This window comes from Pelophylax lessonae, assembly GCF_965119305.1.
Source record: "Pelophylax lessonae genome assembly, chromosome: 4".
NCBI classification, from domain to species: Eukaryota; Metazoa; Chordata; class Amphibia; order Anura; family Ranidae; genus Pelophylax; species Pelophylax lessonae.
In genome coordinates this window covers 461,990,228-462,120,335 of record NC_138771.1, presented here as the reverse complement: position 1 = coordinate 462,120,335, position 130,108 = coordinate 461,990,228, and the positions used below count along the sequence as shown (strand labels likewise).

General features: G+C 42.7%; 1 protein-coding gene across 1 annotated transcript; it reads left to right on the top strand.

Annotated features, from left to right (window-relative positions):
- The first annotated feature begins 20,557 nt into the window (after positions 1 to 20,557).
- Positions 20,558 to 98,554, top strand: FAM114A2 (family with sequence similarity 114 member A2). The gene is made up of 13 exons (XM_082256633.1): positions 20,558 to 20,765; positions 23,411 to 23,504; positions 25,173 to 25,271; positions 26,233 to 26,339; positions 30,197 to 30,331; positions 37,821 to 37,979; positions 39,720 to 39,840; positions 57,529 to 57,608; positions 60,898 to 61,011; positions 62,780 to 62,916; positions 77,280 to 77,352; positions 78,542 to 78,595; positions 98,359 to 98,554. Exons 1-13 carry the CDS (start codon positions 20,559 to 20,561, stop codon positions 98,443 to 98,445), a joined length of 1,467 nt encoding a protein of 488 aa, XP_082112759.1. The 5' UTR covers position 20,558; the 3' UTR covers positions 98,446 to 98,554.
- The last annotated feature ends 31,554 nt before the right edge of the window (positions 98,555 to 130,108 follow it).

Below are 130,108 nucleotides of genomic sequence, written 5' to 3'. Positions count from 1 at the left end.
GTTTAGAACCACTTTAAATTGATTGTAAAGCCAGAAGGTTTTTTTTATTTTTATCTTAAAGCGCAGTTCCGGCCACAAAATCGACGTAGTCGATTTTGGGCCACCCTCTTCCTATTTGTCACCTGAAAAAGAAATGGGTATTTACAATTTTTTTTTTTTTTACTTACCTTGTAATTGCAGAAAATTATACTCGCCTTTCTTCCACTTCCTCCCTCGGCGGCCGAGGCCCACGCCGTCACTTCCGCTTTGCAATGATTCCTGGGAGCTGAACGTCATCGCTCCCAGGAATCAATGCGCCTGCACCGGCCCCGACGTCAGTTCTGGTGCAGGCACGTCATACCTTGCTAAACAGCTTCTGGGCATGCCCAGAAGCTGTGCAGGGATGACGCTGCAGCCTTGGAAGTGACGGCGGGGCCGGCGCAGTGCATCGTGGGACGGAAGAGGACGCAGAAGAGGATCGCGCTGGCTTCAAGCTGCCCACACCTGAGATGGCAGCGCTGGAGAAGAAATTTTCAAAGTAAGTATTTCTTCTTGCAGGTAATTGCGAACCGGGACAGATCAGAGGCTATCCATTGTGGAATGTGCTAGCCCTGACTGTCCCCGGGGTATTTTCATTGAAAATTTTTTTTTGTGGCCGGAACTCCACTTTAAAACGCACTCTATGCATTAGGATAAAAAGCCTTCTGTGTGCAGCAGCCCCCTCATACTTACCTGAGCCCCATCTAGATCCATGTTGTAGGAATCAAATAAAATACCAAAATAAAACTAAAACTTAATCAGCACAAACTAATATCACAATCCCAAACAATATGTATATCCAAGTGAATATAATCCAGTTGCTGCTCATCACTTAAAAGTGTTCTCACTCACTTCAACTAATATCAGGGCTTTTTTTTCCATGTGGAATGGGGGGCACCTCTGGCACTAGCCTTGTGCTCACCACAACTATCTACTGCCTGGCTTTTCTGTATATAAGTGACAGTGCAGCTGAGCTAACCCATCCCCAGTGCCGAGAAAGAGAATGCACGGTACTCACATCATTCGTGGCAGTGAGTAATGCTCTCCTTTGAACTGCAGCAGCTCACAGGAGAGCACTTGCGGCTTCAACTTTAATTAATGTCTTTATCTCTGTACCAGCCCTCTGAAGGGGGGAGGGTGCAGTGTCCACACACACGAGGCATTGCCACTATCTACCTTTACTTCAGCTCCTCATCTAGTAAACTCTCCCGCTTATCCGCTGCTAAACCCGCTGGCTCGCTCTACCTTTCGGTGTGTGCAGATTAGAACCCGGTGTCCTGCTCTAAATCTTTTCACAACGGGTGAGCAGAATAGCTGAGGTGCAGTGGTGGGGGGGGGGGGGGGGGGTTAAGGGGTGATGCAAAGATAAGCACTGGTGGGTGGGGGGGTGCAGAAGAATTGATGAAAAAAAGAGTGGAGGGCAGAAGGGAGCACTGGTAAAAGTTTAACTTTAATATTTATTTTTAGCATAAAAGTAAATTCTGCTGTTGATGGTGGGGTGCAGGGGTGAGCTTTGGAGAGGGGTCCTAAGTTGAACTGAAGGCAGGGCGCAGAGGCGAGCAGTGAGAGCAGAGGCGAGCAGTGAGAGCAGGGGCGCAGAGGCGAGCAGTGAGAGCAGGGGCGCAGAGGCGAGCAGTGAGAGCAGGGGCGCAGAGGCGAGCAGTGAGAGCAGGGGCGCAGAGGCGAGCAGTGAGAGCAGGGGCGCAGAGGCGAGCAGTGGCGCAGAGGCGAGCAGTGAGAGCAGTGGCGCAGAGGCGAGCAGTGAGAGCAGGGGCGCAGAGGCGAGCAGTGAGAGCAGGGGCGCAGAGGCGAGCAGTGGACAGGAGGTGCAGAGGTGAGTGATGGGTGTTGCGTTTAGACTGGGAAAGGTTTTAATTGGTGGTGGGAGACAGCACAGCATATATAAAGAATAGCATACAGAGATCATTGGTTTAACATTGTCCCTTTAATTCCCACTGTAAAATTAGACCACACCCACTTGACGCAAACCACATCACTACTTCTTTTCACCCCCCGAGTTTCAGTTCCTATACCTATTCTCTGAGAAAAAAAGCCCTGACTAAAATAAACCATATATATATATATAGTGCAGCGCAATTAGCAACAAAATCAAAAAGTGTAAAATAATGTATTCAAAAGCAATTCGGAGTCCAAAAATGTTCCACAATGAAGGACAAGGAATAAATCAACAATTCATTGTGCTTCAAAAAAAAGATGACAGAATGCTGTGATCTTTCACTTCCTTGTTAAATGGTAAAAACTGTACTAATAAAACAATCCTCCACTAGTGATTAGATGGCAGCTCACCTTAAACTTAGACCCCTATTTTACCAGTGGGTCCAAGAAAGCAGTCCACTAATGGGGGGTAAAATCAGGTGTGCGCTCCGCTCCTAATCTCCAACACCTCCTTTCAATGATTCATGCTCTCGTTCAGCGGTATATGCAAATAAATGAAAGATATCAAGTGCTCTCTGTAAACGCTTTATTGCCAAAAAAAAAAAAAAAAGTGATAAACACTCACATAGAAGGCACTCAACTGTGCCGGTGTTCCGTGAAAAAAACCATACCCGTGAGAAAACCATACCCTCGTCACTTCCGGTTCCGCTACGGAGGGTATGGATTTCTCACGGTAGTTAAACTTGCGGCGCTTACATTAAAACAGCTCATCTGAAACGTAAATCATCTCCGCTCTTCGCCCTGTCACTGCCCTCATCTCCGGTAATAAATATAAAAGCGGATCACGGAGCCGCGATCGCCGTCACATTTACATCTCATACTCCCGCCGCCGCTTTTATATTTATTACCGGAGATGAGGGAAGTTACAGCGATAGCAGAGGAGATGATTGATGTTGCAGCCAAAGTGTTTTAATGTACCCGCCGCAAGTATTACATTAGACACAGTGCCGTGAGAATTGCATGCCCACCGAGCATGCGCACTTGTCAAATTCTTTCATGTTCATTTACGTATCCGGGGCTCTGAGCATGCGCACTGCTGCGCTGCTCAGCTGTTTCAGACCGGAAGTGACGACGGTATGGTTTCTCCACGGGGTATGGTTTTTTAACGTTACACCGGCATGTCAAACAAATAATATTATCCCAGCGTGCTTCAACATGGGAGGCAGTGACCGCAGGATGACACTCGAGGGTCTGGGTCCTAATCCCAAATGCGTATCGTCCTGGGCATGGACTTCATCAGTGGGTCAACTTGAGTGTTTGATTTCTATTTTATTTGGAAATAAAGCGTTTACAGAGAGCACTAGATATCTTTCATTTATTTTGCATATACCACTAAATGAGAGCATGAATCATTGAAGGGAGGTGTTGGAGATTAGGAGCGGAGCGCACACCTGATTTTACCACCCATTAGGGGACTGTTTACTTGGACCCACTGGTAAAACAGGGGTCTAAGTATAAGGCGAGATGCCATCTAATCACTGGTGGAAGATCACAGCATTCTGTCACTTTATTTTGAAGCACAATGAACTGTTGTTTTATTCCTTGCACTTCATTGAAGAACTTCTTTTGGACTCACTTTCACTGATTATTTTGCGAATAGCTTTGTTTACATTATTGTTGCACTCTTTATTAACATTAAGAGCCGGTTCACACTGGGGCGCCCTGTCAGGCGACCTGGTCGCCTGACAGGTCGCCTGCCATAGAGAAGCTGTGGACCCGTTCTAATAGGAGCGACACAAGTCTCTCCGACTTAGAAAAAGGGTCCGGAGCTTCTTTGGGGCGACCCGGAGCTACCTGCGTTGACTTCAATGATATGAAGTCCGTGCCGGCCGCTCCGAGGTCGCGGTGCGAGCAGGGCACCGTGACTTGTGAGGTCGCCCCGGCAAGTCAGATCGCTCTAATGTGAACCGGCTCCTGCCATAGATTAGCACAGGACCTGTTCTAATAGGAGCGACACAAGTCGCTCCGACTTAGAAAAAGGGTCCTGTACTACTTTGGGGCGACCTGGAGCGACCTGCATTGACTTCAATGATATGAAGTCCATGCATGTCTCTCCGAGGTCGCGGTGCGTGCTGTGCACAGCGACTTCACAGGTCGCCCCGGCAAGTCGGGTCGCCTGTATGTGAACCGGCTCTCACTCACTAATGATTTTGCTAATTTGTTGCTAGTTGTGCTGCACTATATATATATATATATATATATATATATATATATATATATATATATATATATATATATATATATATATATATATATACACGGTTTATTTTAGTTGAAGTGATATATGATTTAATGTTGCCGGAGTGTTTCGGCTGCTCAGGACTCCCCTCCTCATTGGCTGAGACAGCAGCGCGGCGTCATTGGCTTCTGCTGCTGTCAAAGCCAGTCAGCCAATCAGGAGAGGAAAGGGGGCTGGGCCTTGGTTCCATGTCTGAATAGACACAGGGAACTGTGGCTCGGTTGGGTGCCCCCATAGTAAGCTGCTTGCTGTGAGGGCACTCAACAGGACGGAGGGGCCAGGAGAGAAGGATCCAGGCTGCTCTGTGCTATTCCCTTTTACAGAGCAAGTAAGTATAACATTTTTTTTTTTTTTTTGTTAAAAATAATAAACGAGACTTTACAATCAATTTAGGACAGTTGCCATTGGAACAAACGTCCCACTGGAAGATTTTCTACCTATTCTAGTAGCATTTCTAAATGTTGGTTTCTCTCTTACTTTTATTCCCAGTAATGGTGGTCATCAAGACAAATAGAGTGAAAATATGACAGCTAGTACACAGGATCTTCCTGACAGCAGCTGGCGGCAAGCTCCTGCATAAAAAGAGCTCTTTATGCTGTATGCAAGTAACATTTGAGCAATGCAGCCCATTGGTTGACAGGAAGCAGACAGCCATTCTGCCTGGTGTCCTCTTTCGCTAGGAGACTGGTGGCTCCTGTACTCTAAAGGTACACTTGTGGATCACATTGTACTCATGTAAATGTTAGCACTAAAATTTACATGCATACAACTTAAAATATTGCCACGCTAAGAATCTTAGATGATTTCTCCATTTTTCTTCACCGATCTGAATTTACTCAATGCAAAAGCATCTTTTAGATTTTAAAATTGGGTATTCTATTGTGTCTGTGTGCACTAAAATTTATTTAAAGGATAAGCTCACCTTTGGGAACATGTTTCATGTTCCATCTGTTTTTAGGGTGGAACATGTAACATGTTCCCAATGATGCTGCTGCTGCGTAAATCTAAAGTGGTAACCTGTAAAGGCTTTTAAATCGCCTATGGATAATATAATTTACGTAACTTGTCGCCGTTGCACAGGCATGCGCAATTTTAAAGCCTGAGATGCTTGGTGCCCTATTTACTCGGTGTAACATGATCTTTTATATTTTGCCAAACAAGTGGGTTATGTATTGTGTTTATGTGCATTAAATCTAAAAAAAAGAACGTTTGCAAAAAAAACAAAAAAAAAAAAAAAAAAACTGCTGCACAAATACTGTGTGAGATAAAAGAAAATGGCAAAACCCACCATTGTATTCTCAAGGGCCTCTGCTTTAAAAAAATATATAATGTTTGGGGGTTCTCAGTCATTTTTCTGATTGCTACATGTAACCATACTCTTGGTGAGGCCTCAGCTTTTCTGAGACAAGGTATGTACAGAATATATGCAGAATGTAAATAAACCCAGTAATAAAGGAAGACTGCACCCACAGCATGGAGTCCTATGCTGCAATCACAGTGTACGGAAGTCTCATCTTGTCAGAAATAATGCAATCCAAGGCAAAAGACACGTAGTTCCTTGTCCTCACTCCAATACTGGCGTGACCTATATCTGTCAGGATCATCACTGCTCCACACAAGTGCCCTCATCCCCGGTACACAGCTCCCCCTACTTACCGAGCATACAATCCTCCCGCAGCCGCATCCGTACACCTCCTCCGCCCAGCTTGACAGTCGCCTCCCGGAAGCGCTGCTCTTCCTGATAATTCACTTCCGGGGTAAGCTGGCCGCCTCGCTGACCTCGGTGGTGCTGGGTGACTGGAGCTGTCAGTGACGTGGCGGCGTGTGCTCCCCCATCTCTGGTGACGTCAGCGCGGAGGAGAACCCCGGACGGCTGCTGCGTTTCACACAGGTAACGTCACGCGCGTCCACCTGCTGGAGAACTACGAGTCCCAGCATGTCCAAACATCCTTTGCCACGGCGCGGACTCGCTTCCATTGCCCCTTCTCCCCCCTGCTGTGTCATGTCTAATGTATGCTGTGCATGTAGAAGAGAGTTTATTGGTGTATTATATCCTATCTATATATATACATATGGAAGTATGGAGTTACTTAGTATAGGGGGTGTATGAGGTAATGAAAGCATTGATAAAGCAGGGTAGGTGTGGGCTTCTCCTTTGGTGTTAGGTGAGGCTCTCCTGCTTTCTGCCCCACCAGTGCCAGCATGGACGGGCTTTTGTTCACTTTAGGAGGGTTTTGCATTCACATACATGTCTTCGGCAATGCAAAAACGCAGATGTTCCTGTCTATGTATTCTTAATGATCTCAGGAGAGCCATCAATAGAATCCCAATAACACCGATCCTTAAAGCCGAGCTCCACCCAAAAGGGGAAGCTCCATTTGTTTGCTTCCTCCCCCCTCCGCTGCCATATTTGACACCTTTCAGGGGGGGCGGATACCTGTCAAAACCAGGTACCCGCTCCCACTACCGGCTATGATTGTCGCAATTGTGCAGCGATCTATGAAATTTCTGGCATCTTCTTCTCCCCCGCTGCCTTCTTGGAGACACGCATGGGTCCCAGAAGACAGCGGGACCATTCATAGGCATGCGCAGTAGGAAACAGGCTTCAATTCCTGTTTCCCTTAGTGAAGATGCCTGCACCCGGAGGAGATGGACAGATCGGCTTGAAGTGCCAACATCGTGGGATCTCTGGACAGGTACGTGTCCTTATATTAAAAGTCAGCAGCTACGGTATTTGTAGCTGCTGACTTTTACATTTTATTTTTTTACAGGCTGGAACTCCGTGTTAAAGGAGATGTATCTGTCAAAACCAGGTACCCGATCCCACTACCGGCTAAGATTGCTACAAACGTGCAGCGATCTACAAAATTTCCGGCATCTTCTTCTCCCCCGCTGCCTTCTGGGAGACACACACAGGTCCCAAAGGACAGCGAGACCATTCAAAAAGCGCATGCGCAGTAGGAAACAGGCTTCACTTCCTGCTTCCCTTAGTGAAGATGCCTGCTCCTGGAGCCGATTGACAGATGGGGTGCCAATATCGTGGGATCTCTGGACAGGTGAGTGTCCTTATATTAAAAGTCAACAGCTACAGTATTTGTAGCTGATGACTTTTCATTTTTCTTTTTTTACAGGCTGAAACTCAATTTTAAAGGAGATGTACAGCCAAAGCATTTGGTTGTACTTCTTCTATGGATCACAGGAGTGAAATTCGTTCTGCACTCCTTTGACCCGTTTTCAGCAGACAGCGGGCTGAAGTCTGCTGTCAGCTGACATCACAGAGTTGGTCCAGGCTCAGGCAAGATCGTGACAATGAAGTCGGGATCTGCCCACAACCCTGGACCGGCACATGGCTCAGCCTCTCAGCGAGGCGCTGAGATCCTGAGCCGGCCGCTCCTGTTCCTTCCGCCCTCCAGTGACCTCAGTGGGGCAGAGCTGAGAGGCAGAGAGCTCTGAGAACTGAGCGATCCGTGGTGTTTAAACGCTCAGTTCTCATGGTTAGACCTGAAAAAGCGACCAACGCTGCATCCAGCTAGGTAAGTATGATTCTGCAAAAAAAGATTCATATATCTCTTTTAACCACTTATCCTCTGGAAGAATTACCCCCTTCCTCACCAGGCCATTTTTTTGCCATAGGGCACTGCGTTACTTTAACTGACAATTGCGTGGTCCTGAGACACTGTACCCAAATAAAATGTATGTCCCCCCCTTACAAATAGAGCTTTCTTTTGGTGGTATTTAATCACCTCTGCGGTTTTTATTTTTTGTGCTACAAACAAAGAACAACCAACAAATGTAAAAAAAAATAATATTTTTTACTTTCTGCTATAAAACATAGCCAATAAAAAAACAAATTTCTTTATCAATGTAGGGCAATATGTATTCTGCTACATATTTTTGCTAAAAAAAATCCCAATAATCATATATTGATTGGTTTGTGCAAAAGTTAGAGCGTCTGCAAACTAGGGGATATTTTTTTTTATTTTTTACTAGTAATGACGGTGATCAGAGACTTATAGCGGGACTGCGATATTGCTGTGGACAAATCGGACACCTAACTTAAACTTTTTTGGTGATCGGTGCTAAAAATATGCACTGTCACTGACTCACTGTACTAATGACACTGGCAGGGAAGGAGTTAATGTCAGGGGTGATCAAAGGGTTAAATATGTGCCTAGCTAATGTTTCAGTGTGGTGAGGGAGGTGCTTTTACTAGTAGAAGACATGGATTGGTGTTTCTGCTTTACAAAAACACAGGATCCATGTCTTTAAGTACTCACAGAATGACAGTCTTCCTTGTTTACATAGTCAGACTTGCATTCTGTTAGGCTCCATGTACACGGGACGTTAGAAAAAACGTGCTGCAAAGCTAGTTCTGACGCCGGGAAAAAGCAGCTGTTAAACGTGCTTTCAGTAGCTTTTTCCATTTGCGTTATTGCACGTTTGGCCACGTTGCTTTTAGCAGCGTTTTTTCTGCCTTTATTCAAAATCAATGGTTCCCTATGGGAGCCTATTGATTTGAATGGAAGTCGCACCGCAAGTCGGATCAGGAATAACCTGACTTGTGGCGCGACTTGCGCTGTGAGAATCTTGAGGGGGAACTCCACGCCAAAAATGGGAAAAAAACTGCGTGGGGGTCCCCCCCAGGTTCCAAACCAGGCCCTTCGGGTCTGGTATGGAATTTGAGGGTAGCCCCACGCCGAAAAAAACGGCGTGGGGTCCCCCCAAAATCCATACCAGACCCTTTATCCGAGCATGCAGCCCGGTAGGGCAGGAAGGGGGAGGGGACGATAGAGTGGCCCCACCCCCCCCTGGACCATACCAGGCCACATGCCCTCAACATGGGGGGAGGGGGTGGTGTTGGTGCTTTGGGGCAGGGGGAGCTCTCCACCCCCCCACCTCAAAGCACCTTGCCCCCATGTTGATGAGGACAAGGGCCTCATCCCCACAACCCTGGCTGGTGGTTGTGGGGGTCTGCGGGCAGGGGGCTCATCGAAATATGGAAGCCCCCTTAAACAAGGGGGCCCCCCAGATCCCGGACCCCCTCCCTATGTGAATGGGGTACACTGTACCTCTACCCATTCACCCCATAAAAGGCAGTGTATGTAAATAACGACAGGAGACGTTTTGGAAAGTTTATTAAAAATCTTCATCTGTTCTTCTCTGCTCTGGTCTTCTCCCTCTCCTGGTCTTCTGCTCTTTTGCTGTCCGCTCTTCTCTTCTTCTTCTTCCTCCGGTCCTCCTCCGACGATGTCTCCGGTGATTATGCCGGTTTCCGGTCTCTGCAGCTTGTTATATAGTCATTGTGGGCGTGGCCCCCCGATGATGCCATCGGGAAGCCCCGCCCCCTTATGTCACAGATGACGTCAATCTTAAGAGCAAGACTAGGCATGCTCAGAGACGAAAGAACACATACAAAACAATCCAACACATGACATCACTTCTGAAGTAGAATTCTGTCGTACGGGAAAATTCGTATGAAAATAACCTCTTCACTTTCCACATCAGACTAGCATGCCACAAAAAACAGACGACAGATTGTTCGATAATCTTATTGTCTGTTCGGGGCTTTAAGCTGGATACACACTATCCAACTTTTGTGGTTAGATTTCCTTCAGATTTACCTTTTCTATGTAGTGCAAGGGGCCTGCATGATTGCATACACATTGAAAGTGTTTAGATTTGACCTCATATTATATGGTTTTGGTAAATCTAAAGGAAAAAATCTAAAGACAATTCTATAGTGTGTATGGCCCATTAGTGTCAAAAAAATATATATCGAGCAAAAGATGCAAGTGTCTATAAACTGCTTCAAAATATCCACTGTGCATCAGAATCAAAAGTCAAAAAAACAGAAAAAAGGAAAATACTTCCAAAAATGTTTTGCAAAGTTTTTTTTTTTTTTTTTACAAAACATCTTTTAAATAAACCAATAAAGTCCAATCCCCTGTGTCCTATGAATAACTGTGAGACTTTCTCAGCTCTCCAAACAAAGTGCTCTACCACCTGTGTTTTAGAGGGGCACTCACCAGATCTTTGTGGCCATATAGACCTAAAACAGCCTTATACTGTACCTTTTGGCATAGATACTGCCTCCAATGTGTTTTCCTCTTTCACATCCGGTATGGAGTCATAAATCCCCAAAAGGCTATAATTGGTATGTAAGAAACAGGAAGATCCTGCGCTAAGTAAATAGTGGAAAAAACTTTTTGATAATGTGAAGCAGCTGGAAAACTTGATCTATACAAATCAAAAAATCGTGAAAAACAAATAGTGCAGCGCTATCATATAGAATAAACGTGAAATAGATTGAAAGAAAAGTGGTGATCGTGAATCGTACACAAAAAATGATTAATCACAATTCTGATAAATCACAGATAAATAGGTACAGCTCTAAATAAATAAAGTGTGACCAAAAAGTGCATAAATTAACAATAATCAACGTGCACATGAAAAGTCCAAAGGTAAACTTTCAAAGTGGATGTGCAGGTCCCAGAATGGATAGTGGATGGAGAGGAAGCTGAGATCCCAAGGAGATGTTACAGCTGGAATACACCCGTGACAAATGAGTGATATAGGCTGCTTACCAGAAGCTACGGCCCCCAAATCAATGGTCAGGCCATACACGCTGAGATATATTGTCTGTGAACTCCTTCCTATGGAACCCTATGTAGGGGATTCTATCTCCTCCAGAACCAGTTAGCACAGATCCAGGCACATACACATCATATATATGGGGAAGAGACAAGGAAAACCCATAGCGTAATCCAGTTTTGTATAATCACTAAAAATGTATTCAAGGTTGCATTTACATTCTGGAGATGAAAGCATCGCATAGATAAAACACATGAAATCCGCGGCATCCCGCATGTAGTACACAAGCCAGGCGTCTAAGGGGCGTGGTGGTTGAGCGTCAGGTACCGCCCGACCGGTTTCGTCATACTGAAGGTCTGGCACTGTATGCTGGACTTTAAAAGCGCATGCACCGGTAACTTAATCGCCGGCATGAATTCTGAATATATCCTAAACTGTGCAAGTTTAGAAGATATTCACAGGTAAGTTTTAGGCCCGATTCACCCCTATGCATTTTTTAATGCTTTTTGCATTTTGCAGAAATGCACTACAGTCCATTTAACATGGTTTCCTGTGGAACACGATTTGTAGTGCAAATCTGGAATATGCAAAAAGCACTAAAAATGCATAGGTGTAAATCAGAAAGTAGAAGAACAGAGTTTACTACCACTTTAACTCTGGATTCACACCAATGCGTTTTTTCTTGTTTTTTTCAGAAATGCATTTATTTTTTTTAACATGGCTTCCTATGGATCACGTTCACATCAATGCATTTTTGCACCTCTGCATTTTTTGAAAGGGTCGGGGACTTTTTTTTCTGCAAAATGCAGTGTTTTGCATGTAATAGACTTCAATGGATCTGCATCCAAAATGCAAGTATTGTGTTTTTACCGCAATTTTGCTGCGATTTGCGTTTTTAAATCTGCCCAACACTAAATTAAAAAAAAACATAAAAATCGCAAAACGAAATCGCAGCGAAATCACTGAAAAATTGCGGCAAAAAAACGTGGAAAGCACAGCAAAAAGCAACATGCATAGGTGTGAATCGAGCCTAAGGGAGGGAATGCACTTGTGAAGGGGTTTGAATCAGAAATGGAGCTCACTTCTGTGATGGTGAAGGAGAACAGTTGGAGCTGGGAGTCTCTTATTATTGTCCTATTTAAAAGGCAGGACAGGATTATGCCATCTCTGAGATTTTTTCAGTCAGGCTTCAGAGGATACGTGAACAGCCTACACCTATATGACAAGGACATTATCCAGTTCTAGTCAAAGCTGCAAAGTTTGCAATCCAATTCCAAAAAAGTTGGGAAGCTGTGAAAAATCTTCATAAAAACAGAATGCAATGATTTGAAAATCTCCTAAACCCATATTTTATTCACAATAGAAAATTATAAAACATTTCAAATGTTTAAACTGAGAGAATGTACCATTAAAAAAAAAAGGTAATTTTAAAATTGCAGCAACACATCTGAAAAAAGTTGGGACAGGGCAACAAAAAGCTGCAAGGTAAGTGGTACTACCAAGGAAGAGCTGGAAGAACATTTTGCTAATTAGGTTCATTGGCAACATGTCAGTAACATGAATGGGTATAAAAAGAGCATCTTAGAGAGTCAGGGTCTCAGAAGTAAAGATTGGAAGAGGTTCATTAACCACTTGCCGACCGCTCACGTTGCTGCTACTGCAGCAGAGCGGCTCGGCTGAGTCTGGCGACGTAGACCTATGTTGCCAGTTACGTCCCTCTCTCGGCGTCGCGCGCGCACCGCCGGAGGCTCGCCAGCGGGAGTCAGGCCAGGGGAGGAGAGGCGGTGATCACCGTCTCTCTTCCCCCATCATCGGAAAAGACTGAGGAAATCCGCTCGCTTGTGTAAACAATCTCCTCTGTGACAGGCAGGGACAGATCACAGGATTCAGCATAGCTGAACCTGTGATCTGTGTCTGTGTCACACAACCCCCCCCCCCCACACACACGTCAGTAAGCTTGAGGCACACATTTAACCCCTTGATCACCAACAGTGTTAACCTCTTCCCTCCCAGTGTCATTATTACAGTGCATATTTTTAGCACTGATTACTGTAGTAATGTCACTGGTCCCCCCCAAAAGTGTCAAAAATGTCAGTTAGGGGTCCGATCTGTCCGCCGCAATGTCGCAGTGCCGCAAAAAATCGCAGAGCGCCGCCATTACTTGTAAAAAAAAAATAAACAAAAATGACAAATCTTTCCCGTAGTAAGTAAACGCGATAACTTTTGCGCAAACCAATCAAAATACGCTTATTGTGATTTTTTTTATATTTTTTTTTTTACCAAAAATATGTAGCAGAAAACAAATTGGCCTAAAATGTTAAAAAATTTTGATTTTTAAATTTTTTTTAGGGAATGTTATATATCAGAATGTGAAAAATATAGTTTTTTTTTTTTTTTTTTTCAAAATTGTCACTCTTTTTTTCAAAAATTTAAAAACTCACAGGTGATCAAATACCACCAAAAGAAAGCTCTATTTGTGGGGAAAAAAAAGGACATACATTTAATTTGGGTACAGCGTAGCAAGACCACGCAATTGACCGTTAAAATAACGCAGTGCCGAATCGCAAAATATAGCCTGGTCAGGAATGGGGTAAAATCTTCCGGTCTCAAAGTGATTAAAAATACGCTCATTGAGAATTTTTTTGTCAAAGACATGTAGCTAAATACATTTTGACCTAAATATATGACAAAAATTGAATATATTGGATATTTAACTGTCAAAGTAGAAAATGTCAATATTTATTAATATCGCAAAAAATGAAAAGCGCAGAGGTGATCAAATACCACCAAAAGAAAGCTCTGTTTGTGGGAAAAAAAGGATGTAAATTTCGTTTGGGTACAGCGTTGCATGACCGCGCAATTGTCAGTTAAAGTCAAGTTGAAAAAAGTGGCCTGGAAGTTAAGCAGGAAAATCCTCCGGTCTTAAAGTGGTTAATTTGTGAAAAGCTTTGTCTAAAAATTGTTAAACAATTTCAGAATAATGTTCCTCAATGTAAAACTGCAAAGACTTTAAATATATTATCATCTCCAGTATTGAATATCATTAAAAGATTCTGAGAATCGGGAGAAAATCTCTGTGTGCAGGGAAAAAGGCCAAAACACAATATTGCATGCCCTTTATCTTCAGAATCTTAAGCTGGATACATACAATACAACTTTTGTTTGATTTCTTTTAGATTTACCTTCAACTATGTAGTATACGGGCCTGCCTGCTTGCATACAAATTGAAAGTGTTTAGGTTTGACCTCAAATTATATGGTTTTGGTAAATCTAAAGGAAAAAGTCTAAAGAAAATTGTATAGTGTGTATCCAGCTTTAGACAGCACTGAATTACAAAAACGGGCATGATTCTGTGATAGACATCACTGCGTGGGCTCAGGAGTATTTCCAAAACTCACCATCTTTGAACACAGTTCACTGTGCCATCCAACAATGCAAGGTAAAGCTCTATCATGCAAAGAAGAAGCCATATCTCAAGAAGATCCAGAAACAATGCCGTCTTCACTGGGCCAAAGCTCATTTAAAATGGTCTGTTGCAAAGTGGAAAACTGTCCTGTGGTCAGAAGAATCAAAATTTGACATTCTTTTTGGCAACCATGGCCACCATATTCTCCTGGCTCTTCTGACATGTTATCAGCACAAAGTTCTAGAGTCCTCTGATGGTGTAGGGGTGCATTAGTCTGTATGGGACGGGCAACTTGCACATCTGGAAAGGCATCATCAAGCTGAAAGATATATCCAGGTTTAGAGCAGTATATGCTCAGACGAGATTGGGACAACATTCCTCTCCCAAAACTTTAGCAACTGGTCTCCACAGTTTTCATACATTTAGGCTACATTCACATGTAAGTGTTTATGAGGCATTTCTTGAAGCAGAATTGCACATTTTTGCAGCATTTGTTGGACATTTTTTCAGGCATTTTGCAGCTAAAAGGTGTGGAGTGCTGCTGAAAAAGGGTGGGAGAGCTGCTGTTTGAGCAGAAAACGCACAACAAAACACTTTTCAGGCGTTTCTATTGAAGTCTATAGGGACAAAAATGCTCAATTCTGCCTGAAAAGTAGCTCTTGTATTTTTTTGAGCAACAGGCATTTTGCTACAAGCGACATGACGTTTAGATGTGAGCAAGGGCTATTGAAAACAATAGGTTTTTGCTTTTTGAGCTACAAGCTACAAAATGCTCAAGTGTGAATGGAGTGTTGTTAACCCTTTTGCTTGGATCACCTTCCAGCCCTTTAAGAGTTCTAAAAGCACAAAGGCGGGCATTCGGGTCATGTCACTGCTGTGATTGGCTGTCACATTGGTCACATGATTGGAAAGGTCCTGATCGCAAGTATACATTGGGAGTTTACTGATCCCCGCCGGCTACCATACTGGGAGCATGCAGGGGATGCCCTCTCAGCATGGTATTGCAGCTCAGTGTTAAGGCCTACCTACTCGTTGACCGGCAGCATATATACGTACGGCTGGTACCAAGAGGTTAAAAGAAGAGGGAGCACTGCACTGTGGTAAATATGCCTATATCCCAACTTTTTCGCAATTGGTTTTGCACTTTGCCAGATGTTTGTTGCACTGGCATCCAGAGATATGGCAATACCAATAAGAGTGGGCTATGTTCATGCTGGGAAGCCACACAGGGCTCTACCCCGGCCTCATTCAGCTGTCAGGTCTCCACCCAAATATGGCAATGCCTATATATGGGAAATAATGGGTCACAGAAAAAGGGGGACCTGTTGGGGAGCTGGTGTCCATGGCTGCAGCACCTGTTAGGAGGATGGAGTTTGATGGGGGACTATAAGACTAGACATTGCTTTTTAATGACAGCTGCAGCTGTCAATCAAAAGCAAGGTAGTCTCTCAGTTCCCCATCAGGCTCTGTCCACCTCATTACAAAACTTTTCAGCCCTAAGTCTGTCTGTGTGATGGATGCACTGTGAAAGAACATTTGTACCTTAGTGCCATCCTCCAACAAATTCATGTACTTGTTTTTAACAAGTACATGAATATGGTACAAGCATTAAAAATTTTGGTTCAGAGGCCCGAAAAAATTCAATAGGATGTCCTCCACACTCTTTACGAATCCCCCCTAAACATTTTACTTGTGTATTTAGCTGACTAACCAAAGTTTTACTTATATTTGTGTTGATTCAAAATGATGCAAAGCATAAAAAGTATTATTTTCAGGCATGACAAATTTTAACTTTGAACAGTAAGAAAAAATGTATTTCGTATTCCAGTGAAATATACACTTCAAAGCAGGGTTTCAAACACTGCCTGTCAAAGCAGGTAGATGGCATCCCCTCTGCAGACACATGCAGAGCTAAGCAGGGAAGCAGCTGTGGCGCTCTATTCCCCGTCGGCTTCTTCTCCTCTGTTGTCCAGCCCATGTGCTTGTATGTGATATCACCTGGGATGGAAAGGGGGGAGAGGGGCTGGCGGGGAACAACATGCCACAATAGGACTGATCACAGCCGCTTCCCTGCGTTACTGTGCAAATAAAGGAAACTGCTAGTGCTCTGCTGTATGCCCTATGTAATGTGCTCTGCTTTGTACCTCATTTAATGTGCCCTGCTCCTACATAATGTACCCTTCTCTCATTTAATGTGCCTTGCTTCTATTTAATGTGCCCCCCCCCCCCTCCAATGCAATGTGAACTTCTCCTGTGTAATGTGTTCTGTCCTCATGTAATGCGTCCTGTTTCTTTTGAAATCATTTACCATTCTGTGTCTAAAGAGATTGGCGGTGTTCTGATCAGTAGGTTGCTTTTCTAAGTGGGATTTTGATAATTTAATATTTTGATTCCTTTCATTTTTTTCTAACAGAAAATGTATTTCTTTCATTTTAGATTGTAAACTGCTGTTTGGAATCTAGCAGCTGACTGAAATTCCTTTGCATATTCTGTTTAGCAGTAAGTACCATGTACAGTTTTATCTGATACTGTAACCTTTTATTATCTGCTTTCCACTCCCCCCACCCCTGAAGCATATTGGCAGAGCACTCCCATCTGTTTGCTGAATGGTCTGTGATCATGCCGGTTTTGTGATCACTTTGATTGGCTGCCGCAGTGATCATATGATTGGGAGCCCACCTTACTGGCTCTTGATTGTTGCTAGGTGACCATGAACTGTTGGTGACGACATGGTCACAGTGTTGGTGGTGCTGCATTTGCGCATGCTCCCAGTGGTACGCATACTGTATATATGACAGCAAAGTTTTAAGGCTCACCCCCATGCTGCCACATACATTTGTACAGACAGCTGGATAAGGGTTATTGTGCCTGAACAATTTGCAACCTTTGTGGTTTACACTACTGCCAAATTTAAAGTAGCACTAAACTGTAAACAAATTGCTACCAGTCAGATTTTTTTTTTTTTATTATTAGGAGAGACTTTGTAAGTCCTTTGCCAAAAAAAGCCTGCTTTACCTGTCTGCTAGCAACATTTCTTTGTGTATTCTGCTTGCGGCCCATGTGCAATGCAGTGTACTCTCCTGAACCATCCACATCATCTGTAAGATGCTGAGAATGCAGACAGGATGATATCACTCCAGTGGAGGATATATATTATCCGTGACCAAAAAGAGAAGACCCTGGGCCAGAAGAAGACCAGATGATGGTAGCGAAGCGTACCTGTCATGATTGAAATTAGGGGCTGCCATTGCTGTCTTCAGTTTGGAAATGCTAATGGCCTGGCTTTGTTTGGCTTCAATACTACTGGCCTACAGACCAAAAAGAAACGAGCGAAAAATTAAAGTGAGAAAAAAAGGTATAATACCTTATCACAATATTTGTTCTGGGTCATCTAGTTTAGAAATGCCACCAATCACCAAAAGATATAACCCAAATGTATAAATCCACAATATTATACCTGTGTGGTGCTCCATCACGCCCGGTTTGACTCCCAGTAGAATACTGATGACATCACTACATGAGCACCGCTTTCGAACGTAATTATCAGATCACCTACCACCCATGCTAGGGAGAAGAGGAAGGGTAACAAAAACATTTTTTTTAAATAAGGGTGGGTAGGGGTTTAAAGCTGAGTTCCAGCCTTAACTTCAGTTTTGCACAATTGTACAGAATTGTCTCCTGTAACAATATTGCTTACTATTGCTTATTTCACTATACACTGTAAGCTTGTAACAGTGTACTAGCTCTTTCCTCCCTAGCCTCCTGTCCCTGGCCTGCCCCCTCCATTATCTGTATTTTGTTCTTTTAATGATGGAGGCTGTGCAACACATATGAGTGTTACCAAGGATAGTCTGCATGTGCAGCCTGCCATGGAACACCCACTCTGCAGACTAACATCCACATACCAAGAGCCAACCCACTGCTTGGCAGGCATGAGGGATCTTGAGAGGAGTACTGAGGCAGGGTGTTGTGATGTTTTTAGGACACTATGTATAGCATCCTGCTGACCAACTCCACCAGTCATGAACTGCCTTCATTGCACAGGGAAGCATGGAGGCCTAGTGATGACATCACTGGGTCTAAAATAAGGGTCACTGGGTCATAAATTATTTTATGTAATAAAAAGGTTTTACTTAAAAATTTCATTAGCTTGTTGATTAGGGAGGGAGGAACCAGGGGGGGGGGGGGCAAAATATAAGCAGATAAACTAGTTTGCCTCGTTGTACATGCCTGGTAGCAGCTTTGAGCTTGTTTTAATTTTTATCTGCGGTCTCCAGGTTTTAATGTAAAAGTTATCTGAAAACTGACTGAAAACTGATGAGCTATGAGTTATTGAAAGCGTCATCTATTGATCATTTTGGGTGCTGTCATTTTTTGCCATTTAATGGGTTCATGCAGTTTTGAGGCTTGACACATTTGGTGTCTATTTACTCTACATTACCTCCTCTTTTATTTTGTAAAAAAAAAAAGACTGGGTTTAAATTAGGAATAGTGTAGATTTAATTCAACAGTTGTGCAAATGTCATTCAACATAAGAAAATTGCAACTGCTAAATTTTATTTCTACAAGGTCTCTGCATTCAGATAATACCGTATATAATTATCTGTGAGTTGTAAGTAATTTTAATAGCCAAAACTGCAGATTTTCACACATGTGCGGAAAATGCAAAAATTGCTCTAGAGGGGAACTGGTTAGACTTCAGTTTTTAAAACCATATTCTTTATCAGTAATCCATAACATATGAAAAGTTTGCAGGCAGAAGCTGTGTAAAAAGAAATTAGGCCTGGTGATGGTTTTTTAATTGTGGCAGTCACATGTTCTCGGTCAGTGATTCAGAAAATATTGAAGCCAAAGCATCTACATAAAAGGGAGAACTAGCTGTTCCAGAAGTGCAGATCTAGCAATGGCGAGTCACATATCCCTTGACAGGTGTACTTTAACCTTTTTACTGCCTGACCAACTTTTACATTTTTCACACATATGTTAAAATGTGCATTTTGGCTTGAAAAGTAACCAAAAAGTGAAAATTGAGACCCTGAACCTTTTTTTTTTTTTTTTTTATTTATTTATAAGTCATTACATCTTGGCATTGCCCAGTCAAGGGTAAACGCAGGTAAATTGAATTACAACAAGACCCAGATCATAGAAACACGAGTGCAATTGCATATATGACTGATAAGTACCATGTCCGAGGGCATAGAAAAACTCACAGGTCAGCTGTGGCCGAAAGACAAAAGGAGTTCTCTGACAGCATAGCTCCGTTTGACATAAGTTGGGGGGGGGGGGGGGTAGGGGCAGTGGGGTGTAACTAAGAGGGTTAAGTGGATGAAAATCAAGAAGAGATGCTGAAACTTGGGTCAGAACCAATTTTGTACACAAGTTAAAATTCAAATTTTTAGACCTTGAAAATTAAATTTGTTTCTGAAAGCAATGACCCTCGAAAACAAAACGGTAGTTGCAACTTTTTATGTCACCGAATATTAGAGCAACTGTTTTTCAAACAAACATTTTCAGGGGAAAAAAGCAATAACGTTCATTTTTTGTACACAAACACAATATATATCCGATTTGTAAATTATAAAAGATGAGGTTTTGCCTTGTAAATAGATACCCAACATGACAAGCCTTAAAATTGTGCTCGTCAGTAAAATGGTGACAAACTTTAGTACCCAAAATTTCCATAGGCAGAGCTCTAACCAGCGACACCTGCCATGCCCATTCCAGGCCCGAAGGTGGTATACTAGAGCCCTGGCAGGATGGAGTGGTTGCTTGGGAGGCTGTGAAAGTAATCAGGCAGCTTTACCGTCCCAGAATCACTTCCATCAGAAAGCTGACATTTGGTATGACAAGTACACACACACACTCTCTTGGCTGCTGTAGCTGCATTCGGATGCATGTTTAGAGGTTCACTTTATTTAGTGTGCCCCCCCCCCCCCATCCTGGTTTATAATCAACTTTCTTGGCTCCCATGCTGCCATATTCACCAGGAAAAATAAAAAGCCCTTTGTAAGCTCCAAATCAATCTGGTAGGAGCTTACACGAGGCTAAGGGCACTTGCCTCCAAGTAACAGGGCTGGGGTCTAGTGATTGGCTGCTGAAACACACAACATTGCATCATGAAAGAAAGGGGAAAAAAGAGTCAGATGGTATCCCATATCCAGAAATATCAAGTTTTCCACTTCGCTCTGGCAGTAAATGGAAGCTGAGTACTGTATAAACAGCAGGTAGACCCATGAACCTGTTGTTTTGCCCTGAAAAAGGTAACTTTAAGATTTGCTCCTCAATCTTTGCTTTATATAAGAATATCTCCTTTGTTTACAAATCTTTTTCACCCCAGATGTTTTAAAAATGTCTGAAAAGGACAGCGCTGAAAGCACTGGGGAGCCGAGCCACTCCCAGGAGGAACTGAATGCTGACCCTAAAGACAATAGTCCTGGAGAGCAGAAACATACAGTCTCTGAACCTGTTGCCATAACTCGGAAACGCCCCGAGTCTAAGTCCAGCAGTCTATCCGCTGACGAGGAGGAGAGTCAAACAACAGACAAGCAAGAGCAGGTATGGGCATATGAGAAATTCTATAAAACTCAGAGGCTGCTGTTGTAGTATTCTCAAATAAATATACTGTATATTATTAAAAAAAAAAAAAAAAAAAAAAAATATATATATATATATATATATATATATATATATATATATATATATATATATATATATAAGTATATTAATATTCTGTGAATACAGTTCACTTTAGTATTTTTTGTTGACCTGTTATTTTTTTTTTATTTTTTTTTTACAGAAAATTTTAATTTTGATGGCATTGCATTTTAATTAGATAAATAAATGAAAGTCATTATGATAAGATAAATCGGACTGCATGGAGATGAAAGGTCGAAAGGACCAGGTCCATACTGATAAACAAAAGTTTATCAGTATTGGTGTGTTGTAAGCAGTACCAGACATTTAGCTAATATTATTTATCACTAATTTAAAAGACATATATAGGTAAATAGTTTATAAGGTTGAAAAAGGACACTTGTCTTGGAAATGGTATAGATAGACAACTCCTATCCTAATATTTATTAGTGGTTCTTAATGAATAATAACTACTGCAGTAGGGAACAGACACAAAGAGAGACACTCAGCATCTTTTCAAATAATTGTTCTGTTTATTTGGTGCATTTGAGGTTTTTTTTATAACCCACGCTTAACACATTCATTTTACAATTGTAAATAGTGCATAAATGGGTTAGTGTCTTATCAGGGTCTTGGAAATGTGAGTATGCAGCAGAAAAGTTAGTATGATGCCAAGGGCATTGGCTGTAGTAAACAAAGCATAAAAAATTAGAGAGTTTAATTTTTTTTTACACAGGTCCATCCAGTCCCACCTATGTGACATCTTGCTGATTGATCAAGCCCCATTCAGACTTGCAAACGGCGCTGTTTGCGATTTATATAAGGGAGACCCAGGGGGGTTCCCTGCGATTAGCTGTGGGCAGGAAGCCACCATTGTAAACAATCAATGGGAGGCTAAGAGCTCCGCAGCTATTTGCGGTCGCTCAAATGTAATTGTTTATGTAGCAATTACCTGCAAATCACTGGCCCTGAAAACAGACTGTCTGTGACCAGGGCTGATGATTAACAGGTAACCACTGCTTGAGCGATTACATGAAAGCGGCTGCGAGTAGCTGCCATTGGGGCTCCTGCCTGTAAGTAATCGCAGGGAACCTCTGCTGGGTTTCCCACACCCAATCCCAAATGCCCCATTTGCAAGTGTGAATGGAGCATAGTGGCTGGAATTCACCGTTTGGATGCCTTTGCAAGCCCTACCCGGCTCGACAAAAGTTAAATTAAAAATTGACTCGGTCAGGTGGAAAATTATTGGCAGAACAGCGATCTGAATGTATGGCCAGCTTTAGCCTAAATTGTGACTACAGTCAAATTTAAAGAGAGACCCACATTTTATTTCAGGTATATCTAGCTTACTCCTGTTATGCATTCCCATGTTGTATTTTATTTATTTCTTGCGCACTTCTAATAATCTGAACGATCTTGAAGTTTGTAAACTTACGGTACTTTGTGAAGCATTCCATACATTTACTTCCTTGAATTCTGTGACCCGTACCTAAGTAGGCATGCTGTGTCACACATTTTAAAGAGGTGTTGAGAGGAGGAGATTTAGAAGGCCAGGTCAGGATAGGAATCACTGTTTGCAGGCACCAAGGTACCCTGAGATATATATATATATATATATATATATATATATATATATATGCCGAAAAAGAATTGCAGTGCTGTGAGCCTAACTTTTTCATGAGTAGAAAAAAATATATACCTAGCAAATTATATACACACTAGACATTAAGCCCGTTAAATTAACGGGCGCTAGAACATATGTGGTCAAACATTTGTAAAAACATACTTGTTCCAGTTAAGCGGCTCTCGCTTATCTCGTTCTTTTTTTCTAACAACACGCGAGCAGCATGACGTAGCCAGCTCTGCGCATAGCGTCCCTGTTGCCCTAGCAACATCGGGGACATGCGCAGAGCTGACCGAGTGGCTCTCCCGTGACATCGCTCGTCCGCCGCCACTTGTAACGGCCCAGGCCGCTTAGCAGTAAGTCCACGCAAGCGCGTGCCCGCGCACACCCGCCGCTTCAACAGTTTCGCCCGGCCGCCCGAAGTCTCTGCGCTCCAAGTCCCAACGGCTGTCCATGGGGCACATTCCCAGTAGCGCAATCCCACGGACACAGGGACTGGACGCAGAGACACTTGTACTTTATTATATAGGATAGGATGTGTTACTAATTTCATGTGGTGAAACATTATCCAAAAACAAAAATGTGTCAATCAAACATTTAAATCAATAAACTCAGGCCAATTAATAAAATAAGTGATAATGTGCATAAACAAATATGAGATATGTAGTAATTAGAAATTAAAATGTAAACGGCAGAGTGGACACTTCAAAACATGCTGGGAATCCAGGAAGTTGTGGAAAGAGATAGCCCGCAGACAGGCAGAACTCACAACATAAATGGAGATTTTTCAAATAAGCTTATATTGTCAAATATAACCTTTGTTTGTATTACTATTACAATGCTGATGTTAAAAAAATTAAAGTGTATGCTGTGATCATAGAACTCATTTAAATTATTATCTACAAGTGTTCTTTTTATATCCTTGTATCTATTTCTCCTGCAGGATTCTGCTACCAAATCCTCTTCATCCTGGGGATACTGGGGTAGCTGGGGAAAGTCTTTAATATCTACTGCTTCAGCCACTGTGGCAACTGTAGGTGAGTATTTTTGTCCGACCATGAAACCAGTCATTTGATCCTCAGCCCACAGTGTGTACCTATGCTTATGCAGGGCAAAGCAACCGGTCCCCTATAACACCCCCTCTCTCAGGAGGGCATGCTAACCCCCCAACGTTTTTTGGAGCTGGAAGCAGAATAGTGGCTAGGGCACATACATTACACTTTAAAGAGACCCTGTCAGCAGACTGTTAATTTCAACAACTATCCTCCTTAAATTTATATGTGCATTCAACATATTTTATGGATGTTATTTACCTATAAAAGCCTTCCTTGTAAAAACATCCCAAAGCTCTAAGACTGCCACTAAGCTGCCATCTTGGCTGTGATGTCAGCAGACTCATATAGACCTTATAGTACTCCCCTTTGTTCCCTCACTGACCGTTGCATAAAAGGTTTTTTTGGGAAGTGAGGGGGTGCAGGAGCTGGGTCAGCACAGACACTGTATAGACACTCCCAGAAAAGGTAGGAGCTGTGATGTTCAAGGGGGAAAAGGGTTAGGCTAGGGAATCGACTATTCTTGCAAGTTCTAAGGCTTATCGCAAGTGTATACAACATCATTTATGGAAAAGAAAAAACACTACAAGCAAGCATTTACAATACATGCATTTTTTAAAGTAGGTGAGAGGGTTTCTTTAAAGCTGGACTCCATGAGTTTAGGAAAAGTGTGAGGAGGTTAAGTTCTTTGCTGACAAACTGATGCTACTTTACATTTATATGGGAGATTGCCCAACATACCCTGAATAGCGGATGAGCATTTTGGGTAAACTATTGATCTGATAATTTATAAATAAGAGTATGGCCAGTTTTACCAATCTGGAACAACAGGGTGCCCAAGGTCTGAACACCAGGCGGAGCTTTTATGTGGGAAGGTTGTAGCGCCTATACACCTGTCATATTTGGGCTTGGCCAGGAACATTTTGACAAGTGGCTGTGCAGAGGTTGCACAGCCGGTATCTTGCTGAATTAGCTACAGGTGAATATAAGACTGGGAGAAGAGGCGATACTACAAATGAGTGTAACATGTAAAAAAAAAAGAAACATGTTAATTCAGTTGTTTAACTTTACAGAACTAGCTTAATTTCTTGAATCTGTCTTGATATCAATAGCCTGTAATATACTCCATGGCGGCACTCCGATTAAAAGAAGGAGGGTCAGCACTCTGAGCCAATGAAAGTTATTTGGCTTTGCTGAGCCCTTTCAGTCAACAACTTAAACATGCTTACAGGATGAGTGTGTGGAGTGATGGCCTGCCCCGTGTGCATCTTTTTCCTCAATATCAAGTCACAGTCTGGGATTAGGAAGATGACCAAGCTGTATTGCTCAACTGCAGCAGAGAAGTGGGAGATCACTGGCTTGGCTTGGCTTTGCTGTCTGGCGGGGGCACTTAAGTCACAAGACTGTCTGAACACAGTTATAAATCCTTTGATAGAGAATATGGTTTATTTGTGTATTTCAACTGTGTATTCTACTGTTGGCCTGGAATTCAGCTTTAATAATCTTCAGAGATAATGAAAGTTAATAACATCCCTTAAGTACGTGGTTTGTAAGTAGATATACAACCTATTACCAGTTATCTAAAAGTGTGTAATAAACCTTTTTTATTTTGATGCTTTTCTGATCCTTCAAAAAATATATTCCCTTCAACAGGTCATGGAATCAGTACTGCTATTGAGAAGGCAGAGAGCACTCTGGGAGTTCCCAGTCCTGTAGAGCTGTCATTTAGGGACCGAGCTGAGGCAGCAGAAGGCAAGTCCAACACTTGTGTTTTAATCAGCATTTTATTAGTGATGAGGTAGTATATAACTTTTTATATACAGAATTAACTCAGGAAACTGCATGTTTCGAAGATCGCTACTCTAAAATATCTATATCAGCCTTTCTCAACCTTTTTACCCCCCGGGAACCCTTGAAATAACTTTCAGATTTCAAAAAAACCCCTACTAAACCCAATGCATTGTTAGTCAGTGAGAAAAATGCCCTTTTCATTGGTGGTCAGTAGAAAGAATTACCGTACCCCTTACCATGGTAGTCAGCATTACACCCTTCCAGATGTATGGTGTCATACTGCTGGCTGTGCCAAATGGCAATAGACCCGGAACAATGTAGGCACCATCAGATGGAAGGTTAATCAGCCACAGCTAAGGGAACCCCTAGCAACCTGTGAAGGAACCCTAGGGTTCTACAGGACCCTGGTTGAGAATGACTGATGTTTAGAATAGGGATTAGGTCATGGTGAGATTTACCACACCAGACTCATCTTATTGGAGTTTTCTCTTGATAAGATATGGAATGCAAAACACAGCAGGAATATGTTGGCTATAGCGTCCTCAAATTTTTTATTTAACACCTGAGCTTTCGAAGGTGTTGTGTGTGTTTAGCACCAGTGTGCTGTGTGAGAAGTATTGAAACTTGAACAAAATCATGCTTATATATTTACAATTATTTTATTTACTTCTATAGTTCTGAAAGTCTCGTTCCACTACAGAAGACCATCCACATCCTTACTCCTTAAAAAAGGGCAGCTATTCCTGTGTCATTTGTACAGATGTACACATACACACTCTGCCACAAGTGTTAATAGAAGCTAATTACTCTACCAGTATATTTTTGAAAAGGAAATGGGAGAGTGCAGAGAAGACCAAGGCAAAATGTGAAGAACATATAGGTGTTTACATTCAGTATAAGGTTACAATATTTCCCTTTACAGATGACAATACCGGAGAAGGTGCGGAATCCAAAGAGGGTGAGACCTCATCACCAATTTCAGGAGCTCTCGGCTTCCTCTCCAGCATCTCCACTGCTGTGCAAAGTACAGTAAGTCTCTTTACATTTCCTACTACAAAATAGATCTAATGCTGATTCAAACTACATTTAGGATGTATCTATAGCCAAAGATTTTTTTGGATTAAGCAGAAAACAGCGAAAAGCCCTTGTCAAAACAGCTCCTAGAGAGCTGGCATCATCCAGAAAGCAGGGCTTTATCTGTAAAGAGGAAATTGAGTCAACATAATTGCACTTTTGTTTATATTCTCCTAATTCTGATCAAGTCTCCTTCTTGGAGACCACCCTTGAACAACTGCATACATTGTTTACTGAAGATACCGTTGTGCATCTGGATATCAGTCTTGAAAGAGATCATACACTAGACGCTTCCAAGTCATCATTCTCCTCTGTTATAAATGTCTGGCGTCTTCTGTATCCCATGTCCAAAGATTATACCTTATTTTCCCTACCACCACTTGCGTCAAGCACAGGATGCTTCTGTAGGTGTTGTCTCCCTGTCTGATCATGCTCCAATCTCCCTAGATGAGGTACTCCGAGCTCTTCTAGATAGGCCTTGGACCTGGCATCTTCATGATCCTCAAAACAACAATATCTCCCCTGCGCTCAAGTGGTATGCGGGAAGGTGAATCTTCTAGGCGGTTTTATGACACAAATGAAGTGGTCTTGCTGCCCCCCTTCAGGACCAAGGGTATCCAAAAGGCACTATAAGGAAACAACAAGAGAAGGGGGCATCGACCTTGTGCATTACCACTTAAAAGTTTATTAAAATCAAAGAAGGGTAGCGTACAATATACTCACAAACGTAGCATATGAGCAAGCATATAGGAAATGGGCACCGCTCGCTTCCAGGACACTTCTCTACTGCTGGATAGCGTGGTGGCGTCCTCAAAACCTGATGTAGCTTACGCATTTCGAGGGAGGACCCTCTTCCTCAGAGCCAAAATTGCCAAAGCATATATTTGTGGGGCTCTCATTAAACATGGGTCTACAATTAAAAAGGTAAGACATACACTCCCTAAAGCGGAACTACCCCTAACAACTTGATGAAAAATAATGTTCTCTAGCAAGGAACATACATTTCGCAATAATTATGCTACCAAAATGAATGTGCTGTAAATTGCCTCCAGCATTGTTCCTGTTTCTTCTTGCTGGAGGCTGCCATTTTGCTAAGGCCCTGAGCCCCTGAGCAGCAGTAAATCCTAAAGCGGAACTAAACCTATCGATTTAACAGTTTAAAAAAAAAAAAACATTCCTGGAATGCCGGGGTTGCTAACTGTTACATTTGCTTGTGTTCTCAACCAAGTCAAACCATCAAATGGCTGGTGTCATAACCGATCACATGTACAGCACCATGGCAGTTTCAGATCAAACAAAAGCAGCTAACTTGGCTGTAAAGGATTGGAGAGTTTAAAATTCCCTAAAAGAGAGCAACTGAGCATGTGCAGAGCAGGGTGAGACCGTGTATTACTGGATTTTAAAAAGTTTAGACACTTATTTTTCATGTTTTCCATAGTTATACCTGCAAAAGGGGTCAGCCTAAAGTAATATATCAGGACTTAATTTTCTGACTAAAGTTCTACTTTAAAGATATACAGTACACAATTTAACTTAAGTGCGGAAAGAGAATTTAGCATTATTTAAACTATCTGAGCTTACCACTCTCAGAAAACATGCAAATCACTCTGCTCTAAATCACGATAATCATAAAATGTAAAGGCAATGATCATAAAGTGTACACACCCCTACTATGAACACGGCAGAAATGTGGCAAAATCCTAGCACAGGCTCTAAAAGCCCAACAATTTTTTATTTCGGAGATCACCACCTGGTGGGGCAGTAAAGTGTTTCAATAGACAGACAGGTTTTTATTGCTGTCTGTGTCCCCGATAGGGAGATTTATTTATTTATTTATTTATTTATTTATTCTCTCTAATTTTGTCACTGAAAGAGGGATAGAGGTGGAATTATTTCAGTGATTACACTGGTGGGAGAAAATGTCCCTAGTATTTAAAAAAAAAAAAGAAAGCTTTAGTCTCGATTCACACTAGCGCGACTTGTCAGGCGACTTGTCCATTGACCGCTACAGGACCCGTTCTAATAGGAGCGACACAAGTCGCTCCGACTTAGAAAAAGGGTCCTGTACTACTTTGGGGCGACCTCAGAGCGACTTGCATAGACTTCCATTATGTGAAGGCTGTGCAAGTCGCTCCAAAGTCGTGGTGCATGGGAATGCACAAGTTGCCCCCAAAGTAGTACAGAGTCGTGTCGCCCCAGTGTGAACCGACTCTTACAGGTTTAAAACAAGCAGTAAGGAAGCAACATATTGCTTCCTCATGGCCTGCCAGATGCCTCTGAATAGTGATCCACCACAAGTCACTTTTCAGAGGGGAGGCAAGAACTGGCACAGTATGAATGAACCCTAAAGTCAAAGCCCAAAAAGGTTTTGGCTTTAGATACATTTTATAGATACCCTTTAAACAGAAGTTCCAGGGAAACAGCAACACACACTTTTTGAAATAAAAGTTTTTATTTTCTGTTCAGTCATTTTTGCAATTCACACACCCCTGCCCCAAGCACACAGCTTCATTTGTTATCTTCCTGTCATTGTGCAGTGAAATAGGAGTGTGATTATAAATGTGAATTGAGCAGGTGACACAAGAAACTACAAATCACAAATTAAAGAACAAACAAGAATGTTTTGGCATCTGATAAATTTGACAGATATGCTTTTCAACTAAAGTCAATTAACAGTAAATAGGCTTAAATACAAAGTGTGGTTACATGTTGTTTGACTTGGCTGGTAAGTATACAACTTTTATAGGTCACGCCTGCTAGTGATTTTCTGTTGTAGCAACTGGGGCATTTTTTTTTTACTTTTTATTTATGGCAACCAAAATGACATTTTCATTACAGAGCATGCCATAAATCTAAGCTCACGTTCTCATTGAGCCGATTTGATATGTCAAATCGCATGCTGAATCTGAGCCTATTGCCGGCAATGGCACCGTCCGAGTCGGTGCAATGCCGACTTTGTGGCGCCGCGCCGATTCCCAAAAGTATTTTCTGCACTACTTTTGGTGACTTCGGTGGTGCGATTTCAATAGACATCTGTGCAGGAACCCACACAGATGTCCGTCAAATTGACCCCCCTCCCCCCAAGTCGGACTGAAATGCCGGTTTGAAATCACTCACACGGTTTCAAACCCTCCCTCAGTGTAAAACTAGGCAGTGTGTATCCTAATGCAGAGTTCTTCACTCAAGCAGGAAATGTCATGTGGTAGGTATTCTGGACACTTGATTGTGTTCAGAACGCCTCCAGGTTGCCTTATTGCATATAATTCTTTAGAAAATGACAATGCTGCCTATCGCAAAAGAAAGGTAATCTTTAAGCGGTTGTCGACCGCCGCAAGTACATATATGCTGCGGCGGTCAGCCCCGGCCAGGCAAAGTGATGTACCGGTACGTCACTAGCCTAGGAGCCAATAGCGGGCAGGCGGGCGTGCGCCGCCGGAGGCGCGCTCCCGCCTCGGCTCGTTCACGGACACCTCCGTGCGTGCGACCGGCGGACCCGAAGTCCGCCGGTCACTCGCAATCGTCCGCTGTGAAGGGAGAAAGGCAGGCGGCTAGTGTAAACAAAGCCGCCTGTCATTCTCCCCTGTGTAAAAGCACTGATCTAACGGTCCTGCTATGTAGGACCGTTGATCTGTGCTGTTACACACATAACCACATCCCTGCAAAGTAAGTAATTTTGGCTTGTGTAGCAATTGTATACGCTATATTATTATTATTATTATTATTATTTTTTTTAGTTGCTATAATTTTTTTCCATGAAAGTGGAGTTACTCTTTTACAAGAAAAAGCCTTGTAATCTTTATGCATTTGTTTAGGGGAAGACTGTCATCACAGGAGGATTGGACGCCTTGGAGTTTATTGGGAAAAAGACAATGGACGTGATTGCAGAAGGAGATCCAGGATTTAAGAAGACCAAAGGGCTTATGCACAGGAACACTACCCTGTCACATGTAAGCATTTACACCTACCATAGATCTGTTGGAGTCAAAGTTGATTAAAAAAAAATCTGCTAGTAAAAAATAAAAATAAAACCAGCTGTACATATGGAACATATCCATATAAAAATGTTAAACCTACTAATTTATGTATTTAGTAAAAGTATAGTGTATTTTCAGGGAGTGTACATTATGTAACTAGACCTCATTCATATGGGTGTACCTGGTGCAAAGGCCGTGTTGCCTGCACAGAATGCACAAATGTTCCATGCACCCGTGTGCAGGCAGGCCCATTCATGTCTACTGGTAGCAGTGGTTGCAAAGACTCTGCTGCCACTCCAAATTTTACACCTGCGTGTGTCCCTGAACAGTGCGTGTCACACTGTTTGCGTTCGGGAGCAATGCACCCGCACCCACACAGATGTCAGTTTGGGAACAGTGGCTGTGTTTGTGCAGCTACGAAGTCCCAATAGACATGAATGGGACTGCCAGCACATGGATGCACAGAACACCTGTGTATCCCGTGTGGGCGTCTAACATAACCCTCGCACAAGTGTACATTTAGCTACACTCATGTAAAGGTGGCCTTACGTGCTTGCTTTTTCCTATTTATGTTGTTGTATTAAATCTGGAGATCTGAAGAATAGTCACTAGAGGTGGTCCAGAGGGGCTTGTTGCTGTGGGGAAGAGCTGGAACTGGAGCACTCAAGAATCTGGTGCAGCTGTGGATGGTAGTCATTTAGATTCTATCTTCAGCTTGTTCAATTAAGCTTTGACAATAAAAGCTGGAAGCTGATTGGTTTCTATGCAGAGCTGCATCAGATCTTACACTCTACAGTTTTAGTAAATCATCCTCACAGTTTCTTTCTTAACAGCAGATGAGAAATGATTTACGGGCTAATTTAAAAGCCAGTGCAATTAGAGCAGTGCTCTGTATCTAATTTCAGCCAGTCACATGATCCAAAATCTGACTAATGCAAATTGAAATGAGATTGGTGTGAGTAACCAAACCTTTTATTATGTGCTCACTGCCTTTATTGAATAATCTTTTCTATTAATTTGAAACTATTACAATTACAACGTATTAATACGCAGAGATAATAATACCTTACTTTATATATTTAAGCACTTCTCACCCAGGCGCTATATATAAACAGCCGGGCAGAAGCTTCCTTGTTTCGTATGGGTATGTCCTCCCATTCTGGCCATTTTTGCATGGCCTTAGGCCATGTAGCAGCGCAATCTGTACTGGGAAGTCTCTTGGCACTTTACTACACACTGAAAAAAATAAAAGCAATCTGTCACCGGTCATTGAATTTAGTGCAGTGTCATTGTACTGCTCTGTTTAGTGTTCAGAGACACAGTATGCTATTGCAGGATCCTTGGCCAGAGTAGTACAATGTCATCATAGTGGCACTGCACTGCAGTGCTCTAAGTGACAGGGATGTAAAAAAAAAAAAAAAAAAATTAAGGGCTCATCTGAATTAGTGATCTCTGAAGAGGGATCAATGTTCGGATCACTCTTCAGAGAACATTTAACAGGTGGTGAGAAGGCATTATATTGCCCTCTCAATGCCCTCCTAAATGCTGGACTGCTGCGGTTCCAGGGCAGTTACATCGCAGCCCCATTCACTTGAAATGGTTGCACTCGTTGAAAGGTGGTGCCCACTTAGCATTACATGGGGGATAATGCCTGCTCTGGAATGTGTACACACCCGGCCGCTATCTTCCTAGCTAAAGGGGGATTGGTCGATAAGCAGTAAAAATGCAGCTCAGCCGCAGGGTTTTACTGCCCCACCCTCCATGCCACAAGTGTAAATGAGTCTTTACACTCTCACCACACCCGTGCAGCCAGTCCAGTCCCAATGTAACCATAAGGCCTCATTCACACAGGATGTATCAATGCATACTCTGTGCGAGGGCCATGCTTACCTGCACAGGGATGCACATGTGTTCATGCATCCCCATGCAGGCGGTTCCATTCATGTAGTTTGGGACACAGTAGCTGCATGGACACAGCTGCTGTTCCCAGTTCAACATATGTGTGGGTACAAGGCCCGAATGCAGACAATGTGAGTTTGGGGATGCACAATCGTATAGATTTCAGATTTGGAGCAAGAGCTGTGTCTGTGCAGACGCTGCATCCTAATACAACTTCACAAAATTCATCATGCCTCTTACCAAATAGCTGCAAAAAAGGAGTCATTTGGGGAGGATTGTCTTTGCATGTTAGGGCCTCAAGAACTGAGATAGGTAGTCAGTACATCAGGACTCATCCATATTCAAATATATAGAACATGGTTTATAGACTCTATAACTTTCACACAGACCAAATGTTATACACTGATTTGGGTTATTTTTACCAAAGAAATGTAGTAAAATATATTGTGGCCTACATTTATGAAGAAAAATTATTTATTTACAAACTTTTATAACCGAAACTAAGGAAAGCTTTTTTTTTTTTTTTTGTTTCCAACAATTTCAGTCTTTTCATCTTAAACAAAAAAAAAAAAAAACCCTTTGGTGATTAAATATGACCATAGGAAAGCTCCATTTGTGTCAAAAAAGTATATAAAACTTATTTCTCTGTCGCTCATTGACAGACGTAGTCCTCGTTGATTCAACACACTCGGGTTATGCTGCCCTCTACAGGAGTAGGACTAGACAGGAAAGAAAACACTCTGGCCACACCTTAGGGGCAGTCCCAGAGGGTATATCCTCTCTCTCTCTGCTACAGCAAATCAGTTTTTTTCTGTCTAGTTAGGAGTAAGGACCTAGATACCTTGCTGGGATCTTCGGTCCTGGCAGGATTTTTTTCTTAGAAAAGATTTTTTAGACAGCTTTTTTTCTCCAGTGTTCCTGTGAGATCTTCAAGCAAGAAAGCTGAACTGGGCGACGGGCTGGATGTTGAGATCCAGTGGTCACCCCAGTTCAGCCTACGAGCGCGTGCAGGCCATAGCTCCGCGCTGGGTCGGCCGCGACATAGTCCCACTGGACGGGGACTGACCCTGCGAGTTAAACGTCTCGCCAAAACGCCTAAGACCATGAGTCACGGCGTCCGTACTGGTCGACAGCCCTCCCACCTCGGTGGAGAGGGGTACTGTCAGGAGTTGGCGCCCGCCTGGTTCCGGTATGGTGAGTAGTATGTTCCCCCTTTCCCCCTGACGGGTCTTGTGGTGAACGCGGGCCCCTTGATGTAATGGTAAGGATGGATCTTCCCTCTATCCTATAACATGTCACAGATCCCCCTGTTTGAGTGTGATTTTTGTGAACAAAAAGCCAGGAGGCTTGGTTTGGGAGCTGACAATCTAATTGCAAAGATGTTAAAATGATGAAGTCAGTGGCAGTACTAGAACTTTACTGTGATAGTATAAAGTATCCTACCTGTCAAAAGCCACAGGGCGATGTCTATATATGTATACTGCATTCCAGATCATTCCTCCAGCTAAACAGATGCCTCCCGACGGCCACGGACCGCATACGGCCCGCCAGGGTCCGGTACCGCCGACCACGCTGACCACCATGAGGGTGAAGGGTTGTGAGGCCGAGATCCTTCTGCAGACATGCCGCTATTCTGTGCAGGCCGCCGCCATTGTCTGGTAGATCGCACGAGGCCGCCATTTTGGCGTAGCCTCATGTCTCCAGCATGGGGGCGGCCATGTTTGAGGTGACTCAAACACCTCGTGGAGCCGCCTCCTTTCTTCCCGGGAAGCCAGCCAAGAGACTTCCTGTCTGTTCTAGACAGTGCTGAGACAAGTTGCAGTTGAAACTCTGAGCATCAAGTGGTGAGCCCTGGGGTCTATCTCTCTCTCTCGCTCTATAGGGGTCCCTAAGCAGGTACACTGAGGGGCTTTGTGGCGCTGGGGGGTCTGAAAAAAAAAAAGAAAAAAGTGTTTTTTTTTTTTTTTGGGCAAATTGATTTTTTCCGGGTAGCATCTGGAATTATCATGGACCCTGCCACACAAGTACCCCCACCTGTTTCCCTCGAGGGGGCCGCGGGACCCGCCGGTGCACAGAGTATGGATGCATTTACAGCAGTTTTGGAGTCTTTGGTGGCTCGGGTGGAGACGGCCTGTCAGGAACGGGAGTCAAGAAAGCGACCCCCGCCTACCCCTATATCATCTGATACTTCAGATTCAGATTTTGAGATGGTCATTGCAGCTGCAGGTCCCTCTGCAGGGGCTGTTGTCTCAGGTAAAGTCCCCTCAGACAGTGAGGAGGACGTTCATGCTTCCGCCATAATTCAGGAAGAAGCATTGGTGGACGCACTAGTTGTGGCGGTTCGGGAAACCTTAAGACTTGAGGTTTTACCGGCAGAGGCAACTGAAACAGAGATTCCCTTTGGTACTAACAAACCCACCAAAACGGTGAAGGTTTTTCCTGTACCCAAGTGTTTTGGTAATAAAATTAAAGAAGAATGGGAGCATTCTAAGCGTACCTTTACTATTTCCAAGCGCATTGCTAGACGCTATCCGTTTGAGGAATCCCTTATTAAGAAATGGACGGTACCACCAGTGGTGGATCCACCTATTTCCAGACTGAATAAAGCCACAGTTATTCCGGTGGAGGACGCTTCTTCCTTTAAGGATCCGGTGGATCGGAAAGTAGAAGCGGAGTCCCGCACTATCTTTTCCCTGATAGGGTCAGCCTTTAGACCAGTAATTGTCATTGGTTTAGTGTCTCAGACATTAACGGAATGGGCGAGATTGGTGCGCCAGGACCTGAAGGGGAAAGATATCCCCCAGGCAACATCTGATTTGATGGAACAGATTATACAAGGACTACAGTTTATCTGTGATGCAGCCTTGGATGCTACCCCCCTATTAGGGCATGCATCTATATCAGTGGTAATCCTCAGACGTGTGCTGTGGTTAAAATGCTGGTCAGCGGACCTAGGTTCCAAAAAGACCTTGACGAATCTCCCCTTTCAGGGGAATCGCCTATTTGGGGCCACCCTAGATGAGATCATTAAGGATGCCACTGGGGGCAAAAGCACTTTTTTGCTACAGGCTGCTAAAGCTAAAGGACCTCGTAACAAGCGGGGACCTTTCTTTACCACCCATAAAGGGTTCGTTCGCTCAGCTGGAGCAAGCGGGAAGGGCAAGACTCCTCCAGGAGGGTTCAAGAAGGGCTGGTCGGACAGACAAAAGACAGACTCAGCCAAACCTGAAGCAAAGGATTACACAGCCTGAAGGTGCGCCCCCACCCGGCTTGAGGGTGGGGGGACGTCTTCACCGGTATTCAGGGCATTAGATCGAGCATCGACCACTGCTACCGGTGCGATTCTTCCCTTCCAACATCTAAGTACTACAGGGAGCGGTAGTTACCGTTCCCTGAACAGATCATTTTCTTTACCTTTTCCAAAGATTAGCCTCAGTTCCCCACAAGAATCGGATCCGGTTGAACAGACAGACCAAGGAGCCTCTAGCCGGGTGACTTCGGTCCCTGTAGTTCAACCAGGAGAAATTGCCACTCCTGATAGGAATCAGGTGTCTGATAAATGTGTGGGAACAGAGAACGATCAGACTTTGTCGGATGGCCGGGGCCAGATAGCTCTAGGGCAGCCTGGTTCGGATCCAGTCAGCGCCAGTTGTCCTGGAAATTCTAGGATGACCTCTTCAAGCCGGTCTGGCCGACTTGGACATGCTAGTCGCGGACGTTCCTTGGGAACTTCTTCTCAGAGAGTGTCTGCGGTCTCAAGGACCGATCTTCCATCGTGCTTTACAGTCGCTGGTTTTAATGGCCTGGCTATTGAGACCCAGGTACTGAAGGACAGAGGTTTGTCAGCTTCAGTTATTCCTACTCTAATTAAGGCAAGGAAAGCGACTTCCAGCAAGGTCTATTATTGCACATGGAAGACTTTTATCGCGTGGTGCGAATCGTTAGGAATTCCTCCACGTACCTATTCGGTGACCCGAATATTGGCCTTTCTGCAAAAGGGGGTTGAGCAGAAACTAGCCTTGAGCACCATCAAGGGTCAGGTTTCAGCATTAGCAATCTTCTTTCAGAAGCCTTTGGCTACAAAATCCTTGGTGTGGAATTTCATCCAGGGGGTGCGGCACCTGGCTCCACCAGTCCGCGCGCCCTTACCGCCTTGGGATCTTAATTTGGTTTTGTCGGTTCTGCAGAAACCTCCCTTTGAAAACATCAGGGAGATTCCCTTGCTGACTTTATCCCAGAAGGTAGCCTTCTTAGTGGCTATCACTTCTGCACGCAGGGTGTCAGAACTGGCTGCATTGTCATGCCAGTCCCCATACTTAGTGATTCATAGGGATAAGGTAGTTCTTCATCCTAAGCCATCCTTTCTTCCAAAGGTGGTTTCAGACTTTCATCTGAATGAAGATATTGTACTACCTTCCTTGTGTCCTCAGCCCAATCATCATCGGGAACATGCGTTGCATTCCTTGGATGTGGTTCGGGCAATCAGGGTATACCTGAAAGCTACGGAATCGTTCCGTAAGACGGATTCACTTTTTGTGATCACGGATGGCCCCAGAAAGGGGTTGCCTGCATCTGCCGCGACTATCTCCAAATGGATTAGACAAACGGTGGTACAGGCTTATTCTATTAAGGGTCGGAGTCCTCCGTTCCCTGTTAGGGCGCACTCCACTCGAGCGCTCAGTACTTCCTGGGCCTTCCGCTATCAGGCGTCAGTGGTCCAGGTATGTAAGGCGGCCACCTGGTCGTAGGTACATACCTTTACAAAATTTTATAAGATTGATGTGATGGCATCGGCGGATGCCTCATTTGGCCGCAAGGTTTTGCAGGCCGCAATTTGAGGAGACCGGTGGTCTACCTCGAGGGTTTTTTTCTGTTGGAATTTTCTGTTGAGTCTCATCTTTGATTGATGAGCATTGAAGACTTCTAGTTGGCACCGGTTGGGCCTTCTAGATTGGATTTAATTTCCATTTTCCCACTCCTCATTTGTGGTACTGCTTTGGGACGTCCCGAGTGTGTTGAATCAACGAGGACTACGTCTGTCAATGAGCGACAGAGAAAAAGGGATTTTTGTAAGATCTTACCGTAAAATCCTTTTCTCTTAAGCTCATTGACAGACGTAGTACCCGCCCCTCTGTTTTTGAGTTGGGTTGGGTTAAATTCTCTAAACACTGCTTTGTGACATAACTGATTTGCTGTAGCAGAGAGAGAGAGAGGATATACCCTCTGGGACTGCCCCTAAGGTGTGGCCAGAGTGTTTTCTTTCCTGTCTAGCCCTACTCCTGTAGAGGGCAGCATAACCCGAGTGTGTTGAATCAACGAGGACTACGTCTGTCAATGAGCTTAAGAGAAAAGGATTTTACGGTAAGATCTTACAAAAATCCATTTTTGGGTACAGTGTTGCATGACTAATTGTTATTCAATTTGTGACAGCACTGAAATCTGAAAAAAAGCCTGGGCAGGAAGGGGGTGAAACAGTCTGATCTTTAAGTGGTTAAACAAGCATTTTGCTAATTCTTCTACCATGGATTGTCATCCTATATTATCTGTTTGGATGTCCTTTTAGGTTTTAAGAGAAGCAAAGGAGCGAGAGGAGCAGCGTGTCAGCAGTGACGTTACGACAGAGACAGAGCGGCGAGCGCACTACGGCCTGTTGTTTGATGACTACCAGGGCCTGTCCCACCTGGAGGCTTTAGAGCTGTTGTCCAAGGAGAGTGAGGGGAAGGTACATCAACTAGGCTACTATTTCAGACTCTGCAGTCAGTATGCACAATTACTTGAAAACATTTCTAAAAGCGATTTTTTTTAAGATGTAAAATGCTTTATATATTTTCTAACCGTGCCTTTTTGTAATTTGTTATTGAAAATTACTTTCTTATCTCCAGCCAGCCATATTTCCCCAAAACTGCCAAATACATTCGAAATTACTGGTATTTTTATTGCAACGGTGTTTTAATGGGATCCTTATCCTAGGATTCCTCTACTTGGTTTATTTCCCCCAGAAGCGTGCACAGAAATTGAGCTTCAGTACCTTGCAGCCTGTTATAAAGCTTGTAATAAATTGCATATTTGGTGAGATACTTGTGCACAGTTATGCAAAGCGAACAGATACTGGGGTTGTAATTTTTCTTACCATAGCTCTGGGACTGATCATGTGACCATGTGTAAAAGCAGATTCTTTCCTTTAACACTTTACTTGTTGGATTTTGGCAATTGCACTGGAATCAATCATATTTATCTACTATTTTTCTATTCTGCTCCTTCAAATTTTCCTGTCACTGTGGTCAAAAATTTGACCACACTAACGATTATAAAATCAAACGAACATTCTTAAAATTAAAATTTTATTTGAAGGAAGACATTGTTTTTGTATGGTCAGCATAAAAGTGACAGCAGGCGCAGGGAGCTTTTATCAAGCCACCTGCATATGACAACGGAGTCTGTCATACAGAATATGTTGCAGTTCTGTCTGAAAATCGGAAAACAGGCTTAAATTTTTATTTTTTTTCCTTTAAATAAAAAATGTAATCTCTGAGTCTGATGATATTTACCAGATTCAACCTCTAAATAGTATATACAGTATATCTCTTCTGTCTGTTATTCTCAGAGTGGATTAGAGATTTTGCTCCCTAACCGTATAGTTGGTAATTTATTTTTACCACTGCATATTGATATTTAAGAATAAATTGCCTTTTTTTTAAACTTTACATATTAACTAAATTATACATCATACTTTTTTTTTAAGGTTATTATCCGATTAATCAAAACAATAATCGGCCAACTAATCAATTATGAAAATAATCGTTAGTTGCAGCTCTACAGTTGCCTTTCTATCATCTCAAACCAGTCTGCCCATTCTCCTCTGACCTCTGACATCAACAAGGCATTTTTGTCCACACAACTGCCGCTCACTGGATATTTTCTCTTTTTTTGGCCATTCTCTGTAAACCCGAGAAATGGTTGTGCATGAAAATACCAGTAGATCAGCAGTTTTTGAAATACTCAAACCAAGCCGTCTAGTACCAACAACCATACCTCATTCAAAGTCACTTAAATCCCCTTTCTTCCCCATTCTGATGCTTGGTTAGAACATCAGCAAGTCATCTTCACCACGTCTAGATGCCTAAATGTTTTGTGTTGCTGCCATGTGATTGTCTGATTAGCATTGGTGTTACTAAGCATTTGAACAGGTGCACCTAATTAAGTGGTCGATAAGTGTAAATCAGTATGGTTTATTATAAAACAACTTTTTTCCTCACACCTGCTGAAGCTGAATGAAGTGCATTATGTAAAAGTCAAGGCAAAATTAAACTTAGTAGACTTGCTGATTGTGAACAATGACATGCTATCCTAGTTGGCCTTAGAAGCTTTATGGATTTTTCTGGTTGGCTGGAGTTACTTTGTGTTTGTTTTATTTCCTGTATAAGTAAATATAGCATTTATATTCAGTCTTTATTATTCCCAGGTAAAGTCCATCCTTGGTGCTCTGTCAGGGGAAGAGCTTGCAAAACTCAAACTGGAGTTAGAATCCTTAAAGGAAGTTTTCTCATTGGAAGAATTTGATGATGAAGATGACACGGAGAAGGGTAATGTTTCTGAATTGTGTGCCTTTTGTTCCCTCATTTCATATACCTGGTGTACAGAGATCTGTGGGTACATGCTGGTTCTATTGTATATTTACATCAGGGGAGCCAGAGTGGAGGGTTGTTGACATAAACCTGATCTGTTCTAAGTCCCGGTTCACACTTCTGCGGTGCAGGAACGCTGCGAATATGCAGCGTGTTTCTGCATCGCATCCGCGCCCCTGGCAGTTCACACTGCCATATGCGATACGCAGGGGGTGTCAATTAAAAGTTAACGACACCCCCAGTTGAGATCGCATATCGCAGTGCAATCTGCAAGTTCACACAGAATCAGATTGCACTAGTGTGAACCACCATGCGATCCGATTCTGCTGCAGATAAAAAAAAGGGTCATGTGTGTGTTTAGTGCGATTGCGGTGCGAATTCAGCCATACAAGCTGTATGGCTGAAATTTGCACCGCACAGAGATCGCATGTAATTTAGGAGCAGTGCGCTCCGAATTACATGTGATCTCTGTGATCGCACTAATGTGAACCGGCACTAAAACATTTGTAAGAAAAACAACAGCTCTGAAGTGCAGCGACCTTGTGGTGCCTACAAATGGTTTTGTTATTCTTCAGATCAGTCCCCATCGAGCCTCCTTGGATCATAGGCCTAGACTCTGCATGAAGATTTGACTTGTTCCCAAGTCACGATTAAACTCAACACTTTCTCTGAGTTCTAGATTCTGTCAAACAGCTATCAAATTTGAGAACTTCAGTAAGCAGTAAAGGTTCTGGCATTTGACAGTTGAATGATAAACTGTGTTTAGTGCAAGAAAATAATGAGACTAAAGCTGGATACACACTATCCAACTTTTGTTGGTAGATTTCCTTCAGATTTACCTTTTCTATGTAGTGCAAGGGCCTGCCAGATTGCATACAAATTGAAAGTGTTTAGGTTTGACCTCCATATTATATGGTTTTGGTAAGTCTAAAGGAAAAAGTCTTCAGAAAATCTTATAGTCTGTATGGCCCATTAGGGCCAGTTCACTCTAGGGTTGCACCAATATCATTTTTTTTAACACCGAGTACGAATACAGATAATTTTTTTTAAAAGTACCTGCCGATACCAGTTACCAATATCTAGGAAGAGGGATGATTTGGGAGTTAGGCTGGGGGGGAGAGAGTTGGGCGAGGCTGGGTTGAGGGCAGGGTGGGGGGGGGGGTAGGGGGGTAAGTGAGGACAGGGCGAGGGGAGTAGGGGGGTAAGTGAGGACAGGGCAGGGGGAGTAGGGGGGGTAAGTGAGGGCAGGGTGGGGGGGAGGAGTAGGGGGTAAGTGAGGGCAGGGTGGGGGGGGGTTAGTGAGGGTAGGGTGGGGGGGAAGTAGGGGGGTAAGTAAGGGCTGGGTAGTTGAGGGTGGGGTGGGAAAGGGGTCAAGGGATGGAGTGGTTGGGAGGATGCAGCTTCTCATGCAGGTGGATCCTCTGGAGCTAGGAGCCTGGGACCAGCTGAGCAGTGTTGATATATCTGGTCCTGTCCCCTCCTCTTGGGCAACTGGGGCTAGGGGAAACTCAGTGGTGGAGGAGGGGCGGAAGTAGAGCAGACGGGGACTCCAAATTTCTGTGCACTTATAAGCTAATCCCCCACTGTGCCGCTATTAAAAAAAATATAAACTTCTCCAGGTCCCCTATGTTCAGTGGGGGCCGGAGGACAGAAAACGGACTATTTAAGCACATTCGGGTTTAGGCAGATTAGTCCGCAGCAGCGCTCCCGACTGGCTCCAGTGTACTAATATAGAAGAGGCTACTGTAATTGTGAGGAGCGCTGCTGCTAAACCAGAAAGTGTTTAAATAGCCCACTTTCTGTCCCCCTGGCACCCACTGAACATAGGGGACCCGGAGAGGTTTTTTTTTTTCTTTTTTTAATCGCTGCACAGCATTTTTGGAGTCCCCACCTGCTCTACCTCTGATTCCCCCCACACACACACACACACACACACACACAGTTTGCAGAGCAGGGCCAGGACAGAAGGGCTGGAGGCTGGTGTGGTATGAGTGGTAGGAGTGTAGATGGGGGCAGAATTGACAGCTGGTGGGAAGGGAGGAGGAGGCGAATCCCACGGATGGGCAGCTGAAATGCCATTGGTTGTTAAGGACAGGGCAGCCCCCCCCCCCCCCTCCTTATCAACTTTTAATTGCTGGTATCCTTTTCTTTACATTTCAGCTGTTAGCAGGGAAATCCTGAAAGCGTCACCACTGGACTCAGCTACCCCCTGCCTGAGCATTATGGAACATTCTTCTATTGTGGTTCCCAGTGTGGACTGGCTTTGTACACATTGTCATTTCATCTCCTGCACTGACTAACAATCTATATAAGATTACTTCACTAATATTTTCACATTAGTGAAATCTCCTTGCAAAAATAATTTTACTTCAGTAGCTGAACTTCTACAATCAGTGTAAACCCATTTGATCAAGGTTTTTTTTTTGTCTGGTTTTCATTACCTTTGGCACATAATTGTGAAGTGGAAGGAAAATGATAAATGGTTTTAAATTTTTTTTCAAATATCTGAAAAGTGTGGCGTGCATTTGTATTCAGCCAACTAAAATCTAGTGGAGCCAATTGCCTTCAGAATTCACTCTCTCAAGAAATAGAGTCCACCTGCGTATAATTTAATCCCTGTATAAATACAGCCATTCTGTGAAGTCCTCAGAGGTTTGTTAAAGAACCTTAGTGAACAAACATGAAGGCCAAGGAACACACCAGACAGGTCAGGGAAAAGGTTGTGGAGAAGTTTAAAGAAGGGTCTGGTTGTAAAAAAATATCCTAAGCTTTGAACATCTCACTGAGCACTGTTCAATCCACCATCCGAAAATGGAAAGAGTATGGCACAACTGCAAACCATCCAAGACATGGCCGTCCACCTAAACTGACAGGCCAGGCAAAGAGAGCTTTAAAGGAGTTGTAAAGTCAAAATGTTTTTTTTTTTTATTCCTAATGCATTCTGTGCATTAAGTTAAAAAAAAACTTCTGTGTAGCTGCCCCCCTGAGCCCCCTCTCTATCCAGCGATTACCACGAGTCCCTTGGCCATCCGGGACTCTCCCTCCTGATTGGCCGAGACACAGCAGAGGCGCCATTGGCTCCTGCTGCTGTCAATCAAAGTCAGTTAGCCCATTAGGAGAGAAAGGGGGCGGGCCGAATGGCAGCTCTGTGTCTGAATGGACACATGGAGCTGCAGCTCGGCTCTGGTGCCCCCATAGCAAGTTGCTTGCTGTGGGGGCACTCGACAGGAGGGAGGGGCCAGGAGCAGCAAAGAGGAACTTGAGAAGAGGAGGTTCAACGCTCCTCTGTGCAAAACCAACTGCAACAGAGGAGGTAAGTATAACATAATTGTTATTTGAAAAAAAAAAAAAAAACACGAGACCTTACAAACACTTTAATCATAGAAGAAGAAAAAGACTTGCAGCTGTAATTGCAGCGAAAAGTGGTTCTACAAAGTATTAAATAAAATGGAAGGTGATGGCGCTGCTTATTTAATAAAGTGCAAATAAATATAAGATGCTAAAGTATAAATATGATTGAGGAATAAGTTAATAGATAAAAGATGCGGAGGTGAAAAACCAAGTAAAAAGATCAAACGTATAGTGTTAAAGGGATATAAATTAATCTAAAAATAAATTTAAATATATAAAAATATTCCAAAGGTATATGAGAGAAACAACCACCAGAGGGCGTAATAAATGGCAAAGTGTGACAATAAATATGCTTGTGTATATGCCAAAATAAAATAAACAATGTGAATATATGACAATGCTAAATAAATAAATAAAATATATACAAGGTGTATATTCCACAAGTGATAATATAAATAATAGTGAATAGGTAAGTAAATAAATAGGTGATAAATGTGCGGGAAACTATTAAGCACGGAATGGGTGTGCAAAACAACAGCTGATATACAGTGCAACAAAAGTGATATCAATAAATATATCAAGGTGAGTCAAAGATAAATGTGCCAAAAATAATTTTTTATATATAAATATGCAGGTGAATGTAAAAGTGCGGGAAGTCTATTTGTGCAACGTGCAAAAAAATCCAAAAAATTAGTCCATAAAATAATGGTGATAGCAAAAAATATATAGGTGTACAGGATATCTTACGGTGACCCCCAAGGTGGGTGACTGGTGAGTGGCTAAGTGGCCCCTGGTAAAAAGACCTACTCACCAGATGTACCCACCCCACACAGGGGTATAGAGCGGGTACTGAAGAGGTATCTTATGAGCCTGGATCTGTGTAGTAGTTCCCTTCCTAGGGTAGATGTGTTATGGAGTCCGGAGTGTCCTGAGTGAGGTCCGGTGGTGAATTGTGGTATCCAAAATCTCGTGGGTAAATCAAGTGTGGCCACTCAAGGGTATATGGATGGAGGAAAAAAAGGAGCTCGATAGTGTATTATCGTTATGCTAGAAAGTTTATTGTAAATTACAGCAGCAAAATGGGTACTCACATATACAATGTGGGAAAACAGCGAGGTATCAGCGTCCCGGAACGCAATGCGTTCCAACCAGAGACCGGAACCGGAAGTGACGTGACGGCGCTGTACGCGTTTCGTCATGTGACGTCTTCTGCAGCGTCCTATCACTTCCAGCGTAGGCCCTTTTGTACATGGTGGTTGCTAGGCAACAAAGTAGGCGGAAATCAACAAAGGAAGAATGATGCCATGGGTCGTAGTATAGGGAACAGGGCGTAAGATAATCTTAGCCAAATAGAAATCAGATGGTAAGTATAAATAGCAAAAACCCAGGCTAACCATTGTTGAATACTAATTAAATGAATATAAAATATAACAATATAAGAAATGTAATGTTCCGTGCCTAATAATTGAACCACCGTGTATACATACAGGGAAGGATATCTCGTACATGTTATTACAATATATACAACAATACTTTATTAACAAATAAGATTAAGAATATGTTAAAATAAAAAAGTATTAGATTAAAATATATTACGCCATCTGGTGGATAGAGTAAATAAATGAAGTACATTTGGTTTAAGAACGTAGACATTGCGCCATCTAGTGGATAAATTGTTAATAGTATAAACTATTCATTTGATATAAAAAGTATATATACGATGTAAAGGTTATTAATGTTGTTACCATGAGTTTGTTAGTATGTGATTACTATCAGTATGTACCAATTTATGGAAAACATGATAGATAAAATATATAATTAAGGAGGACATCTGATTTGATATATGCTATATTGTAAAAAACATTATGGATAAAATTAGCATCAATATAAATTATTGTGTAGAAACCTTATTGGATAAGATTTTATGATTAAAAAATATTATGAATAAAAAATATATAATAATATTTTATAGGAGGATAGTACATCTAATGTGTGGAAAAATATATGTCTATTGATTATTAGAAGGATGTATCAAAATATATATAGAAAGATGTATATAAAAATAAAAAATATATATATATATAAAAATTAAGAAATGGAAGGTGAGATGACAATAGTGTGTATCGAACATTAGAATCCAGTATAATATATTAAGTTTAATACATATGAATATGAATACATACAGTGTAAGAATGTAATAAATGTGAATATAAGAATTAATAAATGGGAAGTGAAATAGTAAAAAATAGTAAACAATAAAAATATGTGATTATAAAATATATTGTGATGATAGGATGGATACTATATTCATATATAAAAATTGATAGGAAAAGGATTAAAAATTAGAAATAAAACAGTTGAGGTCTATATCTAGGTTTAATCCCCTAGGCTGGAGTGTATTAAGCCGATATATCCAGCTGGTTTCATTTTTGGAAATTTTAATTCTTTTATTTTCACCTCTCCAGTGTCCTGTAATAGAGTCAATTCCAACAAATGTAAGTCCCCTGGGATCCTTGTTGTGTGCCTCTGCAAAGTGCCTAGAGAGGCTATGTTTCGGGAATCCATTTCTTATGTTCTTGATGTGTTCTCTAATACGCACGAAAAGAGGTCTGGTGGTCCTACCGACATACTGAAGTCGGCATGGACACTCTACCAGGTAGGTCACATGGGTGGTCTGACATGTAATTAGTTTGTTAATCTTGAATTCCTCTCCACTCCATCTGGATTTAAAATATAACGTCTTTCTGGGTTGTTTATTCGTTGATTTGCAAGGTAAACATCTATTGCATCGAATAAACCCTTTTAAATCAGGAAACAGTTTCACTGGTTTGGGGGGATCAATAGCATTATGTACCAATTGATTGCGTAGATTAGGGGCTCTCCTATAGATAAACCTCGGTTGTCTAGGGAGTAATTTAGACAAGGTCTTGTCGGATTTTAGGATAGGCCAATATTTTTTCATAATCTTCTCTGTTTGTCTGAAATTTTGATGGAATCCCGTAATAAAAGCTAGCTCATTAGATTTTTTGTTGGGGACATTTTTCTTTTGTAGGAGTTCTTCCCTATTGATATTTAATGTTTTATCTCTTGTCATAATTAACTTTTGTCTGTCGTAACCCTTTTCCTCAAATCTTGTTATTAGAACATCCGTTTGTGATATATAATCTTCCACATTGTCACAATTTCTCCTGATCCTGACAAATTGGCTCTTTGGGATTCCTTCTTTCCATACAGGATGGTGACAGCTGTTAGTAGGTATGTATCCATTCCTATCTGTAGGTTTAAAATAGGTCCTACTTTTCAGTATATTATTGTCTTTAAAAATATTAAGATCCAAATAATTTATTTGATTAAAACTCCAGTCTCCTGTGAACTTAATGCCATATGGATTCTCATTCATTTTTAAAAAGAAATTATTCAAAGATTCTTCAGTCCCTTCCCATAAAATGATAATATCGTCTATATATCTTCGGTAGAATGTTAATTCTGGTATATCCTGAGTGTAAATCATCTTTTCCTCTAACATGTCCATAAATAGGTTCGCTACGCTAGGTGCGTAGCGGGCTCCCATTGCAACTCCCTTTGTTTGTAGGAAATATTCATTTTTATGCCAAAAGAAGTTGCTACTCATGGTGAGTTTTAAACCATCCAGGATATATTTTATTTGTGTTTGTTTTAACTTGCTACGTTCGTGTAAGGCAATATCTACCGCTTTTAATCCATCACTTTGTTTGATGCTGGTATAAAGGGAATTAGCATCTATTGTAGCCAAGATACATCCTTCTGGTAATTGTACTTCTTTGAGTGCTTTAATCAACTCTGAACTATCTTTAAGGTAAGATTTCCCCATCTTTACAGCTGGTTGTAGGTATCCATCCAGATATTCGCCCAATCTAGAAAACAAGGAGTCCACCCCACTCACAATGGGTCTCCCCGGGGGTTTGACAGGGTCCTTATGTATTTTAGGCAAATAGTACAATACTGGGATCTTACTTGAATCAGGTATCAGGTATTGTGCTTCCTTTTTATCCAATATTCCTATTTCTTTGCCTTTGTTGATGAATTCTTTAAGTTTCTTCCTATATATCTTGGTTGGATTCCTTTTCAGTTTTTCATAGGTGCCTTCCACTCTTAATAGATTGTTCATTTCTTCTTCATAGTCATTTTTGTTCAGAATTACTAATCCCCCTCCTTTATCTGCGGGTCGAATAATAATTCCTTTTCTGTCTTCTAGTTGTTTGATTGCAGATTTGACCTGATTGTACTTTTTATGTGGTTTTTTAATCTTCCTCAGAGAAAGAACATTATCCATAATGTTTTTTACAATATAGCATATATCAAATCAGATGTCCTCCTTAATTATATATTTTATCTATCATGTTTTCCATAAATTGGTACATACTGATAGTAATCACATACTAACAAACTCATGGTAACAACATTAATAACCTTTACATCGTATATATACTTTTTATATCAAATGAATAGTTTATACTATTAACAATTTATCCACTAGATGGCGCAATGTCTACGTTCTTAAACCAAATGTACTTCATTTATTTACTCTATCCACCAGATGGCGTAATATATTTTAATCTAATACTTTTTTATTTTAACATATTCTTAATCTTATTTGTTAATAAAGTATTGTTGTATATATTGTAATAACATGTACGAGATATCCTTCCCTGTATGTATACACGGTGGTTCAATTATTAGGCACGGAACATTACATTTCTTATATTGTTATATTTTATATTCATTTAATTAGTATTCAACAATGGTTAGCCTGGGTTTTTGCTATTTATACTTACCATCTGATTTCTATTTGGCTAAGATTATCTTACGCCCTGTTCCCTATACTACGACCCATGGCATCATTCTTCCTTTGTTGATTTCCGCCTACTTTGTTGCCTAGCAACCACCATGTACAAAAGGGCCTACGCTGGAAGTGATAGGACGCTGCAGAAGACGTCACATGACGAAACGCGTACAGCGCCGTCACGTCACTTCCGGTTCCGGTCTCTGGTTGGAACGCATTGCGTTCCGGGACGCTGATACCTCGCTGTTTTCCCACATTGTATATGTGAGTACCCATTTTGCTGCTGTAATTTACAATAAACTTTCTAGCATAACGATAATACACTATCGAGCTCCTTTTTTTCCTCCATCCATATACCCTTGAGTGGCCACACTTGATTTACCCACGAGATTTTGGATACCACAATTCACCACCGGACCTCACTCAGGACACTCCGGACTCCATAACACATCTACCCTAGGAAGGGAACTACTACACAGATCCAGGCTCATAAGATACCTCTTCAGTACCCGCTCTATACCCCTGTGTGGGGTGGGTACATCTGGTGAGTAGGTCTTTTTACCAGGGGCCACTTAGCCACTCACCAGTCACCCACCTTGGGGGTCACCGTAAGATATCCTGTACACCTATATATTTTTTGCTATCACCATTATTTTATGGACTAATTTTTTGGATTTTTTTGCACGTTGCACAAATAGACTTCCCGCACTTTTACATTCACCTGCATATTTATATATAAAAAATTATTTTTGGCACATTTATCTTTGACTCACCTTGATATATTTATTGATATCACTTTTGTTGCACTGTATATCAGCTGTTGTTTTGCACACCCATTCCGTGCTTAATAGTTTCCCGCACATTTATCACCTATTTATTTACTTACCTATTCACTATTATTTATATTATCACTTGTGGAATATACACCTTGTATATATTTTATTTATTTATTTAGCATTGTCATATATTCACATTGTTTATTTTATTTTGGCATATACACAAGCATATTTATTGTCACACTTTGCCATTTATTACGCCCTCTGGTGGTTGTTTCTCTCATATACCTTTGGAATATTTTTATATATTTAAATTTATTTTTAGATTAATTTATATCCCTTTAACACTATACGTTTGATCTTTTTACTTGGTTTTTCACCTCCGCATCTTTTATCTATTAACTTATTCCTCAATCATATTTATACTTTAGCATCTTATATTTATTTGCACTTTATTAAATAAGCAGCGCCATCACCTTCCATTTTATTTATCTCTTTATAGCCTTTGGCTATAGTTTAAGGGAGGCTGCAGCTTATTTGTGCATATATTGTTACAATCCCTTGATATCCTTAGCGCGGATTTATTTATCCACATCTACAAAGTATTGACTTTCCAATTCAATTCTTCCAATGAGAGGGCTGAATACAAATACACGCCACACTTCTCACATATTTAGTTGTAAAAAATTTGAAAACCATTTATCATTTTCCTTCCACTTCACAATTATGTGCCACTTTGTGTTGGTCTATCACATAAAATCCCAATAAAATACATTTATTATTTTATATAGAGTACATTTATGTTTTTGGTTGTAACATGACAAAATGTGGAGACTTTCAAAGGGTAAGAATAATTTTTCAAGGCACTGTATTTAAAAGGGTTAGAATCTCATATTAACAGTACAACCAGGGCCTCTTCACACTTTTTTGCATTGTGGTAAGGCATGCACTGCATTACTCCCTATTATTTTGAATGTACCCCAAAGCAGGAGAAATATTTTCTTCTCTTTTTTTTTTTTGCTACCACTATGCACATTATGCATTGCAGGACTCTAAAACACGGGTGGGGTTTGTAGGGAGATGGGGTGCAATTCAGAAGAAATAACACTGCAAGGCATTGCACTGTGCTTGATGTGTTACCATGTCCTAATAATGTTCACATTTTACAATGTGTTACTGCAACAGGCTGGTGGGAGCTGTCCCTTATAAACCTCCCTAGCAGTATTCCCGAGTGTGGCTTGGGGTTAAATTTCAGTGCCAAAAGCGGTAACCCCGAGCCACACTCGGGGTACTGCCAGAAGCATTGCTGGATCCTGAAAGAGGGGTTACTTACCTTTTCCCCGGGATCCAGCGATGTATCTGGGCAGTGTGCGGCGGCCGGATCTTCCGCCCGATGCTCTCTGTGCCCCGACTTCCATCTCCTGTGATGTGACGTTCGCAGGGGGGTAGAACCGGCAAATTCAAAAAGTTAAAAACACAAACACACTGATACACTGTAACTCTATTGGATTACATTACTAAAATAAAATAAATTGACCTTAGCTTGCCCCCCAGTGCTTTCTCCATTGCCCTTCCTGCTTTTTTTCTGTACCTTGTGTCTGGATACTGCAGAGCGACCATAGCATCAAAAAAGCGCGCCGCCACCTCAAAAGCGGTATATGACCTGCTGGAAAACAGCGACTGCGATACAGAATCGCTTGCAGAATGGAGTGATAGCGATTCGTGGGGAAGTTCTTTATCAGACGCAGAAAGCGATTTTAGCGATGATCCTGCGACTGTGCCCAGCGATGTGCGGACTTGGTGCTCGATAGACTGCGGTACGGAGCACATAGCGCCCCCAAGGTTCCCGTTTACTGGAGCACCTGGTATCAAAGTGGATGTTGAGGATGACAACCCCTTGGCATACCTCCAACTCTTTTTGACCGATGAGGTTATTGAAAAGATTGTTGTGGAAACTAATCGGTACCAGGAGCAACAAGCTGCAGTGCATCGGTGGTTTTCAAGGAGCAGGATGTGAGAACCAGTGACCAAAGAGGAAATCTGGAAGTTTCTGGGCCTAATTATTCTGCAGAGAGTGGTGAGGAAACCCCTGCAGAAGTGGTATTGGACCACCAACAAATTACTGGCCACTCCCTTTTTTGGCACGGTCATGTCGGAATACAAATTTTCGCTCATTATGAAGTATTTGCACTTTACAAATAATGATGAAATTGACGAGAAAAAAGATTTTTCAAAAAAGATTTGGGACAATTATCAAATCATTTTGAAAAATTTCCAGGAGTCCTATGTCCCAGAAAGAGACATTTGTATAGACGAAAGTCTAATGGCCTATACTGGAAGACTCCGCTAGATACAGTATATTGCGTCCAAGAGAGCACGCTTTGGCATAAAGTCATTCATGCTATGTGAATCCAGCTCTGGATACATTTAGAATTCAGGCCTATACACCGGGAAAGGAACCAAATTAAATGAAAGGTTCAGCAGTTATGGAATGGCAACTGCTTCAGTTCTTACGCTGATTGAGCCATTGCTGAATCAGGGGTATTGTGTCACCACAGACAATTTTTATACGTCCCCAGAACTCTATGAGTTCCTTCTTCAAAACAAGACGGATGCGTATGGGACCGTTAGAGCTAACCGGCGTGACATGCCCCCAACCTTTGCCAATAAAAAGCTCAAGGCTGGAGAAATAGTTATAGTGAAAAAACTATCAGCGCAAGACTAAGTGAAATTCAAATGTGTATAAAATGTGCTAGAATAAATCAATATATAAATCCGGCTGCATACACAAATTGTGTCCACACCTCACAACAAAAACATAAAAATCAGAAAACGTGCTGCGCCAGAAGTGCACAAAAATAATTAGTGATTACATGAATCAACAAGTGTTATCAACAAAATATGGTGTCCATCATATGTGCTCTGATGAAACATAAATGTTCATATAAAGTGCTCCAAAGTAATGATTAGTATATCCAGGTGATGACAGGACAGCCTCAATCCCTTGTGAATCAAGCAGGAACCACCAGTGTGTGAACTCCCTCCACCAGTAAGATTGGCCTCTCACCTTGATACCAGACCCAAACGGGCCAGCATGAGCATATCAGGGGATAAACAGACTATCACAGGTAACCTCTCCAGCCTTCACCTCCGGGGGTCGCCAGGACATAAAATAAAGATAAAGCAAAGATCTAGTGCTCTCTGAATGTAAATAATGAGCTTTTATTGAGCATAAAGGGGTAACTCACATTTGTTGGGCACTCAGCCGTGCCTGCTATTATGGCATTCAGTGTTGGAGAGTAGCACCCGAGCGATCGGCGTCAGGCACGCAGGCTCCGCCTCCCTATACGCGTTACGCCTGGAGCGTGGGCTCCGTTTGGCTTCTTCTACCGAAGAAGCCAAACGGAGCCCACGCTCCAGGCGTAACGCATATAGGGAGGCGGAGCCTGCGTGCCTGACGCCGATCGCTCGGGTGCTACTCTCCAACACTGAATGGCATAATAGCAGGCACGGCTGAGTGCCCAACAAATGTGAGTTACCCCTTTATGCTCAATAAAAGCTCATTATTTACATTCAGAGAGCACTAGATCTTTGCTTTATCTTTATTTTATGTCCTGGCGACCCCCGGAGGTGAAGGCTGGAGAGGTTACCTGTGATAGTCTGTTTATCCCCTGATATGCTCATGCTGGCCCGTTTGGGTCTGGTATCAAGGTGAGAGGCCAATCTTACTGGTGGAGGGAGTTCACACACTGGTGGTTCCTGCTTGATTCACAAGGGATTGAGGCTGTCCTGTCATCACCTGGATATACTAATCATTACTTTGGAGCACTTTATATGAACATTTATGTTTCATCAGAGCACATATGATGGACACCATATTTTGTTGATAACACTTGTTGATTCATATAATCACTAATTATTTTTGTGCACTTCTGGCGCAGCACGTTTTCTGATTTTTATGGAGAAATAGTTGCCTAGCAGAAATGCAAAATGATGGCACTGAGATGGCACAACAAAAAAGATGTGTGCCTGATGAATACCATCCACAACACCTCTACTGTCATGGTACACACAAAAGGTGGAAAAGACGTAATGAAATCACAACTGATGATGGATTACAATAACACCATGGGAGGTGTGGACAGAGCTGACCAGTCCATGACTTTTTATCCAGCAATGCGGAAACAACAAAAAAAATATTATAAAAAAATATTCAGGCATCTCCTGGAACAGTGTTTGTGGAATGCATTTATTCTCCTAAAAATGAAGAGTGACAGGCCTGTGGTTCATGCGGACTTTGTTTGGAAAATTGCCGAACTGATATTTCTCAGGGACCAAACACCAACAGCTGTAAATAGATCCGGACGCCGTGCTCCTGGTGTTGTGAACCCAAAACGCCTGACCGGTCGTCACTTTATGGACCACATTCCACCAACGGAAAAGAAGCCTGCACCCACACGGACGTGTGTGGTTTGCTGTTCCAAACGTGATGACACTGGAAGGAAAATCCGTAAAGAAACGCGGTACTACTGTCCTGATTGTGACGTTGGACTTTGTTCTGTACCCTGTTTTAAAATTTCCATACCCGGGACGTTTACAGAAGCAACAGGACTACTAATATTGCATCCTTGTTTGGCCAAAAAAAATGTCAGTTTTTGATTACGTTATTTACTATAATTTATTGCATAAAACATTTTATTATATTATTATTTGTTATTATTTTATAGTTATTTATTATATTATAATTTAGGATTTTGTGTTTCAAACTTTATCATACCCGGAATGTTATAAAGAAGAACGCACAGTGAAAGAAAATCATATATAAATAGTTGGTTTGGGCTGCTCATCCTTAAGAATTACATGCAAAAAAAGATACCGCTTTCAGTACCTAAAATCGGAAATAACAATACCGCCAGGGAGGTTAGCAAAGTATTCACCTTCTTGATAACAAACAATTGCTTTTACTATCCACTGAAACATTCAGCCCTTCACTAACACTACTGCTGTCGAATTTAAAAAGTTAAATGTTGACTTGTCTCCAAACTGTGGCCCTTGAGCCGGATGTGACTCTTTACTCGCCTTTATCCGGCCCTTGGGGCACCATTCCTTTCACTGACATCAAGAGTGAGGGCACTATTCCCAAAACTGACACCCGACAATGGGAAACTATTCCTTCCAGTGACACAGATGATGGGGCATAATTTCTCCCACTGATGTAAACGATTGGGCTCTATTCCTCCCACTAATACCAATGACAGGCCACTATTCCTCTTCCTACAGACCACAGGCGCTATGTCATTTTTTTTTTTTTACTCCCACTTACCTCCAAGCCTGAGGCAATGGGGTTTTTTTTCTAAATGCAAATATACTGTGCACTGCATTTAAGAAAATAACCCCATTGCCTCTGGCTTGGTGGTAAGTGGGAGTAAAAAATATTACATAGCACCTGCACATTTATCTCGATCTGAGGGGAAGCTCTGAAATGAACAGAAGCTCTGCTGATTTCTATCATCCAATCATGTGCAAGCAAAAATGCTGTTTTTTATTTTCCTTGCATCTGATTGAGTATTCTTTGCAAAGTGAAGCTTTACCTCATTTACTAAGCTCTGGAGCAACTGCACGTGCAGTGCACAGTATATTTGCCTTTAGTGAATCAACCCCAATGTCTACTACTGATACTGGGACATTTCCTACTCCCACTGGCTACAGTCAGGTTCCCATATAGTTTGAAGGACCGTAAACTGGCCCTTTGTTTAGAAAGTTTGGAGACCCCTGGTTTACAGGAAAGTTGCTTTATGTAACGTTTGTCATATTTATTTTGTGGCTTATGTAACAGGATGGAATGTCTGACATTTGCCTCTAGGCGAATCTAGGAATTTAGATTTCCCTTCCTTTAAAAAAGTGTCATTATCCAAAGTAGGAGGCACAGACTCTATGCTCTAAATGAGTAGGTTAGATTTTAAAAACCAAAGTGGTGTTGTTGCTCATCACAAATGAATAGTTTCTGGCTGTTAGAGCCGGTTCACACTAGTACGACTTGTCAGGCGACTTGGTCAGCCTGGCAAGTCGCGCACCGTCGGGTCCATTGAGTAGTACAGGACCGGATCTAATAGGAGCGACACAAGTCACTCCGACTTAGAAAAAGGGTCCTGTACTATTTCGGGGCGACCTGGAGGCGACTTGCATAGACATTCATTATATGAAGTCCGTGCAAGTCACGCCGAAGTCGCGGTGCACGCGACTTCACAGGTCGCCCCCTAAGTCAGAGCGACCTAATGTGAACGGGGGCTTATTCCTTGGAAAATGTAACAAAGAATCATAATCAGATAGACAGAAGCTCCACACTTTCTCTACTTGTCTTTACTCAAACCTAACCCCTCAAAGTGGCCATGGACAAGCTGATTCTTCAGAAAATTCAAGTGAATAAAAGATATTGACTTAAAGTGTATAGCCATTTTGGATGGAGTGGGGAAGGATTACAACTCCTTTCATGTTTTACTGTTTTTTTTTTCCATTTGACAGATTTCCATTTACTTCCTTTTTATGGTGAAATATTTTTTTGCAGACAGGAAGTTAGGGAAGATCTGCAACAGAGAAACCGACAACAAGAAAAGTTTAAAGAGGTTCTAGCATTCCTCTGCATAACTTAAAACAAAAGTGTTTTTTTACTCCGTGTTTTACTTGTGTTGGCAATAGTTTTTTCCTCACATCCTGTCTGGTGAAAACTGTGCTACCAGAACAGGAAGTGAAGGATAATCTCTATAACAGAGTTCTGGACAGCAGAAAAACCTGACAGGGGTTCTAATCTTTCCTCTCTCTGTCCAGAAATTTAAAAAAAAATAGTTTGATACACTTTCAGGGGTGTCCAAACTATGGCCCTCCAGCTGTTAAAGAACTACAATTCTCATAATGCCTAGTTATGTCTGTGAATGTCAGAGATTTACAATGCCTCATGGGATGTATAGTTCAACAACAGCTGGAGGGTCATAGTTTGGACACCCCTGCTTTAGGCAATTGATTATTGTGCTCTAGATAGTAATTTGCTTCGAAAATATTTCTTAAGAACAATTATTTGCAGGGAATAATTTGCCAAGTGTGTTGTTAGTTAACTACTTGACCTCTGAAAGATTTACCCCCTTTATGACCAGGCCACTTTTTGCGATATGGCACTGCGTTACTTTAACTGACAATTGCGTGGTCTTGCAATGCTGTACCCAAATAAAATGTATGCAATTTTTTTTCTCACAAATAGAGCTTTCTTTTAGTGGTGTTTGGTCACCACTGCGGTTATCTTTATTTTAAAAAGGCCAACAAATTGGGGGAGAAAAAAACAAAAACAGTATATATTTTACTTTCTGCTATAAAACCTATCCAATAAATTAAAAAAAAAAAACAAATGTGTTTATAAATTTAGGCCAATGTGTATTCTGCTATACGTTTTTGGAAAAAAATCCCAAAAAACGTATATTGATTGGTTTACGCAAATGTTATAGTGTCTAAAAACTCTGGAATATATACTGGATTATTATTTTTTTTTATACTAGTATTGGTGGTGGCGATAAGCGTTTTATAGTGGGACTGCAATATTGTGGCGGACAATCGGACACTAACTGACACTTTTTACATTTTGCGGGAACCAGTGACTCTAATACAGTGATCAGTGCTAAATATATGCACTGTCACTGTACTAATGACACTGGCTGGGAGGGGGTTAAACATCTAGGGCGATCAAAGGGTTAACTGTGTGCCTAGCCTGTGTTTGTGTTAACTATGTGTGCTGCTTTTGAAGATCGGTGGGTGCTGAGTGCCTGACACCCGCAGACCGGCTTCTGCTGTAATTTAATTACAGCAAAGCGGCACACGAGCGCTCCCTGAAAAGGAAGTGTGGAATCATGCATATTTATGTAAAACTGCTATATGGTAGTCAGCAAGTGGGTAAATTATTATCAAATCTTTATTAAATCATCCTATATATGATTAACATATTGTTAGGGGCTTATCTATAGTGGAGAGTGGTTACCGCTGTCTGCTATATATGGCACAGTGTAGTCCACATTGTGCCTTCATTACATTGCTTAGAAATTCTATAGCTGGAGGATAGGCCAGTCACATGATTTTAATAGGTCATGTGACCAAGCTTCTCTCTCCTGGCCTTCTTTTTTATTAATTGGAATAAAAAAAGCTCTTTGCTTGATGTTCCAAATCAAGTAGAGCATAAACCACATTTGCTAAATTTTTCACTATTTTTTAAAAGAAAACCCTTCATTCACATGGACACTGAATGGAGATGGAGTGCACAGTGACCACGTTACTCTGGCTCCATTGGATTGCACTGAAAACAATCTTATGTCAGTATTACACTACATCCTGTATGGTGAACTCTTACTACACCCTTTTAAACCTAGGAGCATTCACAAGTATTGTAAATACTATTTAGGGCTACGTTCACAAGGGTTCCCCCTTTTGGAACCCTTGTGAACGTAGCCTAAACTGGGCAAGAAAAAGTATGTCAATTCCTTGGAAATAAACTGGTTTTCTGCAGTAATTTGCCATAAAATGTGATCTGATTCTCATCTAAGTCACAACAATAGATAAACATAATGTGCACACAACAAACAATTCTAATTTGTCATGTCCCTTATGTACCTTGACACTTGGCCTCATATATATATATATATACCTTTCCTCTCCTCACAGGTAATGAAGACTTCAATCAAGAGTTAGCAGTTTTGTTTCAAGGCTTGCACATCTCCATGAGACCAGAGAAACTTACAAATGTAAGTGCATTTCCTGGATGTATACTGTATATGTATTTGATCTTTTATTTGTATTTATGTATTGTGATGTTGCAACACATGCTATTTTTTAATAAGGAAGTATGGTCTCATAGGACAGGGCCAGGGGTTCAGGGGATTTTGAGACATGAAGAGAAATGACATCACAGTAATGCTGTGGTGTGTACTGACAGCAGAGGAAACAAAAACATTTTGCCTTGTCTATACATTTGGGGCTGAGCAGGAAATAGCTGCCAGTGTAGCCCCAAGGCTTTTGGTGTGACTAAGCCCTTCAACCAGCCTTTCTCAATCTTTTTAACTTGGAGGAACCCTTGAAATAACGTGTAAAGTGGGGTACACACTAGTAGAAAATCTGCCAAAAATTCCCATCCGAGGTAAAATCGTACGATTTTCGGCTAGTGTGTACACAACTTTCAGCAGCCGATGCCGACATTTTCAACGAAAAAAAAACGGAGGGACAAACACCAAAATTTTTATTGTCCGTCCCCAGCACGAGCAATTTTCGTTTAATGTCTATGCAGTACGTCCGTTAAAAATTGGATACGAAAGACTGCGCATGATCTGAAGTTGCTGACAACCCGAAAGTCTAGGAACAAATGTCAAAAAAAAAAAAAAAAAAATTGGACGAGAAATTTTGTGAACATTTATGCACTGTCAACTAAAAACGGTTATGAACGCTGAGCAAGAGAGAGAAAAATCTGAGGATATTTCGTCCAATTTCCATCAAGTGTGTGCGGGCCTTTAGTCTCTGGTAACCCCTACTAATAATTACTATATCTACAGCTCATTATACATTAACTTGATGGTCACTAGGAAGATTGCCTTTAGTATGTGGTCATTGGGTCACCCCTCCCCTTACAGAAAGCTAAAAAGATTATGGTTTCCAGTGGTTACTTATCTAATAGACATTTTTTATTGCTCAGGAAACCCCTACCAATCTCTGGAGGAACCCCAGGGTTCCATAGAACCCTGGTCAAGAGACTGCATTCAACCGACTATACACGGATTGAAATCCGCCCAGTTCAGTAGGGTCCAGGTGAATTTTGATCCATTTATGGTCTATTAATCGATTTGTATCCAACCAACCTGGAGCATTTTCTATCGATCAGTGCCGCCGGCGCTAATGAGTGTAATCTTACAGTGGGGAAATTTCCCCCCTGTCAAAATACAAAGGATCAGTGGAAGGCATTCCCACATCCAACATTGAGTGTGTGGATGAGGGAATGGAGTAATTTTCTTTCAACCAGCGGGTTGAATGAAAGAAAATGACTTGTGTATGGCCAGCCTTAGACTGTACAAGGTTCATTTTGATGCAGATCTGATTTTATAGTAATTAATATTATTGTTATTATTATTATTATTTTCTTTTACATAGCAGTAAGGTTTTTATTTTGAAAATATAAAGCATTAAAGAGTACAGCAAAAGACAATAGCAATACTTCAAGGCATGGCTACCTAGAGAATTTGTTTAATGTACATTGTGGTGCACAGCAGATATTAAACTATGAGGCAATAGCTTATCTAATCCATGAATCACTTAAAAAGAGAAAGTGTTGATTGCAAGATGAAAGCCCTTTAATCCATGGTAAATATTAAGTGCAGCTCCATTGCTAGTGCTAGTAAGTCACGTCATGGGGAAAAATGCAATCTTATGTCCTATGGCAGGAAATATAGGAAAATATATTTGATTGGAACAGGAGCCTGCTTTATAGAAAGGGCTGGCAATTCACAGATTTGTAAGTATTAAAATTATCCTTAGACATTGATAGTAAGCAGAAAGAGGTGTCTTCATGTTCCTGTGTTTTAGAGTGCCAAGTCAGAACTATGGTGACCTCTTTCAGTGTGGCATCTGTAACCAATATGTCTTTTTCTATAGGAGCAGGAAGAGCTCAGATTTTCTAGGCTTAAACAACATTATTTGCATATCATGAATATTGATATTACTATGTGCCAGTACCTCTAGCTAGTTGATCTCACAAAGCCTTTATTTATATATTTTATTTGATGCTTCTATTCCACCCTGAGCATAATGGTCCATTTACACTTATTTGTTTTCCTGAAGAAAATAATGTGCATTTTACTGCATAAAAATACATTTCAAATACACTTCTTATTGTTTTTTGTAGCTAGTTCACATCCAGTCTGTAGCTTGGTACATTTAAAAAAAAAAAAATAGTACATGGTGCTTCTGTAGTCCAGGAGTGAGCAGCCTAGGGTAACAATGCTGCTCCTTCACAGATACAGTAAAGTGAACGAGAATCATTGTCACCCTAGGAGAAGAGGGGTTTTGCTGGCAGGACCACCAGGTGAAACAAAAAAAAAAAGCAGAACACAGAAAAAAAGCTTGAGAAAAGGAAAACTAGTGCAGCCATCTGGACTGGTAAGCTGCAATATATTACATTTTTGTTTCCAAATTTAGATATACTTTATGCAAGGCTTTGGAAACCTCTGCATCATGAAAAATGCCTATTACCTGTCCTTTTTCAAAATGGCATAAAAAAGCACATTTTGCTAATAATGAATTCATAATTTTGTTTAAAATGTGTAGCAGTAACATACATTAAAAGCACGCGTTACTTCAAACTTGCAGCAGTAACATACATTAAAAACACACATTACTTCAAATGTGGGGCGGCACACTGGTGAAGTAGTTAGCACTTTCACCTAGCAGCAAGAGGGTCGCTGGTTCGAATCCCAACCACGACACTAGCTGCCTGGAGTTTGCATGTTCTCCCTGTGCCTGCGTGGGTTTCCTCCCACACTCCAAAGACATGCTGGTAGGTTAATTGGATCCTGTATAAAATTGGCCCTGCTATGTATGTATGAATGTGAGTTAGGGACCTTAGATTGTAAGCTCCTTGAGGGCAGGGACTGATGTGAATGTGCAATGTATATGTAAAGCGCTGCATAAATTGACAGCGCTATATAAGAACCTGAAATAATAATGATAATAAATGTGTGAAAGGGCCCTGAAAGTGTCAGTAAATGCCATCTGGAATTACTTGCCTGTGTCTTATGAGTCCACTAGGTGTCAGTATTCTCCTTTTTATAGAAACATTCCTATGTTTTAGCTGCTGTTAGAGCCCACTTCATTTATCATTTTGTGCTGACTCAATTAATACTGTCACATGAACTTTGTGCTCTCTGGACATAGTTAATCTCTTTCCAAACGGACCCTTTGGGCTCTCAGCTTAGTTTCCTCAGTTAACCTCTTGATTGATTTCTGCTTCCTTGTATCAGTTTCACAAGCTGTCATCTCTTGATGTTTCAGGCACGGAAAGCTGCGTACAGGTGGATGAGTAAAGTGGAGGAAGAGGAGAAGAAGATTGCGACAGAGGAGGAAAATACTGACCCCCAGGAGGAGACTCAAAAATACACCGTGGAGGTATCCAAAGAGCCTATTTTTTGCTGACAAATTGCTTAACCACCTAAAGACCAGGCCTTTTTCTGATATTTGTTGTTTACAAGTAAAAATTTGTATATTTTGCTAAAAAATAATTTAGAACCCCAAGCATTATATGTATATTTTTTTATCAGAGACTCTAGAGAATAAAATGGCAGTCGTTGCAGTATTTTATGTCACACTGTATTTGCGCAGCAGTCTTTCAAACACAATTTCTTTGGGAAAAATACACTGTAGTGAATTAAAAAAAAAAAACATTAAAATTCGCCCAACTTTTTGTATATTGTGAAAGATGATGATGTTACACTGAGTAAATATGCTCATGGAATGGCGACAAACCATGGTACTTAAAAATCTCCATAGGGACTGCTTTAAATTTTTTTACAGGTTACCTGTTTAGAGGAGGTCTAGTGCTAGAATTATTGCTCTCACTCTAATGATCGCGGCGTTACCACACATGTGTGGTTTGAACACCGTTTACATGTACAGGCACGTGTATGCGTTTGAGGGATGGGGGCGCTAACATTTTTTTTTCTTATTTATTTTACTTTTTTTTTTTTGATCACTTTCATTCCTATTACAAGGAATGTAAACATCCCTTGTAATAGAAATAAGCATGACAGGTCCTGTTTATTAAGAGACCTGGGTCCAAAAAGACCCCAGATTTCTCATTTACCTTTTAAAAGCAAAAAAATTAACAAAACAATACTATTTTTTTTTTGTCAGAGAACTGGAAGTGACATCAGAAGTTGCTGCAGTCCTCCGAAGGGCATAGAGCCGAGTGGGGGCTATCTTGCTCTCACTCGGCTTCCTGCCTATGGCTCCAGTAAGCTTGGGAACCACCAGGAAGTGGTGGGAGGGAGTGGGAGCATCTCTCCCACTGTCTAAAAAAGTAATCCTGCAGAGAATCCACCACTGGTATCGCTTTTATTAGAAAGCCAGACGCCTGCAGAAAAAAAATATATATATACCGGGGTTATGACAACTGCTTCAATTAATTTCTAAAACTAGCTTTTTAATGCGGTAGTAAAGACCTTCAAAAAAAAAAAAAAGAAGTCCACTTGCAAGTTAATGTTATAATGTGCTAGTATGCATCACATACTTGCACATTGTGGCATACTTGCCTTAAAACAAACTCCTCCAGTGGTGCGCTGTCATCGATGCCAGGGCTTCCATCTTCACCTGTCTTTCTACCACTTGAATGACCATGCCACTAAGATGTCACCGGGAGTCACGACCGCGGCACAGAGCTATAAAGGTACGGTATGGGTATGCCGTTCCTTCAGAGAGCATTTATCAGTGATGTCACCGGCTGCATCCCCTGTGAATATCTCCTAAACAGTGCAAGTTTAGGAGATATTTACTTTACCTACACTCTACCTGTGCCTTATTAGAGGCTTACCTGTAGGTACATATTAAAAAGTGGACTTCACTACCACTTTAAAGAAAGGTGCACATTGAAGGACCTAGATTAGAGATAGGGAGTACACTTCACAGAGGGGCTTTGATGAGGCAATGTGGCTTCCATGTATGTTTACAATTGTATGCAACAAGAACCCCTGTTTTTTAACACAAATTTTTTTATGGCTGGTTGATGAGTGTGCTAAGTTGTCTTTATACCTGTAGCATGTCTGCAGTTTGTCAAGTCTCAGACCATCTTTTATAAAATTACAAACACTAAACAATTTGTATGGTTAGAATTTAAATGCATATATTGCTTTAACTCCGTGAAATTTCTGTCTTCTGTCAGGATATCCACGAATCAGCAATTCGTAGTCTGGCAGAGCTGACAGCCTGTTCTATGGAAGTGTTCCACAAAACAGCCACCTTAATCCTGCATGGAGATGCCAATGTGGCAGCAGTGTGTCGGGGCAAGGCTCTCTCTCAGTAAGTGTTTGGTTATGTTAGTCACATAATTAAAATGTGCTGGGGACAGCGGATAAAAGGATGAAATCCTGAAGAATCTTTCTATGTTTACCTTATGTTGTTGTTGTTATCCAATATTACGGTAATGGTATAGCAATAGAGAATCTGAATCCTGGACTTCTACACACTGTAGGGTACCAAGAATCACCTTGGGTTGTGGTAGGGATAAACAATTTACAAGACCCACACTGTAATATTTAGGTCCAAAGACAAGATTATCTCAGTTACACTTCGGTTTTTGCAAACAAATTATATTGGGGGCTGTACCTCTGCCCCCTTGATGGCGGCTTGGAAAAAGTGAAACCTTGAACCAGCTGCTGATGGATTTTTATGCAATCCTTTACTAATAGCAACCAACTATAGTCTGACTTTTGAGCAGACATACACTGTTTTCACGGTTACCTGCCAAAGGTGCAATCTCTCCACTTTTTTTTATTTTCACCTTCAAACCTTTATTCAGAAATTTTAGATACAATGTCATTGTCAACAGTCTGATTCTGGGTAATCATTGACATAAAGTGGCAGCATATTTCAATTACATATTATTTTATATCACCCAACCTCTTATTTCGCTCCCCACTCTCTTAAAAAAGCTCCAGATTTTGCATACACTCTCTAATTTGATCTAGTTGACCTACTGAAACCCCATTTCCCCTTCAAATGAGTGCAAATCTGCTATTTCATATCTGGGTACGCTGACTTTAGACAGCCTTTCTCGCATCATAAAACTGAACTTCATTCATCTCTTTCCTTTGCCTTCTTAGGCCTCACGAACACTGCTGCTGATATTGATAAACTGACGTTTAGGAGCAGTTGGGCGTTTTTTCAGCAGCCCCTGAACTTTCCTGTTATCTTATCTGTCCATGCACATGAGTCGTTTATAGTCGTTTATAGAGGCAGTTGAGTTTAATGGTATTTTTTTTTAAAGCAAAAAATTTTGTTCAGGACAAAAGTTTATTGGCATTTGAAATGCCAAATGCTTGTAACATAATGCAAATGATGTCTAAACGTTGTAATTCGCATTTATAAGTGTTTAGTTTATAGGTGTTTTCAATGGGGATACATTTCTGACCATTTTGCAATTTAAAAACGCCTTTAAACCTAAACGCTGCTAAATGCGGCATGCAAAACAGACGTTATTAACCGTCGGTTACTAGCTATCAAGTTCCAGCGTTCAGAAGAGGTTTTTAAACATCTCGTGTACATGAAGCCTTAGACTTCAAATCTTGTCCAATCCACACTCTCACATGGTTCAGTAAATGCAGTGTCTCGAAAATGAACACGATACCCTGGTTGCTCTATTTTACAAACCCTCCCGGGTCACTTTATTCAGACCTTCCTGAAATCGCTTTGCACAGCTTTTAGCAAATTTCTTTGGGCTGGAGACCCCTCCATGTGCTTAAAAAGATTAATACTCTTCCCCAAGTTAAAAAGAGGCATTGATTTTCCCAACCAACTGTTTTATTATACAGTCACTCTCTCATTAATCAGGACAGCAAAGGTTTTTCCTCAAGCATACCTTGGCACCAATGACAAATATTTTACAAGCTGCTCTAGGCAAGATCAGGCTCCACACTCTACAGTCAAATCTCAGGTGCTGGCTCGGCTAGTTTTCACTAAAACAATTAATCAGCAACAGGAATGCTATACAACACAAGATGCAAAATAATTATCCTTTTTTAAAATAGCCAGCAGGAACTAATTCTCTTCTGACACGTTTTGCACTAGGCACAGCTCTTTCTCAGAGTATGACAAAGCCACTACCCATACATCATTACATAGAAGCATTAATCCCATGTGATCATTAACCCCTTCTTCATTTAAACAGATTACATTTCTTTGTAAAAAAAAAAATATAATATATACACACACACATATACAGTATCTCACATTAATGTCTAAACCGTTGGCAACAAATGTGAGTACACCCCTAAGTGAAAATGTCCAAATTGGGCCCAATTAGCCTATTTCCCTCCCCGGTGTCATGTGACTCGTTAGTGTTACAAGGTCTCAGGTGTAAATGGGGAGCAGGTGTGTTAAATTTGATGTTATCGCTCTCACTCTCTCATACTGGTCACTGGAAGTTCAACATGGCATCTCATGGCAAATAACTCTCTGAGGATCTGAACAAAATAATTTTTGCTCTACATAAAGATGGCCTAGGCAATAAGAAGATTGCAGAGTAGTGGCCAAGACCATACAGCAATTTAACAGGACAGGTTCCACTCAGAACAGGCCTCGTCATGGTCGACCAATGGAGTTGAGTGCACATGCTCAGCGTCCTATCCAGAGGCTGTCTTTGGGAAATAGACGTATGAGTGCTGCCAACATTGCCGCAGAGGTTTAAGGGGTGGGGGGTCAGCCTGTCAGTGCTCAGACCATACGCCACACACTGCATCAAATTGGTCTGCATGGCTGTCATCCCACAAGCCTCTTCTAAAGATGATGCACAAGAAAGCCCGCAAACAGATTGCTGAAGACAAGCGGACTAAGGACATGTATTACTGGAATCATGCCCTGTGATCTGATGAGACTAAAATAAACTTATTTGGTTCAGATGGTGTCAAGCGTGTGTGGTGGCAACCAGGTGAGGAGTACAAAAAAAAGTGTGTCTTGCCTAAGTCAAGCATAGTGGTGGGAGTGTCATGGTCTGGGCTGCATGATTGCTGCCTGCACTGGGGAGCTACAGTCTACTGAGAGAACCATGAATGCCAACATGTACTGTGACATACTGAAGCCGAGCATGATCCCCTCCCTTCAGAGAATGGGCCGCAGTGCACTATTCCAACATGCTAATGACCCCAAACACACCTCCAAGACGACCACTGCCTTGCTAAAGAAGCTGAGGGTAAAGGGGATGGACTGGCCAAGCATGTCTCCAGACCTAAACCCTATTGAGCATCTGTGGGGCATCCTAAAACAGAAGGTGGAGGAGGGCAAGGTCTTTAACATCCACTAGCCCTGTGATGTCCTCGTGCAGGAGTGGAAGAGGGCTCCAGTGGCAACCTGTGAAGCTCTGGTGTACTCCTTGCCCAAGAGGGTTAAGGCATTGCTGAAAAATAATGGTGGCCACACAAAATATTGACATTTAGGGTCCACTTTGGACATTTTACCTTTAATGGTTTAGACATTAATGGCTGTGTGTTGAGTTATTTTGAGGGGACAGCAAATTTACACTATATATAGAAAGATCCCGCGCTGATGGAGGGGAAAATGGGCTGCAGCCTCCCAGAAATATAACCAAAGGCTATATCAAGAATGGTAGGTAGGTAGGGTTAGGGAAATGGTGCTGCAGTGCCATTTCCCCAACCCTTCCTACCTAGCAAATTTACCCTGCTATACAAGCTGTACACTCACTACTTTACATTGTAGCAAAGTGTCATATTTACAAAAATGAGAGGGGTGTACTCACTTTTGTGAGATACTGTGTGTGTGTGTGTGTGTGTAAGTGTGTGTGTGTGTGTGTATATGTATATATATATATATATATATATATATATATATATATAATATCCCACACCCAAAGTATCTATGTATAAACAATGTTTAAACATTGTTACAATGTAAGGCTTAGTTCACACTGGCATTAAAAGCAGGCATTTTAGAGGCGTTAAAAATGCCCCTCAAACGCCTATGTACAAGATACAATAGACAACACACAGTGCTGTTCACACTATCATAACAAGAATAAAACAAAAATAAAATAAAAAAGTTTACATATAGACATATATAAAAACATATGTTGAAACATGCTCCCTGTGGGAACGCTGATACAGTTATACCGAGCTGGAACTTTTTTTCTTTTATTTTTGTGATTATAATAAATATGTTTTTCTCTTACGTCCTCCAACAGTCGCTGCAGCCTCTAAGTCATCACTGTTGGGTATTGACTTCCGCTCCGTAGGAGTAGCTAGGCATATAGACTTAGTCAAAAGACAAAAGGCATTAGCATATACACACCCATGGGGGCTGTCCCATCTGGTCAATACCCCCCTGCAGTGACCACTCCCAACTCAGTTTTAATCTGCCTAGCGTCAGGAGTAGTCAGGCTTCCCTGTGCTGGGGCTTCAGTCTCAGCCTTCCTAATCTTTTATTTGATTTTCTTTGACAATGTCAGTTTTTTCTTACTTTACTAGCTGTTTATTTTGTCAGCTTCTAGTGTTAGTCGTTTCTTCGGATGAAGACGGATCATGCGGTGCTGGGATTCGGACCGACCGCCCTGGTTCTCCAGGGCAGAAGGGTCAGATGGACCCCCAGCCCGCCATCGAGCGTTCAGCTATGGTTCGCCCTGGCATTACGAACGACCCATCCCTGCTCGCCGCAGGGATGCAGCCGTGAGGTGGCTACCTCACAGGACACATCTGCGATGCTGCAGTGTCATGTCCCTGGCTCACGGCACTCCCTGTCAGATGAGGACAGCGGTTTTCCGTTCATAGAGGCATCCCACGCCATCTGGTACAGGTAAGTGCTTCTGTGTGGGGGCTCTGTCTGGGGTGGCAGTCTGTGTTGCTGTGTGTTCCCCATGTCTGTGCCTGTGTGACTCCCTGATGCGGTCCCTGTGGGGATCGCTTGTGCAGATACTGTATGTTTTCTTGGGGGTCTCCTTCCCTGTGTCACTTCGGTGCATTGTTGGGGGTGCAGACGTTTTTTTGTGTGGCGACCACAGCGGCATGAATTCGCGCGGTCCGCTATCTTTGATATGGGCAGGCATGTTTAGCTTCTCTGTGGGCGATACTGCATGCTATTTTGGCGCCATCCACCGCCATTTTGTGGGAGGTGGACGATCGGTCCGACCGCATGTTCGGCGGCCATTTTGGCGTAGCCTCCAATGCATTCCTACGGGGCAGCCATTTCCCCTAAGTCTGGCAGTCTATAGTTCAGCCTACTTCAGCAGCACTTCCTTTTCCTCTGCAGCAGGACATCGGTAGCAACACTCTGCGGGCTCTGCAGGTTATCGCTCTCAATATTCCTCTGTATTATCGCTTCTGGCTCAGTTTTCTCTTCTCTTTTTGGGGGTCTTTGTCACTGTAGTTGTAGCGGTGGGCTGCACATTCCGCAGTGATCTTAAAGGAGCAGTACACATTTTATTGCACTGTTTTTTTCTGTAACCTTGAGCAATGGATTCTCAGGATAGCAAATTCTGGTGGGGGCTCCCAGTTCTCCTGTGGCCCCGCTGAGACCTGATTTGGCTGCTCTGGTGGCGACTTTGGTGTCTAATATGGAAATGCTGATGGCTGAACGTGCTGCAAAAAAGAGGGCTAGATTGTCTCTTTCCTCTGATTCAGATGGTGATATGGCTGCTGCTGCGAGTGTGCCCTTTTCAGGGTCCCGCTCATCCTTGGACCCCCCGGGGTCTGAGGGGGAGACTGAGGTGGAGGGGGCTGATACCTCCTCCCCGGGGTCACCTGAAGAACGGGCAACCATGGATGAGTTAATTGTTTCTGTTAAGGAAACTTTACATTTGGAGGATGAGCCCAGTCCTCCGGGCGTTGTGTCCTCATTTGGGACGCACAGGACCAGCAAGTCGTCGCAGGTTTTTCCCTGCCCAGCTGAGTTTCATTACACTGTTAATGAAATGTGGTGCACGTTGAAACGTCCATTCCTGGTACCTAGTCGGTTCAAATTGCTTTATCCTTTTGTTCCGGCTACGGAATCACGATGGTGTGTGCCTCCGCAGGTAGATCACACTGTGGCCGTGTTAAACAAGGTTACCTTGGTTCCTTCCGAGGATACTCCGGTGTTCCGGGACCCTACGGACCGGCGGTTGGAGTTTCTAGCCCGCCATTCCTAAACGGTGGCGGGTTCGTTGCTCAAACCCGTTTTCGCGTCCGTGTTGGTGGCTCAGGCGGTGGCTGATTGGACTAAGATGCTTAGGAGCAATCTCGTGTCTGATGGTGTTCCGCCTGCCCGGCTGGAAATGGTGGATCAGATCCACCAAGGAGTCATGTATTTGTGTGATGCGGCCTTGAATGAGGCCCCTTTAGTGGCTCGCCTCTCTAGTGTCGCGGTGCTTCACCGGCGACTGATATGGCTGAAGAGCTGGTCGGCCAACCAGTCCTCACGGAAAACTGTTTCTGATTTTCCCTATGCTGGCTCTCGCCTTTTTGGCGAGGCGTTGGATACCCTGGTGAAAGACGTCACGGGGGGCAAGAGCACTATGCTGCCCCAGAACCCGAAGAACAAGTCCTTTCGAGGCAAGCGGGGTTCTGCGCCTAGATCCAATCAGGGGTCCTTTCGTGCCTTTCGGAACCAATCCAAGGGCAAGCCCTTCAAGGCCCAGGGCAACCAGAAGAAGCCCTGGGCGGGTAAGCAGAAGTCGGGTAATGCCGGCTCGGCGGGTCAGCCCGCCTCTGCCTGAAGGGGCACCCTCACCCATTTCAGGGGTGGGGGGACGTTTGCGTGGTTTCCTCCAACCTTGGCTGCTCCGGATATCGGACAGGTGGGTTCAGGAAATCATTTGATCGGGGTACAAGATCGAATTCCTTTCCAGGCCGGCGGACAGATTTTGTCCCTCAAATCTTCACTTGCCTCCGGGGCGTCTGCAGGACCTGCACCAGGCGGTACAGGACCTTCTGGCTCAGGGGGTGATTGTCCCGGTGCCTCATCGGGACATGTTTCGGGGGTTTTATTCAAATCTGTTCACTGTGCCCAGAAAGGAGGGCAAAGTGCGTCCTATTCTGGACCTAAAATCGCTGAACCGCTTTGTGCGTGTTCGGAAGTTCCGTATGGAGTCTCTCCGTTCGGTGGTGGCCTCTCTGAGCCCAGAGGAATTCCTGGCTTCGATAGATCTGAAGGATACGTATCTGCACATCCCCATTTTCGAAGGTCAAAAGCGGTACCTTCGGTTTGCTATCTCAGAGGACCACTACCAGTTTGTGGCGTTACCTTTCGGTCTCGCTTCGGCACCCAGGGTTTTTACCAAAGTGCTGGCGCCGGTTCTGGGCCTACTGAGGGCACAGGGCATTGCGGTCTTGGGCTACCTGGACGATCTCCTTCTGAGGGCACGTGCCAGCCAGGACCTAGTGCGCGATCTGTCCACCACGGTACAGACGCTCCAGGAGTTCGGATGGACCATCAACGTTCAAAAATCGGCGTTGTCTCCATCGGTTCGTCTACACTTCCTTATCTGGGAATGATTCTGGACTCTGCTCAGGCAAAGGTGTTCTTGCCGGACGACAAGCTCCGGACCTTGCAGGACGAGATCAGGTCTCTCAGGGACAACCCATCCTCGTCACTCAGAAACTGTATGAGGTCTCTGGGGTTGATGGTGTCAGCCTTCGAGGCGATACCCTTTGCTCAGTTTTACACGCGGGCTCTCCAGACGGGGATCCTGGCCAGGTGGGACAGACTGCCTCAGTCCCTGGATCTGAGTGTCTCCTTGAGTCGTCAGACCAGATTGGCTCTTCTGTGGTGGCTCCAGTCCCCGTCGGTGGCGGAAGGCAAGTCCTTCCGTCCGTTGGTGTGGACGGTGATTACCACGGATGCCAGCCTGTCGGGCTGGGGTGGAGTCCTGGGCAACCTGTCTGCCCAGGGCACTTGTTCGGAGGAGGAGTCCTCCCTCCCGATAAATGTGCTGGAATTGCGAGCGATAAGACTCTGTCTCTTCCAGTGGTCGGACCGTCTTCAGGGCCTTCCTGTCCGAGTACAGACGGACAATGCTACTGCGGTGGCTTACATCAATCACCAAGGGGGCACCAGGAGTGCTCGTGCGGCCCGGGAGGTGACCGACATTCTATCGTGGGCCAAGACTCATGTCCCGGCGATCTCAGCAGTTCACATTCCGGGTGTGGAGAATTGGCAGGCCGACTATCTGAGCCGCCAGACCCTGGACCAGGGGGAATGGTCCCTGCACCCGGAGGTCTTCCAAATGCTGTGTGCGAGGTGGGGATCCCCGGACGTGGATCTGTTCGCATCTCGACTAAACCGAAAGGTGGAAAGGTTCGTGGCAAGAACACGCGATCCTCTGGCAGTCGCCTCGGATGCGTTGGTGGCTCCTTGGCATCAGTATCGTCTGATGTATGCCTTTCCTCCGATTCACTTGCTATCCAGGTTTCTCCGCAGGCTCGCCTCGGAACCGCACCTGGTGATTCTGGTGGCTCCAGACTGGCCACGCCGGTCCTGGTACGCCAACGTTGTTCATCTGTTAGTGGCGCCTCCGTGGTGGCTGCCCATGCGGGAAGATCTCCTGTCTCAGGGTCCGATCTTCCATCCTGCTTTACAGTCGCTGGCTTTAACGGCCTGGCTATTGAGACCCAGGTCCTGAGGGACAGGGGTCTCTCCTCTGAGGTTATCCCTACTCTTGTCAAGGCTAGGAAGACCTCCTCTGGAAGGATCTATTACCGTACCTGGAAGGCTTACTTCGCCTGGTGCGAGTCCAGGGGGTTCTCCCCTCGCTCGTACTAGGTGTCGAGAGTGTTGGCTTTTCTCCAGGTGGGAGTGGACCAGCGCCTGGTGCTGGCCACAATCAAGGGCCCTGGCTATTCTTTTCCAACGCCCTGTGGCGTCTCATTCTCTGGTTCGCACCTTCATTCAAGGTGTGCGACATTTGGCTCCTCCCAGGAAGGAGCCCTTACCTCCATGGGACTTGAACTTGGTTCTGTCCGTGTTACAACGTGCTCCCTTTGAAAACATTTGGGATATCTCGTTGCCTCTGTTGTCTAAGAAGGTTGCCTTTTTGGTGGCGATCACTTCGGCTTGCAGGGTGTCGGAACTGGCAGCGTTATCTTGCCGTTCTCCATACTTGGTGATTCACCGGGATAAGGTGGTCTTGCGTCCGCAGCCCTCCTTTCTTCCTAAGGTGGTCTCTGAGTTCCACATTAATGAGGACATTGTCCTGCCTTCGCTTTGTACGCATCCTAAGGAGGTTGCTCTGCACTCCTTGGATGTTGTCAGGGCGATCAGGGTATACCTGTCGTCTACGGAATCTTTTCGTAAAACGGATTCCCTCTTTGTCCTTCCTGAGGGACCTCGGAAGGGCATGGCTGCATCCGCAGCGACTATTGCCAAATGGATCAGACAGACCATTGATCAGGCTTACGCCTTGAAGGAACGGGTTCCACCCTTCCCTGTTAAGGCGCACTCTACCAGATATGTGAGTGCGTCCTGGGCCTATTGGCATAGGGCCTCGGTGGCCCAGGTGTGCAAGGCTGCGACTTGGTCGTCGGTGCACACTTTTTCCAAATTCTACAAAGTAGACGTTCTGGCATCAGCTGATTATTACCAAAAAGTTCTGGCGCTACTCCAAAATGATGAAGTCCTGGAATGTCCCTTCACAGAAAATACACAAAAACCTGTAAAGTTCATGTATTGAAGGTGTATGGGAATAGCAACACTGTTCGCCCAATTCCTGATGTAAGACAGCATAGAACATGTAATGGAAATTGGATATAGGAGATGGCGCTCAGTGTGCATATAGTAATAAACCCCAATATGGACTTAGATGGATAGTCTCATAAGTACTTTATTAAGATGATCCAAGGGTAAAGCATATTATGAATAAAACAAGGTCAGTCCTACCACCCCTTGTAGCCTCTGGACATTCACACCGATGGTAATGTGATCCTGTAGGAGACCGGTGGATGATGTTAAGAGCCGGTTGTCAGGTGGGGTCGCAGGCAGGAGAGCTCGGTTGGTCTGATGTGCGGCCGCTTCCTCAGACCGGAGCTTCTGTGTTACGCTCCCTCGGCACCCGACAAGAGCCTCGGGAGTCGCGCTTTGATGACGTCACTGCACGGGACCGAAGATCCACAGCCAGCCGGCTTGGAGGAATACTAGGATGTCAGCACGGATGGGGGACTGGTTGAGTTTGCTTCTGAAGAGCCTCCCGATCGCCACAACGACATGTTTCGCTACAATAGTAGCTTTATCAAGTTGTGGCAAGAGGCGATCGGGGGCTCTATAAAGCCGAAAAATGGGCGGGGTTAGGCACAATGGCCAATAAACTGACCCCAAACAGCTGAATCAGAAATAGCATTAAGAGATCAATAAGAAAATAAAAAAATGAAAAAATAAGGGGGGGAATAAAGGTGTAAAAAAATCGGGAAAAAGGTGAAAAAATTGGAAAAATAACTAATAATTTAAAACAATGAGCATTAATAAATAAGAAGTATATATATAAAAGAACATATATAACGGTATATAGAAGGTCCAGAATGCTACAGGGAGCTAACAAGAATTAGTATATCACAACTAAATGTATACGGTTATAATACCTTTGTTGATATACATGAAACGATCTAAAAATTGATAAGATAATAAATATGTGTAAATCAATAAAAATATATCTATATGATATTTAAAATATATATATATAAAAATTATATATATATATATATATATATATATATATATTAAAATTAACCCGTAAGCACCTGAATCTCCATAGGTCGGCAGGCTTAAGATTAGGACATCATTATACCAAAATAAATATTACTATAAAACATCTAAATTCTAAAATGCATCAGATGCATTTTAGAATTTAGATGTTTTATAGTAATATTTATTTTGGTATAATGATGTCCTAATCTTAAGCCTGCCGACCTATGGAGATTCAGGTGCTTACGGGTTAATTTTAATATATATATATATATATATATATAATTTTTATATATATATATTTTAAATATCATATAGATATATTTTTATTGATTTACACATATTTATTATCTTATCAATTTTTAGATCGTTTCATGTATATCAACAAAGGTATTATAACCGTATACATTTAGTTGTGATATACTAATTCTTGTTAGCTCCCTGTAGCATTCTGGACCTTCTATATACCGTTATATATGTTCTTTTATATATATATACTTCTTATTTATTAATGCTCATTGTTTTAAATTATTAGTTATTTTTCCAATTTTTTCACCTTTTTCCCGATTTTTTTACACCTTTATTCCCCCCCTTATTTTTTCATTTTTTTATTTTCTTATTGATCTCTTAATGCTATTTCTGATTCAGCTGTTTGGGGTCAGTTTATTGGCCATTGTGCCTAACCCCGCCCATTTTTCGGCTTTATAGAGCCCCCGATCGCCTCTTGCCACAACTTGATAAAGCTACTATTGTAGCGAAACATGTCGTTGTGGCGATCGGGAGGCTCTTCAGAAGCAAACTCAACCAGTCCCCCATCCGTGCTGACATCCTAGTATTCCTCCAAGCCGGCTGGCTGTGGATCTTCGGTCCCGTGCAGTGACGTCATCAAAGCGCGACTCCCGAGGCTCTTGTCGGGTGCCGAGGGAGCGTAACACAGAAGCTCCGGTCTGAGGAAGCGGCCGCACATCAGACCAACCGAGCTCTCCTGCCTGCGACCCCACCTGACAACCGGCTCTTAACATCATCCACCGGTCTCCTACAGGATCACATTACCATCGGTGTGAATGTCCAGAGGCTACAAGGGGTGGTAGGACTGACCTTGTTTTATTCATAATATGCTTTACCCTTGGATCATCTTAATAAAGTACTTATGAGACTATCCATCTAAGTCCATATTGGGGTTTATTACTATATGCACACTGAGCGCCATCTCCTATATCCAATTTCCATGGCATCAGCTGATGCCTCCTTTGGCCGCAAGGTTCTCAGTGCGGCAGTGCCATGATGGACCCTTATGTTTTTTTCTGGGTCCCTGGCTGTTGGCATTTGCTTTCCTGGGCTGTTGCTCCTGTTGAGCATTGTTTTTTTCTGTTGCCCAGTTGGTTCTCTTACGGTGCATGTAAGATTCCTTTCTCTGATGTGGGTACTGCGTTGCCTTTTCTACGGTTGCATCTCCCACCCCTCATGTCTATACTGCTTTGGGACATCCCAACAGTGATGACTTCGAGGCGGCGGCGACTGTCGGAGGACGTAAGAGAAAACTGAATTTTTGTAAAATCTTACCTGTAAAATTCCTTTCTCTGAGTCCTCAGACAGTCGCCGCCCCCGCCCCTCTTTTGGGGTTCTTGTTACCTACTGCTATGCTACCAAACTGAGTTGGGAGTGGTCACTGCAGGGGGGTATTGAACAGATGGGACAGCCCCCATGGGTGTGTATATGCTAATGCCTTTTGTCTTTTGACTAAGTCTATATGCCTAGCTACTCCTACGGCGCGGAAGTCAATACCCAACAGTGATAACTTAGAGGCGGCGGCGACTGTCGGAGGACTCAGAGAAAGGAATTTTACAGGTAGGATTTTACCAAAAATTCAGTTTTTATGAAAATATTGGGGATCTATTTGTGACCATCCCTCCCCCATTGGCCCTTTTAAAGTCCCACTTTTTCCTAGATTGTGCTTTTTGCTGTCTACTACATCTTACACCCATTGTTATAATCCAGGTGCAAGAAACCCTTACTGAATTATCAAGATAGAGCTAAAGCCTGCATTTCATGTACCTGGAAACAAAACTTTCTTCCTCCCTATGTCCTCTGCTTTGCTAGTGTAAATGACATCAGATACATGGAAAATGTAACTGCAACACTTAAAGATAAATCTGACTTGTTTTGACAAATGCATGGATGCAACTCACATTTTTTTACATTATTAGCCCTTCCAAGCATGGCCTCAAACCCTGCTATGCAGGAATCCTAAGATGTACCTATGAACCATTTTTCTGGCTATAGTGCACTGATTCTGCAATGTAAATGGGAGAATTTAAAATGCTGTTCCTCTCCCTGTACTGGAGGAGCAACTAATAAGCCTACCCCCTCTCCCCGAGGGAGTCCATCACCCACCAATTCTTCTCATCCCCCTGTGCATTCCTTGGTTTCCCCTTCCTCCATGCTGCTCTTACCACCTCTTTTTTTTACCCTTGTGTGTTTTTCCCTCATCCCTTTTATGGAAATCCCATTTGCACTCGGATTCTACACCTCGGGATGGACCACACTACATTAATGCTGCATTGGCAAATAGAATTATTATGTAAAGCAGGGGTCCCCAACCCCTGGGCCTGTTGATGACTGGGCTATACAGAAGGTGGTAGGCGGTGACCGCAGTCCAGACATGTCTATCACAGACTGTGGTCGCTGCTCACCTCCCACTATGTGACCATGCCTGTCTCCCCTCCCGGCTCTCCTGCCCCATCGATGATGTAATCCTATCAACAGTGCAGGTGGCAAGAGATGCTTGAGATCTGCACAGAGAGCAGGAGTCTTTTTATATTAACAATCGGGTAATCAGTAATCACTCGCTTGTTGATATATGTTGGACAGCTTCCACCCTGCATCCAGATCTGCAGCTGCTCCTGCCCCTCTGCCCTGCTGATAGGATGACATCGTCAGCGGGGTGGGAAAGCCGATAGAGGAGACACAGGCTGAATCCTTCCTCTGCCCTGCCAAAGGTAGGACTGTGCAAGGGTGGCAGAGAGAAAAGGGGGGGGGAGAAGCATGACTATAAGGGGCACTGTCACCACAGTGCCCCTTTACATTACTGTGACACCCCCCCCCTCTTTGCAGTGTGGTTCTGCGTTACGTTAATGTTCAGGGGGCTGTGATGTGAAGAGGAACTGAGGACACTGTGGGATTGCTTTAAAGGGGAACTGTAATGTAAAGGAGACAGTGGACACTAATATAAAGGGGGGGCTGTGGACTGACTCTGTGAATATCCTGTCACCAACCGCCCCTGCTAAAATTTCCGACCCATGGGTCCTGGAAAAATTGGTTGTCACAAAACCAGTCCCTAGTGCAAAAAAGGTTGGGGACTGCTCTTCATGGGCACTTCCTGACTTTTCATAAAATGATTCAGAATTCCCAGCTGTACCAGAGTTTGTAATGAGCATTCACCTTGTCTTTCTATGCATGTTCATTATGTCAAATTGTTTGTCTGTTTTTGAGTCACTGTGCGCCATTGTTCACCGTGAAAAATAAAGAAATTTGGACATGTAATCTTATGTTTTGGCCACGTGAAGGTCATTAGTCCTATTTGGAAATAAAGATTCTGTTGAATATGTATGGCTGAAGAGTCATGTGTGAGGATGAGATTTACTGTGTGCGGTTTTGGGCAAGGTGATACAGAAAAAACTGGGCAAACACTTAAGATTAGAGAAGAGTCAAGAGAGGGTTTATATAGTATGGTGTTCCAGGAAAATAGCAATCTGCAGAATAATTTCAGACCTCCAATTTTCAGCATTGTATTGAAGTCAGTGTTATTTAATACAGATTCCTGCAAGTTGCATTTGAAGCTTTTCTCAGGAGGAATTCTCTCTAAAAAATAAATGGGTATTTGAAATGATTATTGGAAAATGAGCTGCGAGAAGTTATAGTTACATAAATTGATGGTCATTCTTTCTGGAATGTGTCACGGAGTTTGATGCTTTTTCTGCTGACTTATAATTGGTCTGATTATTTTTTAGGATGACAATTATGTTGTGCAAGGAGATCTCACAGCTTTCAAAGAAAATGACCACTCTCCTGACAACAGCTGGGGTAAGTGTTGTCCTATTATGACATGCTAGCACTTGTTAAAACTTCCCTATTTTCATAAGGAGACGCTGTAATTCAGATTAGGAAAAATAGATAAACTGTAACATGCTATAAATATAGCAAAACTACTTTGTCAACTGCCATGGATAACGCACAGTGGGAGAGATAATTCACCAAGTGTCCAAAACTAAATTCCTCAACCATTTGAAGTGTTTGTTACCAAAAAAAGAAGATCCTGTCCCTTTAAAGCATGAATAACAGCACAGTGCTTGTGCTGTGTAATTTGACCCCTTGTATCATCTAAAAAACCTGGCTGGTTCTGCCCTCCTCACTTTAAACTGACCACAGTTTATCATGGGTTTTGAGCCCTGACACTGTGGTCAGTTTATGTGCCTCCGTTAACCACAGCTCTCCTGTCCTCCTCTGTCCTCTCTTCCCCCTCCCTTCCTCCCTGCCTGTCTGCTTTGTGTCAACTGCCCACCCCTCTCTCCTCCTGCTGCTGAATTTACTTTTATTATCTTATATAATTCTGTGTGTTTCCTAATGATAGGTGCTCCTGTCGCTGTGTTTTATAAAAAAAAATGCTGGTTATACCTGATTTCAGAGCGCTGCTTGGTGCTAACGTGACCGGCTGATGTCAATGGGGGAATCTTGGCCCTGCAAGAAGCAGACCGACAGGGAGAGGAGAGAGGGGCTGGTCATGTAAGCTCCAAGCGGCGCTCTAAAATCAGGGATAGCCAACATTTAAAAAAAAAAAACAGACAGGAGCACCTATCATTAGGAAACACACAGGATTATATGAATTTATAAGAGTGAGTTAACAACCACTTAAAGGCTAAGTGTTCTATTTATCCGGTTAGCAAGATTCAGTTTGCCGTTGGAAGTCCTCTGACACAATAAATGGAAACTGAAGATGTTATACATAGCAATATTACATTCAAGAGTGCCAGCTTACTGATAGCTTATTTCTGAACAGTGTCATTTAGGCAATTGGGAAGCATGTGATTGGCTGTTTCTGCACCAGTACATTCTTATCTCACTGCCCAGTTACTGCCCTCTAGAAGATATATTAGCGTTGCTTACAGCACATGAGCAAAGTAGGTCAGGGAATTCTGATTGGCTTAGGAAATCACAGATATAAAGCGAAAATGGTAGATCAGTTCTAAAACTCTGTCTGTTCTTTTCGTTCCAGGCTTCTGAGAAGTCAGACATCCTGAATCCATTAATAACAGGAGTGTTTTTAGAGGTGAGTCCATTTGTTATTGGGAAATTATTCTTTTCCTGCATAGACTCCTATTATTTATCACTAGCAATAAGAGTATATATAAAATATATTTTTTGTACTTTTTTTGAGGTTTGAAACCAAATATTATTTATCCAACCATTACATAACTGTTGAAGTAACCAAGTTTAAATAATGACATGCTTCTATTTGCAGAATGGGGGACTATGGGGGAAAATATATATATTTTTTGTTTTCATGAAAACCCTATTATCTATTTCCTTTTTTAAAGGGTTAGCTTACTAAAAGTTTTATTTTAGTTACAGGTTGTCATCTGGTTGGCCAAGTTAGACAATAGCTTCCAATTTCCCTTTTTATATGCCAACAAGAAGATCTCCATTGCATAATACCCGCTGCATGAAAGGTTTTGTAGGACGGTAAGGGAACAGGGGGAGGAGAGTAATTAGACTCACCTAGAAAAGAAGAGTATATGACATGTAAGGAGGGGGGAGACTGCGTTAGGAAACTGACTTTTCTCAAGCAATCAGATTTGCTAGCAAAAGTTTAGAGACATTGCATTTTAATAAAAAATAATTAATGTAAAGAAAAAATGCTGCTAGTTAGCATTTCAAAAACTCGATTTTTCTGTGCTTTTGCTAGCAAATTTTTAATGTGGTGACAGGGTGATTTTTAAGTAGAGCAATAACTTTGCTCATTCAGTAAAGTAAAATATTCGCTTTAAAGCACAACAGTGAGACCTAATAGCTGGAGTTTGCATATTTTAGTCTTGTTGGTGCCATTACAGTTGCACTTGTCTTGAAGCGAAATGCTGAATTCTGTTTTAATCCCCAAACAGCTCATTTAAACTATTTAAATTATAATATTATTAGCGTTAGAGAAGTGTCTGTAAATCCCAGATCCAGAAAGTTTGTAAGCATCTGGTATGTATTCTAACTTGTTGCACCAAAACTGGTTTGTTTTTCATAAAAAAAAGTGCAACTAGCAAAGTATGATGCAGATGGCAAGCAATCAGATTCAATCAGCGTTATTCCTTGTTAGGGCTCATGCACACTGCAGCTGAAAAAAAAATGCTCCTTTTACAGGTATTTGAGCTTTTATTCCTCTTCCTTTATGTGTGCGTGTTTGAGCTTTTTAGTGCTTTTTTTTTTTTTTTTTTTTAGCTTTTTCTCGTGTTTTTGGGCACTTAGGAGTCTTTTCTGCTCAAAAGCTTCTCTCAAAAAGTTTGGTGGGGGTTTCTGCCTGTAAGAGCATATGTGTAACGTTCATGCGTTTTTGTTAGTGGATGGATTTACAGCTGCAGAATTATTACACTCAGTAGCCTTGTAGAGATTCTGTTGAACAAACATATCCAACTCTCAGGACTTCATCACAGTGCACAGCCTGTTATGCAATATACATATACTCAATCAGATGTTTAATGGAGGGATAGAATATATGAGAATGTATAGATGAGAGACAGGTTATTGTATGGTGAGCACTAAGAGTAGTATTAGGAGAGTTGCAGGTGATGGTAAAGCAGATAGGTTCTGATGTCAAGTATAGTGCAGATGGTAAGAGGACACAGATGGAGTATACTTAGACAGAGTAACCTAGTGCAAGGATAGTTGAAGGTAGTCCCAAGAGCTAACTGTCTATGCAGATGATAGTGAATAGATAGATACAGATAGTCCTGGTAATTGCAGTAGATGACAGTAGGAGATTGGTTAGTAAGGAATCCCCTGTGGGGTACTTATCACTTAGATAGGTTAGTAGTAACAGTGTCCTTTAGAGAGAGGTGATCCCGTAGCGAGATACGGATCAGCAGCGAGGTTCCGGCTTCAGTTCAGCAAAGGGAAATGTCAGCAGCTCCGACTTCACAGGAGAAGGTGCGGTGAACATGTGGTTTGAACGAGCAATGAGTGAGAGAAAGCCGGCGATTGAAATAGCCGCTCATAGCGGCGCTCAGCAATGATGTCATCCGGTCTTAAAGGTGTATGCGTCTCTTGGATAACAAGATGGGACGCAATTTAGTAAGAGAGAAATATGGAACAAGGGTACCAGAGGTACCAGAACATTACAGTACCCCCCCTTAAGGCCGGCTCCGGAAGGCCTCTAGAACTGGTTTTTCTGGATATTTCGAGTGGAAATTGCGAATCAGTCTAGGGGCATGTATATCGGAGGTATCCAGCCAGGTGTCATCTTGGGGCCCATAGTTCTTCCATCGTACAAGATACTGGAGTCTTCTTCTATGGAAACGGGAATCCAAAATCTCTTTTATCTCAAATTCTTCTCCACCTTCCACTTGTACAGGAGGTGGAGGTGAGATAGTAGGCCTTATTCCTTGGTTAGGAACATGGGGCTTCAGTAGCGACACATGGAAGATAGGATGTATCTTGAGGTCCGTTGGTAATGTGAGTTGTACTGCAGCTTTTCCAATAAGCTTCTCTATTGGGAAAGGTCCCAGAAATAGAGGTCCAAGTTTTTTACTAGGGATTTTTAATCTCAAATTTTTTGTAGAAAGCCAAACAAGATCCCCAATGGCATATTGGGGAGAGGGTTTCCTACGGAGGTCGTAGTACTTCTTTTGTTGGCTATGAGCATGGGATATGGTATTGTTGAGTAATCCCAGAGAATCCTTTATCTGGGCAAGATAATCAGATGCCACTGGATTACTTGATGGCAAGATACGTGGAGGAAGGAGTGTGGGATGAAACCCATAATTTAGGTAAAATGGACTTTGTTTAGTAGTGCTATGAGTCGCGTTGTTATAGGCGAATTCCGCTAGCGGGAGGAGATCTGCCCAATCGTCCTGTAGATACGAAGTATAGCAACGCAGATACTGTTCAATGCACTGGTTAACTCTCTCTGTCTGTCCGTTGGTCTGAGGGTGGTAGGGAGAAGTAAGTTTACGCTCTATTCGTAGTATCTGACATAGAGCTAGCCAAAACTTTGAGATGAATTGTGAACCACGGTCAGACAGCAGTGTTTTTGGAATACCATGTAACTTAAAGACATGTTTCACAAGCAATTCCGCTGTTTGTTTGGATGAAGGTAGTTTTCGGATAGGAGTGAAATGTGCCATCTTGGTCAGATGGTCCACTGACACCAAGATGGTGTTGAATCCTTTGGAAGGTGGTAGTTCCACTATGAAGTCTAAGGATACCACTTCCCACGGAACCTGGGGTATCGGTAAACTACAAAGTAACCCCGATGGTTTTGTGTTGTCAATTTTAGACCTTGCACAGATATCACAAGATGAAACGAACTTTTTTACGGTTGTCTTCATGTCTGGCCACCAAAACTGCCTAGTAAGTAGATTGAAAGTTTTAGTCATACCCATATGTCCTGCCATAGGTACATCATGCGACAATTCCAAGATCTTGGTTCGCATAGTAGGGGGTATGTATAATTTATCGTTGTAGTAGAGGAAGCCTTCTGGGTCAGTAGTTAGTTGTGGTGGAGGTGAGTCCAGTCCTATGCTGTGCAAAATCTCTTCCTTCAGGGAGCGAACGACACCGATAATACGTTCAAGTGGTATTATAGGAACTGAGGGAACCTCGGTACAATCTTTCTCGGCTAGTCGTGAAAGTGCATCCGCTTTTTTATTTTTGTCTGCGGGCGTGTAAGTCACTAAAAAATTAAATCTCAGAAAGAATAACGACCACCGTACCTGCCGGTGGGAAAGAGTTCTATTAGTCTGAAGGTATTGAAGGTTTTTGTGATCAGTATATATCAGGATTGGCAATTGAGTGCCCTCAAGTAGATGTCGCCAATTCTCTAACGCCAGTTTTATGGCTAGTAACTCCTTCTCACCTACTGGGTAGTTCACCTCGGGGCTGCTTAATGACTTTGAGAAGAAAGCAACTGGGTGAAGAGGTGAGGTGTTTGTTGGTCGTTGTGAGAGAACTGCTCCTACTGCCATATTTGACGCATCTACCTCCAAGATGTATTGAAGGGATGGGTCTGGATGGCATAGTATGGGGGCAGTAGTAAAGCTTGATTTCAGCAGACAGAATGCTCCATTTGCTTCTGTTGACCAATTAAATGGTTTCTTCGTGCTTGTGAGTTGTGTGAGAGGTTTCACAATCGCAGAGAAGTTCTTAATGAATTTCCTATAGTAGTTAGAGAATCCTAGGAACCTTTGTAATGCTTTGCGAGTGGTTGGCACAGGCCAATCCAGAATGCAGGATATTTTGCTCATGTCCATTTTGATTCCATTTTTAGATATAATATATCCTAGGAATAGTACTTCCTCTTTATGAAACAAACATTTTTTTGATTTAACATATAAGTTATGTGCAAGTAGCCTTGACAACACAAGTCTCACATGTTTTATGTGCTCAGGTAAGGAATGAGAATAGATAAGTATATCGTCCAAATATACTACAACACAAACATCAAGCAAGTCTCTGAATATCTCATTTATAAACCGTTGGAAGGCTGCGGGAGCATTACATAGCCCAAATGGCATTACAAGGTACTCAAACAGTCCGTATCTGGTTCTGAATGCCGTCTTCCATTCATCCCCTTTACGGATTTGAATTAAATTGTATGCCCCTTTTAGGTCCAATTTTGAAAAGAAAGAAGCTCCACGCACCTGTTCGATAAGTTCAGGAATAAGAGGTAAAGGATAACGATCCTTTATTGTAATGGCATTTAATTGTCTGAAATCAATGATAGGCCTAAGGCTAGAATCCTTATTGCGGACAAAGAAGAGTCCAGCAGCAGTGGAGGAAGTAGAAGGTCGGATGAATCCTTTTGCCAAGTTCTCATCCAGATACTCCTTAAGATGAGAGAGTTCATCCTGCGAGAGAGGATAAACATGTCCGAAAGGCAACTTGCTATTAGGGAGTAGATCGATACAACAATCATAGTCCCTATGGGGAGGTAGCATTTGAGCGTTTTTCTCAAGGAAAACCTCCGATTAAATCCTGATAACACTTGGGTATAATGTCATCCGGCACTACAGACAGGATCCTATCATATGTGGGGAGATTACACGTCGTTTCACAATAGTGAGAAGAGAAGGCTAGCGTTCTTGTTTTCCAATCGATGATTGGTTGATGTATGTGTAACCAGGGAAGTCCCAAAATGATTGGAAAATGTGGTGAAGTTAATACATCAAAGGTGGTGGTCTCCACATGAGACTCGTCAGCAGTTACAAGGAGTGCCTGTGTCTGACTGGTGATAGGACCAGAGGATAAAGGGGTACCGTTAATAAAACTAACAGAGACAGGTTTGGGTTTTGAAACAATAGGTATTTTATTAAGGGAGACAAAACAAATGTCAATGTAGTTTCCACAAGATCCTGTGTCGATCATAGCCTTGGTGGTGATCCTAGTTTGGTCCCACTGCAATGTTAAATGAACAAAAAGATAAGGATTAGAAAAGGAAGTTGTGAGTCCCCCTAGCAAGACATTTGAACACTCACCCTCTTTTCTGCGGACAAGGGGACAGCCGCTTATCAAATGATTCGGGGATGCGCAGTACATGCAAAGATGTTCGGTTTTCCTCCTGGCACGTTCAGAAAGGGTCAGAGGTGGGCGTATCATTCCTACTTCCATGGGAGTAGGGTCAGCAGGCAACATCCGAGAAGGACTGGAAAATGGTGAGCCCATCTTCTCAGCCTTTCTTTCTCGTAGTCGTCTGTCAATATTGATACTGGTCTGTATCAGTCCCTCCTAGAGTGCCAGGTAAATCCGCTCGGGCGAGCTCGTCTTTAACGGCCTCAGATAGGCCGAGTCTAAACTGCGTTCGCAAAGATGTGTCGTTCCACCCTAAATCAGGGGACCATCTTTTAAAATTTGCCACGAAATCTTCAACAGGTCTCCTTCCTTGTTTTAAGGCCCGTAATTGGGTATCAGCGGTACTCTGCTTATTGGGGTCTTCATATAAACTAGCGAGTTGGGCTAGAAATAAAGGGTAAGAATTAAGGAGTGGATCATCCTTTTCAAAGAGAGCGTCTGCCCAGGCCCGGGGTTCACCCGTTAAATAGGAGATGACGGTACAAACCTTAATTTGGTCAGTGGTGTAGGTTAGAGGTTTTAACAAAAAAAACAATCGACATGCGTTTTTAAATTCACGAAATTTGCTCCGATCACCAGAAAACACTAAAGGAGGGTTTATCTTAGGCTCACGGGGCTGAGCAGCAGAAAGCTGTGTGAGACGGCCAACCTGCTGTCTCAAGGTCTGATTTTCGTTTTGTACCTCTGTAAGCGCAAGGATCAATGCATCTACTTGCTGTTTTAATTGTAGTACATGAGTGGGTAATTCTGCTGAATCCATATTTTTTTTTAAAGGCTCGTTCAATCTGTAACGTTCATGCGTTTTTGTTAGTGGATGGATTTACAGCTGCAGAATTATTACACTCAGTAGCCTTGTAGAGATTCTGTTGAACAAACATATCCAACTCTCAGGACTTCATCACAGTGCACAGCCTGTTATGCAATATACATATACTCAATCAGATGTTTAATGGAGGGATAGAATATATGAGAATGTATAGATGAGAGACAGGCTATTGTATGGTGAGCACTAAGAGTAGTATTGGGAGAGTTGCAGGTGATGGTAAAGCAGGTTCTGATGTCAAGTATAGTGCAGATGGTAAAAGGACACAGATGGAGTATACTTAGACAGAGTAACCTAGTGCAAGGATAGTTGAAGGTAGTCCCAAGAGCTAACTGTCTATGCAGATGATAGTGAATAGATAGATACAGATAGTCCTGGTAATTGCAGTAGATGACAGTAGGAGATTGGTTAGTAAGGAATCCCCTGTGGGGTACTTATCACTTAGATAGGTTAGTAGTAACAGTGTCCTTTAGAGAGAGGTGATCCCGTAGCGAGATACGGATCAGCAGCGAGGTTCCGGCTTCAGTTCAGCAAAGGGAAATGTCAGCAGCTCCGACTTCACAGGAGAAGGTGCGGTGTACATGTGGTTTGAACGAGCAATGAGTGAGAGAAAGCCGGCGATTGAAATAGCCGCTCATAGCGGCGCTCAGCAATGATGTCATCCGGTCTTAAAGGTGTATGCGTCTCTTGGATAACAAGATGGGACGCAATTTAGTAAGAGAGAAATATGGAACAAGGGTACCAGAGGTACCAGAACATTACAATATGTCTGTAAACTCCTGAAATTCTGTACTATGTGATGGGGCTGTCTGAGACAGGAAGTGATGATAAATCTCCCCAAGGCTATAGAATTTTTTTTTTTTTATATAATATTTATTTTAGTTTCAAATATATATATATATATATATATATATATAAAACATACAAAAACTAAAGCCAGGTGATCGTGGGCTTCCACCCTTCAACATATTTGAAATACATATTATACAGTACACTTTGTAAATCACCTAGAGGGAAGTACGGTCAGGAAAAAAATGCAAAAATAACAACAATTAGGTAAGTAGACAAGAGGAGGAGAGGGGAAGAAAAGAAAGAAAGAAAAAAAAAAGGGGGTGTTATCTTTCACATTTCAGGTGGGTGCTTAGAGCCATATCTAAGCTAGTCAGTATAAGGGAGCTCTCCTCGGTCACGGGCATTCAGCCCCTGTAGACACAACTCCTACCCCAGCTGGGAGAGGAGTGGAGAGCTCACACATTTTGGACATAGTCCTAATTGGATTTACAGCTCATAAGACAAACAAGGCTCTAACAATATTAGACCACTTTGTGTTCTGGCTCTTATCACCTGATAAGGCCATGGTCATAGTGCTCACACCTGGTTCACAGCTAATTTGGTTCAGTAACTGAAAGATTCTCAACATTGAGATTTCGGTCTGCTTGTACCAAATGTTTAAAGAAGGTACTGAGGTCAAGCCTGACGTGTGATCTTCCCATTGTACCCAAGTGAAGTCTAAACTTTTTCGGGTATCCCTGCAAATGGCGAGCCACTCCTCTGCTTCCATACTCTCTCCCACCTTCCTGACCCACTCCGCTTCACTCGAGATATGTGAGTTTTTCCAGTGGATTGGTATAAGACGCTTGGCAGCACTAAGAAGGAGGGGTAGAGCACTACGTTTATAGTGAGAAAGAGGCATATATGGGGGATGTGGAGGAGAAAGTGTTTCGGAGAGTTGGGAAGGTCTATTTCAAGGCCATCCAATACATGTTTACGAACCATTATCCAAAAAGGTTGAACTAATGGGCAATCCCACCATATGTAAAGGAACGCTCCCTTATGTCCACATCCCCTCCAACACCGATCGTAGATCGAGGGACAGATTCTGGCAAGAGTCGTGGGTACACAATACCATCTAGATAGTAGCCTATAATCATTTTCCTGCGCTTTGGACTCCATTGAGCTAGAATGTGTCATGTGATCCAAATGCTGCAGTGGTTCTTAAGTGAACTTGCGCTGTAGATCACCCTCCCATTCTCTGATGAAATATGGTTTGGGGATAAGTTTGGCTGCATCTAATAGTTTGTATAGGGGCGAGATCATATGAGCCAGGGGATCGAGTTCCGCCCATAGGCGTTCAAACTCTGCGATTCATGATGTTTTGAAGCAATAAAATTTGCAAGCTAGCGGTGTCTACAGAAATCAGATGGTCTTTTCCAGTGATACCCATAGTTAAGAGAAAACATGGAATTTCCAGTCAAGTACATGTTGCAAAACTATTGCTTGGTAATATTGAAGAACGTTAGGTAAACCCAGACCTCCATTTCTCTTTGAAAATACAAAGCAAAAGAAGGGCGCACCAGCCTAGCGCATTATCCTCAGCAAGTTTATTTGGATAAAATTGTTTAAAATCAAATACTCACAAACAAACAAGAAGTTTCAGGCACATCAATTCCATACACCTGCCTCCTACCAGAGGATCAACGTCTTTACTGGAAGCAGAGGGCTGACGCGGACTCCGATGAGCTGGGAAGTTTTTTGGATAGCTCACCAATGGAATTAATAGTCGCGTGGGGCTTGCCAATTAAAATGTAACTACACTTGTGACTTGCAACAGCTTTTGGGTAATTGGCTGTGTAGCTACGCCCATTTGGGCGATATCTCCTCCCACATCCCCCAGGGGTCATGTGGAGGCCTGGCCCTACATACTATATTTAAACTATGGACTTGACCATGGCCTCCAGGCTCTGAGGAAGAGGCACAGCCTCGAAACGCGTCAGCCCTCTGCTTCCAGTAAAGACGTTGATCCTCTGGTAGGAGGCAGGTGTATGGAATTGATGTGCCTGAAACTTCTTGTTTGTTTGTGAGTATTTGATTTTAAACAATTTTATCCAAATAAACTTGCTGAGGATAATGCGCTAGGCTGGTGCGCCCTTCTTTTGCTTTGTATTTTCAGTGTCTGGTCGACCACCCTGGTCGTAAGGGGCAGCAAAGCCTAGCCATCATGGATGCCTAATACCAGTACGAGTTCCAGGATTGAAACAGCCTGAGGACCAGGTTCCGAGCGCAGGAAAGGGGGTGCTGTCCAGCACTTATCTTTTTTGCTCCATTTCTCTTTGACCGCTGTGGCAACGTCATAGCTAATTGTGGCTTCTTGCCTCTCCACACAAATCCAATAAAAAAAAGACTCCGGAGCTCTGTAAAGAGTGCCTAGGTAGGGAGACAGGTACCATCTGCAGGAAAAACAATATGTGGAGAAGAATTGACATCTTTAGGATGTTCGTACGACCAAACCATGTGAAAGTCGCCTTATCCCAATATTGTAGGTCTAGTCGAATCTTCTTAAGTAAAGGAATGTAACTGTGTGTGTACAGAGCATCTAGGCTCCCAGTGAGATGGATGCCTAGGTATCGCATGGAAAAGAATGCCCCAGTAAAAGGGAAAACTCCTATCAAAGCTTAGGACAGGGTCGGAGGTAAAGTAATGGGTAAGATTTCGGATTTGGCGTAGTTGATCTTAAAATTTGACACCCTAGTATAAGACGCCAGTTCCTCCATCAGGTTAGGCAACAAGACACTGGGGTCCACCACATGAAAAAGAACATCATCCATGTAAGCAAAGAGCTTATGTTCCACAGAGAGTAGGAGAACCCCTCTAATGCTCTGATTAGCGCATATCTTTCTGAGCAGAGATTTCAAGACCAGCGCAAACAAGAGGGACGAGAGTGGAGACCTCTGCCTCGTGCCATTCTGGATAGGGAACACAGAGGACAAGCAACCGTTTAGCCTAACCTGAGCAGTTGGGGATGTATACAACGTAGAAATCCAATGCAACCTATGAGGACCTAAACCTAGCTTCACCAGCGCCGTATTGAGAAACTCCCAGTAACTTTCCACAGATGCCGAGAATGCGTTCTCACAAAGGGAGCTGAGGATCGCTTGCACTGACCCAATGAATTAGCTGTAAAGCCTTGATGTAGTTATCCCCAGCCTCTCGACCTGCTATAAAGCCTGTCTGGTCAAGGTGGACCACCTCAAGGAGGAGGTATTTTAAGACGATTGGCAAGGATTTTAGCAAACAGGTTTAAATCGGTGTTCAATGATGACATCGGGCGGTAACTTTGGGGGAGAGTATGATCCTTTCCTTACTTTGGGAGGACAGTGATGTGAGCCAGTGACGTTACCTGAGGGAGGAACCCTTCGGTAGCTAAGGAGTTGAAGAAGGTGCACATAGGAGCCTAGAGCTGCGTAACATTTTTTGAATAATAAGTCTTCGTAAAGCCATCAGGTCATGGGCTCTTCCCTTAAGGTAGAGACTTCACTGTAGCCAACAGTTCCGGTATGGTGGGACTACCCATTAGTTCAACCTTTTTGGGTAATGGTTCGTAAACATGTATTGGATGGCCTTAAGATAGACCTTCCCAAGTCTCCAAAACACTTTCTCCTCCACATCCCCCATATGCATTTTTCTCACTATAAACGTAGTGCTCTACCCCAGTGGCTCAGGAAGGTGGGAGAGATTATGGTAGCAGAGGAGTGGCTCGCCACTTGCAGGGATACCCGAAAAAGATTTGACTCCACTTGGGAGTTTCCAAATCCGCCTGCCGCTCAGGGGGTAAGTTGAGGAAACCAGATGATGAGAGGTAGTCTTCAATGTTTGTTCGTTTCTGTACAATATCTGCGTGTGCAGCGTTGGAATCCAAATTATATAAAGCTGCATAGTAATCATGAAACAGTGGCGCAATTTTTTAATTATGTTCACCTAAAGAAGAATGGAGCTTGTGGACATATGCGGATGCCTGGTGTTTCCAGAAGGCCCTTACAAACATTTTTCCACATTTCTTACCGCACTCATAATACTTATGAGCTACATAGCATAAACGTTGGCTAATTCCAACCATTTAGAGAAGAGCGCTCGTAATTCAGTCAGTCAGGCGACGAAGTGCCTCTGGATCTGCCCTATGCTTGTGTTCTAGTTCTGCTTGTTGCAGCGCTCTGAGAACGTGCTGAAAGTCTGCCTGTCTCTTTCTTCACCCTGGATCCCCAAGCAATATGGGAGCCTCGTACCACAGCCTTTTATACCCTTCCTGACCTCCCCATTAGTGTTGTGAGTAAAATAGTGGGTCAAGGTCTCCTCTTCTCCCGAAACCACCCTAGGGTCGTCCAGGAGGTTTTTTCGTTGAGTCTCGACTAGGATTTTGCCGCCATATGAGGTAACGTTCGCAATAGGGTCACGGGAGGGAGCATGATCAGAGATAGTAATCTGATCAATGGTGGAGTCTGCTAGTAAGTCTAGGGTGCTTTGGTCTACAAATAGCAGATCTATTCTAGTGTATACTCCGTGAACACTGGAATAGTAGCTATAGTCTCTCTCTGAGGCATGTAAGGCCCTCCAGCAGTCGATCAAAGCATATCTCTGAAGGGACTTAGAAAAATGCTTCAGGAAAACATAGGAATGTGTTAAACGATTCGCCAAAGTGTCCACAGAAGGGTCAGGGCTGACATTAAAATCCCCTCCCAAGATTAGTCGTCCCTCTCGGAAGTTGGCCAATTTATTAAGCACTATATCAAAGAGAGCTGTTGTGAATTTGGGGCATACAAGGTTGCGGATGTATAAACCTGTCCCATGATAGTACCTTTCAAGAACACATAACATCCCTGGGGGTCAGTATAATGGGCTAAGGGCTGAAAGGGCAAACTCTTGTGGATGGCAATAGCCGTCTCCCGAGATTTCGGTGTTGGTGAGTTACTCAGGTACCATTGTGGGAAGAGATGATTGGGTAGTTTAGGAATAGGGGCATTTGTGAAATGTGTCTCCTGCAGAAAAAGCGCCTGTGCCCCTATGTGATTTAGCTCCAGCCATAGCTTGCTTGGTTTGTTGGGAGAGCATAAACCAGGAACATTATATGTCACTACCTTAACCGTTGCCATGGTGGGTCGGAGGCCAGTTGTCCATTTGAGACCAGCTGAGCTATTGAACGGGTGTGAGCAGATGTAGATCTGAATATAACATAACACAAAAACATTATGCAACAAAGAAGGCTAACGGAAGCAATAATGAGCCCCCGAAGGCCTATGGTCAGCGGCATGTCTGACCCCGGGAGCCCCCCGAAATGCGAGGAGCCACCTGGGTGAGACATGGTGCCCAAAACAGGGCTTAAACCCGTATCGAGTAATACTATGTAGGAAGCATGATTGAACATGAGCAACAAGGTGTATCCCAGTCCCCGCAGTATATAAAAGCTGAAATTACACTGGGGATCAGAAAAGTTAGTGAAAAATGGGGGAGAAGAACTCCCTTCCCCTGGCAGAAAAAAAATTAAAAGGGGGTAATCCAGTAGAAACCGTGGTAATCTTGCAGACTCGCAGTAGCGGTGATGATGAGGATGACTGCGTGTAAATTAGAAAAGGGGACACTAACGGTCACCCCCTTTTAGTCGGTAGGGCCACTGAATTGTCCTCACACTGAATCGAAGCCGGATAGGGTCAGGAGTAACCTCAGAACGAAAGTTCCTGGGGCCCAGGGAGCATCAGTTTTTACCATTCTGAGCCCTGGATGAGGTGTTTGATGAAGAGCGTTTGCGGCCCTGTGAGCGTCGTTTAGGCCGAGCAGGAAGCCAAGGGTTTGATGCTGATGGAAGTTGCATATCCGTATAATGGCACCAGTCCAGAAAGTCCACAGGATCTAGGCCCAGTTGAGAGAGAAAGTGGGGAACATTGTCTTTAGTGCGTATAGTTGCAGACTTGCCTTCTCTTTCAGCCTGAAGATTAAAGGGGAACCCCCGCAACAATATGTGATGCCTCCTCTCGCAGAGCTTCCAAGAGGGGATGAAGAGCTTTGCGTTGCATCAGGGTGCGGCGTGACAAGTCTTGGTAAAAGAAAAAAAACGGGCACCATCAAAATCAAAGAAAGGGCGCTTGTGCATGCGTTGCTTAATTTGCTCCTTTACCATAAACTTGTGTAACTTGCAGATAATGTCCCTGGGGTTTGCAACATCTTGTGAGGGGGGGGGTCTGAGAGCTCTGTTTGCTCTATCAATCTCCACTGTATTAGTAGGGGAGAGATCCAGAATCTCCCTGAAAATGCTGTCGTTGCCTCGGGTAACCCGCATATGCGGATATTGGAGCGGCGACTACGGTTCTTATAATCGTCAAGCTGGCATAGGAGGGCCTCGATCCTTTGGTCCTGAACAGAGCATTTGTCCCTAAGTTGGGATATGGCTGGAAGTGTGTCCTCAACTCTCTGTTCCAAGGTTTCCAATCTGGTGCCTTGTTGAGTGTATCTGCCTGTAGTTGTTCAATGTCCTGCTTAAAGGCCTTCTCTACTCTGCATACAAAGCTCTTTGGGTCATCCCTGGTGGAGAGAGCCCAAATATATTGCTTTAGGTCTCAGTTCCCCAGGTTTCCCAATCTGGTGCCTTGTTGAGTCGTATCTGCCTGTAGCTGTTCAATGTCCTGCTTAAAGGCCTTCTCTACTCTGCATACAAAGCGCTTTGGGTCATCCCTTGTGGAGAGAGCCCAAATATGTTGCTTTAGGTCTCAGTCCCCCAGGAGCTCTGAAATGTTCGAGCCCTGGCCTTGTGAGACTGAGGAGCCAGGGGAGGCTTGTGGGGCTGGATCGCTTACTAGTCTCGGCGATGTAATTGGGGAGGTTGAAGGCTGTAGTGAGGTTTGGGCCACAGGAGCTGTGTCACGTCCTCTGTCCCGGGTCGGGCGCCATCTTGGAGGCCTCGCAATGCTGCTGCCCTCCATCACTGAAAAAAGTGCTTATGGAGCCCTTGTTTGACTTTGCGAAGCCCTGTGGCTGTGAATGGGCTCTACGGTGTTAAGACATCCAAAAGGGGGCCCAGAAAAGCTGCTTGAGTCCCCAGTGTAAGCAGTGGAAGTGTCGGGCTGCGAGGAGCAGTGGGTCCATGGGTCCTCACTCGCTCATGTCCAAGCCATGTCCCCCAGGCAATAGAAATTTGACAAAGGGTCTAACCCTTCCTCTTCTGTTTAAAACACACTTTTAGTAGCGCAAAGAAGGGTTAGACTCTACGTCAAGTTTTTATTTCTGCCTGTGTAGTCACCATGGCAGGATTTTGGACTTTAAAGGCTACATTCACCCTAAGGCTCCATACATATTAGCGCATCTCCAAAATAACATGATTTCTAGTGAGACTTTAATGTGACTTTTGGTTCAATTTTGATCCGACTTAACATTCTTTTTATCATATTCGCACCAAAGTAGTGCAGGCCACTTTTTAAAGTTGATGTGACTAAGTCACACTGATTTGAACAGATGCCATTGAAATGAATGTTGTGTGATTTGTAATGCGACGTTGATGTCCAAAGTCACATCACAAATTGCACAAGTGTGAATGGAGCCTAAGGGCTTGTTTACACTTGCTTCAAAATGTGGCATTGGACATGTTTTTTAAGCACTTGACGTCCGGAAGATTTACCCCCCTTCAGGACCAGGCCATTTTTTGTGATACTGCACTGTGCTTTTTTAATTGACAATTGCGCGCTCATGCATCGCTGTACCCAAATAAAATTTGTGTTGTTTTTTTCCTCACAATTTCTTCGGTGGTATTTGATCACCACTGCATTTTTTTTTAATTGTTTATGCTATAAACAAAAAAAGACCGACAATTTGGAAAAAAACAATATTTTTTACTTTCTGCTATAAAACATATCCAATATAAAAAAAAAAAAACGAATTTCTTCATAAAATTTAGACCAGTATGTATTCTGCTACATACACTGCTCAACAATCTAAAGGGATACTTTTTATTTAGAGCATAGCACCCAGTCAATTAAACTCCCAGGATATTGATCTGGTCAGTCAAGTGGGTTGTTAATCAGTTTAAACTGCTTTGGTGTTAAAAAAATTAACAGGTGCACTAGATGGGTAACAATGAGACGCCCTCCAAAACAGAAATTGTTTTACAGGTGGAGGCCACTGGCATTTTTTTTCTACTTATCTTTTCTGACTGTTTTTCACAGTTTTGCATTTGGCTAGGGTCAGTGTCACTACTGGTAGCATGAGGCAATACCGGGACCCTATAGAGGTTGCACAGGCAGTCCAACTCCTCCAGGATGGCACATCAATACGTGCCATTGCCAGAAGGTTTGCTGTGTCTCCCGTCTCAAGAGCATGGAGGAGCTTCCAGGAGACAGGCAGTAACTCTAGGAGAGCTGGCCAGGGCCGTAGAAGGTAGGACCAGTATCTCCTCCTTTGTGCAAGGAGGGACAGGATGAGTACTGCCAGAGCCCTACAAAAGGACCTCCAGCAGGTCACTTGTGTGAATGTCTCTGACCATCAGTCAGAAACAGATTTCATAACGGTGACCTGAGGGCCTGACATCCTCTAGTGGGCCCTGTGCTCACTGCCTAGCACTGTGGAGCTCAGTTGGCATTTGCCATTACATAGAATTGACAGGCCTGCCACTGGAGCCCTGTGCTTTTGACAGATGAGAGCAGATTCACCCTGAGCACATGTGACAGATGTTAAAGGGTCGTGAGAAGCCATGAGAAACGTTATGCTGCCTATACCATCGTTCAGCATGACCGGTTTGATGGTGGGTCAGTGATGGTCTAGGGAGGCATATCCATGGAGGGACGCACAGACCTCTACAGGCTAGACGATGGCACCCTGACTGCCATTAGATATCGGGATGAAATCCTTGGACCCATTGTCAGACCCTACGCTGGTGCAGTGGGTCCTGGGTTCCTCTTGGTGCACAACAATGCCCGGCCTAATGTGGCAAGAGTATGCAGCCAGTTCCTGTAGGATGAAGGAATTGATACCATTGAATGGCCACCACGCTCGCCTGACCTAAACCCAATAGAGTACCTCTGGGACATTATGTTTTGGTCCATCCAATGCCATCAGGTTGCTCCTCAGTCTTTTCAGGAGCTCAGTGATGACCTGGTCCAGATCTGGGAGGAAATACCCCAGGACACCATTCCTTGTCTTATTAGGAGCATGACCAACATTGTCAGCCATGCATACAAGCACTTAGGGGCCACACAAACTACTGAGTACCATTTTGAGTTGCTGCACAAAAATTTCAGCAATTGTCACAGATATTCTGACACTTTTGACTCTTTGTGGGTACCAGCGACCCTAATACAGTGATCAGTGCTAAAAAATATGCACTGTCACTGTACTAATGACACTGGCTGGGAAGGGGTTTAACATACAGGGTGATCAAAGGGTTAAATGTGTGCCTAGCCAGTGTTTTGTGTACAGTGTTTTTACAAAGGGAAGTGATGGATTATTTTCCCTGCTTTGCAGTGAAATAAAATCATTTACTTTCCCCCTGTCAGAACGGAGCTCTGTCCTGTGTCTCTTCCACACGATCGGCATCCATTGACGGGCACACGCTGAGCAGCTTCTGCTGTGCAAAAACCCCTACCCAGAAATGCAGAATCGTGTGTGTGTGTGTGTGTGTGTGTGTGTGTGTGTGTATATATATATATATATATATATATATATATATATATATATATATACACACACACACAGTCCGGTCCATAAATATTGGGACATCGACACCATTCTAATCTTTTTTGTCTCTTTACACCACGACAATGGATTTAAAATGAAACAAACAAGATGTGCTTTAACTGCAGACTTTCAGTTTTAATTTGAGGGTATTTATATCCAAATCAGGTGAAAGGTGTAGGAATTACAACAGTTTGTATATGTGCTTTCCACTTTTTAAGGGACCAAAAGTAATGGGACAATTGGCTGCTCAGCTGTTCCATGGCCAGGTGTGTGTTATTTCCTCATTATCCCATTTACAAGGAGCAGATAAAAGGTCCAGAGTTAATTTCAAGTGTGCTATTTGCATTTGGAATCTGTTGCGGTCAACTCTCAATATGAGATCCAAAGAGCTGTCACTATCAGTGAAGCAAGCCATCATTAGGCTGAAAAAACAAAACAAATCCATCAGAGAGATAGAAAAAACATTAGGTGTGGCCAAATCAACTGTTTGGAACATCCTTAAAAAGAAAGAATGCACCGGTGAGCTCAGTAACACCAAAAGACCCAGAAGACCACGGAAAACAACTGTGGTGGATGACCGAATAATTCTTTCCCTGGTGAAGAAAACACCCTTCACAACAGTTGGCCAGATCAAGAACACTCTCCAGGAGGTAGGTGTATGTGTGTCAAAGTCAACAATCAAGAGAAGACTTCACCAGAGTGAATACAGAGGGTTCACCACAAGATGTAAACCATTGGTGAGCCTCAAAAACAGGAAGGCCAGATTAGAGTTAGCCAAACAACATCTAAAAAAGCCTTCACAGTTCTGGAACAACATCCTATGGACAGATGAGACCAAGATTAACTTGTACCAGAGTGATGGGAAGAGAAGAGTATGGAGAAGGAAAGGAACTGCTCATGATCCAAAGCATACCACCTCATCAGTGAAGCATGGTGGTGGTAGTGTCATGGCGTGGGCATGTATGGCTGCCAATGAAACTGGTTCTCTTGTATTTATTGATGATGTGACTGCTGACAAAAGCAGCAGGATGAATTCTGAAGTGTTTAAGGCAATATTATCTGCTCATATTCAGCCAAATGCTTCAGAACTCATTGGACGGCGCTTCACAGTGCAGATGGACAATGACCCGAAGCATACTGCGAAAGCAACCAAAGAGATTTTTAAGGGAAAGAAGTGGAATGATATGCAATGGCCAAGTCAATCACCTGACCTGAATCCAATTGAGCATGCATTTCACTTGCTGAAGACAAAACTGAAGGGAAAATGCCCCAAGAACAAGCAGGAACTGAAGACAGTTGCAGTAGAGGCCTGACAGAGCATCACCAGGGATGAAACCCAGCTTCTGGTGATGTCTATGCGTTGCAGACTTCAGGCTGTAATTGACTGCAAAGGATTTGCAACCAAGTATTAAAAAATGAAAGTTTGATTTATGATTGTTAATCTGTCCCATTACTTTTGGTCCATTAAAAAGTGGGAGGCACAAATACAAACTGTTGTAATTCCTACACCTTTCACCTGATTTGGATGTAAATACCCTCAAACTAAAGCTGAAAGTCTGCAGTTAAAGCACATCTTGTTTGTTTCATGTCAAATCCATTGTGGTGGAGTATAGAGCCAAAAAGATTAGAATTGTGTCGATGTCCCAATATTTATGGACCTGACTGTATATATAAAATACATCTGTCCACAGAATCTTTCTTCCATTCAAACCTCACCATCATGGGCAAGACCAAAGAGCTGTCAAAAGATGTCGGTGACTATATTGTAGACCTGCACAAGGCTGGAATGGGCTACAAGACCATCAGCAAGAAGCTTGGTGAGGAGGACACAACCGTTGGCTTGAATATTCGCAAATGGAAGAAAAACAAAATAACCATCAATTGCCATCTGTCTGGAGCTTCATGCAAGTTTTCGTCTCATGAGGTAAAGATGATCATGAGAAAAGTAAGGGATCAGCCCAGAAGTACACGGGAGTAGCTTGTGAATAATCTAAAGGCAGTTGGGACCACAGTCACCAAAAAAAACATTGGTAACACAGTACGCCGCCATGGATTGAAATCCTGCAGTGCCCGCAAGGTCCCTCTACTCAAGAAGGCACATGTAGAGGCCCGTTTTAAAGTTTGGGACTGAACATCTAAATGATTCAGAGAAGGATTGGTAGAAAGTGCTGTGGTCAGATGAGACCAAAATTGAGCTGTTTGACATTACCTTGACTCGCCGTGTTTGGAGGAAGAAAAATGCTAACTATGACCCTAAGAACACTATCCCTACAGTCAAGCATGGAGGTGGAAACATTATGCTTTGAGGCTGTTTCTCTGCTAAAGGTACAGGCCGACTTTACCGCATTGAAGGGCCATTGGCTAGGGTCATGTGTTGTAAAATCTTGGATGAGAACCTTCTTCCCTCAGCCAAAACACTGAAGATGGGTCGTTGATGGGTCTTCCAGCATGACAATAACCCAAAACATACCGCCAAGGCAACAAAGGAGTGGCTTAGCCAGTCTCCAGACCCTAATCCTATAGAAAATTTATAGAGGGAGCTGAAAATTCGAGTTGCCAAGTTGGCTCTTGTGCTGCTGTCGAGTTGTTTCCATTGACTGAATTGCTACTGTGCCACAGACGTATAGTCAAGCATGACCCCCCATGTATTGAAGTAAGGAAGTATTTGGGTGTTAACTTAAGAGGAATATTTTACTCTGAAATGTTGATGATATTCCTGTATTCTGTCTCTGACTTTCATGTACTGTTGATTTTATTTTTATATTGGTATACTTCTTTCTGATACCATCTAGATTAAACTACAAGATAAAATCAAAACTTGATTATTTCCTTTCATTATCTGATTTTATTTTTTTATTGTACCAGTTTATTCTCTGTTTTGAAATGATCTAGAGTTTAAAACAGTAAAGTTCCTAATCTGACCTTCTTATACCATTTGTCTTCATTTTCAGGCCTCCAACAGCGCTTCCTATATCCAAGATGCTTTCCAGCTACTGCTTCCAGTTCTTGAAATCTCCCATATCCAGTGCAGGACTTAATCTTTGTTACACAATACATCATCCTTCTAGGTTATGGTGCCATGCTTTAACTCAGAGTGCCAGGGTAAAACCCTCTGCTTGGTGAACATGTTCTGCTAAACTGGAAAAGCCAAACGGAAAAAAAGGCACATCAAAAATTTGACATTGTCTTCTGCCTCCACAAATATGGCAATTATGTCCCTTTTAACTGTGTGAATATATGAAAAGGTATGTAAAGGTTATTGAGTAAAGCTAAGACATTATTTAAGGTTAGAATATTATTTGCTTTAAAATCACTATACATGATATTATACTAAATTACAACAATAAGAGCTGCGCTAAAATGATTTAGGTATGAAGCAAGACCCATTCTTTCCCATATGTTCAGCTGTTGGGCATGTACCACTCTAAAGAGCAATCTAGGGGGTACTAAATAAAGCCCATTGCAACCAAATAAATCTCTTTTCATTCTGAGAGAATGTAAAAAGATTCTCATTGGCTGTTGTGTGCTAGGAGAATGCACATCTCTTCAGACACCACGTTGCTAACCATTAAATCATGTTCTAAATAAGAACTGAGTTACCAGCAGCAGCTAATCTGGTTATGGAATTTACCTGTTTGGAGAATCTGATTGATGACTGGGGGGGGGGGGGGGGGGGTCACTTAGCATTCCCTGGTAAATGATGCCAGTTGTTTGCTTTGCCAAATATTCTATAAATTCTATAGAACCATCTCAGTAGTTTTATACCATTATTCTTGTGCCAAGTTTCAGAATGTTTGGCAACCATATCCTGAGTTCTGTCATGAATGCAATTTGCAGTCAGTTGGAAGGGAGCTGAAGTTGGAGCATATTATTTGATTTCATGGCTTAGGCAATATACCCTGTTAAGGACATTTTTTATATGAAAGATATAATGCTTGTTTTGTCTAGGGTGCTCTAATTGAGCAGAATATTATGATCCCAAAGGCTTCCTCCCCACAAATTTGGTAGGGCTGATCAGTCTCCTGAAGCCACTTTTGTTCTCCACTCTGGTTATCGACATCATCACATAGAATGCAGGACCAGTGGCGACTGCTGTTCCTGTATTAGTACTTTATGATATTGATCCCCCTTAGACAAAACAAGTGATACATCTTGCATATGTTTGGTAAGAAGTAGGAAGGGTTACAGTCAAGTTTTAAGCCAGCTCAGAGTTCAGCTTTAATTACAAAATGTCTGTCTTTGCTATGTGTGGATGACAAAATGTCTGTCTTTGCTATGTGTGGATGACAAAATACATTTTCTGATAGCCCTGATTGTAAGGTATCTTATTTGATGAAAGGCTTAATATAAAGTCCCTAATTTAATTGAGCTGTGAAACACACCAGCTAGTAATCTATGGGTAAACATACTTACTTCAGTTACAAATAAATACAACAGTGGTTTCAAAAAAATGTAAATATATAACTTAACTATAACAGAATTTAAACATTTAAATATATAACTTTAAATATTAATAAAATAAAATATTTAAAACTAGAATGTACAGCCAACACAGCCAATCAGATTGCAGATATTTTAAATTCAGGTATGAAAATAAAAGGAAGAACCTAATCAGGTGGTTTGGAAAAGATAACCTTTATAATAATTTTTCAGTGAAATAAACTATTAATAACATTAGAGCGTATTTACAGCAATATTGTGGAATATAGCACATTTAGCGTAATGTACATTTTCAGTTCTGCTTTGTATGTACTGTTTTATTTCTGTGCTCTGTCATTCAGTAGTATGCCCTTTATTCTGATATTTGGGCTTTGACATCTCCATTCTTCTTCAGTTAAATGTTCAATTTAATTACATTACTTCTTTCGTTTTATAACATTTGTTCTGCAGATAAAAAAAAAAAACAGGATTAAGAGCCCATTCAGACTAGCGCGACACGACTTTGGGGGGCGACCTGTGAAGTCGCGTGCACCGCTGTGCACCGCGACTTTGGCACGACTTGCAGAGACTTCACATAATGGAAGTCTATGCAAGTCGCCTTCAGGTCGCGCCAAAGTAGACTTGTGTCACTCCTATTAGAACGGGTCCTGTGCTAATCAATGGACCGCGACTTGTCAGGCTGACAAGTTGCCTGACAAGTCGCGCTAATGTGAATGGGCTCTAAATTGTCATTGAAAATAAAGGGTTGGTTTTACACAATGCTCCTATTTGAACAGATACCCCTGGGGGGTTGCATGAGTTCTCATATATTTTGTTAAGGGAGGGGCACTGTGGATGGCGGTAAAATAACTATTGGACACTCCAGCTAGGTCCCCATTGCCACTTTAATGTTTTTTTGCAGATTTCCTAATTTAGTTTAAATTCAGCAGGAGACTTCTTGGATTGGTCTTGGCAGATGGGTGGACCTGATAACTGAGATGTACTGATCCCTTTACCTAAATTCCTGTTGGATATATATGAAGTTTCATGGACATTCAGGCCACCATCACCGAAATACTGTGAAGCAGCCATTTGTATGCTGTGCACACCTTCACGAAACCTGCTATTGACATCTGAGACACACAAACAGTAGTAAAGGCAAATATTTTATATTTTAAAATAATAGTAAAATGTACCTTGATCACCTGGAACCAGTGAAAATGTGTGTTTGCATTGTTTTCTGAGTGCATTTTTAGTTTAATAAAGTACAGTTTATTTTCCAGTATTGTGTTGCCATCTCCTAAGGGGTAGTCCACCTAAAAAGGATCTTTCAGTTAAAGGTAAACACTGATAAATTCCACAGTGGCTTATATGGCTCTTCTCTGGGGGGAACTCTTATGAATATAGGTTCAGGCTAAGGAATGGGTGCCTGAATATGGTGTAATTGCCCTAGGGAGTTACTGGTTCCTGTATAAGTTTAATTTTTCTGATATGGGTTTCAAATGGAAAGCTTTTATTGTACAATACACTATCGGTATCGGTGTGATGAACAGCACTAGCTATATATATATATATATATATATATATATATATATATATATATATATATATATATATAATAAATGTACTGTGAAAAACACTATATATGTTAAATCTGAAAAAAGAAAAATATATTTTCGGATAAGTTAAACTCTACACATGTTGAATCCAGACTTTCATATAACAAATCACTTTGTGCCCCCACCCTTAATTTGGAAAGCAGCTAACTAAGAAGTGACCTCCAAAGTTAGATTAAAAGCACTAACATTTTATTAATGCCCATTGCCCAACCCATCTTCCTCTGGAGCTCTTGAAGAAGTTGGTCTGACAACAAAACGCATTGCCCTGGCTTTATTATGTAATTGCGATAATGCTCTTTGCCGTTTTGCTCAGCTAGATTTAAACATGTTTGTTTGTCTAAGCAATGCTATGGGGAATTTATTCATGCAGTAAACATAGTAATATGGGCACTAATAAATGTGAGTGCTTTTAATATGTATATATGTATGATTGTAATAAATGCTAAGCAATATTTCACCTATGGAAGCGTTGTTTCTGAGTATGCTTGTATATCAATATTAATGAATGAAGTGATACATACCATTAATATTGGGGAGATTGTTACCATGTTTGCAAGCTATTGGGGAGATGTTTGCCATGTTTACAAGCTATTTAACACAAGACATTTTTGACTTCTCATTGGCTTGGAGGTCAGTTCATTTTTTGTAAGCTACTTTTTAAATAAGGGTGAAGGCACTAGGTAAACTATAAAAAATACAATGCCTGACTTATTGGAAAATGACTTTATTGTGAATTCTTCATTGTTTTAATGCACAATGCATTAAAGAAAAATATATATCTACTATAAAACTATTTGCATGTCACTGTGGACAACGCCCATAACACAGGCTGACAGCATGGACCTTCCAGGCATGCAAATTACATGACTCAAGCGTGCAGCAGCCAAATAATCCATACTACTTGTATCAGGTTAATATAGAGTCCACTAGTATCACAGGGTCCCTTTATCTCACAGCAGTGGTCAAACCTCAGTTAGTTCTACTAATAGCTCAGGAGTGAAATCTGTATTTTTTTGTATGTATATTTGTTGTATTTGTATCGATAAAAAAAAAAATCTTAATAAACTTGTTTAACTTGTCATCTTTGTGTATAAGACTCAACTTTTCAGTTTTGTGAAGAATAGTAACATGAGATGAAAATCTTTGATAAAGCTGGGTCAGAGTTTTACTCTTCCATAACAAATTGTAAGAGCCAGTTACCACTGTCCACAATAAACTGCAGCGCTTCTGGTTGCAGTCAGTCAGCAGTAGGGGGCAGTGTGATGCGCGTTTCAGCGCCTAACACAGTTTCTTTTCTCCTTTCATCCTTCCAGGACGGCCTACATTTGGGAGATTGTGGCTCCGCCTCACAGGAAACACAACTAATTTGCAGCTGTTTAAAAGGGTCCCACCCATCCTTAGCTCCAGTTCAGTTGTGTTTCCAACCTCACATCGGAACGTTTGTTTTTTTACTAACCTGAGGCAAATAGCTGGCCAAGACGGTACCCCTGCAAGGCAGCTTCGGTCGGCCTAATAGCAGGTTCCTCCCTAGCTGTGTCCTTGGAAAAAGGAGCTTTCAGGTCGCCAAACATACCAGGTAGTGCGGTTTGCCTTGTGGTGAAGGTCCCTCATACCTGAAGTCCTGCTGGTCTCTGCAGGAAGTCTCCTCCATTCACTTCGCTGGGCGGTAAGGATTTCGAATTTCCCGCCGAGCGGTGAGCCCCAAGCCTCGCTATGGAGACAGGAAGTTCCGGCGGAAGGGGCGGAGCGGCTGACTCCCGGAAGAAACCCAGCGTGGAGGAGACGCCGGATCGGAGCGAACTCGGTACTACCATGGCTGACTCTCCGACCCTGAGAGGGCGGAAGCCCCACAAAGAGACACAAGCAGCCGCAATCCCTACAGGGGAGAAAGCGGCAACGCAGGTGGCGACAGGATCGGGTAAGTGATACCGATGGCGGCCGACTGCTGTCTATTATGTGACAGGTATGCCACACCATGCTTTTTCCTGTATATTGCCGTAGTGGTAGGCCGTAGTGGTAGGCAAGAAGATTATGTCGCTTCATGGTGTCCTCTCTTCTTGTCTTTTCATGTGTTGTCACAGGTACGCCACCGGCACAGGAAGCCCCTGCCAGACCCCTATCCTCAACTAAAAAATGTGGGGAATGCGGGGTTAAGTTGTCTAAATCTTACACAAAGCCCTTATGCCAGACTTGCATTAATAAGTTAGCAGGGCAGGACCTAATGAACGATTTGCTTAAATCTATGAGGGAGGAAATGGTAGCTACAATACAGTCCTTTAAGACTACAGCAGCTATCCCTCAAGCCCCAGCAGTGGAAGGAGCAGATCATGCGTCCTCCCAAGACGGTGGGGGGTCAAAGGAAACCCCATCCCTCTGGGAAGATTCTCTATCCATTCCCTCAACTCAAGTTAGGGAACAAGAGGATCCAGAAGAAGGTTCTAGTTATTTAAGAGACCCTTCTAGTTCAGAGGAGGACTCAGAAAATAACAGTGAAGGCGAAAAAGTTAAAAATCTTTTCTCCTTAGAATATATGCAGGGTCTTCTTAAAGTGGTATATGACACTGAAGAAATTCCTATCCCGGCAAAGAAGTCTTCTTGCAAAGACAAAGTGTACAAGGGCCTGGGAAAAGCCCAGTACAGAACCATTCCCATTCACCAGTCATTAAAAGACATAATACACCAGGAATGGAAAGTGCCTACACATGCCCTTGCCAGACCAAAAAACTGGAAAAGAAGGTTTCCCTTTGAGCCTCCAGAATTGGAAGTATTCACAAAAAATCCTAAACTTGATGCTCCCCTGGCACAGTTATCAAAAGGAACAGATTTATCCTTTGAAAATGCCGGGCATATTACAGATCCCATGGATCGCAGGATTGAATCCGCATTAAGTAAAGCCTGGGATTCTAATGCATACAATACAACTATAGCCTTAGCTGATACCTGTATGGCCAGGAATACAGACTTTTGGCTTAAGGAACTGTTAAAACGTGTCCGCAGTATGGCAGGATCACAAGATTTGATAGATTCCTTAAACATGATTAGTAAAGCTCCGTCCTATTTAGCAGACGCAGCTGTGGAGTCATTAGCAGCATCTGCTAAAACAGCAGCATTAGTAAATTCTGCTAGAAGGGCGCTTTGGGTCAAAGCTTGGGAAGGTGATACAAACTCTAAAGTAAGACTTTGTGCCCTGCCCTTTGAAGGTTCATTACTGTTCGGTTCAGGACTTGATGATACCTTGTCCAGATCTGCAGAAAAGGGGGAAAAGTTCCCCACCAAGAGAAAGGACAAATCAGAAAGATATTCCTTTCGAAAATTCCAAGGCAAGAATCAAAAAAGACCATTTAAGGCCAGGAAGAAGGGCCCGGGAAAAGGAAAACAAGGGGACAATTTGTTGTTCCTTAAACCTGGGCCTAAACCTAAAGAATCTAACTGACGTCAGCGTCAGTGTAGGGGGCAGACTGACCCATTTTGCTTCCCAATGGGAAAACATCTCTGCCAGTCCCTACTTTCTGCATCGGGAAGGGTACCAATTGGAGTTGGTCTCGCAACTGGTACCAAATTTAACTATGACCTGTCCCTTAAAAATAGAACAGAAGTTCATGGTCATAAAAAATCTGTACCAAAATGTCTGAATGACAATGTTGGGTGTAAGAAATGCTTACCTATATGTGCCAAGGTACGGGGGAACATCAAGCATTTCTCAGATTCACCATAGTTACAGAAGAGGGGGCTGCACGTGGACAGCCCAAAGCTTCTCCTTTTTGCTTGGCAGCAAATCCAGGGATCTTTATAAAAATTTGGGTCAAGGTAGTAGGTCTTCGGTACCTACTAGGCCAAAGTTTGGTCCCGTGTCTGGACGATATGTGGATTTGGATAAAACCAGCAGATCTACTGGGAATCAGTTACCATCTCATCCAACAGGTTGAATGGGAACTGAACCCTATAATTCTCTAACACCTGTTCCAATAAATTTGTCAATCAGGAGTAGACATGTTTGTCACGCAGCAGAGCCAAAAAGTAGAGCAGTTCTCCCTTCTGATAGTACAGAAGGATATGCTGGGCTTGGAGGCCCCAGTAATGCCTGGGCCTTTCAAGCTAACCTATGCCTTTCCACTACAGAATCCAATATCAAGAGTTCAAGGATGGTCGCAACCACGCCTCATCCGAGTCACGCCTGAGAAGCCAAAAACGATGTGATTTGCAACCCTGGTGTCTCTATTAGTGACAGTACCTCGGAAAATACTAGATCTATCACTACAAGGAACTCTGATTCACCCCAGATCAACAATCTGGATAGGGAACGCCAAATATTAAAAGAAAAAGGATGCTCAGACAGAGTCATGGAGACCCTCCTTTCTAGTAGAAAGCCAGTAACTAGAAAAATGTATTCCAAAATCTGGAAAACTTTTTGTACTTGGCAGAGTCAGAAGAAGGATTCCTCTGCCTCAACCCCAAGGATCCTGGATTTTTTACAGGATGGGGTAGATAATGGGGTGGCGGTGAACACCCTTAAAGTACAGATAGCGGCACTTTCTGTTTTCTTAGACAAAAGGTTAGCCCAAGAACCTTTAATTAAAAGATTTCTGTTGGCTCGGAGAAGGGTGTCTCCAATTAACAGAACTATTGTTCCAGCCTGGAACTTAACGCTTGTACTAGAGGCATTATCTAGTGAAGCTTTTGAACCCTTAAACAAAATTAGTTTAAACATTTTGTCTATTAAGTTAACCTTTTTGTTAGCAATCACCACAGCCAGGAGAGTGGGAGATTTGCAAAGCTTATCCATAAAAGAACCCTTTATGAGAATTCTCCAAGACAGGGTGATTCTTAAACCAGATCCACTGTACCTGCCCAAGGTAGTGTCCTCTTTTCATAGGAACCAAGAGATGGTTCTCCCATCATTTTGTGAGAAACCTAAGTGTGCAAAAGAAGAAAAATTCCATTGCTTAGATGTTAGAAGATGCCTTCTAGCATATCTAGAAAGAACCAAGAGTTTTAGAAGATCTAGTCACTTGTTGGTTCTGCATTCTGGACCAAGGAAGGGTTTACAAGCATCAAAACCCTCAATCTCTAGGTGGATTAAACAAGCCATTAGTATGTCATATAAGGTGTCAGGTACCCCCACACCAACAACTCTAAGGGTACATTCCACAAGGGGCATGGCAACTTCCTGGGCCGAAAAAGCCAGAGCATCCTGGGAACAGATCCGCCATGCTGCCACTTGGTCCAGTCAAGATACCTTCCTAAAGCACTATCGTGTGGAAGTACTGTCGCAACAAGACCTTGCCTTTGGCAGAAAGGTTTTACAGGCAGTGGTCCCGCCCTAAGGTAGGCCAGTATGGATTCCTTTATTATCCTCCCAAATGTAGGCCGTCCTGGAAGGATGAAAGGAGAAAACCTTTAGTTAACCTACCGTTAGTTCACCGGCTTTTCTCTTCAATCCTTCCAGGACGGCCGGCCTACTTCCCGCCCTATGTGGTGGTGAGATCTAAAAGAATATGTATATATAAATGTATATGTATTTATATGTAGCTGTTTGATTGAATATATTCCTTAAAGTTCGGTTGGAAACTACTTTCCTATTACTGGAGCTAAGGATGGGTTTGACCCTTTTAAACAGCTGCAAATTAGTTGTGTTTCCTGTGAGGCGGAGCCACAATCTCCCAAATGTAGGCCGTCCTGGAAGGATTGAAGAGAAAAGCCGTTACAGGTGAACTAACGGTAAGTTTTTTTGTTTATGTGTGAACTTTGACGTGAACAAGTCATTGCACAGTAGCGTAGTGCGCTGTTGTGCAGTGGCATGTAATGCCTTCCTGTGCACTGCGATAAAATGCAGCATGTTTTTAGTTTGCACCAGCTCACTGCACTGCACTTCTGGGCAGCATTGCAGTGTGAACAGGACACATAGAAAACTATTTTCTTTGTGTACTCGCAGTGACCTGCGTTCATCCAGTGCAGTAAAACACAGGTCACTGCAGTAAGTGTGAACACAGCCCAGGGCTACAGGTATAGATTTCCTAACATTGTAGTTGGTGAAATCTTTCATGCCAGCTATTGTATTCAGACACCTGCCACCCACAGGTGTCAGAATATCCAAACAGTGCTTGGATCTGATGGATGCAGACAAGGGCCATCCACGGCTTGAATTTTGGCCTATTCAACAGGAATCAGCTGAAATCTGGGATGTGTATAGTAGGCTTACGTTTTCTTTTAAAGGCTAAGTTCACCTTTGGAGCATGTTATACCTGTATTTGGGGTGCAACATGTTGCATTTCTAGAAGATAGGGTGCAACATGTTGCATTTCTAGAAGATTGGTCAAAGCAGTGGAATTGCAGCTCAATGTTTCAAAATGTAAAAAAATGCACTTAGGGAAAAAAAGAATCCCTTGAAAGAGTACGATATTTGGGGTACAGTGTTGGCCAGAACTAAAGAGGAAAAAGATTTGGGGGTACTTAGTTCAGGTGATTGAACGGTGAGCAAACATTGTAGCCTGGCAGTGGGAAGGCAAATAGAATTATAGGATGCATCACTAGAGTTATCACCAGCAGGATGGAGGAGGTCCTGATTCCCCTATATAGAGCTTTATATCACTAGAGGGATCACCAGCAGGAGTAAGGAGGTCCTAATTCCCATATATAGATCTTTATATCACTAGAGGGATCACCAGCAGGTGGAAGGAGGTCCTGATTCCCCTATAAAGAGCTTTAGTTAGAGCTAATTTTGAATACTGTGTCCAGTTCTGGAGACCTCAAAAGATATTAAGATAGAACAAGTCCAGAGATGTGCAACAAACATGGTGAAAGGTCTGAGGGATAAAGCATATCAGTTGAGACTTCAGGAACTTATTTACAGTCTGGAGGAAAGCAGGGAAAGTGGAGACCTAAATTAAATCTTTAAATAAGTCAAGGGGGTAAATAAGGTTCAGGAGGGCAGTATTTTTAAGGGGGTAAATAAAGTTCAGGAGGGCAGTATTTTCAATATGAAGCTAAGATCAAGAACACAGGGACATGACTTCACACTAGCAGGGAAAAAGTTCAAAACAAATCTTGGAAAGCATTATTTTACTGAAAGGGTAGTTGATGTTGGAAAAGACTTCAAGCAGAGGTAGTGAGTCAGTCAACATAAAATTGATTCAAACATGCTTGAGACAAACATATACTCAGACAAAAAAGTTAACAAGAAAACAAATAAAATAAAAACATGTAAAAAATATAAAAAACTGGCAGACTCTGTGGACCACTTCATCTTTTTTCTGCTGTCACTCTTTTAGGTTTCCATGTTTACATGCAGCGCTAATGAGCGCCCTCCTAATCCATTCACTCTTCCTGCAGCTGTGAAAAAGTGTCTGCAGGGAGCCTTACATTGCACCCACGATCCTTTGAAAGAAAAATAAATACATATTTTTTTCTTGCAAAAATGTGTGCATTTGTTTTTCACAAAGGTGTACTTATCCTTTAACCTGTGCTAAAGAACCAACAAGTGAAATCAAATTGATTTCTGTGAACAACACAATGGCCTCTAATGTTCCCATGTAACCAATGTATGACTGCGGCATGCTACAGTCTCTGCAGTCACGCTATTGCCAGCCACTCTTGGAGGATAGCAGAATAAGGCTGGTCATACACGGTTCGAATCTCGACTGGTTCAGCAAGAACAGGCCGAGATTCAAACCTTTAATGGGCAGGCTGAAACTACCAAGTTGATCGATCAACTTGGGTACAAACAGCCTGCCGGATTCTCTTGCGATTATTGCTAGCGGCTGCTATAACTGCTAGCGATAATCACTGTCTTCTCCTGGCAGGGATGGCTTCCCCCACTGGGATTTGCAGGAAGAAGACAATTGCTGCTTCCCATATCAGCACCGTCTGTGTTGATCAGGGAATTATGGTTGCAGGAAAGAAATTTGCACAGTGTATGGCTTGCCTAAGTGTTGTTGATCACACTGCATGATTGTTCCAGGTATGTAACACAAAAATTCCCAAGTCAGACATTTAACATTTTCTGAAGAAAGCTTGCCGTGGCACCTCCACTCCCATGACAGAATCACTATAACATTAATCTCCTGGAATCTGCAGCATAGAATGATTGATTGTTTAGCTTAAGCAGCCACATCCCCAGAATTCTGGTCTTTATTTTCCTTTCTGTCTGAACTTGTCAGATAGGGATTGGCTAAGGGAAGTCAGGGTGGAGATCTCCTGGACTTATGTTACTGAAGAAAATAATTAAAGTATGTCAAGTCAAAAACTTTTTTCTGGTTTTGGATAGAGTGGGGATTTTGTTTTGCTCTCTGGGGCTCTGGTAAAGAGATTTACCTTCACTTCTTGTACTGAGACAGATTCATCTTTTCTTCCTCTCCCAAGAGAGATTTCTCCTAATGTCCTGTCCTGAGAGAGGTTTATCCTCATTTCTCTTCCTGCTGACAACAGATTCACCAGACAAGAAGGGAAAATCTGCAACAGGGACACAGTCAGAAAAAAAAAAATGACAGGGGTTTTAAAGTATAAATAAAGGCAAAGCTTTTTTTTTTTTTAGTTTTAAATAGAGTAGAGATAGATTAGAACATCTATCAATTTTTATTGTTGTCTGTGCCCCTATTAACCTCCTTGGTGTGGCTCGGGGTGAAATTTCAGTGCCATTAGCGGTAACACTCGGGGTACCGCCAGGGAGCATCGCTGGATCCTGGTAGAGGGTACTTACCTTGTCCCCGGGATCATGCAATGTGTCCCTGCTGCATACGGCGGCTGGATCTTCCGCCCAATGCTGTGAGCCCCGGCTTCCATCTCCTGCAAGCATCACGTCGCAGTGGGGGTGGAACCGGTGGCAAATTCAAATAGCAAAACACACTGATATATTGTAATCCTATTGGATTACATTACTAAATAAAATAAATTAACATTAGTTTGCCCCTCAGTGCCCCTTCCTGCAGTATACACACACACACATATATATATATATATATATATATATATATATATATATATATATATAATATCTGTATATATATATATATATATATATATATATATATATTTTTTTTTTTAACTTATTTATAGTTATTTATTATATTATAATTTATGATTTTGTGTTTCAAACTTATCATACCCAAGATGTTATAAAGAAGAACGCACAGTAAAAAAAAAAAATCATATGTAAATAGTTGGTTTGGGCTGCTCGTCCTTAAAGTGGAGTTCCACCCTAAAATTATACTTACCTCCATCTTCTCGCTCCGGGTCACCTGAAAAACAAATGGATAATCGCAATTTTTTTTTTTTTACTTACCTGGTTTAGAAGAAAATATACTCACCTTACTTCCTCTTCCTCCCCTCGGCGGCCACGGCAATTCGTCACTTCCTGGCTTTGCAATGATTCCTGGGAGCTGAACGTCATCGCTCCCAGGAATTAATGCGCCTGCACCGGCCCCGACGTTAGTTCCGGTGCTGGTGCCATCATACCTTGCTAAACAGCTTCTGGGCATGCCCAGAAGCTGTGCAGGGATGACGCTGCGGCACCGGAAGTGACGGCGGGGCCGGTGCAGTGCATCGTGGGACCGAAGAAGACGGAAGAGGACACAGAAGAGGATCGCGCTTGCTTCAAGCTGCCCACACCTGAGATGGCAGCGCTGGAGAATACATTTTGAAGGTAAGTATTTCTTCTTTCAGGTAAGTGCAACCCGGGACAGATCAGAGGCTAGCCATTGTGGAATGCACTAGCCCTGACTGTCCCGGGGGTATTTTTATTAAAAAAAACATTCACTGGGTGGAACTCTGCTTTAAGAATTACTAGCAAAATAATGGTACCGCTTTCAGCACCTAAAATCGGAAACAATCATACTGCCAGGGAGGTTAAGGAGATTCAAGCTTTCTAATTGTACGGTTTACTATTTACTAAAAAATTGCAAAATTGTGGGTTGTCCCCAGAAAAGTAATAGAGGGGAAATGTTCTAACGGGGAAACTAATTCTGGTGACCTGGGGGTCCCCAAGGAATTCCCTTAGTTTGCAGGTATTTCCTTTCACTTCCTGTTTGTCTATGAGATCTGACAGGTGTTATAATCCTCCTTTATTCTATCCATAATGAAATAAAATTTTGCCTATAATTCTACTTTAATTCTTCCCTTCTCCTCTAAGGCTGGAAGAAAGGTCCACAAAGGCTATAATGTAGAAGAGCCCGAACACATATTGTATCTGTAGATAGAGCAGCTTTTGTGTATCTATCCTCAATGATCTGGTATGAAAGGTCTTATTTCATATGGGCACAAGAGATAAGTGCCACTGCAGTCATCTCTAAGCACTGTACATGGGGGACATGTTAATTACCCAGTGTGCAAAAAGCTTTAAATAAATCCCATTACATCAAAAGTCACAAATAGTGACTGAGGATGACAAAGATTAGTATCTATCCTTCCACCCATTGTCAACACCAAGATTTTCCCATATTTTTTTTTTTCCATCGGCCAGATTGGTAAAAAAAAAACTCCTTGATAGCAGTCGCTGCCTGCCTAAAAGGTCCTTTTATCCAGTTTCTAACAATCCCACCTTAGTACCTCCTTGCAACAACACCTACATGTGACTGGAGTCTCTATGGAGGATGCAGTGGAGTCTGATTTAATAAAAGACCTTTGTCGACAGGCTTTGTGCTTGTGTCGAAAGGATCAGTTTGAAATGCTTCTGAGATCATTCAGACATTTCACTGACAGATGCATTTGACCTTCAGTTAACTTCCTTCTAATTTGAATTTAAAGGATAAGTTCACCTTTGTGAACATGTTACACACATATTTAGGGTGTAACATGTAAACATGTTCAGCATCTGCCTGCTGTTCCCCTAATCCCCACCCTGCCTGTGACAGTGGGCCAGGGATCTCTCCCCACACCCACTGTCACAATTTAAAAAGTGTGGCCATGCGGGGCTCAGCCCACACAGCCGCGTCATTCATTTATAGCAGTGGTCCTCAACCCTGGCCCTCAGGGCCCACTAACAGGCCAGGTTTGCAAGATAACTGAAATACATCCCAGGTGATATCATTTGCTGCTCAGTGATTGCAGTACTCTAGTCTGCATCTCCCCAAGGTAATACTTAAAATCTGGCCTGTTAGTGGGCCCTGAGGACCGGAGTTGAGGACCACTGATTTATAGAGTCCGGTCAATCAATGAACTACAGCTACCGTCAGCCTTTGTGGCTGACGGCTTGGTGATCTCAATGAACTACCACGCTGCACCTGGTAGGAGAGAAGGTGCAGTATTAGGGAACAGATGACCAGTATTTTAAAAATTAGAGTCCTCCAGTTAGTATCTGGGGATTGGGATTTTACCTCCCCCCCCCCCCCCCCCATCCTGGCTCTTTAAGGTAGCTGCCTCAGCAGCCTTATGTTGGGGCCAGCTGTGGATACTCTCCATCAAAATATACACTGCTCAAAACAATTAAAGGAACACTTTGAAAACACATCAGATCTCGATGGGGAAAAATCTCGTGCTGGATATCTATACTGATATGGACTGGGTAATGTGTTAGGAACAAAAGGATGCCACATTGTTTGATGGAAATGAAAATTATATACCTACAGAGGACTGAATTTAAAGACACAGTGAAAAAAATATGAAGCAGGCTAGTCCATTTTGCTGAAATTTCATTGGAGCAACTCAAAATGGCACTCAATAGTTTGTATGGCCCCCACGTGCTTGTATGCATGCCTGACAACGTTGGGGCATGCTTCTAATGAGATGACGGATTATGTCCTGGGGTATTTCCTCCAAGATCTTGACCAGGGCATTACTAAGCTCCTGAACAGACTGAGGTGCAACCTGGCGGCTTCGGATAGACCGAAACATATCGTCCCAGAGGTGTTCTATTGGATTTAGGTCAGGCGAGCGTAGGGGGCCATTCATAGGTATCAATTCCTTCATCCTCCAGGAACTGGCTGCATACTCTCGCCGCATGGGGCCGGGCATTGTGGTGCACCAGGAGGAACCCAGGACCCACTGCACCAGTGTAGGGTCTGACAATGGGTCCAAGGATTTCATCCAAGTACCCAATCGCAGTCAGAGTGCCATTGTCTAGCCTGTAGACGTCTTTGCGTCCCTCCATGGATATGCCTCCCCAGACCATCACTGACCGACCACCAAACGGGTCATGCTGAATGATGTTACAGGCAGCATAACATTCTCCACAGCTTCAACAGACTCTTTCACATCTGTCACATGTGCTCAGGGTGAACCGGCTCTCATCTGTGAAAAGCACAGAGCACCAGTGGCGGACCTGCCAATTCTGGTGTTCAGTGGCAAATACCAATCAAGCTCCAGGGTGCTAGGCAGTAAGCACAGGGGGCACTAGAGGATGTCGGGCCCTCAGGCCACCCTCATGAAGTCTGATTCTGATTGTTTGGTCAGAGACATTCACATCAGTGGCCTGTTGGAGGTCATTTTGTAGGGCTCTAGCAGTACTCATCTTGTTTTCCTTGCACAAAGGAGCAGATACTGGTCCTGCTGATGGGTTAAGGACCTTTTACGGCTCTGTTCAGCTTTCCTAGAGTAACTGCCTGTCTCCTGGAATCTCCTCCATGCTCTTGAGACTGTGCTGGGAGACACCGCAAACCTTCTGGCAATGGAAAATATTGATGTGCCGTCCTGGAGTAGTTGGACTGTCTGTGCAACCTCTATAGGATCCAGGTATTGCCTCATGCTACCAGTAGTGACACTGACCCTAGTTAAATGCAAACCTAGTGAAAAACAGCCTGAAAAGATGAGTAGGGAAAATAATGTCAGTGGCCTCCACCTGTAAAACCATTCCTGTTTTGGAGGCCGTCTTATTGTTGCCCATCTAGTGACATGTTAATTTCATTAACACCAATCCCACCTACCACCATACTCATACCCCAGTGCATGCTCTTTTGATCACATCCCATCTCCTCCATATACCCCCTGATCGCCCCACAGCCAGACTCCCCCCCCCCATAAACATACCCTCAGAATTCACACCCCCAGATACCCCCACTTTGATCACACGTCCCTAGATAACCCCACCCTGATCCCACTATCAGATATCCCCATGACATACCCCCCCCTCTAATTATACACTTCAGATACCCTTGCTCTGATTGCAGCCCCTAGATACCCTCCCCACTATGATCACATCCCCCAAATCCCCCCCCCCGACACACACCCCCAGATCCCTCCACTCTAATAATTTCCCCCAGGTACCCTCACCCTCATCACACCCTCCAGATACCCCCCCTCTCCCATTACACACACCTTGGGAATAACCGATCTCACTGGTCTTGCAATGCCTCCTCCAGATGGTGTGGATGGAGAGAATCTGGCCAGGGCTAGGAGGAGTAGTTGTGTCCTATGCAGGCAGGAAAAGATCTTTTCAAATCCTCACTGACAGCTGGACACAACGATTACCCTGCCTGCCTACTACAATCCTTGTTCTCTCTTTGACAGCAGCCTTACTAAACAGCAGGCAAACGTACATTTCAATGCTGTGCCTCTCTTTTACCTGGGAAGGACTGCTGGGGGGGGAACGGAAGACAAGTATCTAAAATATCTGAATCCACAGCAAGTGGCTGGGGATTCGGATTTTACCTCCTTCTCCTCCATCCCCGTGCCCTAAGGCGGCTACCTAAGCAGCCTTATGCTGGTGCAGGCCCTGTCTTCGGCCATCTTGCTTGGCCAGGGCAGGATGACATATCTCCCTCCAATGTGTATGGGTGTTTGTTTATTCCAGTGTTTGTTTATTTCCAGGTATCCTGAGAATATACACAGGTCTGCACATGCACAGCTCAGCATACAACCCCTGGCAAAATGTATGGAATCACCACTCTTGGAAAATGTTCCTTCAATTGTTTTAACCACTTAAGCCCCGGAAGATTTTACCCCCTTCCTGACCAGGGGGTATTTTGCGATTCGGCACTGCGTGAATTTAACGGACAATTGCGCAGTCGTGCGACGCCGTACCTAAACAAATTTGATGTCCTTTTTTTCCCCACAAACAGTGCTTTCTTTTGGTGGTATTTGATCACCTGTGCGATTTTTTGATCATGCGCTATAAACAAAAAAGAGCGTCAATTTTGCAAAAATAACAATATTTTTCAAATTTTTTTATATGAAATTCCCCCCCAAAAAAATGTAAAAATCAAAATTTTTTAACATTTTCGGCCAATTTGTTTTATGCTACATATGTTTGGTAAAAAAAAATCGCAAAAAGCGTATTTTGATTGGTTTGCGCAAAAGTTATCGCGTTTACTAACAAAGGGAAAGATTTTTGTCATTTTTGTTGGTTTATTTTTTAACGCGTAATGGCGGCGAGCTACGATTTTTTTTGCGGTACTGTGACATTGCGGCGGACAGATCGGACCCTTGACTGACATTTTTGACACTTTTGGGGTTACCGGTGACATTATTACAGTAATCAGTGCTATACATATGCACTGTTACTGTAAAAATACACTGGTAGTGAAGGGGTTAACTTTATTTGAGAGGGAGGGGCTGTGTGTGTCCCTAGGGGCGTGATTCTAACTGTGATTGGCTGTGGCTTGAGCTGTAGGAACACTGATCAACGGTCCTACATAGTAGAACCGTATGATCAGTGTTTCTACACAGGGGAGAATGACAGGCGGCTTGTTTACACTAGCTGCCTGACTTTCTCCCTCTGCAGCTACGATCGCAGAGTGACCGGCGGCGCGCGCTCGCTCCCCAGAGCCTCACAGGCTAGTGACGTTTATATAAATCTCTTTGCCTGTGAGGGGCTGACCGCCGCAGTATATCTACTTGCGGCGGTCGGCAAGTGGTTAATTGTGAAGAAAAAAAAAACTAATCACGGACATGCCTCAAAACTATTTTCATTTAACATTCCAACCTTCTGGCTTTAAGAAACACTTAAAAAAAGAAAGAAAACTGTAGTTAATTGCAACTGTTTTTGCAGGAAATCAATACTTTTTGCCAGGGGTTGTACATTCTAAAGAATATTGCAAACAGACAGGTATGTTTGTTGTATTTCAGAAGAGACATAGCATATCTCTATTACAATAAAGAGCCTGGCTGCTTCCAATGTTTTACTTTTTCACTCTGTTCTGCTTTAAAAAAGTATCTACAAAGCCTTGGCCTAACCATAACGTAACACTTAACCAACTCCATAATATTCCTTTAACATCTAAAAGGCTGTACTTATTAACACTAAAAACGCACAAATCCTGCACCGATCTGCAATTGCACACACTTATGAATTATGCCATGCCCCCTTTAGAGGCACACCCCTAAGAAGAAAACATACCCACTATGGCCGCTACTTTTTTGTTCTACAGAAAGGTGTCAGTCCTATGTGCAGCTGATGCTGGAATGCACATGGGCAGGCAGTGGGTGAAAGTGATCATGAGCACCAAGACACAAAAAGGTGGAAAAGTGTGAAAGATGCATTTTATGAATAAAAAAACAAAACAAGGCAGTCGTTTATGATACACAGTGTTTAGCAAACTTATTACCACCCAATTAAGATTTACGTACATGTAAACTGCTTCCTGCCCACTGTAGTACAAAGTAAATATAAACATCCTCAGTGAGAAGCAGTGATTGGATCATGCAGCTGCCGCTATGATCCTGGTTTCATTTTTTCCAGCCAAAGATGAGCTTTCCTGTAGAAGTTATCCAAGTGGCTCTACAGTCGCCCAAACTTTTCTACAGGGTGCAGAAGGGGCCACCCTTCCTGCCACTGCCTGCTATGGTTCCCTGGCTCTCTGGTGCGATTGGAAAGACCGGGACCACTATATTCTGTTGGGCCCTGTGAACACAGAGGAGAAGGAGATACATCCATCCCCAACCCTTACTCTGTGACGAATTAAACCGGAAACAAGGATTTTGTCACTTCTGGTTTTGGTTTGTTGTTTACAAGCTGTTACCAGCTTGTGCTATCACAACATATGGTGTTCATCCCTTGTGCTAGCAATAAAGTTGATCCAAAAAATTTAAAGCACCCCCATCCCCAATGCTCACACGCAATTGCAAACATATATATGGGTCCCACACGCATATGCAAATGGTGATCACACCACACGTGAGGTATGGCCACAAACATCACAGTAAAAGAAAAAATTATAGCACCAGACCTGTGTAACTCTAAACTGGTAACCTGTAAAGGCTTTCAAAGCATTGATAATTTAATATACCATAGTTTGTCACCATTCCACAGGTGTGCGAAATTTTAGGTGTGACATGTTAGGTATCTATTTACTCTGAGTAACATCATCTGTATATTTGACCAAAAATTAGGTATTATATTGTGTTTGTGTGCACTAAAATTCATTAAAGTGTATAATTTGTGCTTGATGAACCTCTGCACAAATATCGGGTGACACAAAAAATTGCAACAACCATTATTTTATTTTCTGGGGCCTTTTTTCCAAAAAATGTAAAATGTCCAAGGCATTCTATGTATTTTTCTAGCAAAACAAATGCAGATTTTTACATGATTAATGTCAGAATTGGAGTGGGTCTGAAGTACTTAAATTAGGCTATATTTATTAACAAAAACTTTTATTGATAATTGCATGGCTCACTTATGAATGGGTTCCTCGGTTTAAAAAAAAAAAAAGGCAAAAATGATATCTTACATTTTGAAACAGCCTCTGACATTTTAAAGTACACAGAACAGTATTTTACATTGCTGGGAAAATCCTTGACTTACAGGTTTGACTTGTTCTCTTCTATACAAAGAAACCACCTGTATGTGCATAAAGTGCAATCTGTAAACAAATACAAAGAATAAAAAGAGGATGTGGTAAAAAAATGCATGTCCTAGTATTGTTTTATCATTTCATACTTATCCCAATCTCAAACAAAATTTTTAAGGACCCAGTCATACCTTTTTAAGGACCTGTAAGCCCATGGTGTCATGGCTCAGACCCCACCATGGACTCACAAGGGGGTCCTTCTATTGCCCCTTCCTCACAGGTGGAGCCCCCTTTCAAACTTCCCAGCCGTGGCATTTTTTAACTCAAGCTGCAAAGCATAGCATCACCACCACAGAATGTGTACTGCCCATTTATGCTTTAATGTTAAAATTCTGTGGGGTAGTAAAACTGTGGCTCACCCCTACCCCCTTCACCGGCTGCCAGTGTTAAAGAGGAAGCTTACGGGAGGGGCTAAATATTCTCCAAGCAGCCAACATCAGGTGCAGACTGGTGGTGGAGCCTGCTGGCTACTAAATGACACCCGGTGGTGGTCACTGGGATTACTCCCTTCAGGTCTAGGAACCACAGTGACACCAGCAGGTGATCCAGCTCCTAAAACAGAGGACGGTAAGTGGGGAATAAAGATATGAGAAGAGAAGGCACAGGATTGTTAGTGTGGATGGAGATATAAGAGAAGAAGGCACTAGATGGTCAGTATAAGGGGACAGATGAGAATAGAGGGCACAGGATGGTCAGTGTTGGGGGGAGATAGGAGAAGAGAAGTCCCAGGATGGTCAGTGTGAGGATAGTATGAGAGGAGAAGGCCCAGGATGGTCAGTGTGAGGATAGTATGAGAGGAGAAGGCCCAGGATGGTCAGTGTGATGGTGGTATGAGAGGAGAAGGCACAGGATGGCCAGTGTGAAGGAACGTATAAGAAGAGAAGGCATTGGATGGCCAGTGTAAGGGGAGGTATGAAAAGAGAAGACACAGGATGGCCTGTATGAGGGGAGGTATGAGAAGAAATAGCAGATGAGTGCGCCATGCCCAGAGGCAGAGGGGGTGGGCCAGGCTGAGGGGAAGGGAGGGCGAGCACCGCCGGATTACTCCCGCTTACCCGGCGGTTTCTGTCATACGAAGTCTCACCTCCTATGATAGACAGCACACTGGCCCAATGCAGAGACGTGTGCTGTCTATCCTAGGCACCGGCCCAGGAGGCGGAACTTCAGATGACAGAGACCACCAGGTTAGCGGGATATCCCCACTCTGTGTAATGGGTACTAGCGAGGCTGCATTGATGGACACTGCACTGGCAAGGCTTCATTCATGGGCACCGCACTGGTGAGACTTCATTCATGGGCACTGCACTGGTGAGTCTGCATTCATGGGCACTGTTGAGGCTGCATTCATGGGCACTGGTGAGGCTGCATTTATGGGCACTGGTGAGGCTGCATTTGATTAAAAAACAAAAAGTTCTGAGTTCAAATTTCGTTATTTAAAATGTAAGATTTTTTCCTGAAACTTCCCTCTTAAAATTGAGGTGCGTGTTATACGCCGATAAATACGGTAAATATTATGCAGAAGAAACATAGCATGTCTCGTCTGCATTTAAATCTCAGTGAATTTCAGCATCTAATAGGAGATGCCTGCCTCCCCAAGATGGCCACCTGGACCCCACAATAGGGGACAAATTATTTTTTGGTCTTGACTACTTCTTCAGGCTGGCAGGAAACAGCTGGTAACTAAACACTCCAGTGCTCATTTGCGGTGCTCAGGGAGACAGTAATAAGGTGTGCAAAGCTTCTTCATGTGCAGCCCTCCACAGATTGGGAAATCTCTAATCTACTGCAAACAAAACACACACAAGAGGGCACAAGTAACAAATGGATACTTACAAACATAAAAGATCAACAGGCTTATAACTCATGAACTTCAGCCTTGGGCAGTGGTCCCATCACCGAATCCTCAGATGAAAAGAGCTGCCATCACCAAATCCTCAGATGGAAGAGCTGAGGATTTGGTGAGGGGACCCACTGCCCCAGGCTTAAGCTCATGCGTTATACGCCTGTTGATCTTTTATGTTTGTAGGAATACATTTGTTACTTGCTATTCAATACATTTTATTTTAATAATGCACAAGAAGTTGCGCCCTCTTATGTGTTTTTTGTAGCCTGAAGAAGTATCATCTTCAGGTCAGCAGACTAACAGTAGCCCTATCCCTGCCTACAGTTAGCCCGTCTTAAGGGGTGCGTCCTCCACATAACAAACAACCACACACAGAAACAGTAGTAAAAACCAGCATACATATCAATGTTTCACAAAACATAGAATATGTGAGGAGTATAATTCCTCTAGTGGTCCTTGCAGGGAAGCATGCCTCACCATCCATCTCTGTCCAAAGATGCAGCATCCTCAACAGGAAGATCCAAGGCTGCTGAAGCATGGGAAGGCTGCACATCCTGAACCCCTGTATCAGAAATTGATTCTCAAATGGTGGCAAACACCACTCTGGTGGAGATCCCAGATTTGGAGGCAAGGCTTTTAGTCCTGGACCAACAAGGATCATGGAGGGAGATAGGGATAAAAGATAGTCTGCAACAAGACACAAGGTCATAGCAGATTCTGATTTAAGTGCTTGCAAAGCCCTTTCTGGTCTTCTAAAACAACATCATACACAGGATGATCTGGACAGTATTGCTTTCCAATGTAGTATGAACAAGGTTCCTTTGAGGCTCCAATTTGCTGCCCCACTTCTATTTGGGATTACAAACAAGAACCCTTTCCCCAGGTTGAAGATCAACCACACATTCCTCTGCTAAGTTTTTTATCTTCTAGTGCCACCTGCTTAGCTTTAGTTAGGTAACACCAATACGCCTTTATCGGGTAACACCAATACGCATTTATTGGGTGATTGTTCAGACACAGGTTTGGGTGTGTCCAATAGGGTTTGCAGATCCACAGGTAATTGGCTAATTGAACAATAAAAAGAAGGGCATAATCCCTGTGGCCTTGTAAGTTGTTTAGTTATAGACCCAAACCAAATTGTCTACATGTTGTGGCCATCGATCATGATACTCTTGCTCCAGGGTTTGAATTATGCCTATCAGTGTCCAATTAAAGCACTCAGATGTGCAATTTACTTTGTAGATGGTACAGAGTGGCATGCCCCTTAACGAATACCACCTAAATGGCATACCACCTAAACTTGCAAAATAAATTAGGACCTTGATCAGATGGAATCTGCTTCTTACAGCCAAATAATTCATTTTATGTGGGAACCATGATGGCAAACTTGGAAAAGCGGTCTTCAAACACCAAAGCATAACTTTTTCCGGAGATTATCTCCGCCACAGTCAGAAAATCCATAGTTAACAGCTCAAATGGTTTATCTATTGAAAACATGGGAAAAGTGGTCTGCCTGGTTTGTTCTTTATGAAGAGCACACCCATGTTGACAACCCAGGCCAGTAAAAGTAACTATGGGTGTACATCTCAGTACTTTCTACACTGAAAATGTCCATTTATACTATGCAGTATCTGGCAGACTCAAAAGAGTTGACTGGGGAAACAATAACTGATAAATATCTCACAGTTTTTAATTTTAATGTACAGGATTTATATAGTGGCAACAGTTTGTGCAGTGCTTTACAACATGAGGGCAGACAGTAGAGTTACAATACAATTCAATACAGAAGGAACAGTTCAGTGGAATTAAATGCAAATTGATATAAAAGTCTGTTCCGCTTCTTTAGGCTGTCCCACTGTTGAAGCAGATGTCAAACAGAAGAAGTAAGCTGGATTTGTTCCCAATAAGTGGGTTTTTAGATCCAAAAAAATAATCTGCAAGCCTAAGAGATGTCAGGATGATGACTTTACAACTGAAGCCCATTCTGCTGGATTGTATATTTCACTTACATTTTATTGTTGCCATCTATCCTGAACAGCCAGTGTAGCTGGCTATTCCAGATTTCCTTGTCTAATCTTCCAGGGAGTTAATCGTTAGATCAAGGAGGTGTGCCAGGGGCACCTAAAACAGGCGAGCCGTGCTGTACAACCTCTATGCCTAATCAGCCAGGGGTATGTTTATGCCATTATACTTGGGTATCAGTGCCAAAGCTGCTCCCAGAGGTACTATGGTAACAACCCCATACCTGGCTTTGAGGATGGATTTTGCATATCCTGCTAACTAAACCGAAATGTGGGTGGGGCTTACCTGTTTGCCTGGAAAAATGTGAGGGTTCCACACATGTTGGTACTTATATGCTTTGCTTTATATTGCAGAAATTGAATGATCACAGTAATAAGGTAGTTTACAGAAATTATATCACATATACACTATATTATCAAAAGTATTGGGACACCTGCTTTTACACGCACACAAACTTTAATGGGATCCCAGTCTTAGTCCATAGGGTTCAATATTGAGTTGGCCCACCCTTTGCCGCTATAACAGCTTCAATTCCTTTGGGAAGGCTGTCCACAAGGTTTAGGAGTGTTTCTATGGGAATGTTTTACCATTCTTCCAGAAGCACATTTGTGAGGTCAGGCACTGATGTTGGACAAGAAGGGCTGGCCCATAGTCTCCGCTCAAATTCATCCCAAAGGTGTTCTATTGGGTTAAAGTCAGGACCTTGTGCAGGCCAGTCAAGTTCCTCCACCTTAAACTCGCTCATCCATGTCTTTATGGACCTTGCTTTGTTCACTGGTGCACAGTCATGTTGGAACAGGAAGGGGCCATCCCCAAACTGTTCCCACAAAGTTGGGACCATACCATTGTCCATGTCAGTGCCTGACCTCACAAATGCACTTCTGGAAGAATTGTTAAACATTCCCATAGACACACTCCTAAACCTTGTGGACAGCCTTCCCAGAAGATTTGAAGCTTTTATAACATCAAAGGGAGGGCCAACTCAATATTGAACCCTACAGACTAAAGCTGGATACACACTATACAAATTTCTTTGGATTTTTTCCTTTAGATTTAACAACACCATATAATATGAGGTCAAACCTAAATACTTTCAATTTACATGCGGTCAGGCATGCCCTTACACCACATAGTTGAAGGTAAATCCAAAGAAAATATAATGTGTATCCAGTGTAAGACTAGGATGCCAATGAAGTTCATGTGCGTGTAAAGGCAGGAGCCCTCTGAGAAAGAGGCTAGTCCTCAAATTGTCCTCCTGACAATTCTATTGGCCAACTCTCTGGGCATCACGTCTTATATGCCTAAAAGTCTTTTTCCATAGAGTTTTCTACAAGGTAGGTTTGCCAGGTCTGTCCTCAACTCTCTCCAATTCCTTGGTTTAGGGATGGCATGCCGAATGTGAGAGCACATGTGCACACAGGTACAGTACTAGGGCCAATTTAGATGGGAGAAAAAGTCTTTGGATAATGGAAAGAAACAATGTTACTTGTTTGGAGGAAACCCAGGGAGAACACTGTATATTTGGAGCAATACTTAGGTTTTTTTTTGTTTTTTCTTTTTTTTTTTGCTTGTTGTTTTGTGTTGTCTGGCAGTGGTTTTATGCTACCACCTTTGTTGTCATTCTGAAATTTCAATAAAAACCCGCAGAGAACATGCAAACTTCATGCAGATAATGTCCTGGCCAGGGGCTGACTGGCAACTTTTGGCCCACAGGACAAATACTATACAGAGGCCCATGGTGCAGCAACTCGACCCCCTGCCTCCTCCCGACCCCCTCCTGCCACTTTCGACATCCACTTGAAATAAAACACAAGAAAAAAAAAAATGAAACAAATTATGTTTTAGGACTGTCTAAATAATTAGAGAACTCTTTAATCTGATATACAAAAACAAACATACATGAAAAATACACTGCTCAAAAATATTAACACTTTGAAAATCTCAATGAGGAAAAATATCATGCTGGAAATCTATACTGATATGGACTGGGTGATGTGTTAGGAATGAAAGGATGCCACATCGTTTGATGGAAATTAAAATTATCAGCCTACAGAGAACTGAATTCAAAGACAGGCTAGTCAATTTTGCTAAAATTTAATAGAAGCGACTCAAAAGGTACTCAATTGATTATATGGCTCCCACGTGCTTGTATGCATGCCTGACAATGTCGGGGCATACTCCTAATGAGACGACGGATGGTGTCCTGGGGTATTTCCTCCCAGATCTTGACCAGGGCATTACTAAGCTCCTGAACATACTGAGATGCAACATGCCGGCATCAGATGGACCTAGAGGTGTTCTATTGGATTCAGGTCAGGCGAGCATGGTGGCCTTTCAATGGCATCAATTCCTTCATCCTCCAGGAACTGGCTGCATACTCTCACTACATGAGGCCGGGCATTGTTATGCACCAGGAGCAGAGATGTATAGTAACTAAGTAGAACTACTTCACTACTGTACTTAAGTACCGAAAGGCAGTATCTGTACTTTCCTGGAGTAGAGTTTTTTTCTCCTACTTCCACTTTTACTTCACTACATTTTTTCGATGATTTCAATACTTCTACTCCAATATTTTTTTTTTGTGCTGCTTAGTTACTCGTTACAATTAAAAAAATTACCACTGCCAGAACAGTAGATGGCAGGTTTCATGAAGTTCAAAAAAATGTGTATAATGTCATGTGTAAATCAGCGCATACGAAAATAAATGCTACTGTATGTATAAATAAAATGGTCTACATATCTGCTGTTAAGGGGAAAGAGAACCTCCCAACCAAGGAGAGTCACAAGCGTACATAGACCTTTTTTCTGGTAAGAGGCTGATTTTGCTTTTTTCACTGGAAGTTGAGAGCACAGGTTTTGCAGTTTTGTTTCACTGGAAGAGTCTATTTGGATATTATTTTGCACTTACCTTCATCCGCTGGGTAAGGGGGAAATCCACAAGGTGGTGGGAGTCTGCACCTATTATTTGGAATAGCACCTGTTTGATTCCTGCACCTTTGAAAATATATTCATCTTGTTTTGTCACATATATATGGTATTATGACATTATGGCATTATATATATGGACTTTTTATTGACTTTGATTTCATACACTCTTCCTTTATTTCATTATTGGAATATATTGTTGTATATCACATTGGTTTATATATGATTGTGCGCACCAATAAGCTGTGGAGAAAAAAAACCATGCAGGAAGAGAAGGAGGGATGCTTTAAAGGGGAAAGGGGGGGAACCGAGGACCCTAAAGCTAGACTGGTGAGATCATCTAACCCTAGCTTGCCTGCCAGCTCTCACTTTATCTGTTTTTGTTTACAAAAAGTTACAGCCAAAGGAATTGTGATTGTCCTTCAGGTTAATCATTTGAAATAATAAAAAACAATATGATGTTTAAAGTTTTGACCTTTTTCTTTAATAACTACATAACACAGTACTTGTACTTTTACTTTCAGTACTTGAGTAGCAATTTTTTAAAAAAACTACTGGTACTTTTACTTTCAGTACTTGAGTAGCAAAATTAAAAAAAAAAACTACTTGCAATACATAAGTACAAAAAAATGTTGAATACTTTAGTACTTCTACTCAAGTCACTTTTTGATCGAGCACTTGTACTTTTACTCAAGTATGGGTTTCGAGTACTTTATACAAGTGTGACCAGGAGGAATCCAGGATCTACTGCACCAGCATAGGGTCTGACAATGGGTCCAAGGATTTCATCCCAATACCTAATGGCAGTCAGGGTGCCATTGTCTAGCCTGTAGGTGTTTGTGAGTCCCTTCGTGGATATGCCTCCCCAGACAATCACTGATCCACCACCAAACTGGTCATCCTGAATGATATTACAGGCAGCATAACGTTCTCCGCTGATTCCCCCAGACCCTTCTTCTGACAGATGTGCTCAGGGTGAACCTGCTCTCATCTGTGAAAAGCACAGAGTGCCAGTGGCGGACCTGCCAATTCTGGTGTTCAATAGCAAATGCCAATCAAGCTCTACGGTGCCGGCCAGTGAGCATAGGGCCCAGTAGAGGACGTCAGGCCCTCAGGCCACCCTCATAAAATCTGTTTCTGATTGTTTGGTTAGAGACATTCACACCAGTGGCCTGCTGGAGGTAAATTTGTAGGGCTCTGACAGTGCTCATCCTGTGGCAAAAGGCAAATAACCATTTATATAGCTTGGGTTGGTATAGTTTAATAGTTATTAATTACACTTAGTCTCCTGTCAAACAATTAGAAATTAAATGATATGCCCCAGGTAGTTAGCTGTTAGTAAATTGGAAAGGTGCATTGGTACTGTTGACCAAACAGTCCACACATCTACATCTATTCAGAAATTACATTTATAAAAAAAATGAAAATACAAAATACTGAACAATGAAAGTAAATAAATATGAGGTTAAGGGATTCCTAGGCAATAATGTTAAACTAAGCAAGTCAATGTAGATATATACAAGTATACCTTTGGACTCAGCCCAGATTAGGATCACAGTGCCCTCCTAGCTTGAGCAGCAAAGCCACTGGAACTGCCGGCTTTGTGTGTCTCCCACCCAGCCGGCACCTGACATCTCTGGCCGGGTGCAGACGTTAAGAATGCCACCGCGCATGCGCCGCAGCATGGAAACGTAGCTCAGACTACAAAGACTGAGCTGGAGGAACAGGATGGAGGAACAGGCTGGAAATGACCAGCAACCAGGGTAACAGTGCCACCACAGGAGGAGGAGCCTCAGTGCCAGTCCACATACAATGACATGCGATCGATAAAGATGAATAAATATAGGCACTGGAGCCTGATGGAACATACACAGCGACACGGCCAATCAGTATTTTGGCTGACTTGTGCATGCATACAAGACCTGAAGGCTGGGATGATGAATAAAAAGGGATGGAAATGTGGGCTGCATGAGGCAACTAACAGTGGATGGAATGTCCACTGTCCAATCAGCCGCTGATTGGCTCTTTACCCCAATCTGCGATCAGCAGTTTCCAGAGGAAACTGTGATCACAGAGCGCGCAGCGCAGCGGGCACAATCACGGGAGGCCGTCATATTATGGCCTCTCAGAACTAACCATCTGCGCTGTAGCCGTCATTCAGCTGTAGCGTGGTCGGCAAGTGGTTAAACAAACAATACATTTTTTTGGTTAACCACGTGCTGACTGGGCAATTTTACCCCCTTCCTGCTCAGGCCAATTTTCAGCTTTTAGAGCTGTCACACTTTGAATGACAATTGCGCGGTCATGCAACACTGTACCCAAATAAATTTTTTTGCATTTTTTCACACAAATAGAGCTTTCGTTTGGTGGTATTTAATCACCACAGTTTTTTTTAAAGATATAAATGAAAAAAATCCTGAAAATGTTAAAACAAAACAAAAAAAAAAAGAATCCCACTTTCTGCTATAAAACATATCCAATAAAAACATTTTAAAAAAAAATCTAATTTCTTCATGAACTTAGGCCAAAATGCATTTTGCTACATGTCTTTGGTAAAAAAAAATTCCAAAAAGTGTATAATATTATTAGCTATAGTTATTGCATCTACAAACAATGGGATATATACTGGAATTGTTTTTTTATGCTAGTAATGGCAGCAATTAGCAACTTATAGTGGGACTGTGGGATAGTATGGCGGGCAGTCTGACACTTTTGTGGGGACCAGTGACACTAATACAGTGCTAAAAATATCCACTGTCACTGTTCCAAGGACATTTGCTGGGAAGGGGTTAACATCAGGGGTGATCAAGGGGTTAACTGTGTGACCAACTATGTGTAATATGTGTTTTATGTGTTGCTTTTAATAAGCAATCTTGTTGTTTTCTCCCTGCTTTGCAGGGAATAAAAAAACAGCAAACAGCAAGATTGCTTGTCAGTGTAGACTTCTCCATGAATCACTGAGCCAATCAGTGGATCACAGCAATCAATCATTGGCGGGGACCCACTGATTACAGCACAGCCAGGGTGACAGGCATGTGCCCCACCAAGGATCACTGATCACATAACAGATATGTGATCCAGTGCAGAGTGGCCACCCTACAGCAAGATATCTGCGTGGGGCGTTCGGGAAGCAGTAGACTGTACACAGTCTACAGTCTTCATACCCAAAAAAATACTGCGTAATTATTGTTCTAGCTGGGGGCAGTGGAATGCTAGGTGGTGGTGGGGGGGGGGGGGGGGGGTAGTCGGGAGTAGGGCCGGTGGTGGCAGAATGATGGATCAGGAAAACAGTCTAAGGTTTTCCATGATCACAAAGGTGGGGAGGGGACAATGTGACCTTCCAGTGCCCCTGGGGGACTTGTACCACTATGGTCTACAGGAAATAAAGTACAAGCAGTGCAGACAAATCCCTGTATGAACCCCTCAGAGCTGAGGACACGACCCCCCCCAACTAGTGAAGGACTACAAGTCCCAGTATGAATCCCTGAGATCTAAGGGGTCACATCTTTAGAGCTCAGGGGTTCATGCTGGGACATGTTGTCCTTCACTAGTTGGAGAGGTATCATGTTCTTAGCTTTGAAGGGTTCATACAGGGACTTGTAGTCCTTCACTTTTTGGGGGGGGGGGGAAATCACATTCTTAAATCTCAGGGGCTCATGTTGGGACTTTTTGTCATCCACTAGTTGGGTGACAAATCCTCAGCTCTGAGGGGTTCATGCTGGGGCTTGAAGTCCTTCACTTTAGGGAGGGTCACACCAAAGTCCCTAAGAACAGGGAATGTGACACCCCCCAATTTAGTGGAGGACAACAAGTCCCAACATGAGCCCCTGAGATTTAAGAATGTTATCCTCACCCAAAAGTGAAGGACTACAAGTCCCAGCATGAACCCCTGAGATCTAAGAATGTGACCCCTTAGATCTCATGGGTTCATACAGTGACCTGTAGTCTTTCACTAGTTTTGGGGCCAGGAGAGGATACCTCTTCAGCTCGGAGGGGCTCATGCTGATACAGTGGGACCTGTAGTCCTTCACTTTTGGGGGAACTACAAGGCCCAGCATGAACCCCTGAAATCCATCCTTGTGACCTCCTCCTCCGATCCCTCTGCAGGTGTCATCTGCTGTGCTCCCTCATGTCACACATACATTTCTATCCGTCCATGATCCGCATACTAACCTCTACAGACGTGCTTATTGTAATACTGGCTGGCAGTGTGACAGTTCCCTTCCCTCTGGGCTCTGCAAAGCTCATGCTGGAGAAGATGGAGGGAGGTGGGTGGAGCCAAATTCAGAAAGCGCAGAGGAGGAGGAAGTTAAATCCTCCTCCTCTCTGAATGCTGCGGTGTCGGCCTCGCTCTCCTCTTCGTGATGTCACTGGTTGCTAGATGCCAGGCGGCAAGCAATCCTAGCAACCAGTGCAGGCCGGGTAGCAGAGCGAGGCCAGCAGTGCAACAAGATGGTCTCAGCCAGCCATGGCCAGGGCAAATACTGAAGCAGAAGCACTCAGCACTGTGTGTTTAGATCAGAGCTGCTGCTGTGGCGGCCTTTTCTGGGGGCATCAGATTGGCCCGGGGGGTGGCAATTGGCACCTTGCCCCCCGGCCCAGTCCACCCCTAGTCCTGGCTGAGATTCTACCCAAATTGGTGGGAGGTGTTGTAAAAATGAATGGAGTTTGGAGCATAGAAATTAACTCGTACGCTGAAAACTTTGCTGCACTGAAAAGCTCACTTGTGGATACTATTACACACCAAGCGCCATTAATCCCTTGTACTGAAAAGTACAATGTACAGCTCTTTTGTATAGAGAAATCCTAGCACGCTCAGCGACAAAGAAAGAAACAGACGCACGCTGTGTCAAATCGATGCCAACTGAAGATTCTCTGCCTTTAGAGCAGAGTCCTGGTTTATTTATAGTCAGAGAACAAAAGGGGGTAACATGGGAGGTGGCATCAACACAACCAATCACAGACATGTATACTTTCAAAAATACAATAGGAAAGGGGAGTGTATGTTTATGAAGAAACATAGCCGTGTGCACGAGACTCCAACTGTCAAGTGAAAGCAAAAATAGCAACATGGCTGCCAGACACTATCGTGGATTCCCATGGATTCGCCAACGCTAATTCACAAGCATGCACTCTCATCATAACCTGTTAGAGTGAA

Bases quoted from the DNA above. Each gene is read 5' to 3' on its own strand.
- FAM114A2 (XM_082256633.1), top strand. From the start codon at position 20,559: ATGTCTGAAAAGGACAGCGCTGAAAGCACTGGGGAGCCGAGCCACTCC. The intron at 25,272-26,232 runs GCAAGTCCAACA...TTCCCTTTACAG, and splicing joins CCGAGCTGAGGCAGCAGAAG to ATGACAATACCGGAGAAGGT. The intron at 26,340-30,196 runs GTAAGTCTCTTT...GCATTTGTTTAG, and splicing joins CCACTGCTGTGCAAAGTACA to GGGAAGACTGTCATCACAGG.